At 45.7% G+C, this 144,179-nt stretch overlaps 3 protein-coding genes across 3 annotated transcripts; all 3 read right to left on the bottom strand.

Moving 5' to 3' along the window:
- Positions 1-61,496: 61,496 nt before the first annotated feature.
- Positions 61,497-121,717, bottom strand: LOC310923354 (leucine-rich repeat-containing protein 66-like; the record flags this gene model as incomplete). The annotated part of the gene is made up of 2 exons (XM_083885394.1): positions 61,497-61,519; positions 120,997-121,717. 2 exons carry the CDS (start codon positions 121,715-121,717, stop codon positions 61,497-61,499), a joined length of 744 nt encoding a protein of 247 aa, XP_083741520.1.
- A 1,557-nt stretch (positions 121,718-123,274) lies between these two features.
- Positions 123,275-126,760, bottom strand: LOC310923376 (leucine-rich repeat-containing protein 66-like). Its single transcript, XM_083885409.1, has 2 exons — positions 126,087-126,760; positions 123,275-123,771 (listed from the first exon to the last, which is right to left on the bottom strand). The coding sequence occupies exons 1-2, from the start codon at positions 126,580-126,582 to the stop codon at positions 123,578-123,580; spliced, it is 690 nt and encodes a 229-aa protein (XP_083741535.1). The 5' UTR covers positions 126,583-126,760; the 3' UTR covers positions 123,275-123,577.
- A 2,708-nt stretch (positions 126,761-129,468) lies between these two features.
- On the bottom strand, positions 129,469-132,743 carry LOC310923373 (beta-sarcoglycan-like). The gene is given in 6 exon segments (XM_083885407.1): positions 129,469-129,823; positions 130,657-130,788; positions 131,301-131,367; positions 131,369-131,463; positions 131,565-131,750; positions 132,537-132,743. Coding segments are annotated over 6 exon segments (864 nt in total). The 5' UTR covers positions 132,717-132,743; the 3' UTR covers positions 129,469-129,619.
- Positions 132,744-144,179: the final 11,436 nt, after the last annotated feature.

Raw genomic sequence — 144,179 nt, 5'->3', positions numbered from 1 at the left:
GTGGAGCTGTTTAACTGTATCCTTTACTTGAGGCTTTGATTTTTCCTCTTTAATTGTAGACAAACTGAGTATAAGAGCAGCTAATAAAATCAGAAAATATATTTGATATAAGATCGTATTAAAAGCATTTCATGCCAGTTCTGCACATTATTCTAAATCTATACTTCTTACAGAGTACTACACAGAATCAAAAAACCCTTCAAATATTCTAGCTTTTTCTCTAGATGAGGTCTATTGTTCCTAGTTTTTAGAGGTTAAAATATTTTAGTTAGAAAAAAGATGCTTTTACATGCTTAGATGAATTTCTGCTAAAAATAATAATTTCTAGGAATTGTAGAGAAACCATATACACTGCATATATATATATGTATATACACCACATAAAGCACTCCATGTATTATTTTTACACTAGAATTAATATTTTTAACAGTGTGTGTATATGTATTTTTGCTGTATGAAGGTATTATAGTCTTATTTTGTTTTCCAAGATGTAGACAAAATACATGTATTGCACAGATTTACAAAAAAGTGCAAATCTTATGTAAAAAAAACCTTTTCTATGTGACTTCTGGCTGAGATTTAACTCAAATTGTTACTGGGATTGTGTGGTCAGGTCATGCCTGGAACATAAGTAAAAAAAAAGAAAGGTAGTTACTGATTCAGACCTAACACGGTCTGGAAGTTTATAGGCTCCTTAAACTAACTTTTTTTGGGTTTTTTTGGTTAATTTTTTACCATGCTATTAAATAAGGTAGACAATGAATTTGATGGGGAGAAAAAAAAAGAAAAAGTAAAACATTCTAAAGGCAAGCTGTCATGCAGAGTACTGTATCATTCTCATTTTAGTTATTAGTCTTGACAGGGTTTTACCTGTTATCTCATTAGAGACAGAGCAAACCTGCTGAGATGCAAGATTTTGTATCTTATAATTCTGTCCTACAGGGAGGGAATGAAAAAGATCTCATCAAAATAAAGATCACCTGAAAATCAGTTCTGTGAAACTGGTCTCCTGCTGTTAATAGTCAGTGCTAGGATCAATGACATTGTTACTGTATTTGGTTTTTTTTTTTAAGAAAGGCCTCCTGGCATTCCCTAAGGAGGCAAAGGTGTTAGAAAGATCCACGTATCCCAAAGTTTCTCAGACTTCACCATTATCAGCCTGTAGTCACAACATTCTCTCCTTGCACATCTGTCTTCCCTTTCCTCTCCCTCTCCCCGTTTTAGTCCATTCTTCCATCTACCTTTCTTAAGTGCCTGCCTGCAACTTAAGTCTGTTCTTGATAGACATATAACATTTATCCCAATTAAAAATTAAATAATTTGGCACCACAGTTTTCTTCACCATTTCCTAGACACTAGAACAATAATTGCTTATACCTAGAAATTTAATTTTCGTTGATGTGTAGGGTCAGGACTAGGACTGAATGCTTGTCATAGACTTGGCTTACACAACTACAAGAAAAATAAGAATTTTAAGTGAATGTTCCTTATAAGGTGTATACTCTGATCTGTTGCTCCAGAAAGTAACTGAACCTTGTGTCTAGGGCTGGAAGAACAGATAGAGAACACTTTAACATATGTATATATGTGTGTATATGAAGCATATCTCTATATATGTTTTACAAAAGCATTTATATGCACATGCACATATCTATATATCTACATCCTTTACATTAAACTTATTTATATATGCTATATATACTATATACACGTATTTATGTTTTACATAAAACATACATGTTTTAGGGCTCCGTGGTAGAATGAGGACTGGTCACTTGGTTTTAGTCACAATTTGAGCTTTATTATTAAATAAATATTTTAACAATGAGCATAGCTTATTTTTTATGTACAGCAAAAGTTAGTGTAGCTTACTGTTGCATGGAGGTTTTGGCAACTACCATAGCCTTCAATTAAGCAGAATTTCTAGTTCACTGGACTTTTAATCACTTTTAATTTGCATCCTCTACAGATTTGCTCAATATCCTTAATAATCAGCCCATGAAAAAATAATTGCAAAGTTAGACTCAAAATATTCTTAACAAGAGTTGCCATTAACCTTTGGAGACTTTCATTTTGGTGGAAGTGAACTTTGTGTACTAAAATTTGTTGATAGGAAACCAGGACGATTTCCTTGAAAATTTGTAGTTTATAACATGAGGATATGGAATTTTGAGATATTGTTGTGGTAAAAGGTCCCAGTAAACGACCATGTTTTCACATTATCGTGTCCTGACATGATCAGATCCTCACATTTACATTCTCTGGCCTTCCCATATACAACCATCTGAGTTCACAAAAAAGCGGGTGTTTTCATCATTGCTACTACTGGTATTCACTAAGTGGTGATAAGTGAGGAGATTCTAGATCACTCCACAATTTTTACATGTAATTTTTTCTTGTGTTTCTTTGGTGCTAAATTTGTATCTGGACTATTTGAATACATCTCTATTACAGAGCTATTTTATGATGTGTCTTCTGTCTTCAGAATATTTTTCTTGTGACAAATTGATGGTAAAATGATAAAGATTGTTTCCAGAAAAATAAGTGTTTGTGTCAATGAATCATAGCAGCTTCAAATTTATTCTGGGTTATGTGCATGTTCTGAAATCATTCCATTATCTACACGTATTTTTCTCCCTGATGTATTAGGGTACATTTTTTTCCACTTTGATTTGTACTTTGTTCTTTAAACTAAGATGCTGGAGATTAGATTTTTTTTTTTTTTAGATGTTTTAAAGGAAACACTGTCATTTACAAGAGTAATTTGAAAAATATCAGTATATATTTTTCATTGTCTTAGCTATTTTTTTTTCAAGAACTTTGTTAAATTTCCTGCTATAGTTGGTCCCTTTAAAATAGAAATAGTATAGTAGCAGTGTGTAAGGGGGAAATTGGAGTTAGTATATGGAGCTTTTCAATGATTTGAAATAGTCTGTCTTTGAAAATGGAGGAGTTTATGTCACTGGGAAATGCCTACAGACACAAGGTCTAAGCCACAGAGTGGCCAAAGGGCAGCAAAGTCACCTTGTGCAGGAGAAGGAAAGGAACCACAATGCCCAAAAGGCAGTAGAGCAGAAACAAAATGTAGCATCAGGTTTTTGAGGTGTTCTTAACATTATACTTGAACTCTGCTCCTGCTCTGTGAACTGCACATGCACAATTCTGTCTCATCACCAAGGGACCTGTACAGGATTAAGTAATGATTATTAGTGTTGAGGTTTATTTGTTAGCAAGCAAAATTATTTATGTAAGATTTTATGCAAATTTACTGTTCCTGTGTAATTATGCATATATCACAATTGAATTTTTGTTGACAATTGAATTTTATTGACTCTGGTTACAACATTTTGAGTCATTCATTTACAGCCCTCTCAGTAAACCAATCCAAATTTCTAGGCCTTCAAACTGGTGATGTAATTGTCCATTTATGTATGACTCAGAATCAATAAAATTTTCTAGGATAAAATTTATACTTAACATTTTTTGATTTATGCTTACTTGAAATGTCTTACTGTTATTGTTAGATTTTTCTAGAAGTTCAGCATTTGTAATTATGAGAAGATCAATATAAAACTGAGATTAAACCATTTTAAGTTTCATTTTTTAAAAATTGCACTGTTTTGCAAAACATTTCGTATTCATGTTTTTTCAAGTATATAAATCATAGCTTTTGGCTGCAATATAGTATTACGTGTTTGATTTTTTCTTATTCAATTCCCAATGTAGTAATAAACTGTGTCCCTGTGCAAGCCAAGTATTTCTTTTTGCAATGCATTTTATAAGAGAACATGATAATTCTGCATTATATTTTTCTTGTACTCTAATATGAACTTCTAATGAGCACAGATCCTTGGTTCAAAAACATACTTTGAACTAAAATGATCCCCCCAAATATAACTATGTGGGCATTGATTGCCATAGGAAAGGTTATTTTCTTAGTTTCTTCATGTAAATGCAATCGTGCTTCTCAAAGTTGCTTGCTCCCTAAATCAGGAGCATCACTTCAGTATCAGGGACATCTCCTGAACTTTTGCTAAAATAAAAAATTACCCAACAGCTGTAGGTTAATGCCAGTATTAAGTTTGCAATTCTTCTCTTGTTTTCTTTTCTTTAAAAACAGCAAAATAATTGCCCAAAGTTCTGAAAGTTGTAATTTACTCTAAAAATACAGCACCCCACCCTTCCCATGCCTTTTCTGTTCATTCAATTTCACTCATTTTCACTAGGGAGTATTTGAAGTGACTCAGGTTGTGAAGCTTATGGTGAGAGAGCAGCTGAATCCTCTTAGAAAACTGACATGCTGTTTGTCCAGACAGGATGCCTGTCAAAACAAGTTTGTCCAATCACTGACATTTGGGCTGGGGAACGTGATGGAAGGTGATTGATGCGTGATCTCCACATTCGCTTCTCATTCTGCCCAGTGGGTCAACAACTTGACAGTGTGGGAAAATAAGCACGTTACAGAGTAAGATGCTAGTCTCACAGATAAGCAGGAAGAATTTGGCTGTCACCTACGGCAGCTTTAGTCTTTATGTAGGTGAATGCGATAATCACAGCTGGCAGAATTTGCCTCATATTCAAGGAAGAAGCAGACCCTTCTAAGAGAAGACTTTAAACTGATTTCATATTAGCAGTTACTGTCATTCTCAGCAAGAAATTTCTTAAGGTAATTTTCAACTCCAGGTTTGGAGGAGATGAGGTATATACTGCTGAATTAGAAAGGTTTCAAATAAAATTGTGTTAATAGCTACATTAATTGAGTTCAATGCCAGGATTTATAGTTGAAAAAACCTTTTATCCAGACAGTTTGTTAGCAAAGACAGTCCTCCTAAAAGACAAGTGGTAAACAAGATTAATGGGAAGAACTGGAGGGAGAAGCAGCATAGTTTTCACTTTCCTTGCATTTTGTAAATAAATATGCGAAATATAAACAAGTAGCATTGTTACTTGTATCTTTTTGCCTAGTCCAAATATATTTCAAATATTCATTATTCATATAATAATGTAATAATATTACATTAAATAACTGTAAAGAAGGCATTACTTTGCAGTGCTAAGAATAGTATCAAAATAAAGCTTCTTTAATAGGCCAAAATCAAACATTGTCAGTTGGTCAGAAGGACACACAGAAATATTGATCTTTCATCTCCTAAATGGTTATCTGTCCCCATGTTTTATAGAATATATATTACCTGTATATAAATTCATTTATTCACAATTTGAACAGTTTAGGAAATCATATTTTTATAAAAATCACTTTTCTTTTTTCAGAGGAGTATGAAAAATCTAAAATTCACTGTCATTAATGTGTGAATTTCTTCTATCCTCTTCATCACGTAAATGTTTACTTTCCAGCAAAATCAGAATAATTTTCATTGTTTCCCTGCTATGAATATACAAACATTTAGATGACAATCATTTCCTGGACGACTTAACAAGTGTGGGAATGAAGATAAAGCACTAAAAATACTTGCTCATTTTAGCATCACAGGTAGATTTAGAATCAGTTTGCTGAACTGCTGCTCCAGTCCATTGACCACTGCACAATGTAATTTTAAATCTTCCATCTGGAAATGATAATTTAGTTTGGTATCCCTCAGCTTCTGCTTAGAAGAAAAAGGTGAATTCATAATTTCAGATTTTTTCAAAGATAAAAATTGAAGATAGTTATGAAAATGGATGACTCTTGGAATTAACTGTGTTCTCTCTCACAGAAAATGATCTTTTATTTTTCTAATTTTTTTCAACTAGTCTTCATAATAATATGTAATTTTCTGGAAGCAAGATTAAAAACTAAAAATTTTTAAATCCTACCACTCTTTCCAAAAGGAAAAAGTGTGTGAGGCAATAAAGAATGCAGAAAAAAAAATACAATAGTGTAAAAAACATATATGGTTAGTACAGAATTAAGATTGTACTACTGAATAAAGAACCATCATAAAATTTCTGTAATGATACGTAACATTATTTGAATGAAGCATTTGTTTGGAGATGGGAAAATTGTATGAATCTAAGAACCTAAGAACCCCTGAGGGAATATGTACATATTGTTTTTGCAACCTGTCAAAGCAATTAATTATGTTTTCTTTGTATCTTTCTTTTAATTTGCTGCAGTGTGTTTCTGAGGAGCTATGCAGAATAACATATAACAGAAAACTTTTTTGGAACTAAATTGAGAATTATTACAGTAGTCCATGAACATGGATTTATTAATTCAAAGTGTTACCTATCCTACCTGTTAACTGACAAGAGGAAGCTTTCTGTTCTTTCCCAAGTGGAAAAAAGTTGCTCTGCTTAATAATTCACGTTCTTCAATGCTACATGCTGAATATACCTCAGTATATTGACCACAATTCCCACAGACTTTGTCCAGAGATCAGCCTCTTATGAGATAGAAGAAACAAACTTTGAAGCAACTTGGGAAGACAGTACTTGTATCTTAGGGGTGATGGGAGATTATTCCTGTAGTGCAAGGTTTTATTGGAAAGAAACTTTCATTGATGTTTTCATTCAGTTTTGAAAAATGTCAGTTAAATAAAGGATTTAGAATATCAATAAAATGTATAACACAGTTTTTTGTTGTTTCAAATGGCACGCCATTTAAGGAAGAGTAAGTAAAGGATATAACTGCAGCTTGATTTTCAGACAGCTAATGAGGGGGAAAATATGTCCACTAGTTTTTTGGAATTGAAGAAAAATCGTGAAGAACTTGAGGAATATGCTATGATTTGGAAGGGACCCGTGATGATCATTGAGTCCACCACCTAGCTCCACACAGGACAACCTACATATTAAACCACGTGTCTAAGAGCATTGCCCAAATGCCTCTTGAACACTGACAGGCTTGAGGCCATGACCTGTTCCCCAGGGAGTAGTTCCATGCCTTGACAATACTCTCAGTAAAGACCTTTTTCATAATACCCAACCTGAAATCCCTTGATTCAGCTCTAACATTCCTTTATGTCCTTCTACCAGACTCCAGAGAAAGCGATTGGCACCTCTGTCTCTGCTCCTCATCATGAGGAAATTGTTGATAGCAATGAGTTCATGACTCAGCCTCCTGTTTAGTAATCTGACCAAAGTCATGCCCTCTACTCCTTTAACCATCTTTCTTGCCCACTTTGGGACATATTCCAACATTTTTATATCCTGCTAATATTATGTGGAGCTCAACACTGAACACTTATTCAAAGTGGGGTTGAGTGTTTTGAACAGCAGCAAAACTGAGGAAGAACTGAAAGAAAAAACCAAAGACATAGCATTAGAAGTGTTCATAGGGTTAACATTTTTTGTCATATAAAAGTTAATAACATTTTTAAAAATTAGAATTTTATTTTGGTCAGTATGTACAGTTGTCCTCCCTCACGTGTTTGCAATTGGTCGATGTTTCATTCCAGGTCTTTTATTGTATAAATATATCAGCTTTACAAGCTTTTTTCTATTTGAGAAAGTGACAAAAGTCACTGAAAGTGACTTACTTTCTCCTAGTACTGGGACTATAAAATCTTTCAAATTAAAACTCGATAAAATTTTCTTTCCTTTTCAAGTAGAAAACCTCTTTTTTTCCTCCTTTTGACTTTTTCTGATTTCCATAAAACATTTTGCATCTTGAATTCTGTTTGTTGCCAGCTGGCAGAGACACTGGAAATTCAGTCTGCTTTTCATACTTGTGGTAGGATGAATTCTCAAACTAGCGTTCCAGTCTTTGTTGCTCTTGCACAAAAATGTGGATCATAGGTAAATGGTGACAATGTTACCTGGTGTGTTTCCTGGCTTTCTGGGAAAGGGTACCTCGGCTTTCCAAAGCCTATGTGGCTAAATCCTACTGTACAAGAGGACTTGTGTCTGGTCCTGATATGAGAGGCTGGAGAGGACCCAATCTCTTGCTCACCAGCAGAGACTTCTTCCAGGCACTTTGTTCTAGCTCCGGATTTTTCCCCATTCTTATTTTTGTCTAAAAATATTTTTATAGCCTTGAAATTGATTTCATTTGTGCAGTTAAAGGCTCACATTTTTAAAAGTTATATAAAGCCCACTGACAACCTTCCAGGGTCATGATATAGTGTTTGTGTTTACTGGCAGATACTTCTCTTCAGTTTCCCACTTTTTTCACTTTCCTAATGTTTTGCTAAACATGGATAAACAGTAAACTCATAAAATATGGTTTACTGTGGGCTCTAAACCCTTGCCAGTAGCACAGCACACTGTTATTAGAATGCTTACATTTTCAAAAAGCAAATGCAGATATATCCCTCTTGAGAGGAACAGAAAACAACAGAGAACAGGGAAGTGGACTGATTTTGCCCACATCTCTTTAGTGGTTAATTTATTTCCTCTTCCAATACCAATTTAATTACCCCTCTAATGCTGTCACATTGTTTCATGTTTGATTTTTTGGGATATGTGATTCTCTCCATGACTTCCCATTTTATGCCCTTCCTGCGATGTCCTCCCTGGAATCTGAGTTTAGGATTGTGAGAGGGTTATCATGCATCAGCCTAATGTGAGATGTCTTGGCTGGGAAAGGGGTTCCAGCACTGGGTTATGACATCATAACCCCAAGTGTAACCTTTCCTGTTTTCCCCATGCCTGCAGTACATGGAACATCTTTCACCTTGGTGGAGCAGCACCTCTGATCAGGGATGTAACAAACAAAACTTTTAGAGGAAAGGGTCAAGGTATAATTAGGATTGCAGCATTTCCAATCAAATTTGGGATAAGATTTTTTTTATCATTGCTTTATATTACAAAAATTTTATAGAAAAAGTAGAGGCTTAAAGTCTATCATTGTTTCCCATTTTGCCACAAACTAGAGTTCTAGTTATATAAGAACTAGAGTACCATACTGGATATTCATTCTGCATAAGGAGAGTTTCCCACCAAAATTCTGCTTGTATTTTTTCATTCACATCACATAGGCTATGACACCTGCTTATTCTTAAAAAAATTAAAAGAAATTTGAATGTCAAAAATTTAGCAGGTCCAAAGATTGACAATTTCATTTTGTAATTCTCAGATTTAAGTTCAGATATTCTATGTGCCTTTAAAGTATTAATTTTATGAGAAGACTTTTTTTATTATTATTATGGTAATGATAAAGTTCATTTATGAACACATTAAAAAAAATGTATTTACTCTTTGCAATATTTGAATGATGACGAAGAAGGATTTTTTCCTTTATTAAAAATGCTGCAAATCCTTGTAATGTTTTCCAACAGAGCAAAATTGTGATTAGGCTGATACTGTTGCTTCTCCTATCTCATTCCTGGTTCCAGTGAATTATTTTTGTCTCAACCCACAATCTCTGCCTTTTGCATCATCCACTAGAGGAGGGAGTAGTTTCTTTTTTTTTTTTTTTTTTTTTTTTTGGGAGTACTAAATTGTGTAATAACATTCCTAAATCATGACATACATATGAGTGTGTTTGATAAATAGTTCTGTCCCTTGGATCCCTTTGATACAAAGCAACATTTACACAAAAAAAAATTCAACTGATGATATGAGATGCCTCAGTCCCATCCATTGCCTCTTGATGCCTCTGGGATCATGTGGACGGGTCACAAATTCCATACTGAAACTGTTTAGGACAGTAAGTTTTTTGGAGAAACTGCCAGTCAGGCAGAGGAAAGGTAGTTGAGCTGAGCATGCACCGTTTGAATTTTCTGACCAAACGATGTGGCAACACTTATCTCAGCTGCCCAACTTAGAGCAGCTCTATGGTTGCTGTATCTACCCTTACTTTACTCCTCTTACTTCTGACAAGGCAGCAGAAGATGGAAAACATAGAAGCACTTTTTTTTTTTTCTCTCAAAAAGACCACTTAGAATTTCTTTTCAGCTCAAGATGTCTTTATGAATAGCTATTTTTCATTCTTTTTTTCATCGTAAAATTACTAATCAGTAATCTGAATGGAAGTGCCAATATGCACAGAGCTAATATGTTTTTGCTGAGTCAGGAGCTAACAGAGCATTATTTTGACCAGTGCAACATAACAAATGAAGGTTTTAATTATTTTACTAAAATTAATTTGTACAGTAGAAAAGGCTGCAATTTTGATTATCTATAAATTAACTCATGTAGGTTCTCACTATATATATATAAATGATCCATAGTAGTAATATTCTGGAAAGCTTTTTAATTATAAAATAAACCCCCTAGTAACTCAAATAGCAAGTGAATTAATATAGATTATGCAATTAACTTCTTGGGTATAGCCTTATTTTATAATTTAAAAGCTTTCTAGTCATACTACTGATGCATAACATTTCTATAATTAATGCAACACTCATAACTAGGTCTAATTAGTATGCTTTCAAAATAATTTTGTGCATAAGCAAAAAAATCCCCTAATATTTAGCAGTAAGGTCAGATTCTCTTATGGTGTATTTTTTCAATGTCAACATAAACAGTGTTAAAAGTCATAATATGTATTTTTGCTCAAAATTGAAGAACACCAGTATTTCTTTCTTTCTTTGGTGAAAATTTAAAGACAAAATTGCTACCAAAATCATGATTTTCTGTTCTTTTAATGGTCTTGATGATTTTTAGGCCATTCTGGAAGGGTGAATGGGTGACTACAGCAGAACCTAAACTCTGATATCTCTGTTAAGACTGGGATGACTAAAGACGTTCTTTCTCAAAGCTAAAGGCAAAGTTGATTTTTTAGTGTGGCAGTTCCTCCTCAGTAAGTAATTCCCAGAAACATACATTATCATTCTAGCCCTTAACCCTCTCTCCCAGTGAGACAATCAAGCTTCCTCTCTCCATCAGGCTGGGAAAGAGAAAAGTATATACTTGTAGATAATAGGAACGTGCTTGGAGTGACAGTGCAGTGTGCATAACCAAGGACCAAACATCTGCCAAATGGCCCTTAGCTATAAATTGTTCATTGGCATTGTCTGGACAGTTTTTTGTGATTTATTGGTGTAAAACTCATTAATAGATGTTTGATCGTATGTAGACTTCAATACCTGGAGCACAGAGAATGTGAGTGCTGTCCAATTAATCCTGGAGTATTCCTTGACAGGAGAGACTAGGGTATAGATGGCAGGCATTGGCAGAGAGAAAGGGGAAATTATTAGCTCTCAAATTTTGCAGTAATGGTTACATTCCACTATTATTTATTAGTTCTGATAGACTGAGAGAGATTTCTTTCCCTTGCATAAGAGGTTTGAAATATCTTGTTTCGTGGTCTACCACCTAATTTTAATGTGTTTTCCGTCTTCCTTGAATCTACACAATGGGAAAAAAACAGTGAAATCAAAATATTGTTTCTTTTCCTCTTGAATTCAACTCTATCTGGACTCTCCAATATTCATGCCTGCTCCAACATGGGGTCCTCTCCCACAGGAGACAATCTTTCATGAGCACCTCGAGTGTGGGCCCCTTTTCACAAGATGTGGTTCTTCAAGAACTGCTCTAGCATGTATTCTTTCCAAGGGGTGCAGTGGAATTCAGGAACTTATTTCAGGAGCTGCCTAAATACTTTAGCACATAACTTTGGACTTTAAACTCATGTCATTATCCTCTGCCTGCTTGGAAGAACATGGTGTCTTTTGGGAAGATACACCAAATATTTTTGTAATGGATTTTGATCATGCGGGTATTGACATATTTGCACATACATACCTTTTTCTGCATAAGTGATGTGGGAGGAACCATCAGGAAAGGATGGACATTATTTTGTTATTTGAAGAGACAAAATGAGCATCCTTCTTCTCAATATTCTATAAAGGAGAGATTATAGTCGCTAAAAATTTGAAGGCATTGAGGTGCTTACTGGCAGGGATTATAGTCTGATTTGTCTACAGAACTAATGCTTATCTCACATAAGAATATCATGCTAGAAATAAACTTTTTCAGGACATAATGTTTTGGTAAGGCAGTATGTCAGTATGGTGAGGATCTCCTTCCTGCTCGGCTCTGGTTGTGGTATTTCACCACAGGCAACATGGGCCCCTGCAGCAATGGCACAGAGCTGGCAGCAGAATGTGTTGCAGACAGGAAAGAGCATATCAGCATCCAGTAATTTAGTGGTATGGCTGCTTAGGGGCTTGATGTTACACACCAGCAGTATGTAACTAGTCACTGCTCTGCAGATTGTATCGTGAAGGGAATATCTCCTACTCTTAGGGTAAATAAAACTTTTCAGTGCTTGACAGGAAGGCCAGGAACACCAAGGCAAAACTAGTCCACTTCCACAGTTTAACCTTCCAGATCCTACGTAACAAAAATCTGTTGGGTTTGCCTTATCCATATTACTGATGTCCTCATGACCCTTGGTTGTGACTGTGAGATGCTCTGCTGTGGACTCTGATCAGGGGAAATGCATAGGAGGAAACCTGCTGTGTCTTTCTCGTGGAAACAACTTACCTTGCTTTGTTAGCAAACTTTGAGATGCTTATCCAGAACTTATCTGCCTTTGCAACTGCCAACATACTAAAGATTTTAATTGCATAGAAAATTACACTAAAAACAAGAAAAAAAGAAGTCTCTGTACCACTAATTAACATTGTATGCAGGAAAAAGAGAACTTAGATGAAAAGCAGGTCTGGTATCCCAGTGAAGCTGATAACTTTTCTTCTGCAAAATGAGTATATAACAAGGTGGGGGAGGTGTTATTTGTTTTTATGTTTTGGAGGGTTGATTTTTTAAAATTATTATTCCAAACAGCATAGGCACCTTCTTTTTTCACTATACAAAACAATTCCTATATTTCAGGACTATTTTTTTCTATTTTTCTCATGAGGGTAGTCTATAAAACTGAAATACTATGTGTTTACAGCCTCCTAATATTAAAATGCCTGAAGAGAAAATGTGATAGTACCAGATATTTTGTTATAAGAAGCACAAGCTTTCCTGCTGTGTTATATAGAAGATTTTTTTTTAAAAAAAATCTGTTTCATTTAGCATATTTTTTAACTTTGGCTTTAATTTCCTTTCAATTATATAAGTATGCAAAATCTAAAGGAAAAATAATAGCAGTCAATAATCAAACGTATTTTTAGAAAATACTCATATATGTTTTTATTTACAAAGATAGTGTATTTTTCACAATGTAGTTTTTACAAATATAGTTTTGGTAAATTTTGTTGAAAACTTGCCTTTTTTTTTTTTTTCAAAAGCAACTAAAAAAAGTAAGCATAAATGAGCTTTAAAAATGTTGAGGCTTTTCAGTAGCAGACACAGTAATTGACTCATATTTTTATTCATTGCCAATACAAGGTATATATATTGTTAGCTGCCTGGCATGGTGGTTTCAGCTGGCACTTGCTTAACTGAGGAGTATTGTTTTGTTAACCTGTGAAAATTAAGTCACATGTGATTGTGTAAATGTATCTTGCTATATTATAATGTATTTTCTTTTTTAATTTTTATGATTTGAGGTTATTGCCAGATCTCTGTGAAAAGAAGGCAGAAATTACTTCATATGAATATTTATGTGTCACAATACCAGTACCTTCCCAATTCTCAGACCAAAATTCCTGTCTAAGCTCATCCTTATATGATTGACTTCTAGTGATGTCAGTATATTAAAGTATATTAAAAGTATATTAAAAAATCTCAAACCATGAAGCAGCACTTCTGCTACTAAGAAATAGCTGCACTTAGGCCACACTTGAAATATAACACTCCTCATCTAAGCACACTTTTCACTCCACTGGGAAGATAAATCAAGCACAATCCATACATATGGAAAAGAACCATTTTTGTTCTGTCATAATAAAACCACTTTACTTCTCAGTTGTCTTTAATAAACTTTGCAGAATCTTGAACTCAGTGGTAACTCCCTTAAGAACAGTGTCATATAAGACACCTAGGAAAAAGACACCTAGTAAAAGGGAATATTTATAAATTAAAAAAAAAAAAAAAAGAAGCAGAATTCATAACTATGCATGTCTATACACACACTGTGTAAACTGGAGCATGAATGCCATGTGAAAAGACTGTGAAATTAATGTGCTCCCAAAGCGGGAAGCAAATTTCAGAGAAAATGCTGAAGGTAAAATCTTGTCAGAATTCTCCTTGACTTAAACAGATCAGCATTTTACATTCATCATGTGCTCAGATTGTGCTTTGAAACATTTTTCAGATGTTATGCTAAAGATATGCTTAGGTTGCCATGTTTCAGTTAGGGAGGTTTTCAATCATAGTCCCTGACCTTTTTCCTCTTCAAACTAAAATGACCTCTGTAATTGGTTTAGTCTTTTACATTACACTGACTACATTTTTCCTGTTCATTTGTGACAGATTGAAAAATTCCTTCTCATTTCATGTCTTTCTTCTGCTCTAGGAGAATAAAATACAAAGCGTTGATAGCGCTAACTACTCTTTGACAAAATGCACATAAGGGAGTGAAGAAGTTGCAAAACCTCAAAACTGGTGGAAGCCAATGGTCAGTCTCTGTGTTATGCTGAGATTATGTTGCTGCATGCCCTGACTGACATTTTTTTTTCCTGACTCATAAGTTGCAAATTGGTCTTAAATTTCTAATTGCAGTGAGATTTTAGACAACTATGGCACAATTTACTGAGGACAGGTCAATCATTTGTGTGTCATACAAATGATGCCAGATTTGTACCACCCAAAGGTGGCTTTCTAAGAGCTGATCTTGCTTCCAGTGCATAAGAACAGGGTGGAAAGAGAGGAGGAACAGCTGAACTCTCTTCTCTGAACTGCAATCAGTGATGTAATGTCAAGATGTAGTCTTGTGTGTGTTTGTTGCTGCATACAGAAACAAGCTTGATAGAAAAGATTATATGAAGACTCTTGAAATAAAGGAAAATAGATACTTCTGACTGATTTAAGAAACTGTTGTCAGCTTTTGTAGAAGAACAAATATCTTGTCCTTCTAACATCTCATTGAGCTGTAGGTGTAGTTATAGTCCTGCTCTCCAGCTGTTGTGCTTTCAGCTGTGCCCTAACCATAATTTTTCAGGCTAATCTATTGGCTGCCTTTGGCAAGCATACATTTCATTTGCATAATTAAAATCAATCAGAGGAATAGCATTTCAAAATAAACAATGCCTTTTCCCTTTCATACCAGTATAAATCAGGCTTAATGCAACTAAGGTCAATATAGTTGTGGTTTCAAAAGGATTGATGCCCATAAAAGCATGGTTATTATTTTGTCTACTGGATGAGAGACCACCTCTGGATTTGATTCAGTTAGTGAGTAATATAAAATGGATCTTGACTTATATACTTTATCTTTAGATTTAACTGAAGAACGATAAGATGAATCATAAATAGGTCTTTTAATTATGATTATTAAAATATCTGAGGTAAATTTGGGTAGAATTTTAAACTTGGAAGAGATACGGTAGATTTCTTCTTCAAAGGAGAAAGTCCAAAATTCACTCATCTAAGTAATCAGTATAATGATACTTTTTATGTTAGAAATTCTAACTTTTTTCTCCACTGGAAAAAGAACCCTATCTCTATCTGATATTTTATGCTGTGCTCTAACAACAATGATTTAAAAGCAGAATTTTATGTCTAAATTGCTGCCATGAACATTTGGTGTTTCATGTAATTCATGTCCTAATATTTATTCAAAAGTACTTTTCAGAACAGAAGTATTAGGAAACTAAGTATACGATATTAAGCCATTTTGACTAATTTGGATTTATTCAGCAACCATTCTGTCAGTCTTTTTATTTATTGGAAGCTGATTATTCCTCTTATTCTGGAAGTACATTAGGGTGATCTTGCTAAAATCAAATACTAAAAAAATCAACCTCTGTGATGCTGAGCTTTATATTATAATTAAGGAAATCTGCATTTGTGAGTCTAATTTGGCTTGACAAAATGTACTTTCTTTCTTTTTTTTAATTGGAAAGGAAGAAATAAAGTATCTTTCTCGGTAAGTTTTGCCCATTTGACAAACATCAATAACCTCTAAACTGGTAATTATACTGGAAAATCTGTGTCCATAGTATGCACTTCTTCACATGAAAGAGATCCCACCCTTTTTTTCAACACATTTATCTGGTCAATTTGATGGTACATGCTACTTTAATAATTGCAAGGAATTAAGTAATTCTTTGGGGAGTCAAAAACCATTGTAAATTATTTAACAGGGGATTTTACTGGGACATCAATTAAAGTTAATCCACCAAGCTGAAGGGCAATTTAAAAATGGTCTAATTGACACTCACCCTACAGTGTGAGTTTTTCAGTTTTGACTAGCTATCCATTTATTACTCAACAAAGTGCAGAAGAGGCTTAGTAATTCAAAATATAATTCGTTTTCACAGAGAACAAAGAAGGAGGAAGAATTGGGGAAGGTTTAGCATACACACGCTAATATGTTGTCCTCTGTGTGTGCAGATGTACAGCTTACCGTGGCTTGATGCCAGAAAGCTCACAGCCCTTGCATTAATGTGTTAATAAATATTTATGTTTTCATACATTAGACCATATTTCAAGGCAAAGACAAGTTATTCTGTTTATGATAAAGATGCACTCCTTCTGCTGAAAATAAAAAGTTTTAAAAGCTTTGCCTAAAAATTAAATAACAGTTGTTTCCAAACAGCTTGTCATGGAAATGTCTGGACTCTGATTTTTTTCTTCCATTTTTTATTAGATTGCTAACAGTCTTGCACCAGGTACTACAGAGTTCCTCACGTATGGGTTATTCTGGGATTTCCATTAATGTTCTTATTAAAACTTGAAGATAATGAAGCTTTTTGAAAACAAAATTGTATAAAAAGAAAACCAATTTTTTTTTCTTTCCAATACTCTCTGGAATGCAATCACTTATAATATCTGGACTATTACCTGTACACAAGTGTGTACCTTTTCTTTTAAGACCAATAAGTTAGTGGAATGATTCCTGAATAAAACTTTGTGTATTTGAAGATTTAGTCTTTCAACCCATGAGAATGATTTTTCTTGAGAAGTTTCTAGTCTATGTGTGTTTGGGCCATTTTTTTGTGGTCCATACATTAGAGGACAGGTAAAGTTTTTTTGTGCTCACTGTAATAGTCCAAAGCACTGTTAATCAGTAATTTCTTTATCTATACTTTAACATCTTAAGGTCACATTTCTGATCAGGTTGTGACAAAAACTGGTTATGTGGCTGCAGCTTGAATTTTGTTTCTGGAAAAGTACTTTAACTTCTTACTCTAACAAAATTAGGAAGAGTTTGTTTTAAATCATTTAATGAGGAATAGTATAATCAGCCAAACCAGCAAAAAAATAAATATGGAATCATAAAATAATTTATGTTGGAAAAGACCCATAAGACCATCAATTCCAAGAGTAAACCTGAGACTGCTAAGTCCATCCCTGTGTGCCATATCCATACATCTTTTAATTATCTCCCTGATGGGTGGTGACTCCATCAAGATTGTTCCAATGCTTGATAACCTTTTTGGAGAAGAAATATTTTTATAATATCCAATTTACAACTTCCTTGGCACAGCCTGAGGCCATTTTCTCTCATTCTACCACTTCTTACCTGGCAGTAGACACAAACCCTCACCTCATTACAACCTCTTTTTAGGCATTGCAGTTATAGAAAGCAATAAGGTCTTCCTTAAGCTTCCTTTCCTCCAGGCTAAACCATTCTAGCCCCCTCAGCCACTCCTCATAGTCCTTGTGTTCCAGACCCTTTCCCGGTTTTGTTGTTCTTCCCTGGATATGCTTCAGCACCTCAAAAGTTTTCTTGCAGCATGAGGCCCAAAAGTCAACACAGGATTTGAGTTGTGGCCTCACCATTGCCGAGTACAGGTGGAAAATTTCTTCCCCAGCCCTGCTGATCACACTATTGCTGATACAGGCCAGGATGTCCTTGGCCTTCTTCATCCCCTGGGCACACACTGGCTCATGTTCAGCCACTGTCAAACAGCACCCCCAGGCTCTTTTCCTCTGGACAGCTTTCCAGCCACTCTGCCTCCAGCCTGTGGCACTGCCTGGGGTTGTTGTAACCCAAGGGCAGGACTTGGCTCTTAGCCTTGTTGAACCTCACTGGGCTCAGCCCATCCAACCAGCCTGTCCATCAGATGAACACTCCTGTGCAATTTGTGTCATCTGAAAACTGACCAAAGATGCACTCAATATGATCATCCAAATAATTTGTAAGGATAATAACCAGGTGTCTTTGGTTTTCTTGAACAACATCTGGCAAAATGTCTCTTAAAATGCCTATTTGTACAGATTGATGTTGGTATTCTTATAGAGTTAAATTTCAGAATCATTATTCTTCCATTGCTTTTTTTCTTTCTTTAAATTACTGCTCTTAATGTTTATTCTTCCTTTACTGTCTTTTTATCTTACAAGCATAGTCACAGATTGAAATGGATGTCAAAAAAATGGCATTGTTGTACTTTTTTCAAAATTATATCTTCAGACAATAACGTATAAACAATTTAATATAAATATTAGATAAATCTTTTTATCCACGTGCATTTGCTCCATTGACAGCTTCATTCCTCTGAAAATTCCTTGAGTAGAATCTGTTCAGAGGTTTCTTTCACAGCTGAAGTAAAATTCTTCAGTCCAAAAATGGCAGTTTGCCATTTGCTGAAAAGCAGAGCTTTGTTTTTGCACTTTGAACCTGAAAGGTCAAATGACATAGAGAGAAGAAAATGAAAAATATCCTGGCCAGGAGGAGCAGATTTCAGGAGTACTGTTTTCTTTTTAAGTGTGAGAACTTGAAAAAGATGTTTATAGAACCAGAGGCAGCAGCAAAAGCGACCTGAAAAATGGAGGAGACAAAATGAGTTATGAGATGTCAACAGTTCTGGATGTACACTGTTTCTGAGTGGCTACCTGACACGAGTTATTTATGGATGAAATATTGACAGGTAAAGTTCATGGAGAAGTAGATCTCAGAAATAAAATCGCACCAAGGAGAGATGACAGAAGTCAGAAAATGTTTCTAACAGAATAAGAAGATGAGTTATTTGTCCAATCTCTGCTCTTAAAATTTACTGAGAGTCTAGAGGGCAAACTCTTAAGAAAGGGTGATGTGCTGAAAAGTATGGCAACATGAATAAGTCAGGAAGAAAAAAGAGGCAAATCAAAAGGAAAAAAAAAATATGAAAGAAGAAAAAGAAGAAATACTTCCCTAAAGAGTGGGGAAAACTCATCAATTAGAAAGCAGAGTGCTACAGAGCAAGAATAAATTAGTCAGGCCCATGGGAAGATGATGACAGTAATAGCAGAATGTGAAAGAAGAGGGGAAGATAACCAGGAGGTTTCCAAAAAGTCAATTCAGATTCTTCTCAGACCTGAGAATATTGGAGGGATTAACATCAACTCTGAGAAATGCCCCTGTAATCAATTATTTTCCTTTTAAGAACAATCACTAAGGTTTACCTGGATGTCTGAGAAACACAAAGTGTTGGCCACCCCAATGAGCTATAAAAACCATAGAATTCAGGTTGGAAATATATATGCTAAATTGGCTATAAGTTATATTTATGTGGGCTATAAGTCTTGTTCAAAAGCAATGAAAGAGCAATCATGAACACAGCATAAGGTATTTCACAGAAGAGACTGAAATATTAGTTCAATAAATAGGATACCAGAATATACTGATTAAATAAATGACTCGAAGAAAACAAACAAACAAATAAACACCCTCCAAAGAAGCCATAATTTAATAATCTAAACTTGATACAGGTCAAATTATATTGAGGAAGAAGTAAAAAATGCTACAGCAAGGTTATATAAAGATTCTATTTAAGTGCTTCAGAGTCAGATCAGGATATGAGCAGATATCCTTTGATATTGTCAGGCTTTTCTAGGAAGAAAAAATAAGACAAAACCATCTAATGTAAAAGGCATATAACTCAATTCAGTGCTCTTTAATGTAAAATTTAGAGGTTTTTTTCTGTCAATTAATAAAAAGGGATTGCTTTTTTAGACTTTATTTTAGTAGGCATATTGTAGAAATAATTTAAAAACTCACGAGTTTTAGAAAATTATTGGAACATCATGATATCTTTAAATTAAATATGGGGACAAACTAAAATTGACCTATCACATAAGCCATCTTCCATTTATAAAATACACATTTTCTATTTGATTTTGATGTCCTGGAATCAATGATCATATATAAAGAGGAAAAAAAGTATCAGCATTATTTCTTTTGAATGATATGTCTTTTTTTAAAAAATAGAACCTTTGAACCATGCATACTTCAGATCTGAAATCTCTTCTTTACTCAAAAGGATAACATTTGCCATGAAAAAATTAAATATAGGCAACCATTCAAAGCTGAAGAAATTAACTACTCTCTGGGAAAAAAAATAAATACATTCAATAGTGCTACAAAATATTTATATCAACTGCTTCTTGACAATCATCATGAACCCTTAATAAATCTAGATGTATTAAATTATTATAAATAACATTAAATTAAATTATGAACATGGATGAAACTCTTATGAGTTGATATTTTAATTTGTAGCCATATTAAGGTTTTGGATTCAGCATTTAGTAAAATAGAAAAAAATGGAAAGGAAATACTGAAAGAGGCATTTCTACTTCCTTCAAGAACATGGACTGTGTATCATAAGGTCAATCAGATAAAAATCTCATAGAGAGTGAAAATGAGTAAGTGAGATTTTAAAAGAGAGAGACAGAGAGAAAGGAGGAAGAAAAAGAAAAGAGGAAGAAAGAAAACAGGAAAATGAAACAAAGAGGAGAAGAAAGGTGCTTAGTGGAGGAAACTTTAAGATGGGTGCAACTATATTTCATTCTACTAACCACTAACACTGTGGTTATATGATAACCATATATATGATAAACTCCATTTATCATCTTTTGGCATGTTCCTGAAAACCTATTCAGAGGGAAACTGCTTCATAAATCCGTAACCCACTGCCTGTGATGTTTAATGTTTTACACTGGAAATTAAGAGAAATAATAAATCAGCAAATCAAGCCCTAGCTTACAATAAAATGGTGATTTCTGAGCTTTCAGTGGAAAAGTGACTGTATTTACCTTAAGGAAAGGATCCAGGTTGGTGAATGCTGGCTTACCTAGCAGTAGTTTTCAGTCAGGAGTGTGCAGAGCAGGACTGCTAAGCAGCAAAATACTTGCCATTATCACTCCTTGTACACAATTCTGAGGCATCTATATTTCATTTTAAAGCCTCTGTTGGTGTTTAGATTCCACACAGGAGGTCAGTGTCTAGCAGTTCATACAGAGTCCCCCCTCACAAGAACTAAATGTGGGACCTTAGATTTTTTTTCTCCTCTTGACCAGAGCATTAGGTTTGTGTGACGAGGTTTTGGTAGAGGCAGCAACAGAGGTGGCTGGTGTGAGAAGCTGCCAGAAGCTTTCTTTATGCCCAACAAAGCTGATGCCAACTGACTTAACATTGACATACCACTGACCAAGGCAGACAGTGGTAAAACCTCTTCTATAACAGAGTTAAGAAGGGAGGAAAAAAACGTGCAACTGTGAGAGTAGCAGAGAATGGGAATGTCTGAGAGAAACAGCTCTTACAGACAGCAAGGCCAGTAAAGAAGGAGGGGAAGAGGTGCTCCAGGCACAGCAGCAGAGTTTCCTCTGCAGTCCGTGGTGCAGACCAGGGTGAGGCAGCTGTGCCCCTGCAGCCCGTGGAGGAGCCCTGGCCAGAGAAGTGAATGCTCCCAAAAGAAGCTGTGATGCTGTGGGAAGCCCACACCAGAACAGGGTATTGTTTGATTTTAAGATTTTGGTATTTGTGCAATTTCGGAGCAGGGGAGGGAAGAGTAAAGACTTTGATGTTTCCTTTGCTCTCACTCTTACTCATTTTAATGGCATCAGATTGTGCAATAGTTAGAACTAAGGATTATCTTCACTGTGAATGGCTTTTGTGCCCTTTCATTTGATTGGCCCTTACAGAAATCACCAAGACGCTGCAGTGAATCACTCTGACTCATTACCTTGAAGTAATAGGTTAGACATTTTTGCAATTTCATCTGGCTGCAAATGTGATTTAAAAAATTTTATATTGTCTTTAAAACATGAATTCACAGAAGGATAAAACCGGAATGAAAATCCCTTTTCTTGATGCAGCTAATATTGTCTTCAACAAAATTAAGATCTGGGGGGCTCCGGCCTTGGTTTGTTTTGAAATTTTTTTTTTTTTTTTTTTTTTTTTTTTTTTTTTTTTTTTTTTTTAATTTGAAGGAAAGATTTTTCTACAGGGGAGTACTACCATCAAAACAAAGAACCAAAGCATGAAACTGATACTTCTCTGTTTTATTTTTACTGCTCTTGCAAGATTTGTTATGTAGTATTTGGCATAAGAAATAAGAAATCCATCATGCTTTAATTTTCCGTCTGTGAAAAGGAAATGATATGCTGTAACATTGTTTGCTACAAAAGTGTATTTTGCTGTTAATGTTTTTTGCAGAAATGCTTAATTGCAAGTAACCTAGCAGTTATAGAAGTTAAAACTCCAGTCTGGAGGATCTCTGCAAGTGATCCTCTGAGTCTATGAGTGTCTGTCTGCATGTAACTTTTAGCATTTACTTGTAAATTAGATATGAGAGCTTAATATCCATATCAAATTAAAACATCTGGCCCTAAAGAGATGATATTAATGTGTTAATGCAGCAGTAGAGCTGGAATCAAAACCCGAGCTCTTTTTCTTCTCTGATCTACAGACCTAAGGCAAGGAGGAGAGGCTTTAATATGAGCCACTACTCCAGGTAATATATTAACTGAGTGTTAACTTCACTCTTTGAATGCAATATATGTAATAAAAAAAGTCACTTTATATTATTTTCGTCCATTTATAATTTTATGATGTTGTCCTGGGTTGTAGAGTAGGATGTACACAAAGTATTTATTCTATCACCATCTTCATGAACTGTTGAAACCAGGTGGGGCAGTGCTCTAGTGTTGGGCTGTCTTCTGCTAATGGCCCATCCACGCCTGGCCCATGACAGGTAACTCCCTCCAGGAGTTATCTCTGTTTAATGGGCCATCAAGGACCCACTTCACAACTCATCATCGCATTGTGAGATGCTCCACCCAGGGGGAGGAGCCAAGCATTCTCACCTGGATATAATCTGGGATTTGGGACAGTACAAACAGCCCTTTCCTACTGGATTCCCAGAGGACCAGAGCTACCAGACCTTCCTGTAGGATCACTGCTTCAGGGAGACCACCTCATTTGGACTGTTTCCACCATCCTGCTCAGGTTGTATTCTGACTCTGTCAGTGGTCCTTTGTGTTATTGCTTTTATTTTATTTTATTTTTACCTTTTTACCTTTCTTATTAAATTGTATTTCTGACTTGGAGCCTCTCACTCATTTTGCTTTCAAACCACGACAGACGTGTATAGCCACTCATCTTTAAAGGAGACTCAATTTTTTTGTTGTTGTTCCAGTTATCTTATACATTATGGAAACTGCAGTGTATTTGAAGAATATTCAAATGAAGAATAAATTTATTCCTTGAGGTTTGAGAACTAATAATAGCATTTCTAAATTTATAATAACTAGTGCTGCTTAATGTGCAACTTTTAGACACATAACATATAACTTATTTTGGAAGATGTTTGACTGGAGTCCTACAGAAGTGAATTGCACATTTTTAGACTCCCTCAATATAAGGGACTAATGTGTGTGTCTCAAACACTGATAGCTGGATGGCTGTGGAGACAACCAAGGATGGTTGCCAATAACTGACTAACGCACCAGTTTCCAGGCCAAGTGTATAATTTACAAAAACTTTGGTTTTTTGCAGATCCTCTGATTTTCTTTCAACCACGTGCACGTATGAATCTTGGGTGTTCCCTTTCCCTTAAGAGTAGGATGTAGCACACAGCTTAAACATACTATGCATTACATATGAAAGCATTGCATTTATTGTTATTTAATTTCCAGCTTCTTTCTTTCATGCTGAGACTATCAAAGTGAAAGAACATTACTCATAATAGTCTCAAAGTGCTTACAAGCATCAGCACTAGAACACTGACAGGGTGTACTAGAAGATTTTTAAACACCCTAATTTTTAAGCATTTAAGTCTGCTTGTTTAGTTGACAATCAGTGGTATTGAATAGGTGGTTTGATAGCAAATTGTTTTTCCTGCTGGAAATGTTAAAAACTCCATGGGTGGTCTCATGGCCCTTTCAGATCAAAGTGGTGCAAATGGCATAGGAGAAAATTTATATTAATACCTGTGGTAGCCAAAGTGACGGAAGCAGCAACTTACTAAAGTAAATTTATAGGGGAGAAGAGTGGAACAAAATTAGACAGAAATCCTATCTGTCCCAATGGAACTAGGGACTTGGCTCTATTTTATATAAATGGATATCTGGAAAAAATGAGAGAGGTTTTACTGCAAATGATTCTTACTGGAAGACTGAACACATACTCAGATAATGAGATTTTCTTACAAGAAGCTGCAGTAGATGAGTCTATCATAAAGTCTTCATATGAACAAATGGAGAAAGTAGAAATTATAAGAGCTGTCTAAGTGCAAAGATAGACTTAGATTTTTGGAGAGGGAATAATGCTACAGAGTAGTTACAAGGCTATATATTTATTATAGAAAAGATACACAGTACTTAAAAAAAATCAGAGGACTTAAGAAAATCAATATCTATTTTCTCTTTAATCTCTGTCATATAGATGTTGCATATGATCCTTTAAATTTCTTAAGATACTAAATATCTTAATTTCTTGCCTGTGATTTAGGGATTCTGCATACCTGCAGGGAGAAAAGTGGTCTAATATTTCTGTGGAACAAGTTTGAATAAAAAACCACATCCCCAAGAGACTGATCAACACCCTCAAATCGTGCTGTCAGCAGTACATGTTGTATGCTTCCAAGAGTATTCTCTTCTCAAACTTAAAATTTCTTTCTGCACCTGTAAGCCTTCTGAATAAATGCTTAGCTGAACCTGATTGATCCCTACAAACCTTCTGTTCTGATAAATCATCATTTCCCTCCAAAAAGCTTTCCTTCAGAGTTCCCTAGATGTACATACTGAGGTGTATTGAAAAACATGCATTGATGGAAATATGATATGTAGCCCAATAAGGGCTAGAATCTCCCCCCAGTATTTTCTACACAGAAATAACCTGACCTCCAATGCTCCTGCCACAACAGTGTGAATTTTATTCTGAATCAGGATAAATAGTTGCAATAAAACAAGTCACAGTTTTGTGACATTCACAAACATGCCAAACAGACAACTTCCAGACAATCAAATACATTCTGCCTTCTGGAATGTCAGATAACATCCTGTGTTGTCTCACACATGAAAAATCAGAGTGGTAAACCACTGTGTCATCTAGGTCTCTGAACAGGAGATTATGAAGAAAAGTGTGAAGATACAGTGAATAAAACAGAAATTACCCTTTCCCATTGTTTTCCACAGACTTCAGATTCTGATTCACAGCAGACTTATTATGGAAGGTGAATTTGCAGTATCTCTAGCCCATGTAAACGAGACCTTCAAGTATTTTTATTTGCAATTATTAAGTGACACCCTGCAGCTGAGGATTTTGTAATGTAGCAATTCCAGAAAGATTATTTAATGTCATGCAAATTGGTGGGCTATTTCTGAGGTTTTTATGAGAGAATAATATCTCTAAAGCAGACAGAAGAAAAAAGCATTGCTACCAGGTCAGGTTGATGTGCTGCTTTGCATTCAGCTTTGGACAATGTGTCATAGTACTGATATCTGGAAGTACTGGTAACTTCATTTATGCTAAAGATCGCCTGGATGCAGAGATCTTGTTGAAGAAATATATCTGTGACATAGAGATGGTGCAGAGGATAATATATGTTGCAGCTCTGGTGAGGAAGAAATAGTATTTCTTATTTTACAGGCTGGAGGGTGTATTGTAAAACACTATGTCTGCATTGGGTTAAATGGTGGGTAAATTAGCATTTCTGTCAAGCCCAGAGAGGAAAAGCTTTCTTCCTTTTTTTTATTTTGATTTTTCTTTCTCCCCCTCACACTTCTACTTTGAACTCTCAATGTAGTGTCCTACCTGACGTGTTCCGAGATTGGAACAGGGTCAGTGATTTATTATACAGGTGCTAAAAGAAGACCAATTTGGTCTGAAAAGTAGATGCTGCCTGCAGTGATCAACACTGCCTTAGAAAAATTCTTTTGGGAATGCTGCATTAAATACTACAACACTACAAAGCTAAAAATCTTCCCATATCATGCGTTCCTTATGCTTGTAGCTATGTGCTGTTTTAATTTAATTGGGTCCCTTGAAACCACCTAGATACCCCACATTTACCATGAACTCAGTTTGAAGAAAATTGTTTTCATTTTTTCTGTATTTAATCTTCTTTTCTATAAAAATGATGTAACACATGTGTTAGAGAGGCAGCATATCTTAATGTGTGTGATCCCAAGCACATTTAACTTATTGAAGATTTTTTCTTTCAACAGTCATTCAGTTTATACGCTCCAATTCATCCTCTTTTCCCAAAAAATGAGGTGTTCCTGTCTTACATGTAGGGCTGTGGGACATAAAATGCTGTTACTCATGATATCTTTGAATGTGATTGCATTGATCATGGGTGTGTGATGGAATCCTGTGCAAATATAGAAAGTTAGGTGGGAAGATTTTCAATCGTACCTTCTGCAAATAAATTGCAGTCAATCAAAGAATTCATTCCCAATGAGTTAACTTTCTCCTTTACAGCAGTTTATTATATTCCTCCTTATTATGATGACAGTGGGTTAAATTAATTTTTGCAGATAACTGATAAAAATTAATCTAGGCCTCCTGTGTTTAACTAGATGTTCTTTATATTTGCAGGAATCTTTCCGTGCAGCAAAGAAAGCCTTCTGGAAGATCAAAATACATGTAAAAGAGACTTTGGCTGTACATCAGTGCCGGGGACCTGCAGCACTTGAAATTTCTGCCCTGAATTCTATAGCTTGCCACAAGGAGCTGTATGATGTTTGTTGCAGTGTCCAGGTAAGTCAAGGGCAGTGGTGGGAAAGTGATGTGGTGATCTCTTTCAGGAGCTAGTAAATTCAGAATATGTAAACTGAAGGAGAAAAAAGTTACTGTATAGACTTTGTCTTGTAGCAGTTTACTTTCCAGAACAACATTGCTAGGACTAGTGTATGTGTGACTTAGTAAAAGCTCGTTTGTTTGTAGCAGCACATTCTTTCTGAAGTTATTGTTTTCTGGAATAATCTAGGGCAACATGAGCTTTTTGTACCGATTTTTAAATGTAGAAAGCTGAGAGGCATACTTAGGGGTGATTTCTATACTTGCTTGTGAATAAAATTGTTAGCGAGTGCAAATTACCCCTGTATTTTTATTTTCAGGAAGTTATTTGCTGCATGAACGTGAACCCAAAGCTTCCACGTCCAGAAAATGTTGATTTCAATGTCATCAGCTGTTTCGTTCGAGCATTGTGCTGTTTGGCATTTCAAATGCAGACACTCTGTCCTCCTCTGGATGTTGCCTTCGGTGTTGATGGAGAACATTTCAACAGGAGAATGTAAGAAATCTTTATATTCAGTCAGACTCTTACCATTAAATGTTGTGTAGCCTACTTGTTTCCTAATTAATATAAAAATTTAAGATTTCTAAACATTAATTTGGGCAAAAACCCCTGGCCTGTAGTGAATTTGGTATATCTTTAAGGTTTAGGATAGTGTATAAATGCCAGCATGTACACAAGTGTTAACAATTTTTTTAGTGAACAGCAGAGCAATTTTCTGGATAAACTTCAGTCTCAAGAGCATATTTAATTTATCATTTAAGAAGATAATGATCATCAGATTTCCCTGTTTAGTCTCTATCTGCCTTTTTAAAGATGTTTGCATCTTTGTTCCTCCTTACTGGCCTGTTCTGTAAAAGTCATATTTACTGAGATCTGGCAGTTGATGTTACTGGGATCAACATGTTTGCCGCAACCTCCCGGCTGCAGCTGCTGTATAACATACAAGTATTAATATGGTCCCACCTCTTCTGGTTAAGAGCTGAGCAAAACCAAATCTGCCTTTTAAAAATGTGAATTTTGTTTTAAAAAAATTCACACCATGGCATAGGTTTGGTTTGTTTTTTGTTGTTTTTTTTTTCTGTTGGATCAAGCTGCTTTTTTAGCAGGCAGAGAACAGGGTGCTTCCATATTGTCTAGAAAATTCATGGGATTGATAAGTCATAAAAAATGGCTCTCAAAAGCAAAAAACCTTCCATCACTAAGGAGGTTTCCAGTAATACAATTTAGAATAGAATGGGACCCAGGTGGTGAAGAGCTTGAGAAGTCAAGGAGAGAAAGAGAGAAGATGAAAGTAGACTCTTGATAGGAGAGTGCAAAGTCATACAGGACTACTCAAAGATCCTATTCAAATATGGGAAAGTTAGCTTTTGACACTCAAAGCTATTGGCCTGATTAAAAAGCACCAACACTGTGGTATAGTCTTGGGATGCCTTCTCCACCTATTTGGTGTGTATGGCCTTAAAAAAACACATCTAATATGTTTTTGTGTGCTGCTGTGGGAGACACATACTCCCATCTTTCTGTCTATCTATCTAGATAAATGTGGCATATGTGTATGTTTACATGTATAGCATGTATATATGGCACACAGAGATGGAGCAAAACTTGTAGAAATTAAAATATCTCTGTTTATTGTGTGATAGCATTCTATAAAGGGCCAGGTAAACATCATTGTACCCTATGCCTTGCTTCATGCCTCAGGGTACAACATTGTTTTATATAACTTGCTATTGTAATACATTACTAAAGTATAGATGCACGGCTTTTAACTTTTTTTTTAAAATTGCTATTTGATATTTGTTCTGAGCTTGAATCCATAAAGCCAGATGTGTTATTTAGCCAATATTCCAGACTTAGAAAGTCTGGAATTAATTTTTCATAGCTAAAATGTCACCGTTTCATTATCAATATATGAGGATCTTGCTAATCAAGTTGCCTCATGTCTCATAAGATACTAGGAAGTAACTTTATAGTTGAGTATTTCTGCAATGTCCTTTATAGGGAGCTTGTTTTAGCAAGGTATTACAGGAAGAGGGGATGACTCTGTCTGCCAAATTGCTGCTCAGAAGGTGTAATCTGTCAGTGGACAGAGAGGCCCTGGTTTGTGTGAGGCTTATGCAAAAAGTAAGGTCTAGTGGCCTTCTGAAGTGTGAGATGGCTTTATTAGAATGTCTGTCAGTATAAGTAAATAGTATGTTCTGCTAAGTCTGTCTTCCAAGTCCATTTCTTTTACAGGATCACATAAAGAATACGTATTTTTGTGATGTGAAAAGACACTAGCACTGTAGCTGCTTTTTATCAGCACTGATGATTTGAAACGTACTTGTCTTTTGGCACTTGTATGCAGACATATGTTGTACTGTTTGTTTCAACAGGTACTATCGTAGTTGTGACTCAGATTTCACAGCTCCCTTTGTGGCCTATCACGTCTGGCCTGCTCTGATGGAAAATGGTACTGTACTTGTGAAGGGAGAAGTAGTCACTAGAAAAATGGTTCAGGTATGTATTTTGTTAAAGGAATACGTTAAGGGAAGTCAGTGGATTTCAACACTGTTTTTAAAATTTAAAAATATAAGTTTTTAACTGTTCCCTATATGGGTGGAGTAGTATATCAAATATCAATTAGGTTTTAGTGCCTTATCCTGTACATAGGATGAATAGTTCCATTTTCCCTAGTGTATTAATTATGCAGATGTATGGTTGTTGTCAGAGCCTGTTCTAAGGAGAAAGCTTACTGTGTTTCCTCTCTTTCCTCAAACTTTGTCTCCAGCATGGCAAGTCTGCTTGCAGAGTCTGTCTTTATTAAGCCTTCTCTCTCAGAAGAGGTTTTTCAAACTCTTCTCTTGTAGTGTTATCGCAGAAGCAAATTTAGAAGCAGAAGCTGCAGCTGTGGCCGTCGTCTTGTGCCTGGTCAAGTAAGCCTCAGCTGAATGTTTGTAGTGTTAACAGCATCAAGTATTTTTACGAGGAATATAGGCAACCTGTTCAAAATGCTGGTATGCCACATATTCATTTCAACACTGGGAATAAATGCCTTTGCTCGATGGTCTTGAATGAGGTGAAGCTGAACTTACAGGTAGTTATTGCCTGGTATAATGATCAGTAGAGATACTGTATGAGAAGCAGATCATAGTTAAATTCTCAAAAGTATCAACTGTGTATCTTGGAATGGTTTCTGCCTACTCCCCTTGTTTTAGTGCCCTTCTGAATAAATAATTGGATCATCTAGAAGTATTTCAGTCATTTTGGAGTACATATACAACACATAGGTCCTACCTCCTAGAATTAGTCACCTAAATTTACTCCTAATTTTCTAAATGCATCAAAGGAGTGGAAAATAAGTGTAGGGTGAGCAGGAAGGGAAGGTGGTACAACTAAGCTATATGAAACTTCAGCAAGTTCTGCATATGGTATGGTTACACAACATTTTTAATTATTTCTGTAAAAAATGTGTATATTTTTCTAGTTCTTTTCCCATCTTATTAAATGGAGATAGGTGCCCTCAACTTAAAATGTGAATATTGGAAATGTGAGAGGCTTTGGGTAGGGCCCAATTTTTTGTGTGTGTGCAGGCTGTGAAAAAAACCCTAGAAAGTTGTTGAACTTTGTAACAGTAGAGCTGCACTGATAGATACATGCAGATTTTCTGAATGTTGATGGGTCCCCAGATGGCTTTCTTGGGTACAGTTCTTTAGCACACCTGATTTTCCTTTTCTCTTCATCTTGCAGATGACTCGAAGCCGTAGTCATTCAACAGTGCGGTTCAAACCTTTGTGTAAGTTGGTAACTTGGTTCCTAGGGACTCATGATATTCACATTAAGCCCTTGAATGATTGAACAAAGGAACAAAATAACATGATGAACGTCCTTGATTCTAAAATACTTGCCCAAGTCTTAGTTTTAAATTGGGTAGCCCTTTTTTATATGTAGAAAAAGGCTAAGATTTCTGACCTGGAGAAGGATTTGTTTTTTCACTCTACTTGGACCACTGTCATGGTTTCTCTCTGGTGGTTGTCTTCACTGTGGCCAGTGCTGTAGTAGTAAAACTTGCTTCCTTCCCTACACAAGAGACAGTTTGCTGCTGCACAGCTGCTGGCTTCCTGCCTTTCAAATTCCAAGGAGATGGCTAAGTGGTGACAGTGAAGTGAGGGATTTCAGGCAGTACGAATATGTGCCTATCTTGAAGTCAACCCAATTTAGAGCTTTAGAAAATATAGTTGCACTGAAATGTATCTTTTTCTTCCATAGGCCGCTAACATGTTCCTACGGTGCAGTGCCTCTGGATTCAACAACTTTGCTGGTGCCTTTTCTCTTGAGAAACACCTCAAATCTCTGAATAATGTGCATGACAATTGTCAAACAGAGTTTGTGTTCAGTGTGTTTTTTAGAATTATAGAAGGCTTATTTATAATTTTAGAAACTGAACTATTTTGATATAAAGAAAAGAAAAAAGTTCATGCAGTACAGGATCATTTGGCAAAATTTGCAAAGCTCTCAGGAACCCATGATGTAATCTTGCAGGTGGAGATAGAATTACTGCATCTAGAACGTTTGCCTTCCACAGATTCCAAATGATGCAATTTATCTTGATAGGATGCTTAATAGAACCTTAATGGTGAATGTTGCAGAATGTTGAGGTTAGCTGTTACTTGAAAGCAATGTAATTAACTGGTGCTTATTTATGATTTTAGAAAATAGCTATAATCATAGGATGTGCCAGTCTCACACAGCAGCCTTTTAAATATATCCTTGTGATCAACTGAATTTTCTAACTACAGTGTAGAAGTTGCACAGAACAGTCATAAACTGCCAATACTACAGCAATCCTCTGGGCTTTATTGACATTTATGGATGAATGCACACGTATCCTTTAGCAAGGCAGTAATAGTCCCTGTTTAAATACATTCTTACTTAGAAATGATTGTAATAAAAAATTGTAGTTAGAGATTAGAAGTATTTTGAAAGTGTGCCAGGGAGTATTTGTAGGATTAAAAGATTTGATTGAGGCCTCTTTGGTGTCACACTTAATAGGCTTTCATACCATATTGATAGATCAGTAACTGTTGTAAATACAGTTGAAAAAATCCTGTCTAGTTAGCGTGGGCATTTATTGCACTTTAAGTGTAAAAATTTGAGACACCTGAAGAGATTTAACAGTGATAAGATGTGGTATGACGTGCCATCCCACTCATACCAGTTGGCTCTCCAAGCCAGAAAGAGACGGCCAGAGCCTGGAGAGGGTGTGCAGGTCAGTGGAGAACACCTGAAGGAACAGCACCAAAGAATTCCAGCCACTCCAGGCAGAAAATCAGCTTCACCAGGAGCCCAGCTTAAATCCTCTATTCCAAAAATATCAGGTAGGATGGGAAGGAAGTAAACAGGAGAAACTAGAGACATGTGGAAGCCTGCAAGGCTAAGACCTTATTGGCATCCTGAGAGGTGGTGGGATGGCTCCTCTGTCTGGAGTGCTGGAATGGAAGGGCAAAGACACTTCATGAGGGAAAGGCAGGGGAGACAAATGGTGTCACCCTCTCTGTTGACCAGCTGGAGTGCATGGATGAGGAGCTGACTGAGAGCTTATGGGTAAGGATTAAAGGGAGGGCAGGAACAGGTGTCATTATTAGTGGGGAACTGCTACAGGCACCTGGCCAGAAAGACCGAGTCTGTGAGGCCCACTACAGACAAGTAGGAGCAGCCTCATGTTCACAAGCCCTGGTCCTCATGAGGGACTTCAACCGCCCTTACACCTGTTGAAGGGACAACACAGCAGGACACAGGCAGTTCAGGAGGTTCCAGAAATGCATTGATGATAACTTCCTTCTCAAGTGACAGAGGAGCTAAGGAGAGGAGGTGTATGCTGGACTTCATTCTCTGTCGCCCTGAATTTCTTGCTAGTGAAATTTTGTGCCTTTGCAGTGGCTTTCTCACGCTGCTTCACATAAACAATATTATATTATTAGAACTTTATCTATGTGTTTACATATTTCTTCTCTAGGAGGAGGAATGAGATTGATGGTCAAGCCCACCAATGATGTTCATAAGGTGGTGACCCTTTTGGCCAATCTTTGGCCTTCTGTACAAAATGTATATAAGGATGGAGTCAGACATTAAAATTTAGTCATAGCTGCTTGACCTGCTGTGGCCTGCGTGTCTTTTGTGTGTCTGGCATAGCGACATCTGGTGACCTCGCGTGTGAACTGCACGTCGGGTGGACCCTTCCGTGTCCAGACTGCGCTTGTTTCCAGTGTGGAGACTGCATTTCCTGTGTGGCTGAGGTAACGAGTGGTAAGAGAGATGTCCTCAGAGGACGATGCCCTCGTGCTGGACCTTTGGTTTGAGGTCCTGCGGAAGAAGGGAATCTATGTACCCCAAGAGGACGTTTGCGGGTTGTTTTTTTATGCTAGAACCCATGGTTTCTTTTGGAATCCTGAGGTCGCTTTTTTGACAGCAGAATGGCAGTCCCTGGGAGACGAGCTGCTTCAGGTTTTTACTGAAGAGCGGGGCAGGGAGTCTGTGAGGTTGTGGATTACTTGGAAAAGGCTGGGAGGGGCGCTGGGCATTTTGCAACCTCCCGGTTCTGAGGCCTCAGAGGATGACTCCAGCCTGAATTTTTCTTCCGGGCTGGAGGCCAGGGGAAACGGTGAGGCTGTTTCTCCTGTTCCTGCTCCTCGCAGGCGGTGCTGGAGGGCGGAGGCTTTACTGGATACCTCCCGCGCCCCTGCGATGTCAGCGGGAAAACCGATTCCCGCTCCGCGCAGGCGCAGCAGTGAGGGCAGCTTGCCCTCCGGCAGCGTAGCCGCTGAGGTGGGCTCGGAGTCCCCGGTGCGGACTCCACCTGTACCCGCGCCTCGTAGGCGTTTGGGTGCGGGAGATTCCGGGGCTCGTGGACGCCCTGCGGAACCGACGCACCTGAGTTCTGAGCCGCGGAGGCGGCGGGGGGCTGATCCCTCCACTTCCCCCCCCGGTGCGTTCCCGGCGCTGGAGGCGCCGAAGGCGCGCTTGGACCGGGAAAACGGGATGGTGACTGCGGACTGTCCGCATTGTGGTATCTCTACGAGATACCCGGTGGAGGAGGACGGCGCGGCCCCGGAGGCGCGCGGCAGGGATCGGCAAAGCACGCGCAGCTCCAGGCAGCCTGGAGCGCAGCCGCGGTCCGCGCAGGGGGGCGCAGCCTCGGAGAGCGAGACGTCCACCCCGCAGCGGGGGCGCCGGACCACCACCATTGGAGTCCGTGCAGCCGAAGGGACCTTGTTGGGGGCGGTTCCAACACCCCCTCCCGCGGCTGCGGCTCCGCCGGACAGGAATCCCGGGATGGGGCGGCGTTCGGGTTGTCTTCGGGCGGTTTCGCCGAAGAGCTTGTCGCCCTCCCCAAGCCCCCCCCGTTCTCGTGGGGATCGCAGCCGCTCCCCCGTGGTTTCTTCTCCCCCGAATCGCCCGCGCCTGTGAAGGCGGTGCGGGGCAGTGCCGCGGCAAGGCGGGACACGCTCCGCCCAGTGCTGCGCTCCCCCGCACCCCTGAGCCGGGGCAGCGCTTGGCGCGCCGCCGCCTCTGACGCTGAGGCTGCAACCAGCCCCGCGGTGTTCACTTTTAAAGGACGGGATGGCGCAGCCGATGATAGACGGGTGCTCTCCCGTGGCACGGGGTCTCGGGACGCTGAGTCCCCTTCAGGTGGTCATTGGACCCTGCCCCCATGCCGGGTGACGGTCCGGCCGCGAGACCGCGCACGGTTTTGGGAGGATGTCCGCGCCAAGGCTGAAGCTCTGAGCGGCCGTGGTTCGGCACGGCGCCCCCTGCAGGGCAAGGATGAATCCTCTAGCTCTGCAAAGGCTGCGAGACGGGCTCTCGCCCCTGTCCCTGTGGAACACGCGGGACATGATTCAGAGGACGATGATGGTTCGCCAGCCAGGCTGCAAGCTTTCCCTGTGGTGAAAGATGCCGGCCGAAAGAAACATGCCCATTTGTCGTGGCAGGCACTGGTTGATCTTCGCGATAGGATTGGTAAACACGGTCTGGGGTCTCCGGAGATGATGCACACACTACGACTGATAGACACAGACGTGTTACCTCCCTATGACATTCGGTGTTTGGCCAAGGTTCTTTTTCAGCCGGTCGAATATGACATGTTTGAGTCTAAATGGACTCAATTGGCTGAAACTGCTGCAGCACAGAATCGGATGGCTCGTCAGGATGACCCTAGGTATGGGGTCGGGCCAGACGTGTTGACGGGTGTAGGTGAATTTGCTGATGGGAATAAGCAGATTACCTATGAGCCCTTGGTGCTGGAGCAGAGTCAAAGACTTGGCATGGCAGCATTGGTACAGACAATGGAGGTGGCTGCACCGAAACAGACATTCACCACGATTTTTCAGGGACCAGATGAACCTTTCTTGAGGTTTGCAGATAGGCTGACGGCTTCAGTTGAGCGACAGGTGGATGATTTCACTGCCAGAGGTGTGTTGCTCACCACTGTGGCAAGGAGCAATTGCAATGCAGAATGCCGGAAGATCATTGAGGCCTTGCCAGGCAAGCCTTCATTTATGCAGATGGTTGAGGCCTGTTCGAAGACGGGCACCACTGGTGGTAAGGTGGTTGCCTGGGCTACCACCCAGCAGCCAATTTGGAAGGGGCAGCGGGGTGGGAAGCAGAAATGGGCAAATGCTCAAAGTGGCAAGAAGAAAGGAAAGAAAGGGAAAAAGGGGACCACTGTTTCATTTTATTGTGGACGTTGTGGACGACCAAATCACGTGGCCGATGCTTGTAAGGCAACGGTTCATGTGAATGGTCAGCCTCTGTCAAGCTCGGGAAACGGGCGGCGGAGCGCGAAGGGGAAGCGCGCTCAGACACAAGTGTCTTCCCAATCCCCAGAGCCGATGGAGATCTGCTGGGCAAGCTCACAGCCAGCACCTGCGGTTCAGCAGGCGTAGATGTCTGCACCGCTGAAACGGTTGTCCTGAGGGACACCACAGTGCATAAAATCCCCCTGGACGCCTTTGGTCCTCTGGGTGATGGTTTGAGTGCCCTTCTTATGGGCAGATCTAGTACCACCATTCAGGGTATCATTGTGCATCTGGGTCTCGTGGATGCAGATTACACGGGAAGGATTTATGCCATGGTCTCCACGTCCACTCCTCCCCTCACTATCCCTGAGAAAACAAGAATTGCTCAACTTGTGCCTTTTAAGTCCTCTGTTCCCAGGGCAGAGAATCAGGTGAGAGGAGATGGCGGATTCGGATCCACTGGACCACCTCAGGTCTTCTGGACGGACGTCCTGTCCAAGAAGAGACGTCCTGAGAAGACATGCACCCTGTCCCTTCCCGGTGCAACGCCATCAGAAATTCATCTCCGCGGAACCCTTGACACGGGCGCAGACATCACGATTGTGTCCATTGCTGCATGGCCCCCGGATTGGCCTTTGGACCCAGTGCGGACGCCTGTTGCAGGACTGGGAGGGACGAAGCATTGCTACGTGAGCCAGAAGCCGGTGACAATCACGAATCCAGAGGGTCAGGCAGCTGTTGTCCGGCCCCATGTCACCGACACCCCTGCCAATTTATGGGGGAGGGATGCTCTGGCCGCGTGGGGGATGCGCATGGGGACGGATTTTTAATTGGGGCCACTGTGTCGAAGGGCGCAGTGTGTCCGACGCCTCCTATACGGTGGCTGACGGACAAACCCATTTGGGATCCTCAGTGGCCCCTTCCCCAAGATAAATTGGTCGCCCTTCGTGAATTGGTGCAGGACCAGTTGGACCAGGGTCACTTGGAGCCTTCTACCAGTCCCTGGAACACCCCTGTGTTCTGCATCAAAAAGAAGTCTGGGAAATGGAGGCTGTTGCAAGACCTCCGAAAGGTGAATGCAGTGATGGAAAGCATGGGGACGCTGCAGGCTGGTATGCCATCGCCCACCATGCTTCCAGCAGAATGGCCGGTCCTTGTTGTGGATCTGAAGGATTGTTTTTTTACAATTCCTTTGCATCCTGATGACAGACCGAAATTTGCCTTTTCAGTGCCAGCAATTAATAATGCTGAGCCTGCAAAACGATATCAATGGAGAGTTTTGCCGCAAGGCATGCGAAATTCCCCAAGCCTGTGCCAATGGTATGTGGCCCGAGCCTTGTCTGGAGTTCGCAGGCAGTTTCCTAATGCAAAAATCTTTCACTACATGGATGATATCCTGGTGGCTGCATCCAGCCAGGATGAGTTGCAGAGGATTCAACCTCAGCTGATCCATGCTTTGCATTCTAATGGGCTGCAGGTGGCTCCAGAAAAGGTTCAGAAGCAACCTCCCTGGAAGTATCTGGGTGTCAAGATACTGGAGCGTACGATCCAGCATCAAGAGGTGCAATTTGAAAATTCAGTGCGCACATTGAATGATGCCCAGAAATTGGTGGGTGTCATCACCTGGTTGCATCCGTATTTAGGACTGACCACAGGACAGTTGTCTCCTCTGTTTGATCTGTTGAAGGGGGACACTGATCTGAAATCACCTCGGACACTGACCCCAGAGGCACGTCAGGTGCTGGAGGAGGTTCAGCGAGCTGTTTCGGCTCGACAGGTTCATCGCATTGATCCCTCCATTGATGTCCCTGTGTTCATCACCACTCCAGATCTACATCCCACAGCCATAATTGGCCAATGGAGTGACAAGTGGTCTGACCCCTTGCATGTCCTGGAATGGGTTTTCTTGCCCCATCAGCCGCAGAAGACGGCAACGGCATTGTTCGAGCTTATTGCTCGTTTGATAACCAAATGCCGACAACGGTGTTTTCAATTGATGGGTGTGGATCCTGCACAGATTGTGCTCCCGGTACCACGGGAAGATTTCGACTGGAGCTTTGCAAACAGTGTGTCACTGCAAAGTGCTCTGGAGAATTTCACAGGGCAGATCACTTATCATCTGCCCAGCCACAAGCTACTGCAGGTGGCCAAATCCACACAAATTTCATTGAGGCCCAAACATAGCCAGGAACCAGTGCAAGGACCCACCGTCTTCACTGACGGATCGGGAAAAACAGGGAAGGCCATTGTCACTTGGAAGGATGGATCTGAGTGGAAGGTCCTGGAAGGCCATGAGGACGGGTCAGCCCAGTTGGTTGAGTTAAGGGCTGCCGTCATGGCTTTTCAGAAATTTTCCCAGCAACCCTTCAATTTGGTCACGGATTCCGCTTATGTGGCCGACATTGCTCAGCGGTTGGGTCATTCGGTATTGAGAGAGGTCAGTAATCCTGCCTTGTTTCATTTACTGGAGACCCTGTGGTGTGCACTTCAGGACAGGGTTCATCCCTACTATGTTCTGCACGTTCGAAGCCACACGAATCTGCCTGGATTCGTAGCGGAAGGTAACGCGAGGGCTGACAAGTTGGCTAACCCAGCGTGGGTAGCACCTCAGCCTGATACACTCGCGCAGGCCAAGGCATCACATGGGTTCTTCCACCAGAACGCGCATACGCTGCAGAAGCAGTTTCAGTTGACACCAACTGAGGCCCGTGACATCGTCGAGTCCTGTGATGACTGTCACGCGGTCGCTGCACCTTTGCCGGCAGGGGTAAACCCCAGGGGCCTTAAGGCCTTGGAACTTTGGCAGACAGATGTTACCCAGGTTGCCGAGTTCGGCCGGCTCAAGTATGTGCATGTCACGGTGGACACATTCTCATCTGCTATGTGGGCTTCAGCTCATGCAGGAGAAAAGGCCCGTGATGTCATTGCCCACTGGAGGCAGGCCTTTGCTGTTTTAGGCATACCTTCTGCTGTCAAAACCGACAATGGTCCTGCTTACACCTCACAGAGGGTGCGGCAGTTCCTGCAGTTGTGGGGTGTTTCACATAAGTTGGGTATCCCTCATTCCCCCACCGGCCAGGCAATTGTAGAACGCGCTCATGGTACACTCAAGCGTGTTCTCCAGAAGCAAAAGCGGGGAATGCAGGGTGAAACCCCACACAGTCGGTTGCAAAAGGCTTTGTATACAATTAATCACCTTACGGTGCCGCAGAACTCAAGTAACCCTGTTTTCCTGAATCACCACCTTTCATTGCAGGCTTCGGACGAGATGCATCAGCCCCGAGCGAAGGTCCGGGTGCGAAATCTAGTCACCAAGCAATGGGAAGGTCCCTATGACCTTATCGCTTCGGGGCGAGGGTATGCTTGTGTCTCCACAGATACTGGAGCTCGCTGGGTACCTGCAAAGTGTGTTCGTCCTGACCTGAGACCGCAGAGACAGAATTTGGCCAACAGACAGCCAGGAGACCGTGACCAACATGAAGGTCAACAAGCGGAGGAACCACTGAGTGACGACTCTGATGTCGAGGTCGCAAGTGATCACTCTGATGGCCCTTCCACAACCAGAAATTGAACATTGTTCATTTTCTTTTTTTTTGTTTTTTCTTTTTTAATGGTAAAAGGGTGAGATGTCGCCCTGAATTTCTTGCTAGTGAAATTTTGTGCCTTTGCAGCGGCTTTCTCACGCTGCTTCACATAAACAATATTATATTATTAGAACTTTATCTATGTGTTTACATATTTCTTCTCTAGGAGGAGGAATGAGATTGATGGTCAAGCCCACCAATGATGTTCATAAGGTGGTGACCCTTTTGGCCAATCTTTGGCCTTCTGTACAAAATGTATATAAGGATGGAGTCAGACATTAAAATTTAGTCATAGCTGCTTGACCTGCTGTGGCCTGCGTGTCTTTTGTGTGTCCGACATAGCGACAATTCTCACCAACAAGGAGCAGCTGGTGGGGAATGTGAAGCTCAAGGGCAGCCTGAGCTGCACTCACCATGTTGCCTTCGGTGTTGATGGAGAACTTTTCAATAGGAGAATGTAAGAAATCTTTATATTCAGTCAGATTCTTACCCTTAAATGTTGTGTAGCCTACTTGTTTCCTAATTAATATAAAAATTTAAGATTTCTAAACATTAATTTGGGCAAAAACCCCTGGCCTGTAGTGAATTTGGTATATCTTTAAGGTTTAGGATAGTGTATAAATGCCAGCATGTACACAAGTGTTAACAATTTTTTAGTGAACAGCAGAGCAATTTTCTGGATAAACTTCAGTCTCAAGAGCATATTTAATTTATCATTTAAGAAGATAATGATCATCAGATTTCCCTGTTTAGTCTCTATCTGCCTTTTTAAAGATGTTTGCATCTTTGTTCCTCCTTACTGGCCTGTTCTGTAAAAGTCATATTTACTGAGATCTGGCAGTTGATGTTACTGGGATCAACATGTTTGCCGCAACCTCCCGGCTGCAGCTGCTGTATAACATACAAGTATTAATATGGTCCCACCTCTTCTGGTTAAGAGCTGAGCAAAACCAAATCTGCCTTTTAAAAATGTGAATTTTGTTTTAAAAAAATTCACACCATGGCATAGGTTTGGTTTGTTTTTTGTTGTTTTTTTTTTCTGTTGGATCAAGCTGCTTTTTTAGCAGGCAGAGAACAGGGTGCTTCCATATTGTCTAGAAAATTCATGGGATTGATAAGTCATAAAAAATGGCTCTCAAAAGCAAAAAACCTTCCATCACTAAGGAGGTTTCCAGTAATACAATTTAGAATAGAATGGGACCCAGGTGGTGAAGAGCTTGAGAAGTCAAGGAGAGAAAGAGAGAAGATGAAAGTAGACTCTTGATAGGAGAGTGCAAAGTCATACAGGACTACTCAAAGATCCTATTCAAATATGGGAAAGTTAGCTTTTGACACTCAAAGCTATTGGCCTGATTAAAAAGCACCAACACTGTGGTATAGTCTTGGGATGTCTTCTCCACCTATTTGGTGTGTATGGCCTTAAAAAAACACATCTAATATGTTTTTGTGTGCTGCTGTGGGAGACACATACTCCCATCTTTCTGTCTATCTATCTAGATAAATGTGGCATATGTGTATCTTTACATGTATAGCATGTATATATGGCACACAGAGATGGAGCAAAACTTGTAGAAATTAAAATATCTCTGTTTATTGTGTGATAGCATTCTATAAAGGGCCAGGTAAACATCATTGTACCCTATGCCTTGCTTCATGCCTCAGGGTACAACATTGTTTTATATAACTTGCTATTGTAATACATTACTAAAGTATAGATGCACGGCTTTTAACTTTTTTTTTAAAATTGCTATTTGATATTTGTTCTGAGTTTGAATCCATAAAGCCAGATGTGTTATTTAGCCAATATTCCAGACTTAGAAAGGTAGTATACATACCTTTGAATTAATTTTTCATAGCTAAAATGTCACCGTTTCATTATCAATATATGAGGATCTTGCTAATCAAGTTGCCTCATGTCTCATAAGATACTAGGAAGTAACTTTATAGTTGAGTATTTCTGCAATGTCCTTTATAGGGAGCTTGTTTTAGCAAGGTATTACAGGAAGAGGGGATGACTCTGTCTGCCAAATTGCTGCTCAGAAGGTGTAATCTGTCAGTGGACAGAGAGGCCCTGGTTTGTGTGAGGCTTATGCAAAAAGTAAGGTCTAGTGGCCTTCTGAAGTGTGAGATGGCTTTATTAGAATGTCTGTCAGTATAAGTAAATAGTATGTTCTGCTAAGTCTGTCTTCCAAGTCCATTTCTTTTACAGGATCACGTAAAGAATACGTATTTTTGTGATGTGAAAAGACACTAGCACTGTAGCTGCTTTTTATCAGCACTGATGATTTGAAACGTACTTGTCTTTTGGCACTTGTATGCAGACATATGTTGTACTGTTTGTTTCAACAGGTACTATCGTAGTTGTGACTCAGATTTCACAGCTCCCTTTGTGGCCTATCACGTCTGGCCTGCTCTGATGGAAAATGGTACTGTACTTGTGAAGGGAGAAGTAGTCACTAGAAAAATGGTTCAGGTATGTATTTTGTTAAAGGAATACGTTAAGGGAAGTCAGTGGATTTCAACACTGTTTTTAAAATTTAAAAATATAAGTTTTTAACTGTTCCCTATATGGGTGGAGTAGTATATCAAATATCAATTAGGTTTTAGTGCCTTATCCTGTACATAGGATGAGTAGTTCCATTTTCCCTAGTGTATTAATTATGCAGATGTATGGTTGTTGTCAGAGCCTGTTCTAAGGAGAAAGCTTACTGTGTTTCCTCTCTTTCCTCAAACTTTGTCTCCAGCATGGCAAGTCTGCTTGCAGAGTCTGTCTTTATTAAGCCTTCTCTCTCAGAAGAGGTTTTTCAAACTCTTCTCTTGTAGTGTTATCGCAGAAGCAAACTTAGAAGCAGAAGCTGCAGCTGTGGCCGTCGTCTTGTGCCTGGTCAAGTAAGCCTCAGCTGAATGTTTGTAGTGTTAACAGCATCAAGTATTTTTACGAGGAATATAGGCAACCTGTTCAAAATGCTGGTATGCCACATATTCATTTCAACACTGGGAATAAATGCCTTTGCTCGATGGTCTTGAATGAGGTGAAGCTGAACTTACAGGTAGTTATTGCCTGGTATAATGATCAGTAGAGATACTGTATGAGAAGCAGATCATAGTTAAATTCTCAAAAGTATCAACTGTGTATCTTGGAATGGTTTCTGCCTACTCCCCTTGTTTTAGTGCCCTTCTGAATAAATAATTGGATCATCTAGAAGTAGTTCAGTCATTTTGGAGTACATATACAACACATAGGTCCTACCTCCTAGAATTAGTAACCTAAATTTACTCCTAATTTTCTAAATGCATCAAAGGAGTGGAAAATAAGTGTAGGGTGAGCAGGAAGGGAAGGTGGTACAACTAAGCTATATGAAACTTTAGCAAGTTCTGCATATGGTATGGTTACACAACATTTTTAATTATTTCTGTAAAAAATGTGTATATTTTTCTAGTTCTTTTCCCATCTTATTAAATGGAGATAGGTGCCCTCAACTTAAAATGTGAATATTGGAAATGTGAGAGGCTTTGGGTAGGGCCCAATTTTTTGTGTGTGTGCAGGCTGTGAAAAAAACCCTAGAAAGTTGTTGAACTTTGTAACAGTAGAGCTGCACTGATAGATACATGCAGATTTTCTGAATGTTGATGGGTCCCCAGATGGCTTTCTTGGGTACAGTTCTTTAGCACACCTGATTTTCCTTTTCTCTTCATCTTGCAGATGACTCAAAGCCGCAGTCTTTCAACAGTGCGGTTCAAACCTTTGTGTAAGTTGGTAACTTGGTTCCTAGGGACTCATGATATTCACATTAAGCCCTTGAATGATTGAACAAAGGAACAAAATAACATGTTGAACGTCCTTGATTCCAAAATACTTGCCCAAGTCTTAGTTTTAAATTGGGTAGCCCTTTTTTATATGTAGAAAAAGGCTAAGATTTCTGACCTGGAGAAGGATTTGTTTTTTCACTCTACTTGGACCACTGTCATGGTTTCTCTCTGGTGGTTGTCTTCACTGTGGCCAGTGCTGTAGTAGTAAAACTTGCTTCCTTCCCTACACAAGAGACAGTTTGCTGCTGCACAGCTGCTGGCTTCCTGCCTTTCAAATTCCAAGGAGATGGCTAAGTGGTGACAGTGAAGTGAGGGATTTCAGGCAGTACGAATATGTGCCTATCTTGAAGCCAACCCAATTTAGAGCTTTAGAAAATATAGTTGCACTGAAATGTATCTTTTTCTTCCATAGGCCGCTAACATGTTCCTACGGTGCAGTGCCTCTGGATTCAACAACTTTGCTGGTGCCTTTTCTCCTCAGAAACACCTCAAAACTCTGAATAATGTGCATGACAATTGTCAAACAGAGTTTGTGTTCAGTGTGTTTTTTAGAATTATAGAAGGCTTATTTATAATTTTAGAAACTGAACTATTTTGATATAAAGAAAAGAAAAAAGTTCATGCAGTACAGGATCATTTGGCAAAATTTGCAAAGCTCTCAGGAACCCATGATGTAATCTTGCAGGTGGAGATAGAATTACTGCATCTAGAACGTTTGCCTTCCACAGATTCCAAATGATGCAATTTATCTTGATAGGATGCTTAATAGAACCTTAATGGTGAATGTTGCAGAATGTTGAGGTTAGCTGTTACTTGAAAGCAATGTAATTAACTGGTGCTTATTTACGATTTTAGAAAATAGCTATAATCATAGGATGTGCCAGTCTCACACAGCAGCCTTTTAAATATATCCTTGTGATCAACTGAATTTTCTAACTACAGTGTAGAAGTTGCACAGAACAGTCATAAACTGCCAATACTACAGCAATCCTCTGGGCTTTATTGACATTTATGGATGAATGCACACGTATCCTTTAGCAAGGCAGTAATAGTCCCTGTTTAAATACATTCTTACTTAGAAATGATTGTAATAAAAAATTGTAGTTTGAGATTAGAAGTATTTTGAAAGTGTGCCAGTGAGTATTTGTAGGATTAAAAGATTTGATTGAGGCCTCTTTGGTGTCACACTTAATAGGCTTTCATACCATATTGATAGATCAGTAACTGTTGTAAATACAGTTGAAAAAATCCTGTCTAGTTAGTGTGGGCATTTATTGCACTTTAAGTGTAAAAATTTGAGACACCTGAAGAGATTTAACAGTGATAAGATGTGGTATGACGTGTGTCAGGGTCCGCAAACATATGCGGGGAACCTGATGGTTGGTTTTGGAGATCTCAAAGCGCAAAAGACACAACAGGGGACAAACCAGTTTGCTTAAACAAAAAAAATGCACTTTTATTTAGTGCCCACAATGCGATAGTAGGGAGAGAAAATAGAGAATAGTGAGAAAGATAGAGAAAGAGGGGAAGGGGGATTATAGCTACCACGTGGAGAGTCGGAGGTCCTCAAGACGTAGAGATGCCCATAGACGCGATCTTCTCCAGTGGGGTGTACACAAAGGGTGCACGGGATCCGCAGAGTCTTTATAGGGTGGTCAGGAAAAGGACCAAGGCGAGTGGAATGGAGCCAAAGAGGGCACTGGGCCAGTGCAGGCACCTGCGTCAAAGTTGGGTGCTCAGGAACAAGCGGCAAGCTGTGCCCTTCTAGCACGGTCAGTATAACCAGCTCAGTCCACTGTAACGAGCTGCTATTGTTCTTGCATTCCGTTCTCGTGGAGATGCGTATCAGTCCTCGGCAGGTGCCCCACCTCAGCCAGGCCAGGGGCTCTCCCCAGTCTCTACGGGGGTCTTGGTCTTCAACCATCGGAGGCAGTTGTGAGGCATAACACATCCTCGGACAAACTCTGACACCACCCCGTGACTCACGACTGACGACGAAGGTGTTCTTCCATCAGCAGGTTCCGTAGTCTCGTGAAGTCTTCAGGACTCATCCACATTGGCAGCATATCCCAGAAAAACAGAGACAATAGAGAGGGTGTAGAAGAGAGAGAGACAGAGAGACAGAGAGACAGAGAGACAGAGAGAAAGAAGGAAAAATACGGAAAGGGAATAGAAGCAAAAATGAAACAAAAATTAAAGAAATTGATTTAACAATTTTTAACAATTTTTTTCAAAATAATCAACATAAATCACCAAATAATTAATATAACAATTTTTCAAAATATTAACTCAAATTACTAAATAATTAATATAATACCATCAATTAAAATCAACAATTACAATTTTCAATCAAATACTTAATTTAAAACAATTTCTTTCACAAAATTCTTTAAATTTTTTTAACATGATAATAATTTCTAAGCAAACAAAAACAAAAAACAAAACAAAACAACCTTAATTTTTAATTAACATGACTAAGACAAAGCAACATTAATCAAAACAACAAACCATTTCAAATCAAACTGCTGTTACAGGCTTAACTTTCGCTGTCTGGGTAGTGCATTTTACATCAATAACTTTAGGAGTGTCCTTTGCAAAAGGGATGTTAACTAAAACAAGGCAAATCAAAACCAAAATCAAAAGGAGGACATAGCTGGGACTTTATAAGAAAAGTCACATCTTGTAATTGTGGTAAAATTACAGACACAAAAATTAGAGTGATTTTTAGTATCTACCATTACATTTTCTACAGTTACAACATTACAGACAGTCCTAAAGCATGCACACCCATTGCCTATATACACGAGCACTGTTCCAGGAGCTTCGTTAGGATGTACTTCAAAATGACAAATATTTTGCTCAGTGTCCAAACAAATGTCCTGAGCTATGATTGCATTACTTTCACAAATGAAACCTTGCTGCTCTCTAACAACACAAGATTCTAAATTGACAGTTTGCCATTTCTCACCAGTTTGACGGGCCCATTCTCTATGCTCGGAAGGATAGAGAATAGCTCCATCATGGTTTATACCTAATGCAAAGATAGGGAATATCAAATGTACTGAAGCATTACCTATTGTTAACACAAAGGCTGTAACTGTGTTAGTATTGGGGTTGTAGGTAAAGTTCACTAATTTCCACCAGGATTGGAATTCTCTTTGAAAATAACTTGCATTGTCCCAAATTATTTTCCAAATTTCAGTAGGAAGAATTCCTTCTTCTTCTTGCCTTATAATTGAGGCAACAACCATCTGCATCCAAAGCTGTGCCTGGATGCAGCTTAAGGGCCAAAGAAACATTGTTTTGTGTAGCACCAGGTGTATCAATTACCAATTTGCTATCATTCACATTTATCTTTTCCCAATTTGGTAATATGTTTAATAGCAATCACTGAAGTGTCCCCAAAGCCAATAAGGACAATTATAATGATTGTTGTAATTTGGTCAAATCTTTAATTGTGGCAACCAATTTATTCATTAATATTTCTGAATCAATGCTATTTAAAATTTCTGTTTAAAATATTTATCATGGTTTATACGGCCTTCATGTCCCTCGGAGTTCTCCTGTGGAAAGTAAGCACAACAGAATCTGCCACGAGGAGGCAGGAGGTTAGAATGATGAAAATTGCCCATCCTGTATTTATTCGATGCTCTTTCCCTAGAGCATCAAAGGCTGCCCATGTATATTTATTCAGAGGGGTTTTCAGCACTAGTGGTACTTCCCCTACAGTAGGGAGGTCCACCAAAACAGGTTGTCCAGGGCAATGTGCTGGATTGCTGGAATCACTTGGTCCCCATAGTGAGGGAATTATGCTTGAAGCTGTCAGGCAAAAGGCAGAAGGATCGGTAAACCAAGGATTTGCTGGCTGTTTGGGGGAAAAGGGAGGGGTAATGACTGAAGCAGGTTTGTCTTGGGTGCTATCCAAGTTTTCTGCTTCTTGTAGTGCTAGATTTTTCACAGCTCCTTCAGTCATTGAGAAGATGTTACAATAATGTTCAATCTGAGCAGACCACTGTCTTACTGAGGCCCTCTGGACCACCCCGTCAGGTGGAGGGGTCCCAGTAGTGACTGACTTAACTTTGAAGGGGTCTCTCAAAACAATTGGTTGCTGTTGTGCAATTTTTTCCACTTCTATGAGAGCTAAGCTAACCACAAACAAGCCTTTTTCCCAGGTAGTGTACCTCTTTTCAGCATCTTTAAAGCCACAAGAGCGAGAGCTAACAGATCTGATCGGGCCTTCAGGACCCCTTTGCCATATATATAATGACAATCCTGAGGTGGCAAATCTCCATTCTACCTGAAAAGGATTTGTAGGATGAATAGGGCCAAGGGCTTGGTGGACAGTTGCTTCAAAAAGCAGTAATTTTATTTTAACCAATTTATCATAAGGCAATTTATCCATTACTTCTCGAGGTAGTCCCCTTTTCAGCCCTAGCAACCACAACTGCTGCTGGTTAGAGATTTGTTCTCCCTTTTCTGGTTTTTCATTAGGAGAAGCAATGTGCCTGACTTCTCTGGGTTTTTCGGGTTTGTCCTCTGAGTGCTTCACTGATCCGTATTTTCCACTGTTATGACTGCTGTTAGATTGTGTGCTAGGAGTAGCAAAAGGCGAGAAGTCAGTGGAGTCAGTGGAACCGGTTTGATCTCTTGTGTGTCCAAGAAATCTTTCAAGCCTATCTACCGGAGTGATAGATGCTATTGTTTCTTGAAAAAGAATTGCTGTTGGTTTAAGAGACTCCGGCAAACCTCGAATTAGGGGGGTCATAATCTCGGGTCTGACAGGCTGTTGCATGGGTGACTCATAGTCAGAAATCAATTTTCTTTCATGTATCATTTGCAAGCATGCAGCTTTGTGTATGTTTTCTAGGAGTTGGTCTGAGGTGCTGACTATTGCCAGAGGTTCGCCCCTTTCAAGGGGGCTTAGTCCCCCTGCCCAGTAAGCTGCACGCTGTGTCAGGGACCATGGAGCACGTGTATTTCCTGTTGTTAAGAAAACTCCATGTCCCCAGTAGCCACTTGCTTCTTGTTCACTTAATTTAATTTGGTCACCACCAGTAAGTGAAACTCTAAAGACATACTCTGTCTGAGATTCACTAGAAAGTCGGGAGTATTCTTTCTTTAATTTAGCTAATTCAGTGGCTGTGTTGGGTGTTTGTTTGGTGGTTATATGGGGGTCATGAACCTCTGCATTTATATAACTAAATTCTGTTTTGACAAGAGGTCTCAAATTGGAGCAACAGAGTTCCCCACAATTTTGCATGTGTACTAATTCTTTCTGAGGGTATATCTGTTTAATGCTGTATGTCTCCTTTCCTCCTGTTTCCTTTGGTGAATCTACAAGTTTTGAATTTTTGCTCCGCTCTTCTGCAAGGGAAATCTCCAGCAAATATTTCTGATTTCTTTCCTGTTCTAATTGTTTTTGCAAAGCTTCTACCAAATCTTGCAGGGATTCTATTACTTCTCCCTCTTGATTTCTTTTCTGTTCCAATTGTTTTTGCAGGGATTCTATTTCTGCTCTCTCTTCACTTACCCGTTTAAAATGGGTTTCTATGGCTGCCGAAAGGCAGGCCCCCAAAACTGAGCAAAGAATGGTTTTATTTCTGCCCAGTTTATACTTAGCATCATGTTGCAAAGAATATATTCTATCTACAATGTTTTCACACTTAAACCAATTATCTTGTGCCCACTCTTCTCCGGCTGGAGAAGGTCTAGCACCATGCTTTGTTAGCAAAGCAAAAAGAATATCCTTATCTTTTGTACTAGAATCTTCACTCATTTTTTGTGAAGGGACAAAAACCACTCTCAGGGAGGTATTCTTAAAGTTACAAACAATGGCACAGCTAATACTGTGTTTCCCTTCGCTTCCCTGGAATGGGAGAGGAGACCCAGCTGCTTGGGAGGCACTTCTTCACAAAAAACGCCTGTTGTCTCCTCAACTACACCAAGCAGCTTAAAACACAGAGTCCCATCTTTTGCACAGTGAGATCGTTTCTGAAATATCCTGATGACAGGGAGTGCTTATTCGCCTGGGTGTATACAGTTTGCGGGAATTTTCCCTCGCCCCCCTTGCTTTCTAACAGCGCTCACCGAAGTGGCGTGCTAGGTGCGGCTGAGACGAGGGTCCTTCCCCTTCTACAAACTATATAAAACCCGCAACTCCACAGTCTATCAAGATCCTGTCCGTGACGCCAATTTAAATGTCAGGGTCCGCAAACATATGCGGGGAACCTGATGGTTGGTTTTGGAGATCTCAAAGCGCAAAAGACACAACAGGGGACAAACCAGTTTGCTTAAACAAAAAAATGCACTTTTATTTAGTGCCCACAATGCGATAGTAGGGAGAGAAAATAGAGAATAGTGAGAAAGATAGAGAAAGAGGGGAAGGGGGATTATAGCTACCACGTGGAGAGTCGGAGGTCCTCAAGACGTAGAGATGCCCATAGACGCGATCTTCTCCAGTGGGGTGTACACAAAGGGTGCACGGGATCCGCAGAGTCTTTATAGGGTGGTCAGGAAAAGGACCAAGGCGAGTGGAATGGAGCCAAAGAGGGCACTGGGCCAGTGCAGGCACCTGCGTCAAAGTTGGGTGCTCAGGAACAAGCGGCAAGCTGTGCCCTTCCAGCACGGTCAGTATAGTCAGCTCAGTCCACTGTAACGAGCTGCTATTGTTCTTGCATTCCATTCTCGTGGAGATGCGTATCAGTCCTTGGCAGGCGCCCCACCTCAGCCAGGCCAGGGGCTCTCCCCAGTCTCTTCGGGGGTCTTGGTCTTCAACCATCGGAGACAGTTGTGAGGCATAACACATCCTCGGACAGACTCTGACACCCCCCTGCACAGAACACACACACAAAACAATAGAATTAGAATAGGAATAGGAAATAGTCAATAAAGAAGATGAAGAAATGGTGGCAGTAAATAGGAATAGGATTTAGGAATAAGAAGAGCAAAAGAAGAAACAGAAGAAGAAAAAGAAGAAGGAGTATTGATAGTAGTAAATAATTTTAATAAAAATATAAAGTTAAAAAAATTCTGATGACACTGGTATTAATTATATCAACCTAAAATACACCTTCAGATGTGTTCCACAGTCACAGTGTTGTTTGGGTTGGGAAGGATCTCAAAAAATCATCTAGGTCCATCTGATTTTCTTACACACTATTCTCTCTCTCTCTGAGTCCTCCCTCTGTCCTGGTTTAGGGCAAATTTGGGAGGAAACCTGCCAATGGGGTTCCTCTGGTTGGCAAACCCAAACAGCCCCTCCCCTCAGCAGGCCCAGGTAAAGAACTTCCTCGGAGGAAAGTGGAAAAAACTATTGATTTGACAAACAAAATGCCCACAAGCATAAAGAATGAATTACATGAAACAATAAAACCTCTCACCGCTCTGAAGAGAGATGGCAGAACTGAGAGAAGCCCTTGCCGTGAGTGAGCTCAGCTCTCTCAGTCTCTTATCAGTCCCAGTCCCTTCGGCCCTGCAAAATGCCCAGGTCCAGGCCCCCGTGGGCTGCAGGTGTGAGATCCTGTGTCTGTCTAGGCTTTTCAGTCCAGGACAGGTTTAAACAATCCCAAGGGGAAAAAAAAAAATAATAATAATTTAAACAGTCCAAGGAGGTTCCCTGCCTCAGCTAGCTAAACTAACTAACAGCAAAAAAAGTTCTTTGTCTGGCCACTGTCTGTGCCCTTAATGAACACATAGAGTCCGGAGGAAAAAAACTCGTAGGAGTGAACTCTGTTTTCTCAAAACAGAGTGTGCCGCTTCTTTCCCTGCTTCATCTGAGAACCACTTTGAAAGGTACAGAGCACAACATGCAGCACACACAGAACAGACAATTGGGGATACAAGCAGCTTAAAGTCACCCTAGGACACACTCCTGTTTCTTTCTATCTCTCTCCCTCACAGTTCTTGTAAAATAAAATCCATGTTAAATAAAATCAGGATGTTGTCATCATATGGTCTTCTCATGTACGCCTCAATCCGGGCACAGGCATCTCTCCCTAAGCCGAATGGAGCACATTCCCTGCCCAGCCTGTTTTCATAGCACAGCTGCTCCAGCCCCCTGAGCATCTCCATCGCTCTGCTCTGAACTCATTCTACCAACCCCATGTCCTTCTTATGCTGGGCCCCCCCACACACACGAGTGTAGTGCTGCAGGTGGGCTCTGAAATATGGACTAGAGGGCCACAGTCACCTCCCCTGACCCGCTGCCCTTGGCTCCTTTCCATGCAGCCCAGCACAGGGCTGCCTTTCTGGGCTGGCAGCACACACTGCCGCCTCACGCTCGGCTTCTCCTCCAGCCGCGCCCCAAGCGCTTCTCCTCAGCCCCTGCCCCGCTCAGCTTCCTGGCCCCTCAAACCCCGAGCTGAGGGGCAGCTCCGGCCACTCTCGGGGTCACGGCAAAGCCCTTCCAGAGCCCCGGGGCCGAGGCAGAGCCCTCCCTGAGGGACGCCCCTCACCCCCGGCCTCCAGCTGCACATGGAGCCGCTGAGCACAACTCCCTGGCCGCGTCCATCTGGCCGATCCCTCACGGCCGCACAGCCCACCCTCCAAAGCCAGGCCCGGGCACTGTGGGGCTCGGGCTGTCTGTGTGTGCCACGGCGCCTTCCTCACAGGGGCTGGGGCACAGCAGCCGTCCCACAGACTGCAGTGTTGTGGGAAATGGCTCCAACATGGCCAGGAAGGAGATCTGCCCCGGACGGCAAAACTGAATAAAGAGGCCGAGACCACCCAAGCCCACCCCTCCTTCACCTGGCTGCAGCCTTGGGCTGCCACTTGGGCTGCCCAACAGAGCCTGAAACTCCATCAAGGTGACACTGTGGCTCAACCACCTCTGCCCTGGGGACAAGGAAACAAGACTAAGGCAGCAGAATGGATCCACAAGAAAGCCAAACCCAGCAGCTCTCCTGAAAATCAGCTTGGGCCAGGCTCGGGCAGGGGAGGCCCCAGCCCACAGGCTCATCTGCTCAGGCCACCTTTGCACACACTGCCCACAGCCAGGAAGGGAGGAGGAGAGTCCTGGGGCTCTGCTGTCACCTCTGGGCAAAGGCAGGGGACACCCATCCTCCCTCACACAAACTGGCTCAGCTGTAAAATCCCCAGCCCGGGAAGGCCACATCCACGGCACATTCCCCTCAGGGGCAGCTGGGGGGCAGGTGCCATCAATCCATCCAGGAGCCCCAAAGCGCTGCCTACACTCATTGCTGAGGCCTTGCAGCAGAGCGCTGCTCGTCAGGCAAAGGGCTGACACAGATCCAGACTCTGCTGCAGGAGACTCTGTCAAATTTGTCCCCGTCAGGGGATATACCTGGGCCTTCCCACCGGGCCCAAGTGTGCGCCAGCCCTCTGAACTCCGTGTGTGCGGGGGACCCTCAGCACCAAGAGCTGATGGGGAGCGACCATGGGAGAGCCTTTGGTATCCACTGACTGGGGACATTTTTTACTTCATCTCTCTCGGTCACTCTCTTTTTCTCCCCCATCTCTTTACTGTTCCTCTCTCTCTCCCTCTGTGTCTCTAATTTACTGTTCAATAAAACCCATACTATTGACTTTGCACCCTAAATTGGGCAGAGGCATTTCTGATCATGTGGATAACCAGATGATGACAAGGGGCCGGAGGCCCAGCACTCCGGGGGCTGCTCCGTGCCACTTCCAGTGGGTTGGGCTGCTGAAGGGGTGCCGGGCATGGCCCTTTGTGACACAGCAGCGTTCCCTCAGGGCCCTGGGGAATGTGGAACGTTGTGGGGCCCAGGGCCCCGTTGACATGGCGCAGCCACGCCCGCAGGGGTATATAAGGGGGTGCGGGGCCCTGCGTTGCCCAGTCCCAGGAGAGCCACTTGCTCAGCAGGAAGCAGCTCCTGGAATCCCCTTCTGCGTTGCAGGAGATCAGAGAGAGAGAAGGAGAAGGTGAAGCCCGACTCCCAGGCACCCAGCCCCTTGCCCGCCCGGCCAGCAGACCAGGCCCCCAGCGGGCAGTGGCCGTGGGCAGGCGGCGGCTCCGGCCGGCCCCTGCCGGACCCTGAGGAGGAGGGGCCCTTTGCCAAGATGGAGGAAGACCAGAAATATAACATGGATCGAGAGCTCTCCCAGTGGGAAGGAGAGGGATGTCAGCAACTCTCTCCTTCGGAAGAAGTGCAAAGCCATCTGCACATGTTCCCATGGGAAGGAGACAAGGGAGAGCCAGAGTTGTCCCAGCTGGGAGACAACAACAACAAGGACGTTTCCCAAGGAGAAGGCTACAGTCTCCAAAACCTGGCCCAGTGGGAAAAAGACAGCAGTGACCACCAGCTGTCCCAACTGGAAGAAAGTGCCAGCAGCCAGGAACCATCCCAATTGGAAGACTACATCAGGTACGAGATGGATGAGGACCCCCTGCACCCAGAAAAGGCTGAGGATGCCCAGAGTTGTGCCCAGCAGGGGCCCGGCTCTCCCAGCAGCGTGGGCACCCAGGTGGCAGGAGAGGCAGCCCCTGAGCTGCCCAGCACCTCTCCTGTCCCAGGGAGTCCCACAGAGGATGAGCTGGCAGCTGCTGCTGCTGCAGCTGGAGCTGCTGAGGAGGTGGAGGAGCCCCCGGAGCCTCTGGCTGCTGAGGTAGGAAAGAGCCCCGGTTCCCCTGCTGGCAGTGAGGAGGTGCCATGGGCAGGGACACAGACACCAGTCCCTGCCCCAGCCAGCCCCCCAGGCTGCTGCCAGGCTCTGCTGGCCTTAGCGGGGAACATCAGCTCTGAGGAGCTGCTCCAGCCTGTGCTGGAGGTCCAGCAGCCAGAGGAACAGGGGGCCCTGCAGCAGAGCACGGCTGCAGAAAGGGAAGCAGCAGCTGCAGTAGAAAGGGGAGAGAGCCCAACATCTGCCCCACACAGCCCCTGCTGCCCCCCCAGCCCCTCACCCAGCCCAGCGGGAGCCCAGGGGCTCAGTGAACAGCAGGAGGAGGCAGACAGGGCATCAGTCCTGGCACAGGAAGAGAGCAAGGAGGGGGCCATGGCTGAGAAGCTTGAGGATTCTCAGTGCCAAGATGAGGAACACACAGACCTGTTCCAAGGAGAAATCAACAAATACCAAGAAGGGTCCCAAGGGGAAGCCTGCATTGAACAGGAGTTGTCCCCAGAAGAAACCAGCAGCTACAATGAGGGATCCCAGGAGGAAGCCTGCATTGTGCAGGAGCTGTCCCCAGAAGAAACCAGCAACGACCAAGAAGAATCCCAAGGGAAAGCCTGCATTGAGCAGGAGCTGTCCCCAGAAGAAACCAGCAGCAACCAAGTATCCCAAAGGGAATCCTTCATTCGGCAGGTAATTTCCCAAGAAGAAGCCGATATCTATAACATGCTCTCTGATTGGGATGAATACACTGAAGATGAGCTGTCCCACGATGATGTTGAGAGCTACCAAGAAGTTTCTGACTTGGGAGAATTCCCAGAGCAAGGCCTTTCCCAGGCACAAGTCAGTATCTCCCACAGTCTCTCAGACTGGGAAGATTACAGCCAGCAGGAGCTGTCCCATGGAGATTTCAACTGTCTCCAAGAAGTGTCAGACTGGGAAGAGTCCATTGTGGAGCAGCTTTCGCAGGAGGAAGACTCTATTGCCCAGAAGGTGTCCGGAGGCAATGGAAGGAGAGCCTCTGTGCAGTCTACCTGGGAAAGTGACAGTGAGCAAGACCTCGTGCTGTACAGCTGGGAAGAGAACATCGGGGACAAGGCCTTCCTGTACGAGGAGGACGACTGGGATGAAATCAGCATCCTCGAGCTCCACGAAGACCAAAGCAGAGAGCCAAGACTGGCGAGAGGTGGGTTCCTCCTGCCAGGCGGGATCTTCGTGCCCATCCTGCGCGAGGGTTGGGTTGAGGACGAGGCATCTGAGCCGCGCCCCTGGGGGCTGCTCTGTGCCTCGCCTCCCCACGTGGAAGCCCTGGCCCCCAGAGGACACGGGGCCCCTGGTGCCTTCCAGGAGCAGGAGCCAGAGGCCGGCACCCTCAGCCAGCAGCGGGCCCCCCGCAAGAAACGTCTCTCCCAGCTCCGGCGGGCGCTGCGCGGCCTCTTCCGCTTCTCCTGCTGTGCCCCGCGGCCCCAGGATTAGGGATGGACAGGACGCCGCTGCACGGAACACACAAGAAAAATAGAATTAGAATAGGAATAGGAAATAGTCAATAAAGAAGATGAAGAAATGGTGGCAGTAAATAGGAATAGGATTTAGGAATAAGAATAGCAAAAGAAGAAACAGAAGAAGAAAAAGAAGTAGTATTGATAGTAGTAAATAATTTTAATAAAAATAGAAAGTTAAAAAAATTCTGATGACACTGGTATTAATTATATCAACCTAAAATACACATTCAGACGTGTTCCACAGTCACAGTGTTGTTTGAGTTGGGAAGGATCTCAAAAAATCATCTAGGTGCATCTGATTTTCTTACACACTATTCTCTCTCTCTCTGAGTACTCCCTCTGTCCTGGTTTAGGGCAAATTTGGGAGGAAACCTGCCAATGGGGTTCCTCTGGTTGGCAAACCCAAACAGCCCCTCCCCTCAGCAGGCCCAGGTAAAGAACTTTCTCGGAGGAAAGTGGAAAAAACTATTGATTTGACAAACAAAATGCCCACAAGCATAAAGAATGAATAATATGAAACAATAAAACCTCTCACCGCTCTGAAGAGAGATGGCAGAACTGAGAGAAGCCCTTGCCGTGAGTGAGCTCAGCTCTCTCAGTCTCTTATCAGTCCCAGTCCCTTCGGCCCTGCAAAATGCCCAGGTCCAGGCCCCCGTGGGCTGCAGGTGTGAGATCCTGTGTCTGTCTGGGATTTTCAGTCCAGGACAGGTTTAAACAATCCCAAGGGGAAAAAAAAAAATAAAAATTTAAACAGTCCAAGGAGGTTCCCTGCCTCAGCTAGCTAAACTAACTAACAGCAAAAAAAGTTCTCTGTCTGGCCACTGTCTGTGCCTCCAATGAACACACAGAGTCCGGAGGAAAAAAACTCGTAGGAGTGAACTCTGTTTTCTCAAAACAAACTGTGTGCCGCTTCTTTCCCTGCTTCGCTCTCAGAACCAGTTTTAAAGGTACAGAACAAAACACACAACACACAGAGAACAGACAATTGGGGATACAAGCAGCTTAAAGTCACCCTAGGACACACTCCTGTTTCTTTCTATCTCTCTCCCTCACAGTTCTTGTAAAATAAAATCCATGTTAAATAAAATCAGGACGTTGTCATCATATGGTCTTCTCATGTACACCTCAATCCGGGCACAGGCATCTCTCCCTAAGCCAAATGGAGCACATTCCCTGCCCAGCCTGTCTTCATAGCACAGCTGCTCCAGCCCCCTGAGCATCTCCATCGCTCTGCTCTGAACTCATTCTACCAGCCCCATGTCCTTCTTATGCTGGGCCCCCCCCACACACGGGTGTAGTGCTGCAGGTGGGCTCTGAAATATGGACTAGAGGGCCACGGTCACCTCCCCTGACCCGCTGCCCTTGGCTCCTTTCCATGCAGCCCAGCACAGGGCTGCCTTTCTGGGCTGGCAGCACACACTGCCGCCTCACGCTCAGCTTCTCCTCCAGCCGCGCCCCAAGCGCTTCTCCTCAGCCCCTGCCCCGCTCAGCTTCCTGGCCCCTCAAACCCCGAGCTGAGGGGCAGCTCCGGCCACTCTCGGGGTCACGGCAAAGCCCTTCCAGAGCCCCGGGGCCGAGGCAGAGCCCTCCCTGAGGGACGCCCCTCACCCCCGGCCTCCAGCTGCACATGGAGCCGCTGAGCACAACTCCTTGGCCGCGTCCATCTGGCCGATCCCTCACGGCTGCACAGCCCACCCTCCAAAGCCAGGCCCGGGCACTGTGGGGCTCGGGCTGTCTGTGTGTGCCACGGCGCCTTCCTCACAGGGGCTGGGGCACAGCAGCCGTCCCACAGACTGCAGTGTTGTGGGAAATGGCTCCAACATGGCCAGGAAGGAGATCTGCCCCTGACGGCAAAACTGAATAAAGAGGCCGAGACCACCCAAGCCCACCCCTCCTTCACCTGGCTGCAGCCTTGGGCTGCCACTTGGACTGCCCAACAGAGCCTGAAACTCCATCAAGGTGACACTGTGGCTCAACCACCTCTGCCCTGGGGACAAGGAAACAAGACTAAGGCAGCAGAATGGATCCACAAGAAAGCCAAACCCAGCAGCTCTCCTGAAAATCAGCTTGGGCCAGGCTCGGGCAGGGGAGGCCCCAGCCCACAGGCTCATCTGCTCAGGCCACCTTTGCACACACTGCCCACAGCCAGGAAGGGAGGAGGAGAGTCCTGGGGCTCTGCTGTCACCTCTGGGCACAGGCAGGGGACACCCATCCTCCCTCACACAAACTGGCTCAGCTGTAAAATCCCCAGCCCGGGAAGGCCACATCTGTTATGAATAAAATGGGCGGAGATAATATTAATCTCCTTAAAATGCCTTTATTAATCAGCTCTTACAATATTTTCTCGAGGGGCTTTTTGGCTGCCCGTGTGCGCCGTGGAGGAGGAGGGTCTTTATCAGCTCTGTTGCAGAGAGTTGAGCAGAGCTGGAGAACCCGCCCTCGCTAGGAGTAACCCCAGGGTTCTGAGTTTCTTTTGTTTTCTCCGGGAGTCTCATCTCTGGTTTGGTCTTTTTAACTTACAGCTAGTAAGAAAAACCGGAGAAATTAGCTCTTTCGATACTCCAGGGTCTACACCGCTTAGCATTGTTTTCTGTGCGTTTCAATTTTACTTCGTTTTATTTTATAAGGTGTTTTTGGTGTTAAACGGGATCCCGAGATGCATTTCGAGGTCCTTTATTTGCATGCGGGGTCGGCCTGGGCGGCAGCGGCTGTAGGTTTTATCCAATATGGCGTTTCGGAGGGGCTGGGCAGCACCAGGGCTGCTAGATGTGGCTGGCGTGGGTTCTCTCTTTTTGGAGCGGGGCGGCGGCTCGGGCGCGTTCAGGGATGCGCCATCCAGCAGCGGCGGCTGGCCGCGGGCGGGCTGAGCCACGTGCGGGCTTTGGGGCTTCTCTGCGACTGGGCTTGAGCTGGGCGGGCGGCATGGCGGCTGGAATTCTCTGTGCCAAGCTTGGGAGGGAGCGGCCGGCCCCTCTTTCTCCCGCTCCGGCGGCGGCTGGCTGCGGGCGTCGGGGCCAGACGGCCCCGCTCACTGGGGTCTCTGCTGTGGGCAGGGAGAAGCGGCCAGTTCTGATCGCTCTCGCCCCAGGCCGCCACTGCCGCGGCGCAGCACAGCGCCGGCGGGGACGAGCTCTGCCGCAGCAACTCGCTCCGGGAGCGGGGAGGGGAGACCGGGGGCGAGGCCCGCCCCTCGCGTCCCTTCGAAGCCCTTTTCTCTCGGTCTTTGGCGGCGGCAGCACCGGCTGCTCCGCTGGTCCCTTTCGCTCCGTCGTTGGGGGTGGGGGGGCCGCGGTGCCGGGCTTCTTTGAATGGAGCTCTCGAGGTTTGTTTTTAAGGTGGTCTGGGGGGAGGTGCCACGGAGGTGGCCCCTCACTGTTACATTACAGGATAAACATTCTAAATTTCATTTTTATCAAGGCACACACAAGGAATTGCTGGGCACTGCCTGCACTGCCCAGGGCTGACTGTGCCAAAGGCACGGCTCAGCTGCCCTTGGGGGCTGCAGGAAAACTCCAGAGCCCAAAGAGCCTCCATGGCTGTGCTGGAGACCAAGGCTGGAGGAGGGAAAGGCAGGGCTGCTGCGGGATGGGGAGGGGATTGAATTCCAGCACACACCTCACTTCTCTGATCATCCCAGCACGGTGCTGGGCCCTGTTTCAGCCTGGAGCAGAGCAGATGTTTATGGGACAGGAGCCCTCCGGGGCTGTCAGGAACCTGCAGCTTGCAAGGTGCTCTGCCCTCCCTCAGCTCCTCTCTGAGAGATGCCAACCCCAGCTGGGCACCTCAGGGCACAAGTGGCACTGCCTGTTGATGGGCATTCACCTGATCTCTGCCTGGAAAGGGGCACAGGTTTGAATTCTTGTATGTTTCATAATATGCAAACACATTTTCATTATGTGGGTCACTTGAGTACTTTAAAGAAAAGGCAACGTTTTCCCACCAGGAACAGGAATTTCCTGGATCTACTGGATTCTTCTACTGATGGCAGGAGAAGAAATACTCATCTTGCCTTCTATTTGTTTCACCAAGATTCTGTTTATTATTCCCCCCCCCCCCTTCCTTTAGGTCTTTCCAGCTCTCCTGTTTAAATGGCCATGTCTAAGGACATCTCTTCACTAGACCAGCTGGATCTATGTCCTTGCAGCCACTCCCAGATTTCCACCCCCAGATGCTCTGTGGTCCTTCAAGTGCCTCTCAATTGACTGGTTTCATGCTTTGAGCTATAGAGAGTTCTCCAATTTTTCTTAAGTTCAAATAAATATCACATTAGTCAACATCTTAATTGTGTCTATATCTATGACAAAATTACCTCTTCTTATATCTTTGTCTAAAACTGTTCCTGTATGGAAATCCCCTGGGGATGGTGGACATGTCAGATGCTGCTGGGACATCACAGAGAGGTGAGGGAAGAGCACTGATGGTTATTAAACTGTGTCATGTTCAACTTCTGTTTGTTGGCAAGAAACCTTTCTGTGCCTCTGAGTCCCAGCAGTCCCTGGGCCCCAAAGGACACAAATCTGATGAGTTGTGGTTCCCATTCTGGTGGCTCTTGGATCTTGGCTGTGCACAGAAGAGCTCTTCATCCACTTTCTCTCTTTTCCTTCCTCTGGGCACAGAGGGAGCTTGTGAGTTCAGCACGTGACTGGTGTGTGCAAAGAGCAAATCTGGGCTGAATCGGGCAGGGAGGATTTGGGGGGACCTTGGGACCTGTGCTGGGCACAGAAGATGTTTTCCATTGGTCTGAGACTGTCTGCTGTGGAAAGTGGACTTAATATCCCGCAGAGGAATGACTTTTGCATTTGATGGAGCTGTGCCTTCCCTTGGCTTTGTTGGCTGACAATGAATGAACATCCCTCTGTGTCTGGGGCAGCTCCTTCTCCAAGGAAAGCAGCTGGGAGTTGGAGCCAAGGAGCTGAAAGCTGCAGGCCCAGCCTGGGCTGGAGGGAGCTCAGATTTGCACAAGGCTGCTCTGAGTCCCAGGGCTGGGATGGGGGAAATGGTGGGGTGGGGGTAAGGACAGAGTCTGATTGATTGTCAGCCATGAGGGGCCTTGATTTTCATAACTATTCAAACTGAACATTAGAAGGTACTTGGATTCTGTGTCAATTAAAGATTGTACATATCAAGATATTAATGAGAAAAAAAAGCCTAAACAGAACCTAAAAATTGTTGTTCGCTTTCTTTATAAATATAATTCATTCACTTTGAATTCAGTTCTGAAATCTGTCTAATTAACCACAAAACCCTGAAAATTTAAATTAAATTATTCCCAGACACTTGGCTTGTTAAGGTGTTCTGAATGTTGATGAGCCCTGGGGCACTGAATTCCTGAACTGAAGAGCTGAAGGCTGAACAAGCCTCTGGAGAAGTCAAATCCTCCAGCAGCCCCCAAGTGTCTGAGGATGTCACAGCCCCCACTGAGGCCATCCCTGCCCACAGACCGTGGGGGAATGGGCACACAAGGAGAGTGTCCCTGGGGCTGGGCAGGCAGAACTCAGAGGCACCAGCGGGTCCAGGTGGGAAATGGAGTGTGCAGTGTGGCTGTGACAGCCCTGCCTGGGCTGTGCCAAGCAGGACAGGCAAGCCCTGACCCCCATCCCCGAAACAACTCTCTGAATTAGACATTTAATAAGAATTACAATTGTTTGTGTCCTCTGAGTTGGAAACACTGGAGAAATACCAACAAGAGATTCTCAGGAGCTCAAAACAACAAAACGGCCTTTACAGGGAACTTCAGAAAAAACAGATGAAGTTTGGCAAAAGGTTTAATATGACTTTCAATCAACAAAAACCACTTCTCAAAGCATTTACTTGGCCCATTCTACTTCACAAACTCTAAGCCTGTTCAATTTCAAGTTACTCAAAATTAGCAAGAGCAGGGAATTAGAAGATGAAGGCAGATGAAGATACAGAGAAGCACACACAGAGCTACCAACTCCTGGATTCCAGTGATGCTCAGATAGAAATTCCAAGAGGATGTGGGGTCAAGCTGTGTGCTGGCCTTGTGGTCAGCCTTAAATACCCCTTGTTCTCCCTGGGCCCTTCCCCCAGGTGGGACTTGGGGCCATCTGGTCACTCAGGAGCTGGGCTGGGGGCTGCAGAGGTGGCAGTGGAGCATTGCCTTTGGTGGGCCAGGGACTGGCAGACACTGCTGTGTGGGAAGACAGAGACAGTGCTTATGGCACTCCTGCCTCTGATATATTGCAGTGTGTTAATTACCAAAGAGTGGGAACAGCCTTGCCCTCACAGCTGTGGATGTGACAAAAGAGTGAGTGAGTTGGTAGAGAGTCAGTTGGGGTCTGCTGGCTGTGCTGTGAGGGTGAAAGGACAGGAGGTCATGTGAGAGACAGAGAAGGGAAGCCACTGTCCCAGGGACAGACAGGGTCAGGTGGCCGTGCTCGGGACAGGAAGCAGCGAGCTGGGACTGCAGAAAGAAGAGAGAAAGAGCCAGAGCTGTGGGGAGCTGCCTATAGAATTGCTACATAGAAAAGGTGTGAAAGACATCTAGATAACATGGTGCTGATGCCTGAAGCACTCTGAAGTTTTTATTGAAGCACTCGGAGTTCAGTGGCCCTCTCGACTACGACACTGCTGGGCTGGGATAGAGCTCTGGGGGGATTGGGGTTCCAGGGCAGGGCAAGGCTGGACCTGCCCCTTCCTGCCCCACACACCAAATGTTTCCAGCCAACAATCTCCTCTGATCACTCACAAGAGGCAATGTTGGAGGTGGAATCCCAGTTGTGGCCATGGGCACCTGGACAAGGAGGACAGTTCTTTCCCATAGGAGGGAAAGCACAGAGTCTTCCCCGGGGTTTTGGGGACAGATGAGAGGTGACCCTTGTGAAACCATTGCCAGCCAGACTTGTCCTGGCAATATTCCTACAGGAACAATTCCTGAATACAAAGAAATTTGGTGGCAAAATCTGAATTCTAGGTGCATTTTACAGAACTACCATGGGCCGGCACAGGAGGGGGAGATTTCCCCCTCAAGAGAGGCTCATATTGCAGTTTCTGCATTCAGGCAGCTCCACATCCCTCAGCTTTGGTACGGAAGAAAAAAAAAAAAAAACAACACAGAAGTGCAGTAAATCATTTCACAAAGCACTGACTGAATAAACTCTAACCTGTCCAAGTTCTCCAGATGTTGAGAAGACAGGGAGGGAGAGAGGGGAAGATCCCCAGTCCCCCTTGGATCCAGCACCATCTCAGCTGCTGGGAGCTCTGGGGCCATGGGACGTTGTCAGTGTCACACCCATGTCACAGCCTCACCTGCTCTGGCCCCTCTCACAGGTGGGGTTTTTGGGGTGCCAGGGGCTTGGCAGCCACTTTGGGGCTGGAGCAGAGGCTGCAGTGGCTGGGGCTGGGGCAGTGACCGCCCCACCTACACAGAACTTGCCCTGGCCCCCAAACACACCCTGGAGATGTCTGGGGCCATTCATCATTTCTCTGCTCTCCAGCACCAAGGCAAGGGACTGTGGCTGCAGCTCTGAGCTGGTGCCCAAGGCAACCACCCCTGGCAATGGGGCTGCAGGGAGCTGCTCTCAGGACACCCCTCCAAAGAGTTGAGGACTGCCCCACAAGTGCCTCAGAAACATGGGATATGCCAAAATCTCTTCAGGAACATGAAATATCAAATAACTCACTCATTAAATGGCTCCCCCGCCTTTCATCATCCCCAAACTTGGCCTGTCTCAATCCAGACCCCACCCCACCTCCCCAGTCCCAACACCAACTCATCCCACCCCTGCTAGGCATCAAGACACCTTTCCCAAGCCCTATTTCCCCGATTTCACACCTCACAAACCCCCTCCCACCCATCCTGCCCCACCCAATGCTCACCTCATCCCTCCTGATTTGCATCCCACTTCACCCAATCCCCTTCCAATCACATTCCACCCTGAGGGGCTGTGCAATCAATTTTGGAAGTAATTTTGGGGTGGGATTGAGTAGTTTTCACTGGCATTGAGTAGTTTTGAGGTGACAGATCGAACCCTCTCGTCTCTTTGAGTGCAAAGACATGGAGAAAACTACACCACATACTCCCCAAACCACCAAATGCTCCAAAGTATCTGCCTGAATCCCAGATTCCCTGGAAACACTAGTAATAAGAGAGGCGTTAGATGCCTTTGAGAAGTTTATTGATTTTTACCCAATTTTTGTCTATTTTAAAGGGATGAAAATAAATCTAAAGAATATTAAGGACCACCAAACAAGAAGACCACCATCCCAGTGTCTTCCCAATGCAGATAACAGGGAATGTGGGTCACCAGGGCTCTGCCCAGTGTGGGTCCTCTGATGGGGGATGAGTTTGGAGCAGAGCACGAAGCTCTTCCCACAGGCAGGGCACTTGCAAGGCTCCCCTTACTGATGGCTCCGTTGGTGATGGGTCAAGTTGGACCTGTCTGTGAAGCTCTTCCCACACTGGGGACACTCGTGGGGCCTCTCCCCAGTGTGGATGCGCCGGTGGGTGATGAGGGTGGAGTTGCGCTTGAAGCCCTTCCCGCAGTCGGGGCAGCGGAAGGGCCTCTCCTCTCTGTGAATCCGCTGGTGCCTGAGGAGATCTGAGCTGGTCTGAAACCCCTTCCCACACTCAGAACACTCATAGGGCCTCTCCCCAGTGTGGCTCATTTGGTGGATGATCAGTTGGGACCTCTGGTTGAAGCCCTTCCCACATTCCCCACACTTGTATGGCCTTTCCTCAGCGTGGATGTTCTGGTGGCGGACCAAGATTGAGCTCTGGCTGAAGCTCTTCCCACACTGCTCACACTTGTAGGGCCTTTCCCTGGTGTGGATCCTCTGGTGGCGGATCAGGTCGGATCTCTGGTTGAAGCTCATTCCACATTCCCCACACTCGTGGGGTCTCTCCCCAGTGTGGATGCGCCGGTGGGTGACGAGGTCGGAGTTGTGCTTGAAGCCCTTCCTGCAGTCGGGGCAGCGGAAGGGCCTCTCCTCTGTGTGAATCCGCTGGTGCCTGAGGAGACGGGAGCTGGTCTGAAACCTCTTCTCACACTGGGGACACTCGTAGGGCCTCTCCCCAGTGTGGATCCTCTGGTGGCTGATCAGTTGAGACCTCTGCCTGAAGCTCTTCCCACACTCCAAGCACTTGTGGGGCTTCTCCCCATCATGAAGCTGCTCATGGACCAGCTCAGAGCTCTGGCTGAAGCTCTGTCCTCCTTCCTGGAACAGGGTGGGTCTTTCCTCCTCAGAGCACCCTGGGATGGGTTTGGAGCCCCTCCTCCTGCAGGATCTCTGAGACTTTTCCTCCCTGTTGGATTCCTGTGCTGTGGAGCTGCTCAAAACAGCCTCTTCCACGAGGTTCTGCTGTGGGGATTTGTCTTCCCTGGTCTCCATCCTCAGCTTCTTGTCTGGGGGAGGAAGGACAAGGAGAGGATGGGATTTGCCTCCGTGCCAGAGGGAAGGGGAAGGAGATTGCCCCAGTCCATCCCCAGCAGGACAGTGTTGGCAGTGGGGTTGTCCTGCAGCCGGGGGTCGTGCTGGGCTGGGAGATGGAGCAAGAGAGAGGGGGAAAGGGGCACTGACTTCCTTCTCACCTGCCTGGCTGTCCCGGGACATCTTCCTCTTCATTGCAGCCTAAACTAAAAAACTAAAAGTTAAACTAAAAATGCAGGAGTAAAAAAAACCCAAACAACTTCTGACAGAGTCAGAATAAAACCTGACACCCAGTTAGTCAGGGTGTTTGTGGCTGCAGTCCTCCTGCAGTGACAGATGTGGTTTTCTTGAAGCAGTGATCTTGTAGAAGGGTGTAGTTTTCCTGTTCAGTGGTGGTGTAGATGGGTCTGGTGCTCCTCTGGGAATCCAGTGGAAACAGGCTGCTTCTGGTGTGGTTTATATCCAGGTAGGAATGCTTGGCTCCTTCCTGTGGGAGGAGCATCTCCCAATGGGATGATTTACTTTTATCAGGGATGCAGTGAGCATCAATACCTCATTAAAAGAAGATAAGCCCCTGGAGGGAGGATGGCTTGTGGAAGAGATAAAGAAAACTTCCCCACCTGGTTTTAACAGCTGGGCCATTAACAAAAGATAATCCCTGGAGTTATGAGGGATGGGCCATGGAAGAGATAAAGAGCACTGCCCCACCTGGTTTTAACAGATGGGAATGGAATACAAAATTTTTGGTTCCATCTTGCATTGCAACCCAAGACTATTGGTCAAATGCATGTTCATGAAGACTATACACATTTAAACATTCCTTTGTGTGCACATTTTCTGGCAATTCTTTAGCTTAGTTTGACCCCTGACCTCATATTTCTAAAGAATGTGCCGTGATTCAGATGTGATTTTGAGACTTTTGTGTTTTATTTCCTTTTGAGGCCATCTGGTCTCTGGTTTGTCAGTTATTGATGGCCAAGGGCGGGGGGCGGGGGGGCGGTCGGTGGTGGATTTCTCCTGGCTCTTTCTGTGTTATTTGCCAGGGTTTTTTTTTTCAATGTTATCTTATCATCCAGACATTTTAGCCAAAGTTTTTCTTTCAATCAACATTAGCCATTTCACTATTGTCAGTCAGTTACAGAAATACAGGCATCAGTCATTATTTCTGAACCATAGTCACTTCTGCAAAGGTAATTAGCACATTTTAATTTTTAAAATATTAATATAGTCTATTAAATTGTATATTTATGTTGTTGTTTATATTTATAATTCTCCTAATGATTATGTTTATGATTATTGTCTTTATACTATATATTTATAGTTTTATAATATATTCTATTTCAATATTTTGCAATACCATAAACTATAATACATTTATCACACTGAAATATGCAATCTCTACAGGGATTAGGGTATTAACTGCTAAAGAGTGACAAATTGGACTATATCAAAAGCAGTTTAAAAGAGATTACAAACTGCACTGTGACAAAATAATTCCCGAAAACCAAGATATAAGTGTGAAAGCTAAGAACTACACAGATATTTCTAACAGGTCTCCTGGCCTAACAGAACACCAGGACTGGGCTAAATGAGCAGATTGAAGGAATTACAAGGATGCATGCTAGGAGTACTGAGGACACATGAAAGGCTGTCTTTGTTTGAAAGACAGGGATCTGCTGGGGAGGGGCAGGGCCTCCCTAAAAATGGAGAATTCAAACCCCCTCCCTCCAAATGATTCTAATTTAGAAAAGGAAAGGGGCTTTCAGGCAGAGGGATGAGGTAATGAAGAACAGTTCTTTACTAGTATATATAACAAGGCAAACAAACAACAACAACTACAGCATTAATAGCAAACACAACCAGGAACCTTGGGAGGCATTGTTTCACAAAGCCCGGGGCAGTCCAATCTCTCGGGACCCTGAGAGCACCAAGCTGGAAGAGTGGAAAAAATCCCGGGCTGGTGGATGGGATCAGAAGCTGTGCAATGGCAGCTGGAATGGCAGGGATGTCCCAGCAGGGCAGGGCAGTGTGGGGTCACAGAGCAGCAAAAAGCCTCAAGGCAGCGCCGAAGAAACGGCGGCAGCGGGATGGGGCTGGCCCAGCAGGGCAGGGGGAGACGAGCTCAGAATTCCTGGGCACATGAGCAGGGGTTGGCAGATTTCACAGGATTGGACTCTGGTTTGTTTAACCTGAAAGTTATTAAATGACTTCACTTGTCTTTGCACCACTTTGAATGTGACTCATCTCTTGGCATTTGCATCCAGCTGTTTCTTGAGAAAAGAGGTGGCCTGAGCAGCAACTAGACTGGAAGTCTGGCAGCAGTGCAGTCTGTCAGCTCAGCCACAAGACCCAGGAGCAGTATGAAGAGGAAATTATTCTGTACTGAGGGCATTTGCTGCTTCAGTGTACAGGTTTGTACTCTGTGTCGAGTATTGTATTTTAAAATGCAAATGTAAACTTTGTGGTTTACATACAAGAGATGAAATCTTTAGAACCATAGATTTAAGATGGAGGCCTGGGGGTCGTAACTGAAGTGGCATAAATAGAAATCAGAGCAGTCCAGGCTGCTCCTGAAGCTGAGCCCAAGGAAAGCTCAGCACTGCAGCAGCTCCCTGCAGAGGTGGTGCCCTCTCCATGGCTGGGGTTGCTCAGGGCCCTGCTGCGTAAAGCCCTGAGCAGCCTGGTCTGGTCCCTCAGCTGCCCCCGCCGTGCTCTGGAGGTTGGGCTGCGGCACCTCCTGAGGCCCCTCCTGCCCCAAGTTGTTCTGTGATTGTGTCCCAGAGCCCTGCAGCAGCCAGCCTGGCTCAGGGCACCAGCCTGCACTTCCTCACTTTGGAGTTCTGCAGTGGCTTTGACTTGCCTGATTGTCCTTGGGAGATATTCTTCTCTTTAATGCTTCATTGCCATGACTATCTGTGCATGCACTGAAGAGAAATGAACTCAGTTTCTGGGGAAATGAGCAGCTGCAAGTTGAGGGTGTGAATTTTAGATGGTTGATAACTGGGTCTTGCAGGGCTGGCCATGGATTTCCCAGCAAAGGCTGCAAAGACACTGGAACAGACTTGTCTCTGGATTTCTCAGTCCCTGTAGACTGGTTTTCAAAACCTGTGGATGGATTGCTGAAAGTCTCTAGGTGCTTGTTGAACTTCAGGAGTTTTACCAGAGCAGACTTTCTTGGTTGATTTTCCAACCTATACTCTGAATTTTGAATTTGAACCATTCAAGAGCATAAAATTGAATTAAGTTGGTTTTTATTTCTTCCCATGTCAGTAAAGTTTTTTTAACTTTGAGAACTTTTTTTAGTTTTCTGCAGGGGCATATGCTTGTCTCTGATGATTTTGCAGTTTTCTTCCTCAGTACTGTTTTCATTACATGACTTTTATCAGTATTTTATAAATGCTTAATGTCTGAAAAGTGTAATTCAGATAAATTTATCACAGCCCATAATCAGCCTCAAAGATTTTCCAGATTATCTGAAGGGGGTATAGGTAATTTAAAGGTGTCAAATACCAGTCACTTAGAGCTTGATCTCTCAAAGTACTCATCAGCATTTTTTAAACAGTATCCTCTTTTCCATCTCCTTTCATGTAAGAAAGGTCTTAATTCCTGCCATCACGCTGTCCCACAATTAAAACCCCACACCTCTGTTTAGTACCTGTAGGTAGTTGAATTGCACTGTTTCCTTTGAAACCAGGTACGTTCTTGGGCTGCAGCCCTTGAAAGAATTCCTGATTGCAACATAATTTTGTGTGTCACAGGAGGTTACTGCTGCTGGGAGGCTCTGTGCTGATCCTTTGGAAAAAAAAAAAAAACAGAAAAACCCAAAAACTTCAAGGATAAATCCAATGGAAAGCTCAGAAAACAGAGTCATTGAAAGTTTTATAGGTATTAATTTTGTCAGTTTTCCCTTCCTTTAATTTTTTTAAAAAGAATTTTTTTTTAAAGTGAAAGTCTGTCTTTCAGAAAAAATTTATTTGAAAGTTTAGTTGGCCATTCATTCACCCCAAATCTGGTACCAGTCCTTTTGACTCCATAATGACTCAGAAAATTTTCAGTCATTCCTTTTCAACTTTTTCTTATCTTATCATTTTCTTATCAGTGGTAGTGCTAACAAAATTTTAAGGGCTATGCTTCAGACAGAAAAACCCTTTTTATAGATCATCAGAAGATTTTTATTGTGGGAAAGAGGTATTAGTTGGAAATGGATTCTCTTAGGGCACGTAAGATTTTCTATTTTGAGGTGACGTGTTGAAAGAGATTCATGGAAAGATTTGACCCATTTATCTCCATCTGGTTTTAGGGGGAAGATATGCAGGCTCTGAAGAGCAGCATTTGATGGCCTCAAGTTGGGGAACTCCAAACCCAAGGTGTCTGTTTGGGAAAATGTTGATTTCTGTAGAGCAGGTACTAAAGTTGGGGCCAGAGCTGGGAAGTGTGGCTCCCAGCCCAGAGCCATCATCTCCATAAAACCACTGCTCCAAAGTCCTGGCATATTTTGGGATAGCCTGCAGCTCAACAGTGAAAATCAAAGTTTTGTATAATGAACAGAGAGGGAAAAGGGTAAAAAATGTCAGAAGAAAGTAATTTGCATGTCTTGGGAGCAGAGAAATCATTTCAGTGAGCCATCTCTGACAGAGAGTTTTGGAAAACGACACAGAATATCTAATTCACTGCAGGGAAAAAGCCAACTCCATGCTCAGGCCATGATATTTATCAAAAGCAAGTCTGTGACTGCAGGAACTCTCCTGCCCAGAGGAATCCTGCAGGGCCAGCTGCTCTCCGGAAGGAGCCTGTGAGCTCCATCAGCCTTTTTGTCAAGCAGGGGCCAAGTCCCAAGTGTAGCAAGTGATTGAAAGATCCTGCCCAAGCCCTGCCCAGGTGACCCAAGGTGAAGGGAGGGGGGAGACCGCAGAGCCTTTTGGGGACACCTGGGACACACCTGGGACCCCCTGAAATCCCTTTGGGAGACCCCAGACTCTTTTGGGGACACTTGGGAATTCCCAGACCCATTTGGGGAGCCCCAAGACCCACCTGAGATCCCCCCAAAACCCTCTTGGGACCCCCCAAAACTTCTCTAGGCCCCCGTTGGAACACCCCCAGACTCATTAATGAGCCTCCTGAGGGCCCCAGACCTAGATGGGGACACTTGAGGACCCCCAGGGTTCTCCTGGGATCCCCCCGACCCATTTGGGGACCCCCAGAGACCCCAGACACATTTGGGGATGCTCCAACACCCCCCTGGGACACCCCCAGACTCATTTGGGAACATTCAGATCCCCCCAAAAAAATCTCTCTGGGACACCCTAGGCCCATTTCTGCCCCTCCCCCTCCCTTTCAGTCCCCTCCCAGACCCCCCTGGGTGACTTAGGGGATATTTGGGGGTTATTTGGAGATTGTTTGGAGCAAATTTGAGGAATATTTTGGGGTAATTTTGGCCATATTTTGAGACTAATTATTTTGAGCTAATTTTGGTCTAATTCTGAGGCAATTTTGCTGATATTTTGGGGATAATTTAGGGTAATTTTGGGGAAGTTTTGGGGTAATTGTGGGGATATTTTGGAGGTATTTTGCACTAATTCTGGTGTAATTTTGGGAGATGTTTTGTCATAAATTTGGGGTAATTATGGCTTTCTGTGAGTACATATTTTGGGGATATTTTGTAGTAATTTTTGTGTAATTTTGTGGATATTAGTGGGTTATTTGGAGGCAGGAGAGAGAAAATTCCCCAGGAGTGTTCCTAAAACATACCCAAAAATCTGCAGGGATGGTGCCTAAAATGACCCTGAAATATTCCCAAAAAATTCCAAAATATGTGTGGGGAATGTTTCTATAATCCCCCAAGATGTGCATGGCATGTTTTTAAAATCCCCTGAAACATTCCCAAAAAATATTCCCAAGTCCGTGCATGGAGTGTTTCTAAAATCGATTGAAATGTTCCCAAAGTTTCCCAGAAGTATTCATGGAGTGTTTCTAAAATGTCTATGAAATTTTCCCCAAAAATTCCCAATTATGTGCGTGGACTGGTTTTAAATTGTCCCTGAAATATTCCCAAAATATTCCCAGAATCTTTCTGGGAAGTACACAAAATATTCCCAAAATGTCCCTGAAATATGCCAACAGTTTTATCAAAATATCCTCCAAACATTCCTAATTCCCCCCAAAATATTCAAAGAATGTTTCTAAATTGTCTCTGAAATGTTCCTGAAATATTTCCAGAATCTTCTCAAAATGTCCCCAAAATACCCCCAAGAACATTCCCAAACTATTCCCAAATATCCCTACACTGTTACCAAAATATATGAAAAATATCCCCCAAATATTTTTTAAATGTCATTGCTGAGCTGTAATGGCCCATTAACAGAAGAGATCCCCATGGAGGTAATGGGAGGGTGAACAGAGATAAGAATCAATGCCGCACCCGGTTTTAACAGCTGGCTTGTTATCAGAAAGGCACTTGCACCCTCCCTCCTGCAGATACAACAGATAAAGAAAAAACACCTCCCCAGCCAGGTTCCAAAAGATGGAATAGAATAAACTTTTTGTTTTTTTGTTTGTTTTGTTAGAAAACCCAAGACACCCTTCATGGCTGACAGAAATTCGACTTTGTCCCCAGGCCCTGCCCACCATGTCCCTCATCCAAGCCCTGGCACTCCTATGGATCAGGAACAGTGTGGCCAGCAGGAGCAGGGCACAGATTCTTCCCCTGTGCTGGACACTGCTTGAGGCAGCACCTCGAGTGCTGTGTCCAGTTCTGGGCCCCCCAATTTAGGAACAACATGGAGGGGCTGGAGGGTGTCCAGAGAAAGGAACAAGGCTGGGGAGGGCTCTGGAACACAAGTCCTGTGAGGAGCAGCTGAGGGAGCTGGGCTTGTTTCTCCTGGACAAGAGGAGGTTCAGGGGAGACAAGGCAGTGTCAGGGCACAGCTTGGACTTGATGATGTCCAGGGTCATTTCCAGCCTTGCTGATTGTGTGATTCTCTGAAAGCAGCCTTGCAGCAGTGTCAGGATGAGGTGTGGGCCTCCTCTTCAGAGGGTGCAGCAGCCCAGGTCCCTCAGCTTCTCCTGAGAGCCCCAAAGCCCATCCTGTCAGTCCTGCAGAGCCTCTGCAGCTCCTCCTCATGGCCCACAACAGGAGCCCCACAGCCAGACACAGCAGCCCAGATGTGTCCCCCTGGCCTGGGGTGCCTCTGGCAAGGGAGCAGCCCCAGGCACTGCAGGAGCCTGCAGACAATTCCTGAAGCCCTTGGAGGATGATCCTGCTCCCCAAGGGACGTTCCCATGGTGCCAACTCAGGAACTGCAATGGAGAGTGGGGCCAGAGAGGATAGGGCAACCAGGGATGGGCTGTTTGCAGGGGAGGGAACAGGGGTGGGCAAGAGGAAGAAATTTGTAGATGGGAGTGTAAATAAAGCCAAGGCAAAGCAAAGGAAATACTCAGGGCAGTTTGGGGGTGGCTGCCAGGCAGCCCTGGCTCTGAGCAACAACGTCTGCAGTGGCACAGGAAACTCAGAGCTGATGGGAACAAACTCTCTGTGTGACTTGAGAGGCCACGCCAAAGCTGAGTGGTTTCCCTGCTGTGGCCCAGCCCTTCCTGGCCCCAGGGGCTGATGGCATTTGTGCTCCCTCAGGTTCATCTCCCCACACCAACAGCATGGGGGTGCTGAGGCCTGCTCTGGGCAGTGCAAACAGGGGCTCCTGAGGCAGTGCTGCCGTGTCTGTGCCTGCAAGGATGCGGCCCCTGTGTGAGCTGGGGGAGAGGCCAGGGCTGCCCAGGGGGGATGTTGTTGGCAGGTGCATGAGGACGCTCTGGGACGCTGCCCTGGGGTGTCCAGCGCAGTGGGGATGGATCAGCCCCTGCTTTGCTGCTCCTTCCCGTCTCCCCCAGGGCCCTTGCAGAGCCCCAGCCCTGCTGTTTGCCCCCAGCCTGCCCAGGGCCAGCCTGGGGCTGCTCCCGGGGCTTTTCTGTGCTGAGCATTGGCCTGGGCGTCTTCTGGAGAGAGCCTGGGCAAGGAGCCTGGAGCCCATTCTTAGGTTGCAATCCAAGATGCAACCAAATCAATGTATTCTTTTGCCATCTTTGAGAACCATGTGGGGCAGTTCTTTATCTCTTCCATGGCCCATCCCTCATAACTCCAGGGATTATCTTCTCTTAATGGCCCAGCTGTTAAAACCAGGTGGGGCAGTGTTCTTTATCTCTTCCACTACCCATCCTCCCTCCAGGGGCTTATCTTCTGTTAATGGGCCATTGATGTTCACTGCATGACTGATAAAAGTAAATCATCCCATTGGGAGATGCTTCACCCACAGGGAGGAGCCAAGCATTCCTACCTGGATATAATCTGATATTTACCACACCAGGAGCAGCCTGTTTCCACTGGATTCCCAGGAGAGCACCAGACCCATCTACACCACCACAGACCTTCAGTGGAAAACTACAGCCTTCTAGAGGAGCTTTGCTTCAAGAAAACCCCATCTGTCACTGCTGGAGGACAGGAGCCACAAATTGATTGGACTGCTACCAACACCCCTGACTGACTGTGTATCAGGTTGTATTCTGACTCTGTTGTTTTGGATTTTTTTACTACTGCATTTTTACTTAAACTTTTAGTTTTTTAGTTTAGGTTTTGAGGAAGAGAAGGATGCCCTGGGACAGCCAGGCTGGTGAGGAGGAAGTCAGTGCCCCTTTCCCCCTCTCTCCTGCTCCATCTCCCAGCCCAGCACGGCCCCCAGCTGAAGGAAAACCCTGCTGCCAACGCCTTCATGCCGGGGATGGATTGAGTGGATCTCCTTCCCCTTCCCTCTGGCATGGAGGCAAATCCCATCCTCTCCTTGTCCTTCCTCCCCCAGACAAGGAGCGGAGGATGGAGACCAGGGAGGAAAAATCCCCACAGCAGAACCTTGCGGAAGAGGCCGTTGTGAGCGGCTCCACAGTGCAAGAATCCAACGGGGAGGAAAAGCCCCAGGATTCCTGCAGGAGGAGGGTTTCCAAACCCGTCCCAGGGTGCTCTGAGGAGGAAAGATCCACTCTGTGCCAGGAAGGTGGACAGAGCTTCAGCCAGGGCTCAGAGCTGGTCCATGAGCAGCTTCATGATGGGGAGAAGCCCCACAAGTGCTTGGAGTGTGGGAAGAGCTTCAACTGGAGGTCCCAACTGATCAGCCACCAGAGGATCCACACTTGGGAGAGGCCCTACGAGTGTCCCCAGTGTAGGAAGAGGTTTCAGACCAGCTCCGCTCTCCTCAGGCACCAGCGGATTCACACAGATGAGAGGCCCTTCCGCTGCCCCGACTGCAGGAAGGGCTTCAAGCAAAACTCCCACCTCGTCACCCACCGGCGCATCCACACTGGGGAGAGGCCCCACAAGTGTGGGGAATGTGGGATGAGCTTCAGCAGAAACTCCCACCTGATCAGCCACCAGAGGATCCACACCAGGGAACGGCCCTACAAGTTTGAGCAGTGTGGGAAGAGCTTCAGCCGTAGATCCAACTTGATCTGCCACCAGAATACCCACGCTGAGGAAAGGCCATACAAGTGTGGGGAATGTGGGAAGGGCTTCAACCAGAGGTCCCAGCTGATCATCCACCAAATGAGCCACACTGGGGAGAAGCCCTATGAGTGTTCTGAGTGTGGGAAGGGGTTCAAGATTAGCTCCCATCTCCTCCAGCACCAGCAAATTCACAGAGAGGAGAGGCCCTTCCGCTGCCCCGACTGCAGGAAGGGCTTCAAGCACAACTCCACCCTCATCAAGCACCGGCGCATCCACACTGGGGAGAGGCCCCATGAGTGTCCCCAGTGTGGGAAGAGCTTCTCAGACAGGTCTAACTTGACCCATCACCAACGGAGCCATCAGTAAGGGGAGCCCTGCGAGTGCCCTGGCTGTGGGAAGAGCTTCGTGCTCTGCTCCAAACTCATCCCCCATCAGTAGAGCCACACTGGGCACAGCCCTGGTGACCCACATTTGCCCTGTTTTCTGCATTGGAAAGACGCTGGGATGGTGGCCTTTTTGTTTGGTGGTCCTTAATATTCTTTTGATTCATTTTCATCCCTTTAAAATAGACAAAATTTGGGTAAAAATCAATAAACTTCTCAAAGTCATTTAAAGTCTCACTTTTTACTAGTGTTTCCAAGGAATCTAGGATTCAGGGAGATATGTTCGAGCATTTGGGGGTTTGGAGGGTATTTGGTGTGGTTTTCTCCATGTCTTGGCACTCAAAGGGACAAGAGGGCTTGATCTGTCACCTCACAACCACTCAATGGCACTGAAAACTACTCAATCCCACCCCACAATTACTCTGTTCCAGAGCCCCTCCGGGTGGGATGGGTTGGAAGGGGACTGGGCAAAGTGTGACACAAATCAGGAGGGGTGAGATGGGCAGTGGGTGGGGCAGGATGGGTGGGTTGGGGTTTGGAAGCTGGGAAATGGGGGAAATAGGGCTTGGGAAGGGAGTCTCAGTGTTCAGCAGGGATGGGATGGGTTTGGGTTGGGACTGGGGGGAAACCTGTTACTGAGGGAGATTTTGGATATTTCGTGTTCCTGAAGAGATTTTGGGGTATCTCATGTTTCTGAGGGAGACACCTCCTGCACCAAAATTCTGCCCTGGGAGAGATTTCTTTCTCTGCACCTCCAGGCTGAACCTTCCAAGCTGCACTTTGGGGAGGCCTCCTTCTCTTGCCACTCCCAAGAAATCTCTGTCTGCTGCTGTTCACAAACAGAGAAGGGCTGCTGGGGGACGTGGTGGTCGGGGCCATCTGGGGCACAGTGACCATGAAATAATCGAGTTTTCAATATTCAGTTAAACAAGGAGGTGGCATCAACAAAACTTCTACGCTGGACTTCCAGAGAGCAGAGTTGGGCCTGTTCAGGATGCTGATTTGGAGACTACTGAATCAAGTACTGCTTGTTTTAAGGGAAGGAGCCCTTCAACAAAGGGGTCCAGGAAGGACTGATGTACTTCAAGAAAGAAATCTTGGGGACACAAGGCTGTACCTGTGTGCCAAAAGATGAGCTGGCAAAGAGAACAAACTGGCCTGGATGGATGGGGAGCTTTGGCAGGAACTCAGGGCAAAAAAGAGGATGCATCACTTTTGGAAAGAGGGGAAGGCTGCCCAGGAAATGTTTAAGGATATCATTAGGTCCTGAGAAAGAAAACTAAGCATGTGAAAGCCCAATTAGATCTTAATCTGGCCACTTCTGTCAATGATAATAAAAATGTTATTATAAATACATTAATGGCAAAAGAAGGGGCAAGGACAACCTGCACTCTTTATTGAATGCAGGGGGAATAGAGTAACTAAAGATGAGGAGAAGGCTGAGGTACTGAACACCTTCTTTGCCTCAGTTTTCAACATTAAGACAGGTTGTCCTCAGGACAAGTGTCCTCCTGAGCTGGTGGATGGGGACAGGGAGCAGAACAGCCCCTGTAATCCAGGAGGAAGCAGCTGGTGACCTGCTGAGCCACTCAGATGCTCACAGGTGTATGGGATCAGACGGGATCCATCCTGGGGCAATGAGGGAGCTGGGGGATCAGCTCCCCCAGCTGCTCTCCATCATTTCTCCTCAGTCCTGGCTCACTGGGGAGCTCCCAGAGGACTGGAGGTGCCAATGTGAGCCCATCCCCAAGAAGGGCTGGCAGGAGGATGTGGGGAACTCCAGGCCTGTCAGCCTGACCTGGGTGCCTGGCAAGGGAATGGAACAGATCCCCTTGAGTGCCATCACAGGGCACCTGCAGCATGGCCCGGGGATCAGACCCAGCCAGCGTGGGTTTAGGAGGGGCAGGTCCTGCCTGACCAACCTGAGCTCCTTTTATAGCCAGGTGACCCACCTGGTGGATGTGGGAAAGGCTGTGGATGTGTCTACCTGGACATCAGCAAAGCCTTTGACAGCGTGAGCCACAGCATTCCCTGGAAAAGCTGCAGCCCACGGCTTGGGCAGGTTCCCTCTTTTCTGGAGAATGAAGAACTGTCTGGAGGCTGGGCCCAGAGAGTGCTGGGGATGGTGCTGCATCCAGTTGGTGTCCAGTCCCTGGTGGTGTCCCCAGGGATGTGTGTTGGGCCCAATCCTGTTTAATATCTTCATGGATGATCTGGGTGAGGGGATGGAGTCCCGCATTAACAAATTGCAGATGGCACCACGCTGGGTGTGAGGGTGGATCTGCTGGAGGGCAGGACAAGGAGACACAGCCTTGGACTGCACCAGGGGAGGTTTAGGCTGGAAAATAGGAAGAAGTTCTTCACAGAAAGGGGGATTGGGAATTGGAATGGGCTGGCCAGGGGGAGGTGGCAGAGTCACTGTCCCCCTCCAGGGGCACTTAGTGGTGTGGTCTGGGTGACAAGGTATTTAGGGCATTGGTTGGACTTGATGATCTCCAAGGTCTTTTGCAACCTGATTCTGTCATTCTGTGATGATTGGGACACTCTGGGGAAGCAAGGGGCCATTGTGACACTGCGGGACCTCGTGGAACTAAGAGGACCACAGTGACACTGTGCAGCCCCAAAAACCCCCCAAAAAGGGGCCATTGTGACACTTGGGGGCTTCATGGGACCAAAAGTCATGTTGGCACTACAGGGCCCCATGAAACCAAGGGAACACAGAACACATCTGGCTGGTTTGCCCTCCCAGGGGCTGCCTTACAGTTCCAGCTGATGTTCACATCCCAAGGGTCACTTCTCCTCTGGCCCTGGAGCACTGGGGCTCTGGGCTTTCCTTCCTGTGGAAAAGAACTGTCCTCTTCCTCCTGCAGGTGTCCATGGCCAAAATGGGGAATCCACCTTCCACATTCTGAACATCCTGGGGTAGCTCCCAGACAAAAGCTGCCATGACTGACAAGTCTGGCTGCTCTTGGCTTCCTGAGGTCCAGCTCTCATCTGCCTTTGAAACACCAGGGCTCCAGGCTTTTCTTGCTGTGGAAAAGACCCACCCCTCCTGGCAGAAATTAGGATTCCACCTCCAAAATTCTCTATATGCAAGGGTTGCCTCCAGACAAAATCTGCCATTACTGAGAAGTCTTACTGGCCTTGGCTTCCCAAGGCCTGGCTCTCATCTGCCTTTGAAACACTGGGGCTCTGTGCTTTTCTGCCTATGGAAAAGAACTGTTATTCTCATCCAGATACCCATGGCAGAAATTGGGATTCCACTGCCAAAATCCCATCTATCCAAGGGTTGCTCCCAGACAAGCACTACCAGGACAGACAGGTCGGGCTGGCTGTGTCCTCATGGGGAGCCACTTCTCATCTTCCCCTTAAACACTTGGACTTTGTGCTTTTCCTTCCTGTGGAAAAGAACAGTCATTCTCCCCCAGGTGCCCATGGCCAAAACTGGGATTCTAGATCCAAAATTTTGTATATCCAAAGATTGCTTCCGGATGAATGCTGACATAAGACAGGTCTGGCTGGCTTTAGTCTTTTGAGGTGCACCTCTCACTTGCCCCCGAAACACTGGGGCTCTGTGCTTTCCTTCCTGTGGACAACACTTGCCCTTCTCATCGGGGTGTCTGCAGCCGTAACTGGAATCCCACTTTCAAAATTCCATCTCTGCAAGGGCTCTTCCAAGATGAATGCTGCCAGGATGGATGGGTCCTGCTGTCTTTGGTCTCCTGTGATTTGGTGACATAAATCATGAAAAATGAGGTTTGGTTGTAGAAACCTGCAAGAGTGGGACAGGAGGGATAAGCCGGGGCCCCTCTGATGCTCACAGTGAGTCCCCCATGGCCCCTTCCTTCCCATAACCTGTGCTCTGAGCACCCTGCTGGGACTGGGCTCATCCCAAATGCTGTGCACACCCTTCTGGCTAGAAACAACACCTTTTTGAATTCTTTTAATATGATAGTAGAAGTAACTTTTCCTCAAAAAATAACCCCTGCTTGCCCTTTTTTAAAACACCCACACAGTGTGAATTCGCCTATCGTATATGTGTTATGTTTATTTGAAAAATGTTTTGAAGAGAAAAACACATTTACTCTTTTTATGTCTTCCAGTTTTCATAAGGAAATCTGACTGGCTTTGTTTTGTTCTGGTACTGCAGGCTTCAGACCCATTCCTTGCAGTCGAATTGAAGATGAGTTTCATGGCACAGAAGACTACCACAGAGAACAAAGTATAAACAATTGAAAATTAATCTTATTTGGATTATGACTTGTGGTCCTTATAAAAACCCTTTCCAAGGGCTGGGTTTTCAAGCTGGAGGATGAAGTACAGTGAGTTTTTCGGGATAATGCTGGAGCCCATCTCAGCAGATGCAGAAATGGGCCAGAATCCAGCATTTGGAGTGTGAATTTGGGCTCCTGGCCCTGCCCCAAAGGAGAGACAGGATGTCCCCTGCAGTGTCTGATGGAGCACACAGAGCAGATGGGGAAGTGTCTGCAGGGCCCCTGGGAGGGAATCTTGGGGTCCCTGTCAGCAGGATCCTTTTGTAGCTTCAGCCTGGGCTGGGCAGCACTTCCATCTGCAGCTTCCATGTGCTGCTCCAGCAGCTGCTGCTGGGGACCCTGAGGGAAGAGGCCCCGGGAGGGATGGAAATGCTGCAGGGACAGCCCCAGCCAGGGCCAGGAATGAGCTTTGCCTTCCTGGCTGGTGCAATGAGGCTCCTTTGGAGCAAGAGGAGGCAAAGATAAAGTCAAGGTCAACAGTTCAAGGAAAATTGTAGAAAATATGAAGCCCCTCAAAATGCCACGCACATTCATCTGTTAGCTCAGGGCTTCAGAGTTCAACTGATTTGTATTTCCCAGGTTTTTAAACAGAGTTTAATTGGGCATCTCTTGTCATTTTTTTCTGCCCTCCTGATCTTGAAAAAGAGGTTCTGTGCTGCTGTGAGGCACATCTGGAGGGGTGGTTGGCAACCATGGAATCCTCTGGGAAAGCACTTGATTGACTTCAGGGCAGGGGTGGAGAGCTCAGCCTGAGGACAGAACTGTTCCAGATGCCTCTGTCCATGTCCAGCTCCTCACAGCTGAGTCCCTGAACACACACGGTGGTTTATAGGGATTTATTTTCCCCTCCTGTTCACTTGGAGATGATTTTGGGATCCTTTAGAGGAACATCTGACCAGCCCCTGTCCCCATTCCATTTTATTCTCTCCGCTTTGGAGTTGGCCTGGTGGGTTTGACATGGAAATTGGTAGTGTCTCCTCATTCTTCCCTCCAGGTCTCAATTGTGACTTGTATTAAGCACTGCAAATGGCCTCATTTATCTGGTGGGGAAGATGTGAGGTGGAGAAAGTTAATAGGATTTGATTTCACAAACCCTGTGATGGTAAAGAAAATGAGGTTTGTCATTTTGGTGTGGTACTGGGTATTGGGTTTTGGGAGTTTATTTCTTGTTCTTATTATTCATTAGTATTACTTTTCATTGGTAAGACTTTTAAATCTTACACATTATTAACAATGGCTGGATATCACACACTGGGAAAATTTCCTTGGTTTTCCCACCAAGATTAAACTGTACAGTCAACTCCAAGTAGCCAGTGGATTCTAAAGATGGAAAATCCTGTTAATGGTGGGTTTGGTGTGGTTTGGAGCTGGGGAAGGGTCTCATCCCCTCCCGGAGGTGCCCCAAGCCCGCTCTGCTGCCACGTCTGCACTGGCGGCCCCTCAGGGCTGCCCTGCCCTGGGGACATGGTGGGACCCCCCTCCTGCCAGGGCTGAGGCTCCTCATGGCCCCTCAGAGCCCTTCATGGCCCCACAGAACCTCTCCTGGCCCCTCATGGCCCCTCATGGCCCTTCATGGCCCCACAGAACCTCTCCTGGCCCCTCATGGCCCCTCACAGCCCTTCATGGCTCTTCATTTCCACTCAAAGCTCTTCATGGCATCTCACAGCCCTCACAGCCCCTCATGGCCCCTCACAGCCCCAGGCATGGGGCTCCTCCCAAAGCAGGAGGGGTCGGGCCCTGCTTGTTCTCCTTTCATTTCGGTCCCTTCCCAGCCCTGAGGAAAGAAAGGCTGCAATGGAGCCTTTCCCCAGCCTTTCCCTCTGGGTTCATTGTGGCTGAAGCTCTGTGCTGGCGCTGGCCCCAGCGCCAACATCCCCGCAGCCCCGCAGGCCTTTGGTGTCCCCCCGTGTCCATTCCCTGTCCCCGAGTCCCGCCCGGCTCTGGCAGCAGCAGGAGCCGCAGCGCAGCGGGCGCCGGCCCGGCCCAGCCGGGGCTCCCGGGCAGGAGCAGCAGCAGCGCCGGCCCCTTCCCACCTGCTCCTGCCTCGCCTTCCAAGGCCTTTGTCCACCTCAAGTCGGCACTAGAGCAACAATCACCCACCAACAGCCCTGATTGCTCAGGGCCCGCCTGTGCTGCCCTGGCCCAGCCTGCAGAGAAAGAAAGGATCGGCTTCCAGCGCTCTTTTCAGCACTGTTTTACTCCCCCTGAGGTGACAGCAGGAGGTGCTGCTGCCTTTGCCTTGGCAATTGTAGATCATGGCTCTGCCCCTCTTCTGGTGGCCACTTGAATTTTATCAGTAAAACTGCAATTGCCCTTTTTGATCAGTGCCACCCAGAGGTGCTTTTATGATAGGAAACTCTGGCATCATGAGTAGCAGATCTCCAAATGTTCACAAGTCCCTGAGCACAAAGTTGAGGAGAATTAAAGCCACACAGGCCACATTTGCAGCACTCAAACACAGCCCTGTTGCTGCTGCTGCTGAAATAGAATCAACTGACAGAGGCCATCACAGAAATTGCCTCTGCAATGTCAAATAAAATGAAAAATAATCCACCAGGAGAAAGAGAAACCAGAACTCCTCGACTCCCTTCATTGCTTCCTCCGAGCAGCAGCAGCAAGTGGAGATGGCCAGAGGCATTTGCAGCTGCTGCTGATCTCAGCTGGAGCCCAGCCTGCTGCCCAGGGCCAGCGGGAACCTGAGCCCAGCCCGGGCAGCTCCCGCAGTGTCGGGAGCTCAGCGCAGGCGGGGCCAGGCCCAGAGCCCCGGGCACGGCCGCCCATTGCGGGGCAGCGGCGCAGGCGGAATGTCCTGCGGCCCAAACCTCCTGCTCCTGCCACACAGCAGCGCCCATCCTTCTCCCCCTGCTCCTCCTCTCCCAGCACGCCACCAATTCCAGCTCCCAGGAGCCTTCCCAAGACAGGCCTCAGGCTCCTGTTGCAGCCTGAGTGTCCCTGCAGAGGAACAGGGCATCTTTCAGGCACTTCCACAAGCTCAGGCTTCTCATTTCATGAGGCATCTGGGATGAAAATGGTCTTTTTCAGAAACACAACAGCAGAGGGAATGGATTAGAAATTATTAGAAAAAAAATCCCCCTCTTCCAGACAAAGTTCACCAAGTCATTCCCTGCATTTCTCCTTTTCAGATTCCTTCAGTCATCTCCTCAGAGTGGTTCAGCTTGTTCTGGTGCTTATCATGAACTGATTGTGCCCTTGATTTAGATCAATGTCTGAGATGTTGAATCATCTAAATTGAACACAGAAACAAACTCCCTCTGTCAGCACATTTTCATGTTCTAGATCACTTTCCAGGTGTCCATGGGCATGTTGGAATGATTACCACACAACTCTCCATTTCTGGCTGCAGCCTCTGGGTATTCTTTCTCTGCATTCAGCCAGGCTTGCATTCCCTAACAATTCCTGGTACTGCGTCATGTATCCTTTGGGTAGAACAGTAACAATGAAAACTTTAAAAATGGCACAACTCCCCGGTCATCAGGGAAAAAGAACAAGCTGTAAAATTCTCCAAACATTTGACTTGCTTTGCTGCAAGAGTCGTGCTGCATTGTGGTGTGGAAAGCCAAGTGAAGCTGCAGTTGTTGGCACATCTTGTGACAGAAGTTTGACCTCATTCTCCAGGGAAGGTTCTTGAAAAAAGCAGACATGACTGTGAAGAAGACTGTGGGAAAACTGAAGCAGCTTTTAAGAAACGCAATGAAAGGGGAAAGAAACAGTCCAAGATGTTTTTCTCTATTTGTTTTTATGCTCCCATTTTCTATCTTGCAATACTTCTCCATCCCATTCATTCCAAATGGATCTCACCTCTAAGACCAATGACTTAGCCAGTTTAAAATACCATGTAAAATACCATTAGCTACACACAGTTTGCCTTCCCCTGTTCTTGTTGGAAAGCAATGCTGGAGCCACAAGTGTAATGCTTGGGTCAGGCACGAATCCTCCAGGCAGGGAACGTGCCCTGACAGTGTGTGAGCCTGAGCAGGGCCAATGCCCAGCAGCGTTGCTGTGCTCGGGTTCCATGGAAGCATCCCAGGAGCAGCTGCTGAGGTCAGGAGCCATGGCAGGCACCAGGCTGCTCCAAAGGCCCTTGGCAGGGTGGGCTCCTGGGCTGGCTCTGTGTGCCAGGAGCCGGCAGCGCTGGGTGCAGAGAGCCCAGGGAGGGCACAGAAATGCTGGGCTGGGAAATGCTGGGGGGGACAGCGAGATGGGCGTGTGCAGCCGGCCAGGGCACAGCAGCAGCACGCACAGGGGGCACAGCCTGCAGGACACATGGCCAAGGGCTGGGCAGGGCTGGCAGGGCCACAGGCCCCCAGCCCTTTGTCCCCTGGGCTCTGGCAGCGCCTCTGGAGGCCCCACAGGAGGAACTTTCCTTTCAGGGCCTGCACTTTGCTCCTCCCTGGCCCCTCGCTGAGGAGGCTGGCAGGGCTTGCAGTTTGATGCCATTTGTCCTTGCTGCCCCTGCCATCCCAGTGCCCCACAAAGAGCCCCGAGGCACCCGGGAGGGACAGGCCCTGCTGTGCCAGGCTTGGGCTCAGGGCTTGGCCTTTCTGCTCCCTCCAGCCAAGGCAGGCCTTGCTCAGCACTGCAGTTCCTGCTGCTGTGCCCCAAGCTGGCTCGGTCCCTGTTGGAAAGGGACTTGAGGTACCTCGATCCCCTCAGGGGGCACATGGGAGAAAACAACAAACTTCTCACCAGGGTGGAGAACAAACTTTTAGTTGCAAACTTCAGAAAATGAAATAACTGGGAAATCTTAAAGCACCACGGAATTCCAGTAAATCACTTCACAAGGCACTGATTGAGCAAACTCTGACCTGTCCAACCTACAGTTCTCCAGATTTCCAGAAGAGGAAGTCAGGAAAAGAGAGAGAGAGATAGAGAGATCCACAGTCCTCCTTGGATCCAGCACCATCTCAGCTGCTGGGAGCTCTGGGGCAATGGGACGTGTCAGTGTCACACCCGTGTCACAGTCTCACCTGCTCTGGTCCCTTTCACAGGTGGGGTTTTTGGGGTGCCAGGGGCTTGGCAGCCACTTTGGGGCTGGAGCAGAGGCTGCAGTGGCTGGGGCTGGGGCAGTGACTGCCCCACCTACGCAGAACTTGCCCTGGCCCCCAAACACACCCTGGAGATGTCTGGGGCCATTCATCATTTCTCTGCTCTCCAGCACCGAGGCAACGGACTGTGGCTGCAGCTCTGAGCTGGTGCCCAAGGCAACCACCCCTGGCAATGGGGCTGCAGGGAGCTGCTCTCAGGAAACCCCTCCAAAGAGTTGAGGAGTGCCCCACAAGTGCCTCAGAAATGTGGAATACACCAAAATCTCTTCAGGAACGTGAAATATCCAAAAACTCACTCAGTAATTGGCTCCCCTTCCTTTCATCATCCCCAAACTTGGCCTGTGTCAATCCAGACCCCACCCCACCTCCCCAGTCCTAACACCAACTCATCCCGCCCCCATCGCACATCAAGACCCCCTTCCCAAGCCCTATTTCCCCCATTTCACACCTCCAAAACCCGATCCCACCCATCCTGCCCCACTCAATGCCCATCTCACCCCTCCTGATTTGCAGCACACTTTGCCCAATCCCCTTCCAAGTCCATCCCACTCTGAGGGCCTGTGGAATCAAGTAATTTTGGGATGAGATTGAGTAGCATTCAATGCTATTGAGTGGTTTTGAGGTAACAGATCAAATTCTCTTGTCTCTTTGAGTGTCAAGAAATGGAGACAATCACACGAAATACCACCACAACCCCCATGTCCTCCAACATACCCTCCGGAATCTCAAATTCTCTAGTAAAAAATAAGGCTTTAGATACCTTTAGGAATTTATTGAGTTTTACCAAATTTTCTCTGGTTTAAATGAATAAAGATGAATCAAAGAATATTTGAGACCACCAAACAAAAAAAACAGACTAATGTCATCCCACTGCAGATCATAGGGAATGTGGGTCACCAGGGCTATGCCAAATGAGGGTCATCTGATATAAGATGGAGTTGGAGACTGACATGAACATCTTCCCACAGTTGGGGCACTCTCAGGGCCATTTCCTTACCGGTGCTTCTGTTGGTGTTGGGTCAGGGTAGAGCTCTGGGTGAAGGTTTTCCCACACTGGGGACACTCGTGGGGCCTCTCCCCAGTGTGGATGCGCCGGTGCCTGATGAGGTGGGAGTTTTGCTTGAAGCCCTTCCTGCAGTCGGGGCAGTGGAAGGGCTTCTCCTCCCTGTGAATCTGCTGGTGCCGGAGGGGAGCGGAGCTGGTCTGAAACCCCTTCCCACACTCAGAGAACTCATAGGGCTTCTCCCCAGTGTGGCTCATTTGGTGGATGATCAGCTGGCCCCTCTGGTTGAAGCCCTTCCCACATTCCCCACACTTGTATGGCCTTTCCTCAGCGTGGGTGTTCTGGTGGCAGATCAAGTTGGATCTGTCGCTGAAGTTCTTCCCACACTGCTCACACTGGTAGGGCTGTTCCCTGGTGTGGATCCTCTGGTGGCAGATCAGGTGGGAGTTTCTGCTGAAGCTCATCCCACATTCCCCACACTCGTGGGGCCTCTCCCCAGTGTGGATGCGCCGGTGGGTGACGAGGTGGGAATTTCGCTTGAAGCCCTTCCTGCAGTCGGGGCAGCGGAAGGGCCTCTCATCTGTGTGAATCCGCTGGTGCAGGAGGAGATTGGAGCTGCTCTGAAACCTCTTCCCACACTGGGGACACTCATAGGGCCTCTCCCCAGTGTGGATCCGCTGGTGTCTGATCAGTTGGGACCTCTGGCTGAAGCTCTTCCCACTCCAAGCACTTGTGGGGCTTCTCCCCATCATGAAGCTGCTCATGGACCAGCTCAGAGCCCTGGCTGAAGCTCTGTCCACCTTCTCGGCTCAGGGTGGGGCTTTCCTCCTCAGAGCCCCCTGGGATGGGTTTAGAGCCTCTTCTCCTGCGGGATCTTTCGGGCTTTTCTTCCCCACTGGATTCTTGCACTGTGGAGCTGCTCAAAATGGCCTCATCCATGAGGTTCGGCTGTGGGGATTTGTCCTCCCTGGTCTCCATCCTCAGCTCCTTGTCTGGGGGAGGAAGGACAAGGAGAGGACGGAATTTGCCTCCGTGCCAGAGGGAAGAGGAAGGAGATCTCCCCAGTCCATCCCCAGCACGACAGTGTTGGCAGCAGGGTTGTCCTGCAGCCGGGGGCCGTGCTGGGCTGGGAGATGGAGCAGGAGAGAGGGGGAAAGGGGCACTGACTTCCTCCTCACCTGCCTGGCTTTCCAGGGGCATCTTCCTCTTCCTTGCAGCGTCCTCCTCCATCCAGCCAAAGTTTGGGAATGACAAATCCTGTTTTGTGGAAAAACAAGGGATGAGCATGTTGAGTTTGAAGGCCTCCCTGCCCAAGTGCATCTCTAGAAGTCACTGGGCATCTGGGGTCCATAAAAGCCTCCCAAACACCAAGATTCAGTCCTGAAAATGCCTCCCAGCATTTCCCTGTCTCTGGTCTCTTGTTTTGGTCTTCGGGGGTTCTCCCCTTTCCCAGCTGCTGGGGGTCACGCTTGTACTGGAGGTCCTCTGTCTACTCAGTCCCTGCCCTCCTCAGGCTCATGGGAGACCCAGGAGTCAGAAAAGTTCTCCACTTCTTCCATATCCCCCCATATGGATGGCGGGGGTTTGGGGTCCCTTCTCCCCTTATTCTCTGCTTTGGGGTCCAGGGGGTCCAAGGAGTCCCCCCCTGCCCCTCTTCAGGCTGTTGAGGGTCCTGCCAATCGCAGCGCTCCCCCCCTCTCTGGGCTCCCCACTTTGGGCTCCTGGGGGACACAGGGCTCTGCTCCTCCAGGCTGCCTCTGCCAGCAGCTGCCACTGGGACCCCCCAATGTCCCCCCAAGGGGCATTTTCCACTCAGCTTTGGAGTTCTTCATTCCCCCCCAAAAAAAACCCAACCCAGAGACCTCCCAGGATATCTGGGCCCAGCTCCCCCTCCCTGGTCACCTGTGGGATGGGGGGGTGATGATCCAATGGGTGGGAGGCTGTGAATTCAGGGAGTGCTCGACCTCGTGGTTCCTTCTCTGTTAAGGGTAGAAGGTTCTTAGCTCAGGAACTGGCTGACCTCATTGAGAGGGCTTTAAACTAGGTTTGAAGGGGGAAGGGGATGCAGCTGGGCTGCCTGGAAGCAGACCCAAGGGTGCTAAGCCTGAGGTAGGGCTGAAATCAGTAGCCCAGCTGAAGGGCATGTGCACCAATGCACGTAGCATGGGTAACAAACAGGAGGAGCTGGAGGTCATGGGGCAACAGCAAAGCTGTGATGTAGTCACCATCACAGAAACGTGGTGGGATGACTCCCACAGCTGGAGCACTGCACTCCATGGCTACAGGCTCTTCAGAAGAGACAGGAAAGGGAGAGAAGAGGTGCAGGGGTGGCCCTTTATATTAAGAAGGCTTTTGAATCCATAGGTATTGAAATAAATGAAGATTCAGTTGAATGCCTATGGGTGAGAATTAAGGGGAAATCCAACAAGGCTGACATCCTACTGGGAGTCTGTTATCATCCACCGAACCAGGAGGAAGAGCTGGACAACTTATTCTATCAGCAGCTGGAGAATGTTTCAGGATCACCAGCCCTTGTTCTTGTAGGTGACTTCAACCTGCCAGACATCTGCTGGGAACTTAATACAGCAGAAATGAGGCAGTCCAGGAAATTTTTAGAGTGCATGCATGATAACTTTTTGTCACAGCTGGTAGGTGAGCCCACCAGGGGAGAGCCTACGATGGATCTGTTGTTCACAAATAGAGATGGGCTGGTGGGAGATGTGGTAGTTGGAGGACGACTGGGGAAGAGTGATCATGAAATTACAGAGTTCTCAATATTTGGTGAAATCAGGAGGTACATCAATAAAACTTTTTCACTGGACTTCCAGAGAGCAGACTTTGGCCTATTTAGGAGACGCATTCAGAGAGTTCCTTGGGAAGCAGCCCCTAAAAACAAAGGAGTGCAGGAAAGGTGGGTGTTCTTCAAAACAGGGATTTTGAGGGCACAGGAACAGACTGTCCCTGTGTGCTGAAAGATGAGTCAATGAGGCAAATGCCCAGCCTGGATGGGCAAGGAGGTTTTGGATGAACTCAGGAATAAAAAGAGGATGCATCATTTTTGGAAGGAGGGTCAGGTCCCTCAGGAAGTATTTCAGGGGCTGCTAGAGAATGTAGGAAAAAAACTAGGGAGGCCAAAGGTCAGTTTGAACTCAAAATGGTGACTTCTGTTAAGGATAATAAAAAATGTTTCTACAAATATATTAATGGTAAAAGGAAAGGTAAGGCCAACCTTTGCTCTCTATTGGATAGGGAAGGAAACTTAGTAACTGCAGATGCAGGGAAGTGCTTAATGCCTTCTTTGCCTCAGTCTTTAGTGGGAAGATGATTTGTCCTCAGGACAACTGCCCTCCTGGGCTGGTAGGTGGTGTCAGGGAGCAGAATGGTGCCCCTGTTATCCAGGAGGAGGCAGTCAGAGAACTGCTGAGCCACATGGATGTTCATCAATCTCTGGGCCAGATGGGATCCACCCCAGGGTGAGGAGGGAGCTGGCAGATGAGCTTGTGAAGCCACTCTCCATCATTTACCAACAGTCCTGGCTCACTGCTGAGCTTCCAGGTGACTGGAAGCTGCCAATGTGACACCCATTCACAAGAAGGGTGGGAAGGAGGATCCCAGTAATTATAGCCCAGTCAGCCTGACCTCAGTACCTGGTAAAGGTAATGGAGCAGTTTATATTGAGTGTCATCACACAGCACCTACAGGATGGCCAGGGTGTCAGAGCCAGCCAGCACGGGTTTAGGAGGGGTGGGTCGTGTTTGACCAACCTGGTCTCCTTTGATGACCAGGTGACCTGCCTGGTGGATGCAGGAAGGGCTCTGGATGTCTGTTTGGACTTCAGCAAGGCCTTTGGCACTGTCTCCCACAGCACACTCCTGGATAAGCTGGCAGCCTGGGGCTTGGACAGGAGCCCTCTTTGCTGGGTTAGGAACTGGCTGCATGGCCAGGCCCAGAGAGTGGTGGGGAATGGTGCTGCATCCAGCCGGGGACAGTCACCAGGGGTGTTCCTCAGGGGTCTGTGCTGGGGCCAGCTCTGTTCAGTATTTGTATTGACGACATGGATGAGGGTATTGAGGCTTTCATTAGTAAATTTGTAGATGACACTAAGCTGGGAACATTTGTTGATCTGTTGGCAGGTGGGAGGGCTCTGCAGAGAGACCTGGAATGGTTGGATGGGTGGGCAGAGTGCAACAAGATGGAGTTTAATGAGTCCAAGTGCCAAGTCCTGCACTTTGGCCACAATAACCCCTGCAGTGCTCTAGGCTGGGGATGGTGTGGCTGGACAGTGCCCAGGCAGAAAGGGACCTGGGGGTTCTGCTCAGCAGCGGCTGAACATGAGCCTGCAGTGTGCCCAGGTGGCCAAGAGGGCCAATGGCCCCTGGCCTGGATCAGGAATGGTGTGGCCAGCCTGAGCAGGGAGCTCATTCTTCCCCTGGACTCAGCACTGGTGAGGCCACACCTTGAGTGCTGTGTCCAGTTCTGGCCCCTCAGTTTAGGAAGGACCTTGAGACGTTTGAACGTGTCCAGAGGAGGCAACGAGGCTGGTGAGGGGCTTGGAAAACAAGCCAGATGAAGAAGGACTGAGGGAGCTGGGGGTGTTTAGCCTGGAGAAAAGGAGACTCAGAGGTGACCTTATCACTCTCTATAACTTCCTGAAGGGAGGTTGGAGACAGCTGGGGGTTGGTCTCTTTGTCCAGGCAGCAACTGACAGAAGGACAGGACACAGTCTTCAGCTGTGACAAGGGGAATATGGGTTGGATAGTAGGAAGAAGTTTTTCACGGAAAGAGTGATTAAATAGTGGAATAGTCTGCCTGGGGAGGTGGTGGAGTCACCATCCCTGGATGTGTTTAAGAAGAGACTGGATGTGGCACTCGATGCCATGATCCAGTTGAGGTGTCAGGGCTGGGTTGGATTCGATGATCTTGAAGGTCTCTTCCAACCTACACATTCTGTGATTCTGTGATGGGACCCTGACTGGGGTTACTGGGAGCCACCAGAGCCATACTGAGAATCAACTGGGAATACACTGGGAGCAACTGGGAATGACAGGATGCATACTGGTGACAACTGGGAGGTACTGGCAGGGACTGGGATAAAACTGGGGGCAACTGAACCATGCTGAGGGAACTGGGAGTGCCTGGCAATGACTACAAGGGAAACTGGTATATACTGGGAGTGCCTGAGACCATGCAGGTGGTGACTGGGATCACGCTGGGAGCCACTGGGAATGTGCTGGTGGGAACTGGGACCAATTGTGAGTGACTGGGGCCCTGCTGGGAGAGACTGGCATCATACTGGGAGTGATGGGGGTTTTCTAGGGGTAACTGGGAGAACTGGGAACACAGCAGACGAAAGAAGGAGGAACTGGGAGCAACTGGGACCCTGCTGGGGGCAAATTGTACCATACTGGGGAATAATTGGGAATGAATTGGCTCATACTGGGAGAGCCAATGAAACTGGAACCACACGGGGGTGTGTGGTTACTAACAAACCTCCTTCCCCCCAAAAAACAACAACCCAACCCAAACAAACAAACAAAAAAACCCCAAAAACCCCCAAAACAAAAGAAAACAAAACAAAACCAAAACCAACAAAAAACAAACAAACAAAACCACCTCCCAGGGACCCCTCCCCCATGTCCCCCCGAGGGCCATCTGCGCCTCGCCTTTGGAGCCCTGCCAGCTCCAAACATCCCCCCAAAAACCCCAAGCCCAGGGAGCCCAAACCCGGGATATTTGGGGCGAGCTCCCCCTCCCCGGGCACCTGCGGGATGGGGCCGATGGTCCCGGGGCTGCTGCGGCTTCAGGGAGCGCTGGAGCCGCCCGCTCCCTCCTCTGCTCTTCTTCCTCCCGCTTCCCGCGGCCGCTCCGCCTCTTCCTCCCTCCCTCCTCCTCCTGCCCCGTTCCCGAACCCCTCGCAGCCCGCGGGACGAGCGGGGATGGAGCCGGGAAAGGTCGGAAGGCAGAGAGGGCCCAGGGGGATGCCAGGACTGGCAGTGACTGGGCTGTGCTGGGAGCACCTCATCACCCCCGTCAGGTGACATTTTATAGGGGACCCCCATTCCAAGCCCCTCTGGGGGATGTTTTGCCCCCCACCCGGTGGGGGTGGATTTTTGGGATTCTCTCTGCCATGGCCGCTTGAAGAGGCGCCTGTTTTGGGTTCCCAGGAAAACTCCCCTTCAAAGGGCAACACCACTCCCGGTGATTCCGGCAGCGGAGCCCCGGGGGGGGCTGGGGGTCCCAGGGGGGATTTGGGGGTCCCGGGAGGGTTTGGGGGTCCCAGGGGGGATTTGGGGGTCCCGGGAGGGTTTGGGGGTCCCAGGGGGGATTTGGGGGTCCCAGGGGGGATTTGGGGGTCCCGGGAGGGTTTGGGGGTCCCAGGGGGGATTTGGGGGTCCCGGGAGGGTTTGGGGGTCCCAGGAGGGTTTGGGGGTCCCGGGTGATGCCGATGATGGTGATGGGGATGGATTCTCTGTTGGACAGGAGGTCACAGCTGGAAACCACCTGCACCGTGTGGAGACCTGGGAACGAGGAGAGAAGGGACCCATGGAGTCGTGTCCCAGCCCTGTTGGAAAGCAGATAGAAATCTCCCAGGACCCTGTGCACACAGGCTTAGAGGCAGAAAAGAATGCAGGGGCTGCTTTGAAACCCTCGGGGAAACTGAGATCCATAAAGTCACACAGACATGAAGTGGGAATGTGAGTTTTAGTTTTAGGTGAGTAAAAATATGCCTTAAGTGCCTTAAGCAAATAAGAGACTGTATTAGTTGATAGAAAAGCCCTAAAGTCCAGTTTAAAGTTTAGCAGCATTACCTTGTACAAAGTTAACTAAGTCCTGGGCATAATATAAACATACCAGAGCATTGCTGACATTGCCAGACAGAATAGACAGGCTGTAGGCACAGGCCTTGTGTAGGAAATTATTCCCTTTGTCACACAACTGTGTTAGACCTGGAGAGGTGTAAAAAGACAGGAACAGCATCGTGTTTGTGGCTGGTTGGATGATTTAGGAATAGAATTCATTGTATTGGGGCTGCTGCTGCTGCTTCTGCTTGGGCCATGGGGACTCTGTGCTGGAAGGCATTTTGCATGATGGGCCGGACTGTAACAGCCTGACCTTGGTGAGGCTGATCCAGCCATGCCATCAACTACTTTTCCAAGCAGCAGCACCTCTCTTGTTCCTGGGCTGGCCGCTCCAACTTGCCAGCTGTCCATCAGCAATGCGCCCGCTGCTCCTGCCTGCTGCCAGTCCTTCCCTGGCAGTGACAGCAGGAGCTGCTCCTGCCGCCGGCAGCTCCTGTGCCTGGAGTCCCTTCCCGTGCTGGCAGCACCAGCTGCCTCTTGCCTTCAGCCCAATGCCTGCCTGCACCTCGGCCTGCCTTGGCCAGCTCTCTTTTCCCAAGCCTTTCACTCCCAGGCTTCTGCCCCAGCCCAGGGACATTTGTTATTCCCATCACCTGCTGCTTTGACACCATGAACCATTCTGGTGTGACCTAAGAGGTGAATCATGAAGATTGTGGTGCTTTCTTGTCCACAATGTCCTGTTAAGACCCAGAACACGTTGTTCTTACAGCTGGGATTGTGGCTGTTCCTGCACCATTTATTCCACAGTGGATGAGTAAAGAAAATCTCTCATTTTCCTTACAAAGTTGAAGCTACAGCTCAGTGGAAGTGTGTGTTAAAAGAGAATGAATGCCATAATCCTCCTTTTCTTTTTCAGTCACTAGTGGATACGTCCCTGAAGGATACAGAACAACTCAGAACTGTTGTGTACATAATGGAAAAGAAAACACAACACAAAATTCCCTCTGGATGATGAGGTTAGAAAACCTGTTTTAATCTGTGTCACTGTTTCTCACCACATCTACTTAAACTGACAAGAAATTGAGCTGATTTTCTCCACGCTGAGGCAGTTTTGCAATGAAGCAGCAGCGTGCCATGATGCTAAATAAGAATCTGGCATTACCTCTAATGGTCACTGCTACAAAGTGTATCAGTGCACAGCAAGGCAGACTGGGTTATCACAGTTATTCCTCCCCTCCTGCACATCCCATTGTCTCCTCTGCAGAAGACACAGGCTATGAAAACAAGGCAAGGTTGCTCCCTCTTTTTCTTCTCCCACAGGACTTGTTAGACACCATGTTTTTTCAAAGGACTGCATGTGCCTCTCCCCAGCTTGCTTATTTCTCACTCTCCAAAAAAAGAGAGCTGAAGGAGTTGGAGGCATGTGAGTGCCTGATCTCTCTTTCCCTCTACAGGCTCTGCCTCCCCAAGCCCTGGTTCCCTGCTGTGCTTTGGCATGAGAGCCATTCCAGCCCCAAACACAAGGGCAGTGGAGTTCAGCTGCAAAGCCTCTCTCTGCACTGGGATTGCTTTGAGCCTGCAGCCTCCATGGGCAAGGGCTTTGTGGGAGCAGGGCCAGCACAGCCTGTGCCCTGCACACAGAGCCAGGAAAAGGAACAGATCCTGCTGCCTTCTGCTGCTGCTGATCCCAGCAGCAACTCCCCTGGCAGTTCCTGCAGGGAACTCCACCCCAAGGGCTTCCATCCCTGTCGTGCCTGGGAGAACTTGTTGCTTCCCAGTTCTCCCCCATCCCTGTGGATTGTGGAGCATGTCAGCACAAGTGTCCCTGGCCCTTCCTCCCTGCCCAGCCTGCAGCAGTCCCAGTCCCTGTTGCCTCCCCCTTGCTGCAGCTCCTTGGCCAAAGTGCTGCCAAAGGCAGCGGAGCTGGCTCAGGATCCCTGTTGGCTCCTGGGCTCCAGGATGACCTTCAGAGGGACACTTGGAGCGCTTCCTGAAGAGCTGCCCGTGGCCTGGCCAGTGGATTTGTCCTCCCTGGGTGGCTCTGCTTGGAGTTGGACGCTGCGTGGAGTCCCGGAGTTTTCTCAGCAGCCTTTGCAGCCAGTTCTTGGCCAAGGTGTGGCTCTGCTGCCCTCCCAAATCTGTGCCTGCCTTGCCCAGCCTGAGTGCAAGTGGGGCATGTGCTGGGCATGGCTGGAGAATTCCATGGACAAAATCCTCCCCCATCGTCACCTTTACATCTGCTCATTGCTCTGGGCAGCACAAATCTACACTTCTTTTATTGGAAACATTGAATTGCTTGCAGATCATGACATCTGCAATACCAATGTACAAATACAGAAAAATCAACTTTGGTTTAAATATGAAATTTATTTTAAATTACTACACCCACACTGCCGATATAGAAACACACAAATATCCAAGGTTAGAAAACTAGTTTATTGTTACAATTGTGCTATGTAAATAAATACAATTATAACTTTCAGTTAAAAGAAGTAATTTATTGTAACCTTTTACAACCACTCACTATACAGAAATATCCATTGAAATTTACCCTTTAATTTATTACATATTATTCCAATTATATATCCTATATACAAATACAAATTGTCAGTATTCCGCTCTAAAGAATCCCAGAGCCAGTATTAAAGAAATAGAATTCTATAACCATACAACTCAAGATATATTTAAGCATTTGTACCCACATTACTATACAATTTATATTTCGTAGGACATAAAGCAAAGCATATAGAAATACACACACAAAAAACCTATCTATAAGTATACAAATATCAATGTACCAATATAAGAATCCTTACAACCCCATCAACAAAACTCTACAGCCATACATCCGAACAAGTATGTCAGTATAAATACAGATGTCAGCACATCAATATACATGCAGCAAGAGAACAATAGACATACATATATACCTGTACAAATACCAGTCTACATCAGGCTATAGAAATAACCATCAACTTCTAACTCTCAGTGCCACTGTGACCATCTCTAACTCCAAGTCCATCAGCAGGAATTGCAGCTGCCCAAGTCCCCGGGCTCTCCCTGGGTCTCTTCCTCCCGTGCAGAGCAGCTCTCCTGGACAGGGACAGCAGACGGGACCCGTGGGGAGCAAAGGGAACACTGAGTCAGGATGGGGCCGTTTCCCTTGGCAGCAGCTGCCCTTCAGTCAGGGCAGGGCAAATGGCAGCGCCTCCCCAGGAGGGTGAGAAAGAACAAGTTTGTCCAAAGGCCAGGGCCAAAGGCCAGGCCACCCTCAGCCCCAGGCTGCCTGAGCGGCCCTGCGGCCTCACCCGGGCTCTGGGCTGGCAGCAGCAGCTCCCTGGGCACTGCTGGAGCTGGTGGCCTTCAGCTTCTCCCTGCTGCCTCCTGTCAGTGCCCGCCTGTGCTCAAGGTCTGCAGGGCAGCTGTGGCCAAAGTGGAGCCTCTGCAATTGGTTCCAAGGGCTGGCAGAGCTGCAGGCCCGGAGCCCTGTGTGCTCCCTGCTGGCCCCTCCATCCCCTGAGCCCCAGCGTGCCCTGGGCAAAGCCCCGGCCCCCTTCAGTTTCTTCAGCCCCTCACAGTCCTCTCAGCCCACTCCATCCCTTCGGAGCCATCCCGGGGCCTTGGAGCCGCCAGCGCCCTCAGCCTGTGCCACTTCCCTGTGCCCTGAGTGCCCCCGTGGCCCTCTGCTCCCCCAGAGCCCTCAGTGCCCCCAGCAGCTCAAGGGCACCGTCCCTGCAGCGTCAGCGCCTCCTCAGCCCCCTCAGCCCCCTGTGTCTCCCTGTCCTTCAGCAGCTCCTCAGGGGACAGTGCCTGGGGCCACCGGCAGCTCCCAGCGCTCCAGGGACACCCGGGGCTGGAACTGCTGCTCCGCCCGGCCCGGCCGCCAGCTGGGACCCAGCACAGACACAGGGGACACAGGGGGCACAGGGGGAAAAACAAGAGCTGAAAAAGGCAGCCCAGGGGGGACACAGGGAAAAATGCAGCCTGGGCCTACACAAACGTCACTCCATCTACCTGCACCAATTCACAGACCAGCACAGAGCCTTTGCTTTGTGATGTCAGGGCACGGTTGCCACGTGCTCGTGGTGACATCACAAGGTTGCCTTGGAGCATGGGAGGCCTCAGGGGTGTCAGAGCAGCTTTTGAGCTCGCTCAGTGCAGGAGTGTCCTCCTGCGTGCGAGGTTTTTGTCAGAAGGCAACCACCTACTGACTGGAGACTTTTTTTTCCTGTTTATCAAGCAGTGTTTCCTGCTGCGCTCGAGGCTTTTCAGTGGCCAAGTGCTCACTGACAGTAGCCCGGCATTTTTCTTGTTTTTGGAGCAGTTTGAAAACTTGCACAGCAGTTCCCAAAATGATTGGGCAACTTGCTGCTGCAGTTTTCACTGCTTATGGAATAGGTTATTCAACCTATTTTCTGAGTAACCTGGCAGGTAAGTAGAGGTTTTCCCTGGGTTTCACCTAACCTGCCTTTTGTGTCTTCCTGCTCTTTCAAAACAGAAAGACCATTTGGATGCCACTTGGGTAAAGCTCCTCCTGCCAACACGTTCAGCTCCAAAGGGGGTGTCTGTGGCCAGGGCTGTGCGGGCAGCATTTGCAAGGGAACCTGCAGGGGTTGTGTTCCCTCCATGGGACAGTCTGTGGCAGCAGAGTCTGTCATTTCCTCCCTTTGCTGGGTCAAGCAGCACAGCTTTGAAAATGGGGGCTGGGAGACCTTCTAAAAATGCTCCAGTTGTTTCCAGTTTCCTTAAAGAATCTGGTTCATTTTCCCTTGCCCACTGCAGGTCACCTGAGCCGGGTATTCAGAGGGGCCGATCCAGAGGTGAGTGAGAAAGGAACATTTGATGTTCCTGGTGTTTAGGAATTGTGCAGCAAGCTGTGAGCTTGGCCAGGGGCAGTAGAGAGTAGAGGGCCAGCTGAGTAGGCTGCAAGAAAATCCATTTCCATGTCTGCAGCAGCAAGAGCAAAGGCATCATTGGCCGTTTCCTAATTGTGCATTGCAGGTCTTAAAAAGAACTAAAAGCCCAGTTTTGCAGAGAGAATGTTGCCTGCCCAGAGTAGCCAGGGGGGATTATCTAATTCAGAGCAATTTGCAGTCCAGTTGAATCAGCCCATTTGAATTTAGTCTGAGCAACTTAGAATCCCATTGCTATCAAAGATGATGATTTGTGCTTAGTAGAGCTGGCTCTAGAGCTGAATAGAAAGAAGGTTATAAATGAGAGGTAATGGCCTGTGTCTCACACTCCTGTCTGTCCACAGAGCACAGAACCAAGACAAGATTCTCCTCTGTCTCCCTGTGCTCCTGGAGAAGAGGCCAGAGAGGAGCCCAATGACCACCAGGCTCCAGCTGTGGTCACACCACAACCACAGCTTTCCCAGACAGTAAGTGCCAGTTCTGGAGGGTGCTGTCTTTAGTGCAAGGCAGAGCTGCAAGTTTCTGAGCAGCCAGCTCTTGCTGTTGCTGGCTGAGGATGCTGAGTGCTGGAGTCCTGCCAGGAGCCAGCCATTCCCCTCAGCCAGTGACCCCTGGAAAATGGGCTTTGAGCTGTCCTGTTTAGGCCCCAGCTTGCTGGGATTCTGACAGGGGCAGCATCTCACAGTCACTTGCTCTGCATTTGTGTCTACAGAACATGGAGGCAGAGGCACAAGCAGAGCTGTCTATATTTCCCAGAGACACCGTGGTAGTGAAGAAGAGGAACACCGAAGAAATCAGAAGAATTCACTACCACTGGAACATCTATCGTCTCAGACGCCATCTACAAAACCAGGTGAGTGGAGGAGTGGCAGCCACTCCACTCATCAAAGCTTCCCCTTGCTCTTCACAGAGCTTTGGTGAGGAGCTGCAGGCAGAGATGCTGAACACCCAGGCTAGGATCAGGACAACGGACGAGGGGCTGGAGGAAGAAATGAACACTCCAGGAGAAAGAGAAGAGAGGATTCATCTTCCTGAGGAGCAAGAGGCTCTAGAGGAACCAGTGAGTGAAAGAGCCATAGCCACTGCAGTCACCAACCTGGTGCTTTCTGCCCTTCTTGCCTTTCCCCAGCAGAGCAGCAGGGGGTGGGGTGATGCCTCTGAGTGCCCTCCTGCTCCAGTGTCTGTCACAGCCACTCTGAAGGACACTCCCTGCTGGGCTGAATCTCAGCTGCTGCCCTGGACAGGGGACTAGTGCTTTGGCCTTTTGGCCAGCAGTCATGTGAAGGCATTCCTGCTGGCCTCTTCCTGCTCTCCTTGTTTCTTGAGGGGTTCTTGCAGGTGAACACGGTGACCCAGCTGGATCTTGAAAGAAGCTGTCTGTATCCCTTGTGAATCTGGTCTCTCCCTTTCCTCACAGTCCATGACTCTTGGCTGACAGGGACAAGCTGCACTCTCTGACTGCTTTGTTCTCTTTGACTCCAGGTGGGAGTGTTGACATCTCGCCTGGCAGCCTGCAGAGATTTCCATCAAGGGACTGGCAGCGAGGAGCCCCGAGATTCCTGCAAGGACCAGAAACTGTCCCAGGCAGAAGTGCTGCCCCTTGGGCACGTTCTGAAGATGGGGGAGACAAAAAGGACTCCATGGGAGGAGGTAGAACATCTGAACAAGGAGCTGCAAGTGTGTCTGCAGCCCTTGGAAGGGGAAAAGAGTTCTTTCAGAGGAATGGAATGGTCATTTTGGCAGTCATCCTTCAGAAAATCCATGCAAATGGATTTTGGAGGAAATGGAAAATTAATTTGGCCATGAACTTGAGTAAAACCAGCCTTTGGGATTGTTCCATCCAGTCAGAGAAGTGAACATCAGAAAAAACCCATGGCAGAGCCCTGCATGTGGCTGACAGCACCTCCCTAAGGGCTTGCATTTGAAATGGCATCTGGGGCTAATCTCTGCCAGCCACTTTTCTGACACAAACTCCTTTGTTGTCTCAGATCTCCACAGGCTCTTCTGCTGAACCTGCAGCAGCAGCAGCAGCAGCAGTGTCACCTGAAGGAGCCTTTGCTGGCCCAGCTCAGAAGTGGAGCCCGGGCAGTTGGTTCCTCTCCAGCAGTGACAGAGCTGCTGCTCAGCAACAGGAGGTGGAGGATGACTCCCTGGAGCTCCTGAGTACGTCTGGTGTCTTTCTTCTCTGAGGGACAGTGCACTGTGTGCACGTGTCAGCACAGCTGCACCAAATGATCCTCCTCACTGTGGTGTCCCAGGGGCATTTAGGGCTCCCCACAGGAAATGCTGTGCTCCAAGGCAGCAAGAGAGTGCTCTGGGTGTTCCTGCTGCCTCTGAGGGCAGCTTGGACGTGCTGGGCTTTGCCTGAGCTTCCCTGTCTGCTGAAGGCAGAAGCAGGGCTTGTTCTTGCATCAGCAGAAGGCTGTGACCTAGGAAATGATCTGGGCAAGTCCTGTGTGCTAGTGGCCAAACTGGATAGAATGGTTAGCTTCCTAAATTCTCCTTAGACTCCTGACTTCTCACCCATCCCCAGAGCAAAAAACTTCACAGAATTTGTTTGGTTTTGGCGTTTTGTATCTTGGTTGTTGTTTAGTTTTTAGTTTGGAGTTTTTCTGGATTTTTTTGGGTAGAGTTTTTTCTCCATCCTGAAGGAACTCTTCTCCCCCATGTGTCTTACTGGTGTCATTTTTATGACTGTTCTTATTACCACTACTACATCTACAGGATTTTTTTAAATAATATTATATATTTGTTAGTGAGAACTCCTTTGAAAGAACATCGGGTGACATAGAAACAGAGAGCCAGAGGTGTTCTTTTTGTGCCCACAATGAAAAGACAGATAATGTTATCACAATCTGTATTTAATATCCTAGTTTTGTTCTTAGAAAGATGTGTCCAAGAAACACATCCCTGGGGCTTGATCAGATCAAAGTGCACTGTAGGCATTTCTCAGGAGCAAGCCTCCAGCCCCTCTGCTGTATATTCCTCAGATCCATGGCACTTTTCCATCCCTGATTCCCAGTCATTCCCATGACTGTTAGAATGCTGCCCATTGACCCAAGCCCTGCTCAGATCAGTCTCGAGGAACACACATCAAGTCCTCTGTGATTCTGCAGCACAAGTCATTGAATCTGCTTCTTGCCCAGAAGAGCTGCCAGTGCTGTGCTCTCAGATAAGACCTGGGGGGGCTGAGAACAGAGCCCAGGTGACTCTGTGTCTCCCATCAGCTGTTGGCACAAAAAGGGCCTTGATGTGCACCTGGGTGTGTCTGAGCTCAGAGCCAATCCTGTTGTGTCCTGAATGGGGTCCCCGGCTTGGAAGGGGCTGGCTGTGGCCGTGCCTTCTTGCCATGGCTTGTCAGGGCTGGTGCTGGGGCTTTGGCAGCTTTGTTGTGGTGGCTGCCCTGGCCCTGAGGGCCGGTGTGAGTGCAGAGGCTGGAGCCTTGCTGAGCTGGCAGAGTCCCGCTGCCGCCCGGCCGCTGCAGCGCGGAGCTGCCCCGAGGCAGCAGCCCCTGCTCTGGGCCGGCTCCTGCATGGCCTGGGCTGGGCTCAGCCAGGGGCAGCATCTCCTCTGGGCAGCTGTCCGTGTCCCGCCGGCCCCTGAGGAGGGAGCACTGCTGTCCTTGCTGCCCTTGCCCGCTGCGGGAAGATGGGCACGTGTGCGGGGCTGAGAGGGCCAGTGCAATGGCAGGGACTGATCCCTGCTCTCAGGGGGAGGAGGAGCACTGTGCTTCTCCACCTGGGCCACGGCCAAGGGCGTCTTCCAGCTCAGCCTGCTCATCACGGCTCAGGCTCCTGCTGCTGCTGGAGGCCCCCTTGGCATTGCTTACAGCATCAGCTGCTTTGCTTTACAAAGGGAAAGGCATTCTCTTGGCCAACTGCTGCAAGGTGGAGAAGGTGCCCTCCTCTCCTGGGAATGCATCTCCCTCTGCTTTGTTTTCTGTCAAGAGATCTCTTCAAAGGCCTGTGGAAAAGCAGGCTCTGTGCTGGCCTGCTTGTACTGCAGAGCTGCCTGTCTTGTTGGGGTTGTTGGTGTTACCCAGCTGAGCACAAAGGACTCAGAAGCCCAGAGTGTACAGCCCCAGTGGGGCTGCCTTTTGTACCTCTTGGATGGTGGGATCTCTGCTTTCAAGTGAGCATCTTGCATTTTGTTTCCCTCAGGGAAAATGGTGAACGTGGAGAATCCCCGCAGGAAATACATTGAACTGGAAAATGTCGGCAGAGGGTGAGTCCAACTACAGTTGCTTCTACACAGTCATGGGGCAGGTGATTTGCTGCTGGAATATCTACCAAGTGTGAAGTCAGGCACTTTGAAGCTGCAAACATATTCAGACACTGGGTTAGTCTGCCCCATGTCTCAGTACCAGCCAGAATTTGTAAGTGTGGTCAGGAGGCATTGTCAAAGACACTTGTAATTCATTGCCACAAACAGCAACCTACCCCCCAAGCACAGCAGTGAGATAACAGTTCTCAGGAATATTCCTTCCCAAGTGTTTGCTGAAGGAAATGGTCTGTGCTCAGGATAAAAACTGCCCAGTTTAGAAACTGAAACCCGAGATGAAAGAATCACCTGGCCTTTTGAGCTGAGGCACTACAGCCCAATGCTTCAGGAACAGGCCCAGTGCCCATGCACTGGAGAGGAAAATGCATCATCTGCCTTCTGGCAGAGCCCTCCTGCATGCTGCAGGTTTGAGGCATTTCCAGCAGACATCTCCTGTCTGGGCTGGCTTTCACTCCAAGATCTAAATGGCTTCTCCTTTCTTTGCTGCTCTTTTGTTTCTAGGGGATTTGGAGATGTTTGCAGAGCATTAGACACTGCCACAGGAGGAGAGGTAAATGTCACCAGCCCCTGCAGATCCTGCTGCTCTCCAGGGCTTTCCTCTCTTGTGTCATCTGGGGCTGGAGCTGTGGCTAGAGCTGTGCTGCAAAGGCACAAGAAGCACAGACTGGTGCCAGCCTGCCAAGTGCATTTGGAACAGTCTTTGTCCTGCTCAGCTGCCAGGAGGAAGGCAAGGAGGGCAGCGGTTCCTTTCAGAGAAGGACGCTCTCCCTAGCTCTCAATTACTCCAACAAAGGTGGTGCCTTAGAGTATCTCACTGCTCTCTGGGCCGACGGCTTCAGAGTACTGAATTCTCATTTCTGGCTGCCAGCAAATCCATCTGAATGTTCCTGGCAGTTCCTCAGCCACCTGCAGTGCTGCACGTGGGAACTGCACGTAGGGAGAGATCTGCAAGGCCTCCCTAAAAGCCCCAAGCCCTGCCTGTAGCCCAAGATGTATCCACAGAGTACCAAGGCACGCTTAACTTCTTCTGAAGTGCAGACAGAGAAACAGAGAGTGTGCTCAGAGCTTTGGGGGTGATAGCTGAGACATGATTGCTAACAAGTGGACAAGGCAAAATGTCAGTGGCCACGTGTCCTGTAAGTGGCCCCCAAAGGAGCAGAGAAATGAGCTGTTGGAATGTCAGTTCCTAATGACTCCTTTGTCTAATCCCAAGGCACTTTGGCAAGGCTCACCCGTGTCATTGCTAAATCACTCATCCCATGTGTGCTGTGGTCTCGTGCCACCAACTTCTAAAGTTGCTGATTTTCAATGTCATTCTAGGTGGCCATCAAGAAAATGGATATTCAAGGACTCATGACGGAAGGCATTCTTACGGAAATCAGAGTCATGAGTATGAGCATGAGTCCGCAAATTGTGAATTATTTAGACAGGTGAGTGATCATGGTCTCATCCAATGAAGGTGTGTTTACATACTAAAAGCATGCAAGGTTAAAAACCCACTTTGGACACTGGCAGAAATGAGAGCTGGTAATTATTGGCTAATTGTTATTTCTCTACTCATCTCCAATGGATGGGAAGAGAGTGTATTTTGTCTGCATGAGTCTTCCCTGGCTTTCAAACACATAGTTGAAAAACTGTTCAAAAACCTGCATCAACCCTACCATACTCAGTCAATACCCTGTAAGCTCACTGGCTCCATGTTGTCTCAGGATTGATTTTTAAGGTTTCTTTAATGCTGATGAAGCATTCTAGAGAGGATTTCCCTTGGATTGTTGCCCCTCTATTCCATGGCTGTCCATGCCAGGAACACTAGGTGCTTATTTCCAGAAATACCCCGTGGGACAGGTTTTTCATCTTGGCTGTTACTAAACTGCACTTTTTGCCTGCTGGCCATCTAAAACATCTCCTTTTTCACAGATGTGCTGTTCTCCTTGAGACTGCACAGACTGCAAACAATGCCCAGCCTGGAGGGAATGTCTATTCCTTTCATTCTGTCCTTGTCACAGAGGGATCCAGAAACAAGAATCAAGCAAAGAAACCAACACATGCATGTTCATCTGCATGGCCTTGTTCCCTTCTTTCAGCTACCTTGTGCATGAGGAACTCTGGCTGGTGATGGAGTTGATGGATGGAGGCACTCTGTTCGACGCTGTCAAGGCGTTTGAGATGACAGAAGACGAGATTGCCATCGTCAGTCGGGAGGTCAGTCAGGGATCCCAGCTGTGCTTCCCAGGGCTGGGGCAGGACTGTCTGGGAAAGGGGCTCAGAACAGGAGCCATTCCATGGGCCAGGCTTTGTTTCTGTGTCGCTGGAATGCTCTGGGCAAGCAAGAGCATCCCACATGAACTGCCTGCCAGTGCCCCTGCACTCACTGGGCTCTGTTCTTGTCCTCTTCTCTTCTGCTGTTGCATTCTCACTCTGGCTCTTGTATTTGCTCTTCTCCATCTTACCTCTCTAAACTTTGGCCTGCACTGCATTCCTTGCCTGTAAAAGCAAAGGTGGTGGTGGCAGCATTTGAAAGGAACAGCAAAGAAAAAAGAGAGACTCATTTCTCTCAGTGCTCAGCTGAAAAGGTTGGCAGTGCAGCCAAAATGCTCTTGACTTGTGAGCACCTCCACTGCAGCAGCATCATCCTGGCAGGTTTGCAGGGCAGAGTCTACACCAGCAGTTGCTGTTGCTCTTTGACAAGCTGACATGCCTTTCTTTAGAAGGGTGCTGCTCTGCCGGTGTTGGAGCAGCAAGCTCTTCCTCTCAATGGCACTGTGTTCTGCCATTCCTCCCCATTCCCCTGGAGAGGGAATCTTGGAGAGCTGTTTCCTTTCTTGTGTGATGAAATCCCATCCCTGATTTTTGCCCTCCTGTTTCTGGTTTCTCTCTCAGTGCCTCCAAGGACTGAATTACCTCCACTCCCACCACGTGATGCACCGAGACTTGAAGAGCCCCAACATCCTCCTCAGGACCGATGGCTCTGTCAAGCTGGGTCAGTATATTCTTGGTCAGGTGCAGCATTCCAGGGATAGGGGGGGTGTGGGGCTGCTTTGGAGTGACTGCCAGCTCCCCAGAAATGGTGCTGGTGGCAGTGCAGGGAGCCCTGCTGTGAGCTGACCACACGGTTGCAACGTGCACAGAGCTATGGCAGGGAACAAGCAGTCCAGAGTGGCATTGCTCTGTGTGTGTCCCTTCCAGAGAGAGGGAGCTACAAGTCTAAAGCTTCAGGGCAACAAAAGCCACTGCTGGAGGCAGTGTAAAAAATGTGGGGATTTTGGAAGTAGCCAATGCCATATTTCCTTGGCTAAAGTCCTGAGGAAACAGAGCAGGGACTGTTGCAGGAGATTCAACCGCACATTCTCCAACTTCTACTGGGCAATTCGTTTGCTTGCTTTCCTAATTGCACAGGATTCAAATCAAAACAGTCTTTTGCTTTCTCCCCAGCTGATTTTGGCGTGTCTGCTCTACTCACCCCTGAGCAGAGTAGACGCAGCTCAGAGGTCGGCACTTACTGGTGGAGAGCACCTGAGCTGGTGAAAGGTCACCCATATGGCCCCAAAATTGACATCTGGGCCTTTGGGATTGTGACAATTGAAATGGTGGAAGGAGAACCTCCTTATTATAATGAAACTCCTCGCTCGGTAAGGTGTAAATACTCTCTGATCCCGCTGCCTTTCTCCCCCAGCCCACCTTCTGTGTGCCATTGGACAAAATCCCATTGCCATCTGCTGGAACTACTTCCACCACGGTCCCTTTCTGAAAATGTCCCTGCAGCACATCAGCATCTGCTGGAGTTTTGGTTCCATCACTGGGGGAGCTCAAGCCTTACCCCACACAAACAATCTCCCTTCTCAGGCAACATTTGGCTTTGGCTTAGAAGTCGTTCCAGCTCTTTTGGCCACATAGATGGCCCCACTAACAGGAAACAACCATCTTAGAACTGCTGTTCTCTTTCCTGAAATGAAGGGAAGAAGCCCAAACCCAATCAAGTTTCTAAAAGAGTGGTTTGGAGAGAAGAAACAAACAAAAAGCTTGATGACTTTTGTTTGATGGCAGCTGTGCTTTAGGGACCAACAAGCACTGCCGAGATGCTTTGCATGTAATAATTCTTGGAAATAGTAGAGTGAGTTAGTAGAGCAAAGTCCCTCTTCCAAATAGCCTGTCAAGCTGGTCAGGTGCATCCTCAGAGAAGCAAAGGGGCTTTTGCTGATGTAGTTTCCACTAACAAGGTCAGTCAATGAAATCAGCTGCCAAGGCAAGATCTGCTGCATGTTGGAAAAGCTGTGGCTGCATCGGGCTTTGGGTTTTTGTTGGTCCAGGAAAGTCCTCTCTGCCTCTGTGCCACGGCAGAAACTGCCACTGCAGAGTGCAGCTTGAACAATGGGATCTGGGAGAGCAGTTCCAGAGGTGAAAGAAGCAGCTGAGAGACTGGTGTTTCCTTTTTCTCCAGGCTCAGCTCCTGATAGCCACCAAAGGGACCCCAGAGCTGCAGCAGCCCAAGCTCCTCTCCCCTTTGCTGCGGGACTTCCTGAGCTGCTGCCTGCAGACAGACGAGGCGCGGCGCTGGTCTGCCCAGGAGCTGCTGCAGGTAAAATGCCAAGGGGCTGCAGGGAAACAGTGTCCCAGGGATGGGCTCCTCCTCCACTCAAGTGCAAGGCATCAGATGAGCCCCCTCCTCCTCACCTCCCCTCTTGGTGCTGTTCAAATGGAAACAGCCAGGAGTCCTAGACTGGGCTGGGCTGGCAGGGACCTGGAAAGCTCATCTGGTCCAAGGGCCCTGCAGTGAGCAGGGGCATCTTGAAAGAGATCAGGATGCTCAGACCTGAAATCTTTCCAGGGCTGGGGCACTTAGCAGCTCTTGCAGCAAGCTGTGCTATTCTTGCCCCGCTGTAGGTCCTTAGACCTACTCTGACTCAATCCCCTTTTCATTTAAAAGATATTGGACAGTATTGGGTTATTGTTGTGTTATTTTCCCTTTGTGCAGCATCCATTTGTAACACTGGCGAAGCCGATATCCAGCCTGGTGCCACTGATCATGACCGTGAAAGAGTGGAGGGAGGAGAGAAGAAGGAGACATCAACGTTAAAACTGCTCCATCACCAGTTCAGAAAAGGATTATAGAGTAGGATTGTAGTTAAAAAATGTAGTTAGGACACTAGCGTAGGATTGGAGCCTAGGATAGTAGCACAAGATACTGATTGATTGTAAACAAATAAATTTGTGAAATCTCAACCCCTTTCAAAGATTCCCCTCCTTCTGAGCCTCTGAGAAAGCTCAACATTTCCTTCTGAACTTAGACGTGGAAAATGACATTGAGGGCTTCTTTGGTACAGTTGGAAAGTGGGGAAAGCTCTTCTTCAGTCATCCTCTCCAGAGCACAGTGCCTATGGAATGTGGCCCATCCCAGTCCCTTTCCCGGGTCCTGCCCCTCCCGCCCCTGGAGCTGCCGCCGGACGCCCCCCCAAGATGCTGCCGGGGCTCGGGGGCTCCGTCTTGGCTCCGTCTGCCGGGGCTGGGGCTCGGCCTCCGCTGCGGGAGAAGGTGAGGGGGGTCCCCGGGGCTCGTGTCCCCCCCCTCGGAGCGCCCGGGACTCCCCCGTGTCCCCCCGTGCCGGGCTCGGCCCCTTTTCTCTCCCCACAGCTCCTGAGCCGGCTCCTGCTCCCCCCTGGGAGGGGCTTTGGGGAGCCCCCCCGGGAGCCCCTGGAATCCCCATTCCCGGGCACCGGGACCCCCCCGCAGCTCCTTCCCCGGCCCCGGGACCCCCCGCGCCCCCTTATCCTGCCCCGACCCCGCCCCTGTCAGAGTCTGTCCAAGGATGTGTTATGCCTCACAACTGTCTCCGATGGTTGAAGACCAAGACCCCCGGAGAGACTGGGGAGAGCCCCTGGCCTGGCTGAGGTGGGGCGCCTGCCGAGGACTGATACGCATCTCCACGAGAACGGAATGCAAGAACAATAGTAGCTCGTTACAGTGGACTGAGCTGACTATACTGACCGTGCTAGAAGGGCACAGCTTGCCGCTTGTTCCTGAGCACCCAACTTTGACGCAGGTGCCTGCCTTGGCCCTGTGCCCTCTTTGGCTCCGTTCCACTCGCCTTGGTCCTCTTCCTGACCACCCTATAAAGACTCTGCGGATCCCGTGCACCCTTTGTGATCACCCCACTGGAGAAGATCGCGTCTATGGGCATCTCTACGTCTTGAGGACCTCCGACTCTCCACGTGGTAGCTATAATCCCCCTTCCCCTCTTTCTCTATCTTTCTCACTATTCTCTATTTTCTCTCCCTACTATCGCATTGTGGGCACTAAATAAAAGTGCATTTTTTGTTTAAGCAAACTGGTTTGTCCCCTGTTGTGTCTTTTGCGCTTTGAGATCTCCAAAACGAACCATCAGGTTCCCCACATATGTTTGCGGACCCTGACATTAAATTGGCGTCACGGACAGGATCTTGATAGACTGTGGAGTTGCGGGTTTTATATAGTTTGTAGAAGGGGAAGGACCCTCGTCTCAGCCGCACCCAGCACGCCACTTCGGTGAGCGCTGTTAGAAAGCAAGGGGGGCGAGGGAAAATTCCCGCAAACTGTATACACCCAGGCGAATAAGCACTCCCTGTCATCAGGATATTTCAGAAACGATCTCACTGTGCAAAAGATGGGACTCTGTGTTTTGAGCTGCTTGGTGTAGTTGAGGAGACAACAGGCGTTTTTTGTGAAGAAGTGCCTCCCAAGCAGCTGGGTCTCCTCTCCCATTCCAGGGAAGCGAAGGGAAACACAGTATTAGCTGTGCCATTGTTTGTAACTTTAAGAATACCTCCCTGAGAGTGGTTTTTGTCCCTTCACAAAAAAAATGACTGAAGATTCTTGTACAAAAGATAAGGATATTCTTTTTGCTTTGTTAACAAAGCATGGTGCTAGACCTTCTCCAGCCGGAGAAGAGTGGGCACAAGATAATTGGTTTAAGTGTGAAAACATTGTAGATAGAATATATTCTTTGCAACATGATGCTAAGTATAAACTGGGCAGAAATAAAACCATTCTTTGCTCAGTTTTGGGGGCCTGCCTTTCGGCAGCCATAAAAACCCATTTTAAACGGGTAAGTGAAGAGAGAGCAGAAATAGAATCCCTGCAAAAACAATTGGAACAGGAAAGAAATCGAGAGGGAGAAGTAATAGAATCCCTGCAAGATTTGGTAGAAGCTTTGCAAAAACTATTAGAACAGGAAAGAAGTCGGATTTATTTGCTGGAGATTTCCCTTGCAGAAGAGCGGAGCAAAAATTTAAAACTTGTAGATTCACCAAAGGAAACAGGAGGAAATGAGACATACAGCATTAAGCAGATATACCCTCAGAAAGAATTAGCACACATGCAAAATTGTGGGGAACTCTGTTGCTCCAATTTGAGACCTCTTGTCAAAACAGAATTTAATTGTATAAATGAAGAGGTTCATGACCCCCACATAACCACCAAACAAACACCCAACACAGCCACTGAATTAGCTAAATTAAAAAGAGAATACTCCCGACCTCCTAGTGAATCAGAGACGGAGTATGTCTTTAGAGTTTCACTTACTGGTGGTGACCAAATTAAATTAAGTGAACAGGAAGCAAGTGGCTATTGGGGCATGGAGTTTTCTTAACAACAGGAAATACACGTGCTCCATGGTCCCTGACACAGCGTGCAGCTCACTGGGCAGGGGGACTAAGCCCCCTTGAAAGGGGCGACCCCCTGGCAATAGTCAGCACCTCAGACCAACTCCTAGAAAACATTCACAAAACTGCATGCTTGCAAATGATACATGAAAGAAAATTGATTTCTGACTATGAGTCACCCATGCAACAGCCTGTCAGACCCGAGATTATGACCCCCCTAATTCGAGGTTTGCCGGAGTCTCTTAAACCAACAGCAATTCTTTTTCAAGAAACAATAGCATCTATCACTCCGGTAGATAGGCTTGAAAGATTTCTTGGACACACAAGTGATCAAACCGGTTCCACTGACTCCACTGACTTCTCGCCTTTTGCTACTCCTAGCACACAATCTAACAGCAGTCATAACAGTGGAAAATATGGACCAGTGAAGCACTCAGAGGACAAACCTGAAAAACCCAGAGAAGTCAGGCACATTGCTTCTCCTAATGAAAAACCAGAAAAGGAAAAACAAATCTCTAACCAGCAGCAGTTGTGGTTGCTAGGGCTGAAAAGGGGACTACCTCGAGAAGTAATGGATAAATTGCCTTATGATAAATTGGTTAAAATAAAATTGCTGCTTTTTGAAGCAACTGCTCACCAAGCCCTTGGCCCTATTCATCCTACAGATCCTTTTCAGGCAGAATGGGGATTTGCCACCTCAGGATTGTCATTGTATATATGGCAAAGGGGTCCTGAAGGCCCAATCAGATCTGTCAGCTCTCGCTCTTGTGGCTTTAAAGATGCTGAAAAGAGGTACACTACCTGGGAAAAAGGCTTGTTTGTGGTTAGCTTAGCTCTCATAGAAGTGGAGAAAATTGCACAACAACAACCAATTGTTTTGAGAGGCCCCTTCAAGGTTAAGTCAGTCACTACTGGGACCCCCCCACCTGCCAGGGTGGCCCAGAGGACCTCAGTAAGACAGTGGTCTGCTCAGATTGAACATTATTGTAACATCTTCTCAATAACTGAAGGAGCTGTGAAAAATCTAGCACTACAAGAAGCAGAAAACTTGGATAGCATCCAAGACAAACCTGCCTCAGCCATTACACCTCCCTTTTCCCCCGAACAGCCAGCAAATCCTTGGCTTACTGATCCTTCTGCCTTTTGCCTGACAGCTTCAAGCATAATTCCCTCACTATGGGGACCAAGTGATTCCAGCAATCCAGCACATTGCCCTGGACAATCTGTTTTGGTGGACCTCCCTACTGTAGGGGAAGTACCACTAGTGCAGAAAACCCCTCTGAATAAATATACATGGGCAGCCTTTGATGCTCTAGGGAAAGAGCATCAAATAAATACAGGATGGGCAACTTTCATCATTTTAACCTCCTGCCTCCTTGTGGCAGATTCTGTTGTGCTTACTTTCCACAGGAGAACTCCGAGGGACATGAAGGCCTTATAAACCATGATAAATATCTTAAACAGAAATTTTAAATAGCATTGATTCAGAAATATTAATGAACAAATTTGTTACCACAATCAAAGATTTGACCAAATTATAACAATCATTATAATTGTCCTTATTGGCTTTGGGGACACTTCAGTGATTGCTATTAAACATATTACCAAATTGGGAAAAGATAAATGTGAATGATAGCAAATTGGTAATTGATACACCTGGTGCTACACAAAACAATGTTTCTTTGGCCCTTAAGCTGCATCCAGGCACAGCTTTGGATGCAGATGGTTGTTGCCACAATTATAAGGCAAGAAGAAGAAGGAATTCTTCCTACTGAAATTTGGAAAATAATTTGGGACAATGCAAATTATTTTCAAAGAGAATTCCAATCCTGGTGGAAATTAGTGAACTTTACCTATAACCCCAATACTAACACAGTTACAGCCTTTGTGTTAACAATAGGTAATGCTTCAGTACATTTGATATTCCCTATCATTGCATTAGGTATAAATCATGATGGAGCTATTCTCTATCCTTCCGAGCATAGAGAATGGGCCCGTCAAACTGGTGAGAAATGGCAAACTGTCAATTTAGAATCTTGTGTTGTTAGAGAGCAGCAAGGTTTCATTTGTGAAAGTAATGCAATCATAGCTCAGGACATTTGTTTAGACACAGCAAAATATTTGTCATTTTGAAGTACATCCTAACGAAGCTCCTGGAACAGTGCTCGTGTATATAGGCAATGGGTGTGCATGCTTTAGGACTGTCTGTGATGTTGTAGTTGTTGAAAATGCAATAGTAGATACTAAAAATCACTCAAATTTTTGTGTTTGTGATTTTACCACAATTACAGGATGTGACTTTTCTTATAAAGTCCCAACTACGTCCTCCTTTTGATTTTGGTTTTGATTGGCCTTGTTTTAGTTAACATCCCTTTTGCAAAGGACACTCCTAAAGTTATTGACGTAAAATGCACTACCCAGACAGCGAAAGTTAAGCCTGTAACAGCAGTTTGATTTGAAATGGTTTGTTGTTTTGATTAATGTTGCTTTGTCTTAGTCATGTTAATTAAAATTTAAGGGTTTTTTTTTGTTTTGTTTTGTTTTTTGTTTTTGTTTGTTTAGAAATTATAATTTTAAAAATTTAAAGAATATTGTGAAAGAAATTGTTTTCAATTAAGTATTTGATTGAAAATTGTAATTGTTGATTTTAATTGATGGTATTATATTAATTATTTAGTAATTTGAGTTAATATTTTGAAAAATTGTTATATTAATTATTTGGTGATTTATGTTGATTATTTTGAAAAAAATTGTTAAAAATTGTTAAATCAGGGGTTTTTTTTTAGTTTTTGTTTCATTTTTTGCTTCTATTCCCTTTCTGTATTTTTCCTTCTTACTCTCTCTCTGTCTCTCTGTCTCTCTCTCTCTCTCTCTCTCCTACACCCTCTCTATTGTCTCTGTTTTTCTGGGATATGCTGCCAATGTGGATGAGTCCTGAAGACTTCACGAGACTACGGAACCTGCTGATGGAAGAACACCTTCGTCGTCAGTCGTGAGTCACGGGGTGGTGTCAGAGTTTGTCCGAGGATGTGTTATGCCTCACAACTGTCTCCAATGGTTGAAGACCAAGACCCCCGGAGAGACTGGGGAGAGCCCCTGGCCTGGATGAGGTGGGGCGCCTGCCGAGGACTGATGTGCATGTCCACGAGAATGGAATGCAGGAACAATAGTAGCTCGTTACAGTGGACTGAGCTGACTATACTGACCGTGCTAGAAGGGTACAGCTTGCCGCTTGTTCCTGAGCACCCAACTTTGACGCAGGTGCCTGCCTTGGCCCTGTGCCCTCTTTGGCTCCATTCCACTCGCCTTGGTCCTTTTCCTGACCACCCTATAAAGACTCTGCGGATCCCGTGCACCCTTTGTGATCACCCCACTGGAGAAGATCGCGTCTATGGGCATCTCTACGTCTTGAGGACCTCCGACTCTCCACGTGGTAGCTATAATCCCCCTTCCCCTCTTTCTCTATCTTTCTCACTATTCTCTATTTTCTCTCCCTACTATCGCATTGTGGGCACTAAATAAAAGTGCATTTTTTGTTTAAGCAAACTGGTTTGTCCCCTGTTGTGTCTTTTGCGCTTTGAGATCTCCAAAACGAACCATCAAGTTCCCCGCATATGTTTGCGGACCCTGACATGTTCTCAGCCCACAGGATAATTCTTTTCTCAGCTGCTTTTCCTGCCCCATGTTGGGGTTTTTCCAGCAGTCCATAATTAGCCCTCCACAAAGGACACCACCCCCCCATTCCCAGGAAAGCTGCCTCTCTCTCCCAGTGTGGGGCTCTGGGAGTCCACAGGTGGCTTCTTTCCCTTCTTTGCTCAGCTGCCCGTGTCCACGGGAGATCTCCAGGCCCCAGTAAACTCCTGCTCCCTTGGCCATCTGTGCTTTGTCTTTAGAAACTTTGGACTCACTCCCTCCCAAAAAGTGTAATAAACTCAGGGTAAGTCGTGTGCAACCATCTCTAGTTTTGGCTGCACTCAGGATGTCATCTGCATATTGAAGAATAATTCCTTCTGGTTCTTGTTTTTTCCAGTCTTTTAATTCTTTTATTAGCTGGTTTTCAAATATTGTGGGGCTGTTCTTGTAATCTTGTGATAAAACTGTCCATGTGAGCTGAGTTTTCCTCCCTGTCTCAGGAATTTCCCACTCCAAAGCAAAGAGCTCCTGGCTGTTTTCATGCCCAGGAATGCAGGAAAAGGCACCTACAACAGCAAACCCCCCTAATTCGTCTGTCAGTGTGGTCAGAAGGGTGTAGGGATTGGCCACTATCGGGTTTATGTCCTCGGTATTTTGTTAATTGCTCTTAACTCTTGTACTAATGGATAACTCTCCCCATCTGCTTTCTAAATGGCCAAAATTGGGCTGTTGGATTTGGGCTCCCATTGCACTAACAGACCGGGCTGCAGGAATGTTTTAGTTTTAGGTGCCAATCCCTTCCAGTTGTCTGATTTCCAAGGGAATTGTTTTTGCCTTCCCTTTGCTGTGGCTCCTGGTTTGAGTGCAATCCTCACTGGTTCTGCTGCCTTGGATCTTCCTGGGACACCCCTGGCCCCCACTATTGGATTGGCCGCATTTTCCACTTGGGCAGGGATTGCATCCAATTTTTCCTGTATAAACCGTGCAGCAACTTTAGATTCAGGAATCCCTTGTACACCCAGGGGTGGGAAAAGGGGAGGCTGGGGGTGGGTAGGTGTGGGATGGGCGGGGTTAAAGCGGTTCCTGTGCTTAGGAAAGGGAGCTCCAAGGGTCCCCGCTGTCCCCACTCCCATCCAAAGGTGGGAAAACCCGGGATGGTTGGGAATGGGGGTCCCGGGTGTCCCCGGTGCTGAGGAAAGGAGGGGCCCAGGGCGTCCCGGGCAAGGCAGGAATAGGGGCCCAGGGGGTCTGTGGGCCAAGGCCAAGGGGGCTCTGGGGGCAGGGAGAGGCGGGATGTCCGGGAAAGGGGCGCAGGGCTGTCGGTGCCGGATCAGGGGGTGCAGGGGGAACCCATGGCCGGGAATGGGGGTCCGGAGGGATGGCGGCGCCCGGGATTGGCGGGTTGGGGGCCCCTCTTTGCCACCCTCCAATGGCAGCCCGAGCATGCCGTGACGTCACCGGTCGCCGGGCAGATCCCGAAAGGCGCGAGGGAGCGCGGCGGGAGCGCGAGGCGGAATTCCCGGGAATTCCCCGGGATCCCCTCCGGGCATTCCCCGGGACCCTCCTCGGCCACACCCCGCGGGACCCCCGGGCTGGAAACCACCTGCACCCTGTGGAGACCTGGGAACGAGGAGAGAAGGGACCCATGGAGTCGTGTCCCAGCCCTGGTGGAAAGCAGATAGAAATCTCCCAGGACCCCGTGCACACAGGCTTGGAGGCAGAAACGAATGCAGGGGCTGCTTTGAAACCCTCGGGGAAACTGAGATCCATAAAGTCACACAGACATGAAGTGGGAATGTGAGTTTTAGTTTTAGGTGAGTAAAAATATGCTTTAAGTGCCTGAAGTGCCTTAAGCAAATAAGAGACTGTATTAGTTGATAGAAGAGCCCCAAAGTCCAATTTAAAGTTCAGCAGCATTACTTTGTACAAAGTTAACTAAGTCCTAGACATAATATAAACATACCAGAGCATTGCTGACATTGCCAGACAGAATAGACAAGCTGTAGGCACAGGCCTTGTGTAAGAAATGATTCCCATTGTCACACAACTGGGTTAGACCAGGAGAGGTGCAAAAAGACAGGAACAGCATCGTGTTTGTGGCTGGTTGGATGATTTAGGAATAGAATTCATTGTACTGGGGCTGCTGCTGCTGCTTCTGCTTGGGCCATGGGGACTCTGTGCTGGAAGGCATTTTGCATGATGGGCCGGACTGTAACAGCCTGACCTTGGTGAGGCTGATCCAGCCATGGCATAAACTACTTTTCCAAGCAGCAGCACCTCTCTTGTTCCTGGGCTGGCCGCTCCAACTTGCCAGCTGTCCATCAGCAATGTGCCCGCTGCTCCTGCCTGCTGCCAGTCCTTCCCTGGCAGTGACAGCAGGAGCTGCTCCTGCCGCCGGCAGCTCCTGTGCCTGGAGTCCCTTCCCGTGCTGGCAGCACCAGCTGCCTCTTGCCTTCAGCCCAATGCCTGCCTGCACCTCGGCCTGCCTTGGCCAGCTCTCTTTTCCCAAGCCTTTGACTCCCAGGCTTCTGCCCCAGCCCAGGGACATTTGTTATTCCCATCACCTGCTGCTTTGACACCAGGAACCATTCTGGTTTGACCTAAGAGGTGAATCATGAAGATTGTGGTGCTTTCTTGTCCACAATGTCCTGTTAAGACCCAGAACACGTTGTTCTTACAGCTGGGATTGTGGCCGTTCCTACACCATTTATTCCACAGTGGATGAGTAAAGGAAATCTCTCCTTTTCCTTCCTAAGTTGAAGCTACAGCTTAGTGCAAGTGTGTGTTAAAAGAGAATGAATGCCATAATCCTCCTTTTCTTTTTTCAGTCACTAGTGAATAGCTCCCTGAAGGATACAGAAGAACTCAACAATGTTGTGCATACAATGAAGAAAAGACAACACAAAATTCCCTCTGGATGATGAGGTTAGAAAACCTGTTTTAATCTGTGTTTCTGTTTTAAGTCTGTTTTAATGTGTGTTTCTCACCACATCTACTTAAACTAACAAGAAATTAGGCTGATTTTCTCCACACTGAGGCAGTTTTGCAATGAAGCAGCAGCGTGTCATGATGCTAAATAAGAATCTGGCATTACCTCTAATGGTCACTGCTGCAAAGTGTATCAGTGCACAGCAAGGCAGACTGGGTCATCACAGTTATTCCTCCCCTCCCTTCCTGCACATCCCATTGTCTCCTCTGCAGAAGACACAGGCTATGAAAACAAGGCAAGGTTGCTCCCTCTTTTTCTTCTCCCACAGGACTTGTCAGACACCATGTTTTTTCAAAGCACTGCAGGTGCCCCTCCCCAGCTTGCTTCTTTCTCATTCTCCAAAAGAAGAGAGCTGAAGGAGTTGGAGGCATGTGAGTGCCTGATCTCTCTTTCCCTCTACAGGCTCTGCCTCCCCAAGCCCTGGTTCCCTGCTGTGCTTTGGCATGAGAGCCATTCCAGCCCCAAAGACAAGGGCAGTGGAGTTCAGCTGCAAAGCCTCTCTCTGCACTGAGATTGCTTTGAGCCTGCAGCCTCCATGGGCAAGGGCTTTGTGGGAGCAGGGCCAGCACAGCCTGTGCCCTGCACACAGAGCCAGGAAAAGGAGCAGATCCTGCTGCCTTCTGCTGCTGCTGATCCCAGCAGCAACTCCCCTGGCAGTTCCTGCAGGGAACTCCACCCCAAGGGCTTCCATCCCTGTCGTGCCTGGGAGAACTTGTTGCTTCCCAGTTGTCCCCCATCCCTGTGGATTGTGGAGCATGTCAGCACAAGCGTCCCTGGCCCTTCCTCCCTGCCCAGCCTGCAGCAGTCCCAGTCCCTGTTGCCTCCCCCTTGCTGCAGCTCCTTGGCCAAAGTGCTGCCAAAGGCAGCGGAGCTGGCTCAGGATCCCTGTTGGCTCCTGGGCTCCAGGATGACCTTCAGAGGGACACTTGGAGCGCACTAGCGTCCACCGAGGGTCACCCAGCTGGAAAGCAGCTTGGCAGAAAAGGGACTGGGGGTCCTGGTGGACACCAAGTCAGAGCTGAGCCAGCAACAAGTCCTTGCTGTGAAGAACGTTCCTGGACTGCCTCAGACAAAGTATTGCCAACAGGCTGAGTGATGATTATTCCCTCCTACACAGCACTGGTGAGGCCACACCTGAGTACTGTGTCCAGTTCTGGGCTCCCCAGTACCAGAGACACTGTGACATTCTGGAGGAGGGTCCAGTAAAGGGCCATGAAGATAATGAAGGGGTGGGAACTTCTCTCCTATGAGGAGAGGCTTAGAGCTGTTTAGCCTGGAGAAGAGGTGGTGCTGTGGAAAGTCTTACTAAAGTATTTACCTGTCTGAAGGGAGGGTGTGAAGAAAACAAAGACTCTTTAGTCAGTGCCCAGTGACAGGACCAGAGGCAAATGGGCATAAACTAAACATAGGAGGCTCCATCTGAACATCAGGAACTGCTCTCTTTTTCTGTGAGGATTGCCATGCATTTTTACAGAGTCTATCCTTAGAGATACTCAAAAGCCACCTGAACATGGTCCTGAGCAACTGGCTCTAGGTGGCCCTGCTTGATCAGGATCATTGGACTAGGTGACCTCCAGATACTGCTTCCAACCTTGGCTTAAAATTACTTCAAATGAATGTATATACATTGCAATTAGAATATTGTAATGCAGAACTGATCCTGAAGAAGTTTTTCATTGCATTTGTTTCTGATGAAGGCTGTTGCTTATCTCTGTTTTTCTGAGCGGGTGAGTCACAGTACCATGAAAAAAATTACTGCTACTATTCAAAAAAGTTTATTTTGTTGGTTTATGTGTAGGTTAAATGTACCTGTCTTCTCCTTTTATTTTAGGGTTATTTTCCAGCCCAATTATCAGCATATTCAGGAAAGATTGAAATGCTTTGTACCTACAGCAAGTAACTTGATGATTATCAAACTATTATAAGTATGTGTTTGAAAATGAGATTTTTACTTCATTCTGATTACTGTATTTGAAGTTCTTGATATGCTTTTCTGTATTTTTTCCTGTCCTGATTCACCGTATGAGGGATTCTGTGTCCTGTTGATTGTGGAGCTCGGCAGGCCATTGCCCTGTGAGAAGGGTGTGTTCAGACTATTGCCAACATCCTCTTGGCTGATTCCTCATGCTTCATTTACAAATATATACAGCGTACATTCAGGCACCTTTTTTTATTGAGCTTATTTGTGACTTTTTACCCACAGTCAACTGGGGTAGTAGCACCAGTGGGATCATGGGATTCCTACTAGTATAGGTGTCCTAGAAAATTCTCAGTGGCCAAATAAGCTAACCAGTTTTCAGTGTGAACAAGATACAGTGGATGAAATGTAAAGAAAGAAAACTGAGGATACAGTCTTGGGGTCCGTCTGTGTGAGACTGTGTAACTAATTGATATAGAAGGGCATGCGAACATGGGGTGGGTAGGGAGGAGCAGAGTATGATGAATACTGTGTGGAAGTCACAAAAAATACAAAGGTTTTGTATTAAAGAGCAGTTGCTAATGAAATGAACTAATATGAAGGAGAAGCAGCGGAATGTTTGGATTTGAATGAAGATGTGGTGGTAATAATGGAGAGATGAGTAGCAAAGGACAGTGGCAAGATAAGGCACAGGTACGAATGAATACTTTGCCACATGTTAAAATCCGACTATAAAGGAGTGAGTTTACTTTGTCTGACAAAGTAAACTTTATGGAATAAAGGGAATCTTAGAAATCCTGCAGCTTCTCACAAGTGGTGTACTGTCTGCCTCACCTCTGAAGCATTCTCATGGTCAGAAAAAGATGAGAAAAATAATATTCCAGTATATATTTTGAAATCCTGTTGGACTGTTGCACAAGGAAATGACAAAACATTTCAGTATATGAGATATCAATAGAGCACTAGAGTGGATTTTTTTCCCCTGTGATTCACAAAATTGCCTTACTTGTATAGTTAGATTTCTTAACATGTTAGCGGCTGCAACAGCCAAAAGGTGACAGGCCTTGGAAAACTGTTAATGGTGTTTGAAGACCCATAGATACCAAAATACCAAGTCAGTGCTTTTTTCAAGCATTGCGTTTTTAAAGTTGTTTTGACCACAAAGAATTAGTGTGTATAATGAGCTTTAATGAAAGCTGGCAATGGCTCTTTGTTCTTAGTTTTTTCTTTAAAGGTAGTTTCAGTGATGTAGTGTGCCATTGGACTTGCTCGTCTTGTGATGGAATTGAAATGTGTTCCTTTTGTTTGGAGTTTTAGGAGTTAATTGTGTCTTTGTGAGAGTTTTCCCAGAGTTGTAGCCAGCTTCCTGCATTTTCCTAGAGCTGAGTCTGCTCCCTTTCATGATGACATTTCCCTTCAAGGACTGCATCAGTGGTACTGAGTCTGTTGAAAGGGCCTTGGGCTATATACAGAGATAATTTTACCTTACATTTGCTATCTTTTGGCTACTGATGTTCTAAAATAGCAGTTTTGAACTGCTCTTGATTTTCCTCTCTTAAGTAAAATTCTCAAGTGGGTATAGGATCCTTTGTCTTTTTTTTTTTAAATTACCCTGCCTATGTCACCACATCTGCAAACTTTGGGTGATGTCTCATTATAGCTACATTTCTATAACTGATGTTTCTGCAAGAATTGAATTCTATTCTGTTTCTTTGAGAAAGGTGGTTTTCTCTCTTCTGCCAGATTAAAAAGAAATTTTTGAAATGTAATTGAATACTTATTGGACTTTATTTATCTTTGCAACACTGGGAATTCAGAGACAATCCACAAATCTGTCTCAAAAAGCAGGAGACAGTAGTATGTACCATTTCACTGTATAGGTTGAGTCCCATAAGAAAACACAATAGTATATAATGTATATTTCCATTTGCATTTATTTTAGACAAAAGGACAAAAGAGTGAGTATCTGAAGAAAATTCCAAGGGAAGTGATATATTAGTATCAACTACCAATAATGAGAAAGTAAATATAATTCAGCAACAGCTTTATTAATATTCTAGAGTAGCTTTTTATAAAGTCTGTTATTGGGTTTTTTACGAGTACCCTTCTAAACAGAAGTAATTTCACTTTAAAACAAAATAATGTTTGCACCTGCTGTAATGACATAAACACTGGGGGAGCTTAGTATTACCATTTTGTGTTTCAACTATTGAAGTTTGTTCTTCTGCTTTGCAAAATATTAGCAAATCCATCAAATGCTCTTTTCTTCTTAACAAAAAACTGTTCCTGTCCTGAATCTGTCTGACTTCTTTGGTTGAGATTTTCACTGGAATTTTGGATGTGTTCTACAGTTGTATCAGAATGGTTCTCCAGTTCTGTCAAAGTAGTATGATCCTTCATCTTGCTGGAATCAGTGCTTTCAGAGATTGTATTTCCTGTAGGCTTTTGTGGGAAGGAACATGAACTGTATGGTGTACTTTCATTGAAGAAACCTTGTGGGATTGTGAACGAATATGTATCCTCATCATCACTCTGATCCAGTTGGAAGTGATCATCTGTTGTGAATTCTGAAGAATTACAAAGATGAAGCAGATCTGCCGTAGGATTACAAGTCTGCATTTCATCAGGCAGACTGCAGCTGCTGGTATCCTGTAATTCTGTGAATCCATCAGAATTTTTCTCATCAGAACCTCCTTGCATTTTATCTGCACAAGCCTGCTTCACCTGTGGTAGCAAGTCATCTTGCTTTGTAACAAACATGAAATGTTTTTCAAATGTGTGTTCAGGTAGCAATTGAAGAGATGATTCTTTGCTGGAATGTAGCGGTGATGGTTCTTTTACAACTTCATTCAAGCCAGTATCAATAGGAGCAAAAATAAAGCCACTGTCCTCAGATGTACTCATGTTTCTTCTTAATGTAATGTCTGCTTCGCCATCATTCTTTTCAGGGGACTTCCTGGCTATGTCCTCATCTGTACTTCCTGCTGGTGCATTGTCTTCTGTACTTCCTGCTGGTGCATTGTCTTTCTGTTCCGTGTGACTGAAGCTGAGGGAATGCTGTGGTTCTCTGGGAAGCAGAGACAGCTGCAGTCCATCCTCTTCAGAAGTTTTCTCTGTGTCATATGTGGGAAAATGTTTTAACTTAAGTACCGTGTTACCAAAATCTGTACTTTGACAGTAGAGAGAATCAGAAATAGAGTTTTGTGCTGTTGACTCTGCATTAGTAAAATAATCAAATGTATCTGGAATTTCTTGACTTGAAGAACTGACTGTATCTGGATCTGACACACTTATGTGACCACTGCCTTTATCAGAATGAGGGGATGCTGTTTCATACATGGTGGTGTCTGATCCATAATTAATAGTGGTTTCAAAATAATAGGCACTGTTCTCTTCTTGATTTTTCCAAATCTGCTGAAGTTCAGCAGTAATGGTTGGAGACTCTGGCGGTGTTGCGAACTTCTCAGTTCCACTGTCTGTATTCGTTTCATCTAGTGATGACTGATAGACTGGCAGGTTGTCACTAACATCAGGCTGTTCCAGTTCAAAGTCTGCTAAAGAACTACAGTCACTCATTGTGAATGGAATCCCTTCAGCTGAAGAGCTGTCACCAAATACATCAGCTGAAGCATTTTTTTCATCTGAATATATCGTTTTACAGTCATGCTTTGTAAGGGGAGAGTTTTCTATTATTTCATAGATGCTTAAATTCTCAATATCTGCATCTCTTCTGGAGCTACTGGGTGAAATAAAATGTACAATATCACTAGGTATACTTTTGTTGCCATTTAGACCAAGTTGTTCTTCACGGCTTTGCATTCCCTGCCTAAATTTTCTCGTGTGCCTGGGTTCATTATGTGAAACAATACCTTTTCTTTCTGGAGCACTTGGTGTAGCTTTTGTGATCTCAGACTGCAGCAGACCAGAGTTGTTTCTTACTTTCCTGTTTGGTGTTTGTGCATTGCTGTTCCGGTAATCTGTCCTTAAAAAAAAATAGTCCAGTATCATAAATATCTGTACTTTCATTACTGTCTATACTAGTTTGGACTTTTGGAAACACTGGTATTTTCTTCATGTTGATCTCAGTATTGCTTGGTTTCTGGTACTCTGCTTTGGGATTTGGTGAATGTACACCATTGCCAGAAAAATTTTGATACACAGTAGAAGTTTCTGTAGGAAAAATCTGTGTGTTTCTTAAAGAACGCTCATCACAAAACAATGTATTATGCTGTGTATTTGTTGGCTTGCTTGCAGAAGGCTCTCTGCTCAAGGTTTCATCTGAAAAAGCCTGATTAGAATATGTCTGTTCTGAACCTGAATTTTTGTTCCTGCTCATGAGTCTCCAAAGTCTTTCCAGGTAGGGTCTAGCAAAAGCACCCAGACAAAAAGCACAAAGAAATGTAATGACCACAGAGAGGGAGACAGCCAGTGCAAAGTTTGGCTGTGTTTCGTTCTGCCTAAAACCAGTGTTAGTGTCCCTGGCTTTTCTAACCAACAATGCTGAAACTTCTTCGTTCACCTCTATACTGTAAATGAGATACTTCTCTTTTCTTGTATTGAAAAGACACAAATATAATCCTTCAGCAGTTTTCTCAGCATTGTGTACCACTAAATTATTCATTTTATCCAGTGTCATATGAGGAAGACTCTGATTTTTTGAAATTCTGCCCTTAGGTGTCCACCAAGAGATTCTATTGCCTGAAATGAAAGAAAATACAAACTCAGTCTTTGTTAAAAGCATAGTGTACTTGGTTTGCAGGGTCCAGTGATGTTTTTAAGAATGTACACTGGACTATCTCTCATAATTTTAACCGTTTATTATAAACCCCATTTTCCTTTTATCCATCCCGAATAATTTGACATGGTACAAAGCCTGTTAAACCATATCGCGGGCCTGTGCCCACTGCCTGCCATCTAAAAACACACTACATACGGGGTCTTAATTGCAGACTTTACAATTTGTATTTTTGGCTTTGTCTTTGGAACAGCTTTTGTTCCCAGCTAAGTTTTGCTGCAGTCCAGTGTGCTGATGTTTATCCAGGTTTTTGTGACTCTTTTTGTAAGCAGACAAAGCAGGTGGCATTTCTGATATTTTCTTTTGGGGATGAAGTATTCCCAGGGGAAAGCCTTACCACCTCCAAGTGCTATTAGCCCTTTAAAGTTAAACCATTTTGCCTTATGGCTCGTGACAAATACACCTTCTGGTCTAAGTTTGGTCTTAGTTTTCAATCTGTGTGGTAAATCTTGGCTCTATAGGTTTTGTTACTTATACCCTCAATGATCTCTATTAATTTTAAATGTAAGCGAAGTGTGTGCTACGGTAGCTGTATGTTTTTAGAAGAAATAGAAATCTTTTTTCTCTGCAAATAAACTTTCATTTTATTTTGCTCTAGCTGAACACTGAAAACTGTTGCATCCTTCTTGGTTTTCTACATGCTTCAGAAGTGCCATCCCATTATTTGGCCCTTTGTTCAGTCCAAAATGAACCAATACGTTTGCAATGCATTACTTACTGAAACTTACTTGTATATTAATTGGCATCACTTCCTCCTTTGATGTAAGGAAGGAGATCAAGAGTCAGTAAACCTAACTTTAAAATATTCTAAGCAGAATACTACTTTCTTATGAAATATTTTTGCATGTTAAACTGTTACTTAGTAATTTTTAAACAGTGTCTTTAGAAACATACTTTTAAAAACCAGATTTATTTGACTATTCTGCATTCATTTGGATTTTAGCAGCATTTGGATGGAGTGCCTGATATACATACCTCTTATGTTGTCCAAGTTACAGGTCAGCACTGATGTCCCTTTTGGGACTGTGGCCCTTTTGACCAAAACTTCGTCCCTGCAGTTTAAATGGAAACTTGAAAGATACAGCAGAGGTTTCTGGGAGTTGTTGGCAGACTTATTGTATGAAAGGCTCCATTTTTTCCTTGTGGAGTCAAAGACAAAATGAAATAAATGTTTAAAAGCATTTAGCCTGCAGTTAAATATCCAGGCATTCTTTGACAAATACACTTCAAGTTGAAAAAAGTTCAAACTGAGTAGTATCTGTGGTAGAGGGATTGTCAGAGCATTTCCACGGAGATCCAAAACCTATTTGGAAATAATTCAGAATTAATTTGATAAGGCTCACAATGGAATCCTTATTCCAACATCTTACAACAGTGTTTTAGTGTACAAGCACTTCTGTAGTTCTATGAACAATACATCTGCTTAGGATTTCAATAATGTTGATCTAAGCTTTTTAATGCAGATGAAAAGTTTAAATTGTGGTGTTTAGAATTCTCCCATTGTAGACTTACCTTTGTGTGAATAGGGAGCTGCAGGGCTCTTGCCATGGAAGGGATGGAGGTAGAAGGGGACATGTATGTGTTTAAGGCAGTTATAGATTGGTTTGTGGCATAGAGAAATTGTGAATTTATGGTTGTATCTTGTACATTTTAGCATGTGTTTTCCTACATGTAAAAAGCAAATATAAAAAAATATTTTCACCATTTGCTCTAGTTTTTTATTTATACACTAGTATTATAATAAGAATCATATAATCATGCTTAATAGTTGGTAAATAATATCTTTAATGATTAAAATAAAATATTCTAACAGTTGTATTGCTTTACAACCTGTAATTTGTTGAGATCTCTGAAGGCATCTGGATGAATTTTAGTTATCTTGTTGTTTCGCAGGTCAATGTCCTTCAGCTGTGAACAGTTTTGAAAATCTTTTGGGTCAATATGTTGTATGGCATTGGATGACATATGGACAGTTTGTAAAGACTGCAGGAGGCCTAGTCCTAGGAAGAAAAAAAACCTATTTTACATTTTATAGTCTTGTTTTCCCAACTGCATCAAGTGTCTTTATAAAATGCTTTGCAACAAAATTCCTTCCATTCCACTATTGCAATGAGTAGCTGCAGCCTTTGTGTTATGCCTTTCCTGATCAGTGGTTGTCCCATTCTAAAAGCTGCATAGAATCAACAGCTAGCACATTAAAATATTCCGTTAATGAATGTCTTAAAAACTGACACTTTCATAAAAGCACTAGCATTTCTTTGTGCTATCAAAATTATTTTGATCTCCGTACTTTGTGCAAGCTTCTCTGGAGAACTAGAGGTAGGAAAGGAATGTGAAAAGGGTAAAATATATTGAGTTGACAAGTTCCTAATATGTTAATTGTAAGTAAAAGATAAAGATGAAAAAGGTGATACAGTATCTCCTATCCATTTGCATGGGTGGTTTCATGGGAGTTTTTCATCTGTGGAATTATTTGAACTATATTCTTAGGATGTAAAAGAAATGAAAACAAAACCATGTTGTTGCTTGTGCCCGTCTGCCTGTGAATTATGAAGCATGGCAGTATAATCTTCAGTGTATCCTAGTTACAATAACATCCACGTTACATCAGAACACTTGGTAGCTGGAGACACCTCATTTTTTTGAGGTGCTGCGAAGGCAGCCCTGAAGCTCCAGCCTGCAAGGCCCAAGGGAGAGGCAGACGTTTGAACACTCAGCATTCCCACTGATGATGAGTGTTCAGCACCACAGTGTCACGCTGAAGTGATTTTTGGGCATTGTTGAGAAGCTGCTACTTCTTAACAATTTTGCCCTTGGTGTCACCTTGTTTACCAGAACTAGCTTTTCTCAGCCAGCAGCTCTGTTTGCAGAGTAATTGATCTTCGGGTTTATTGTGAAAAGCAGAGGGAATGATTCATTCCTGGTATAAAACTAGAGGTGGGTGATAGGAAAGGCATACAGAAGTTCTGTAAGTTCATAAATTCATCACTGCACCTGTGTGAGGAATTGTACTGTGGCTACTTCCCTGAATTTAAGCTTGTGCCAAAAATATACACTGGTATGGCAGCAGCCTCACTCCTGGGGAGCTGGGAGAAGGGTTTCTCTGTGGGAAACCTCTGCTGTAGAACTGCTGTTTGTGTTTTCTTTCCAGAGCTTAAACCTCAGAATTTTAGTGAAGTATTCTGGACAAGAAGAATGTTTTGAACATGTATTTAAATGAATATAGGATTAAAGTATAACTTAAAGTATGGTGGTACCATGCACAGCAATGTGAACTTAAAAAATTTGAGTCTCTTATAGAAGAGGATTCATCTGACTGACCTTCTAAGGCATCTTTTAATGGGCAGTCATATTTATCTATAAAACCAAATCAAATCTTCATCAATGTATTTTATAATGTAAGGTTTTTATACTGTCTATATAGATACCTTGTCTGTACAAACACGACAAAATCATTAAGTGATATGGGTTTTCTTTGTGCCAGAGAATTATTTAACAGCATAAAAGGAGAACAGAACTTTTATGACCCTGTGTAGGGGAAAATACATTATCATCTTTGCGTGACTTTGTGGGGTAAGTGGTATTTTTGTCATCACTTGTCCTGTATTTTCAAACTCTAATGAATCTGATGGTGTTATCAGACATCAATAAATTCAACATATTGTATAGGACAGCATTGTTCATCTGGTAGCTTCTGCTTCATTTAAATAATTTGGCCACTATGAATCATCCCTGCATAAAGGTTAAGCTCCCAGCATAGTTCAGTGACCAGCAAAGCCTTTCTCAAAATCTCTTGAAACCTTACAGCCCTCTCCTGTTACACCAAGGTGTCACTGTGATTGAGTATTAAGGGTACTGAGCAAAATTGTTTGGAATGAACAAAATATATTTTCCTGTCTCTGAAATACTGAAACTGCAGGAAGTTTTATTTAATAGTGTTGATTTCCTTCTGAAGGGTAGTATGAAATTCATAGTCTGTAATTTTTTTGACCTTTAAGGTTCACAACTGGAATGTGGAGGCTGATGTTTTTCCAAAGATCCTTATTCTCCTTTCTATACAACAAGCAAGAATACTGCTCCAGTTATATTTGACTACTATTAACACAGTACAGTTGCTAAGACTATTAAAAAACCTAATAAAGTAAACAAACAACTGATTTACTTCTACCTCTATATTTGCCAGTGAAACTTTCCCTCACCTTAAGCATAATAAATTGGGAAAGTCACACTCTAGATTCAGTAAGGTATAGAAATTATATCCAAAACCAACCTACCCCTTGGGAGTCAAGTCCTTAAAGATTTTTGAAATGCTTACCTCTTGGAACTGTATTAAGATTATTTCTTTCAACTGACAGTACTTTCAAAGCAAGCAGGAGACGATCAACAATGCTGTACTTTTTAGACCCGTGTGCAGGTGTAGGCATATCCAGTGTGAGGGTGTGGATGGCATTACCATTGAGGTTTAGAGTTTCTAAAATGGGTAAATTTGTACAAGTAGTTAAAGTGAGTTCGGAAAGCAGGTTGTTACTGAGGTTCAGGTGTTTTAGCATCCACTCTTCATTTCTTCCATCAGAGCACACAAAAGTTCTAATATTACTGTAACTCAAATCAGCTGTTACTGCTGGTTTTGATGTATCTTCTGGAATAGTAGATATTCTGGTAAAAGAGCAATTCAGTAAGAACTGCCCATCCCAGTGGCACTCTGAACGGTGATGTGTAGCAGGAAGAATACGCTGTGACTTGGTTCCCACTGATCCAGGAAGATTAAAGTAAAGGACCACAGCTATGACATGCAAGTGAAGGTTATCCATAGTATCTAAATCTAAAATGTAGAATTATGGTTAAATTCAGCACAACAAGAACAGAAAGTAAATGTAGTTTGACATTTAAAAAAACATTTTAAAAAATCAACACCAAATAACCACAGCATTACCAACATTCTGCATTAAATAGAATGGAGTCTTATTTTCAAAAAGTACATTAATAAACTGGTAACCTCCCCCTCCCTCCATCTATCCCAAAAAACAATTAGAACCTTTTTTTCTTTTCCAGCCTTTTGTCGAGAAACACAGCTTCTTGGGAGCTTGAGATCTAACAACAGTGGAAACTTTTGAACTCTGCTTCAGGTACTGCACACAATTACACTAAGCAAAGTCCACCACATACAATCTATGACAAAGGGGTGTGGAACAATTTTTATACTTCCAGGTTCTTACACATTCTTCATATTCTTAAAATAAACACTTCTGAACAGCAGCTGCATTGTAAAATTTATTGTATTATTTCAAAACAAACGTTTGAAATTCTACAGCCTTTCACCCATTGGAACAACCACCACACTTAGAGATGGTGAGAACTCTTCACATGCAAGTTGTTTCAGCGTACCCAGTATAGCATTTTACACAGGCATGTAGAATGCACTTTATACACAAAAAATCTTAAGTGCATCTGTGGGACTGAAATAAACAGTGTTCTACTCTATGCTTTTAATACATACAGAAAAATGTACCTTAGGCAGTTAGAAGATAAATAAATGCTCAACAGAAGGCATGTGTGGTGCCAACGTTTATCAAACTGCATAATATAAATGTAAAATATATTAACAATACATAGTGGCTAGCAAATTTGATAATTTATTTCATTTGGTATTTTTATGACTGGTTTTGCTACATTTTGACAAAAAAAATCCACACTTGAAAAAAAATTCTGCAGATCATGATTTAAGAGTACCTTTGTGACAAAATCTTTCAGCTGTACATTGCACACAGTATTTTAAAAAGAACTCTTGATAATTATGGGAATCCAATACTAGCATATAGACATGTCAGTATTAATCAGAGAAGAGCTTTAATACGTGTGTAATCTAGTTGACCAAGGCATTTTCAAGATGTATGTCAGCTTTGAGGATACTGCTCTTTATATTTTGTGTTTCCATTTGTATACAGAAAGTGACAAGCTGCCATTAGCATGAGTGACAATTTGAAAAATGTTAGTTTATTTCCTCCTTTTAACTGTAACAGAAATTGAGTTACCGCTTAGCAGCAAAGATGGGTGTAAAGCAGCAAAATGTGTGTTAAAGTGTTTAGTAACTATTATCTCTGATAAAAGTCTGAGGTCCATAAAGACAGTATGCAAAATGTTAGTACTTCCCCGTAATCTTTAGTGTGAGAACTCAGTGGTTTTTGCTACATTATATTCTGCTTATTCTGATTTTGTCAGAACGGCTCCACTGCTGACCAGCCCCAAATCCCCAACAACTACTGAGCATCAAAATCTGCCTTTGAGCAGTGAGAGAAATACAACTCCTCTGACCTCCCCCATGTGCTGTAATGCCTGACTTATGAATATCCCTCCAGCAACCACTTCCACCCATACACGTTCTGCATGAGCGTTTACTGCCTTCCATGAAGTTCAGAAATTGGGGCCTTAGAGTTGAATTTCTTGTTACAGCAGGAGCTGATTTGTATTTTATGGAATCCTATGTACTTTAAGCACTGTAAAACAAGGGTAGATGGTTTACCTTCATGTAACAAATAATCAGTTCTGAAGTTAATGTGCAAAACTCATGCAACTTGAAGGTAATGAAGGGTGTGCTTATCAAAAATCTTGTCAAAAAGCTGTTACAAACAGTTTTTTGAGACCTCCAATATTAAGATTACTTGACGCTACTGCTAAACCAAGCTATTTTAAACTGAAGAAATACATGGGGTGGGGAAAGAAAGAATCTTATAAATAGCTGGTTTATTTTTAGCTCAAAACACATCACTGCTGCAAATGCCACTGGAAGGCTGCAGCAGGCCCCAGTTCACCATAGTTTCACTGTTGACAAATTCTGATACACATAGTCTGATGTCCTCCCACCACGTTTAGAATTACAAAACTGCAGTTTAACTTCAGAATTTAATTCCGATGTTTCAGTAATGCATCAGTACTGAAAATTATGGGGAAGGAGAGAACTGACGTCAGACACTGCTGCAACAGTTAAGCTTAGATTATTACCTATCGAGTAATGGACTCAGACACTGTTCACATTAGAGCACCTCGGAAAACACTATTTTTGGGTAGTAAGCAAGTTGTAAGTACATCTTTAAAAACGTACTTCTAATATAAACACATTTTGTAAGTATTTCACATAAATTAAACAACTGCAGAATGCATTAACTGCACAGACAGAATGGAAGTTCAAGCAACACTTCAATAACTGCAAGACTACTTCAAAATTCAAGTTACATTTCCATACTCAGTATTACTTTGCAAATATTATTTATGATAGCACAGTTTTTTTAATAACATGAGAATACATGGCAGAAATCATGTGATATTTTTAAGTGAATCTGGCATTACCCCTCAGTACACATCTGGTAAACCACCTAAGTTTGGGGTAAATCAATGTATCAACAAGAAAGCAGAGAAAAGTCTGCCACTTCAGCCATCCTAGGAGAATCTATTTTCAACAAAAAGTTGACATTCGTGTTGAAGTACTTCAGACTGTGGTTATATTCTCAGCAGTCTTCAAGGTCTTGAGACAGGACAAAAACCTCCTCAAGAGACTACTGTAGGCAGTAGAGGTGTTGCCAAGATCATGTTCTTTTACATATATTCTACTGATCCCAATTCGAGAAGGTACTTCAGTATGCACGTACACTGAAAGCTTATAGATTCAGTGCCAGTACTGCAGCTAACAGGATGATGGCCTAATACTGCTGACTGTAACAGCCTTTCCTTAAAAATACAGTGTAAGAAATGTTAGCATAAACTGCTGCAAAAAAAGAAACCCTTGAAGGCATGCAATTACTTCATACAAATATGTGTAAACACGGAGGAGACCTGTCCCTGCAGCAGTTTCTTTCAGTGCGTGGCTCCACAGGGGTTGACAGAGGTCTGGCAGCCCATGTTGTGCCCTGTCACCTGAACCTTGAACAGCGTCCCGTCCGCACACATGCACAGCTTGAAGCGCAGCCAGTTGCCGTTATTGAACTGTTCCCCGTGAGAAGAACTTGGCAGTCGTGACGGGCTGACCATCACAGTTCCGTTCAGGATGATGCTGTTTTCCTAGTAAGGAGACAGGAAAAAAAAAAAAAGAAGTTGTAGAATTACAACTTCTAATGTAAATAAGGCATATTGTTTTTGAGAAGGACAAGCTGGTTTAATGGATAAATAACACGTCTAGGATGGCTGTAGAATCAACAGTAAAAAAAAAGGTATGTATGCAAATGTTTAATTTTTTAATAACAATTACAGCAATGCCTGTGGATTTCTTGACTATATACAGCAATGTACTTTGCTATTTCAGTGGTGTATTGATATTGAGAAAGACAGCAGTAGGGTGACTTTACATTCTTATTAGCAAATGCAGTAAATATAAAATATGGACATGAAACAGGAAAGAGTGTTTGAATTCATGCATGAAATTCATTCACATTTGAAAGTGCATATACCTTTATTTTTATCCTTTTTTTCCATCGTTCTATATATACTACCATCTTAATCTCCAAAAATCTTAAAGAAATGCCAGTGAATCTTAGAGCAGCAGCACAGAATGCTCCAAACTATATGCTCTGCTCTTCTGGCAAACATTGCCATCCCTGGTTAAGCTTTCAGAGGAGATTAACTTCCTTTGGTATTCATGCCAGTACAGAGGCCAATATATTAGCTTTAACTGCATTGTAGGTTTTTGGTGTCTTAATAGCGGTAAATCAATATTACCTGGAACTATTCAACCACTACTTAACTGCAAAGTAATAAACCATCTATTTAAATCCAAATGACTTCTGTGCATGAGTAATTTTATAAAATTTGAAATGACATAAAGCTACATCAGTTTACTATCAGCCTAGATTTGAAACTAAGCTGTTAGAAGAATTGCTTTAATTTGAAATACTTACTGCTTTAAGTTCCATGTTTCCACCTATTCGAAACTCAATTGTCTTGCCTGTGATGAAAACACCTTCATTTCCCCGGACAATGGCACGACCATCAACCTTTATGTTTAGATCGCTGGTTGCATTGCTGGTAATCTAAGAACATAACCAAAAAAGCTGTATTACACCTTAATGAAAATGTGCTACTTGCATTTGTCTGAGTAACTTTAATTACCTTAAGAGTAGTGCTGTGCAATGTAATAAAAACCTTGAATGTACTTTTTGCCCTTCTGCCATTAGCTTCTGCATATTTGTTATTTCCCACGTTCAGTTTCAAAACAAGATCAGTGAATTTTGGAAGGTATGTGAAATTAATTTTTCTTGTATAAAAAAAACCAAATTTATATGACAATTTTATGAGATACACAGCTAACACTTGTACCAAATACAGGCTTCCTGTTAAGACAGATGATGTAAATTTACCCCTCATTTTCACTTAACCTGTTCCTCCTGTGTATTCATAGTTGTGAGTGGTTTTTCTGCAACACGATTGCTCAGTGTTTCCAAAGGCACACTCAACCCTCTATAAAACCACTAACCCAACTCTACTTTTACACAAACAAACAATGGGCTGTATTCTTATTACTTACAAAAGATAAGAGACATACCCTCTCTGTAGAGGCCTTTTGTACATTCAATATTTTAACTCCATTTGGCAGATGAAATTCATGGGTTTGTTCGTGGGTCAACAAATTCCATGCCAATATCGCTGGTAATAGAAGTTTTGTCTTTTTCCACGCTAAGCTTGGTTGTTCCTTGCTGAAATACAATCTTCAGAAACAAAGTCATGAACTTAATGATGTTTCAAATTAGCAATGTGAGTGTAATTCTCTAGTGTTGCTCACAAACTTTCAATTCATGTTATAACTTACAGGCTGATTATTCCCAGTGATCACCAAGTCTTCATTCCGTCTCCCTCCTACAGTGCTTTTATATAAGGGATGTATAACACCCATGTCAGACACTTGCTTAAACCGCAGTAAGCCACTCTCATGGAATTCCATACTGTCACAACCATTGGGACCAATTCTTACCACTGCCCAGATAACCAGGGTAATCTGAAAGAGAAACACATTTTCAATCATCATGTTGATTGTTCGGATCTTCCTACCACAATTATTGTATTAATTAGATGTTTTATTTGAACAATTATTAATATCAATGTTTAAGTGAGGCTTAAGTATGAGTTTACTGTAGTCTGTTCCTATTGAAAACATCGTAACACATTTAATTATGAAAAGCATTTAAAATTATTTTTAGACTTATTAGAAACAGTAGCTAAAATTATTTCTATATATATAAAATGTTAAATTGCATCCACAGTTACATCTTTCTTTTGTTTAAGGGTAACCACTGACTAAACAGATTTCCTGAACAGTTCAGCTTGGTATATACTTAACGTTGAACTGCAAGAATGCATCCTCAGAGATGGATGTGCAATTACAAAAAATAATTTATTATTTCTCATTGACCAAGCAATAAAAATGTGGTTATTAGAACAATGAAGTTTTAAAGTGCAGTACCTAGTTAATTCTAAATGTTCACATACAGCTCTGTAATGTAAAATATAACCATATTTTATATGCCATATATCCTGAATTCATATGTACTAGTAACACTTCTCATGGGGTGACCATGAGAACCGAAATAACCATGCCTGAATTGACACCATTCTTCCATCTAATCTTGCTCAGACTACAAAAGAACTAAAAAGAAAGGAGAAAAGTGGGAATCTCCTTCAGTACATTATAAGTCCTTGGCCATCCTGGAAGTTTTATTTTTTTAGTGAACTGTCAGAATGAAACACGACCTAATGTTACTTACGCTATAGCTATTATACTCACAATCAGATTGATGACGGCCAAAATAAAAAGAACAACAATCACACATATGGCCAAGTTGCCTTTCCTGCCACGTAACCCTGTCTTATGGAGACGGTCTTCATCAATTGGAATGTATCCTGCTTTGAAGTTGCTGTTGTGCTCCTTATTAACGTTCCTGCGTTCCACAGCCTTCTCTCGCATAGACTTCTTCACCGGGCCGTTAGAGCTTTGCTGTAACACAGGGCATGGGTTAGCTTCAAAAGGCACGTAAATTAGCTACAATGACACACACATATGTATGCAAACAATGTAAACTGACTGGTGGAATATACTGGATATTATGTTGAGAATAATTTTTCCGTCTGCCACCCTGCTGTCAGAATACACACTTAGAACCACAGCAACCTCTGCTAACATAATGACTAAATTTAAAATCCAGATACTTTCAGACAATATATGACTTTAATATTTATCATGGCAGATGGGAATTATTAATTATATTGTTACAGTTAAAAACCTAAAACCAGCTACCAAGAAATTCATCAAGTTTTTACCTCTCAGAGATGATACAGGACATAATCCTGCACGTCATCTGCCAGTACACAGGATTTTAGTTCCCTCCGTGCTCATATGTGATAGACTCTCAGTGACTATTCAAGAAGAGCATGGTGGATACAGTTTTTAAATTAGTTTGACAGTACAGGGTTTGCATTCAACTCCTGTTGCTTGCATGCAGCATCGAGAAAGATACTGTGAGGCTTCACACCTGGCATGGGGAACTTGGCCGGAGTGGCTTTCGTGTAATAATCTGAAGTTATGACATTGTAAGGGATTTCCTCTCAATGTAACAAATTAATAGAGGAAACTCTTGTACATATTCGTAGTGAAAAAAAATCTTTAATGTATTTTTGTAGCTGTCCAAAACGGAACGGTTTGTTATTTAGGGATTCACATGTTCAAAGAAGAAGCTTGATCTTTTGGACGGAATTAAGTTTGTTCACTTGAATCCTAAAGCTACACTTAAGTGACTGCACTTGCACGTCTACGCTGAAGTAGCAACACCGTGTTTTCTTCTGCTGCTGAAGAGCTAAGAGATAGTACTGAGAAAGGTGCTTGACATGACAAGTTTATGGAGATGTTCGGGCCCCGTGTGGCCCTGCAGAGCACACACGACCTGCGGGCCCCGGGGCACCCGCCGCCTCCCGCCCCGGGTCCCCGCGCCCGCTGCCGTTACCCGGCAGCGTCACCTGGCGGCCGCGGGCCGTACCCGCTCCTCGCTGCCCCTCTCCGTTACCGTGGCACCGCCGCCGCCGCCGGCCGTACATCACCATCACGGCCGTACGGGCCCGGGGCAGGGGCACCGGGCCGGCTGTACCATCGCTGCTAGACCCGCGCCACCCGAGGAGCGCTCCCGGAGCGACATCGAGTCAACGCAACACCCCCAAGAGCGAGCTAACATCCTGCCATGGCCAGAGACTTAAAGAGTTTGGTGGGCGCGGGGAGTGCCCGGGAGCTGCAGGAGAAGCTGGAGAACTGGCATCAGGAGTACGAGGTGGGTGCCGGCGCTCCCGGGCCGGGGCGGCCGCCGCCGGGCGTTGCAGTGGCTGGTTTGGGCCCCGTCCCGCGCCCCTGCGGTTGGCGCCCCTCACACACCTCTGAGTGCCAGCCCCGGCTTTTTGCCTCTTTGCCCATGGCGAGGCTCCCTGAAAACAAGGGCCGGAGGTTGAAAGTGAGGTTTGAGGCACACTGGCTCTAAACAGGAGAGAGCGTTGGAGTAAAAGAGCGGCAGGTGAAAAGGACCCGGGGCGGGCTTGTGCTCAGGAGAAACCGGCCGTGGGCCAGAAACGGGCAGGAGAACGGGGGGGAAAGAGGTGCTGAGGCGGAGAACGGGCTATCCAGCACCCCAGCCCTTCTGGGAGGGGAAAGAGGCTGCTGCAAGGCCACACGGCCCCGAGGGGTCAGAACGGGTCTGAGGGAAGAGTTTCGGCTGCAGAGGGAATGTAGTGGAATCCAGGGAGTGACAGGAAACTGAGGAGGTGAAACAGTGGAAGAAATAGAGAAGGTGTGAAATTAGGGAAAGATGAGGCAGAGGAACATGAAACTTGTCAGGTGTGACTTTGCTCAGTGGAAAATCGTGACAGAGTTTTCACTCCTGCATCCCCAGGTTTCTGTACCTTCAGGATGTAGATGGGGCTTGTGCTCAGGTCAGGAGCCTGTAACCACCTGCTGTGTGCTGTGCTTGGTGAGGAAAGAGATGCAGCGTTTCCAGGGAAAATCAGCTATTTTCTTTTACTTTATGGTTGGATAGGAGTTACAGTTACATAGCCAGTGTAACTCTCTGCAGGATTCATGACAAAGGACAATTTTAGGGAGTTTGAGAGTAGCTGGTAAAGCTACCACAGAGGAGGAACAGTGCCGTGCATTTCAAAATCTTGCAAATGGATGGTGAGGTAGACCTTAGGAGGGCTGAGCAGCAGTGGGGGCTGACCCCTCCATCATGAGTTGGTTGGGAATAGTCTTTCAGGTCTTGGAAAATGAAGATGAACAGTTTCAGGCTGCTGTTGCAGGAAAAGAGGAGCTGGCAGATGGAAACACTGTGTTATGTTGCTGTAATGAGCTGGAAAAATGCACTTTTGTAGCTGTGTTCTTGTGAAGGTGAGCAGGTTGACAGTGCTCCCCCAAGGCCCGAGGAAAGCATATTGCAGCAATCAAAACACAAGCTGATGGGCACATGGGTGGGATTTTCAGCTCTTTTGGAAGCTTGTAAAAACCATGCGGAGTCATTAAAACCTGAAGACCTAGAGAGTGATCTATGTGGAAGGTGATACACAGGTTACAGATAAAGATTAAGGAAGGAAGTAAAAAAGTGTGTATTCTTCTGGCAGGTGTAGTTTAAATTGCAAAATTTTCAAAACTGCATTTGCTGAACGTGATGTAGTTTTGTTGTTTCCTAGGCATAGTTCTGGGTTTTGCTCCTTCAGTAGTATATGTTTCAGTTTGTAACTCTTAAAAATCAGGTGAAATTGCGTGGAGACTTCATGTGACTGCTGACAAAGCAAGATAAGAGCCTTTTCCTTGTATGTGTTATTTCAGCTAATATGGAAAACCAGATTTTGTTTTTTTTCTTTTAATCCGACAATCTGCTAGATTATTATTTTAATAACTGTTGAAAGATTTTAACCCAGATTCATAATTTCTATGATTCTTCTTTTAGAGATACTTGTGGTTGCAGCATCTTTATAATTGAAAAGGAGTATGTTTTCTCAAGTAGTGAATTATCTGAGTGATAGAAGTCCTGATGCATTGTTCATTTGCCTATTAAAAATGTGAACCTTAAAAAATGAGTATTCTAATGCATTCAGTAAGGAAAGGTTGGAAAGATGTAATTACAGGGGGGAAAACGTCGTGATTGTAGCTTTAAGTAAGAAAGCCCACACAGATGTAGTAATGCATGTTGGGGTTTGTAAAGTTTTATGTACATTTGTCTGTGTTTTATGTACATTTCAGTTTAGTGTACCCCAGTTTTATGTACCCAAAATGGCTTCCCTGGGCCCTGTTCCCCTGACTCCATCTTGTTGTTTACCACTTAAGTTATATAACCCTCTGCGTACCCTCCCTGGAGACAGTCCCTGATTGGCCCGTCCTTCCCGCCACAGGCCCTGTCCATCACCCTTACCCCCCATGCCAATCTCCCTGAGGCCTGGGCCTAGGGATTGGCTGGGTCCCTTCCCGCCTTTTCCCTGGTCACTCCTGGTTGGATCACCCCTCACCCTTGCCACTCCCTGGTTCCTGCTCATTGGTTGTTCTGCGCTTTCCCCACACCCACTCTGTGTTGTATTTAAGCCGGTGCATTTGTTTGCTCGGGGCTCTCCCTGGAGTGCCCGGGCAGGAATAAACTTCTCTGACCCCAAGCTCCCGGAGAGTCCTTCTCTCATTTATCACCGGCTTCGTGGCTGCAGCTCAGGTCGTTGGCCTAGGTGGAGGACCACAAATATCAGGTGTACTGCTTCGTGCGCTCCGGGCTAGCCACACAGGGTAAGCGCACGGCGGCAGGGGTGGCGCCCAACGTGGGGCCCCTCAGTGTCAGCGCCTGATTCCTGCAGCGGCGCAGGAAGCGACAAGCGAACCATCGGGTTCGTTGCGGATTACAGTTCCAGGCTGTTTCGCAGTCTGCGCACCTTTCGTAGAGCAGCAGCTTAGGCTGAGCGCTCCGAAAGGGTGAAGAAGGTAGCTCCCTGCACCCGGGAGTCTTCTTCGAGGCCGGTCTACCCTCAAGCCTTTTTCCGAAGACCCTTGGACGGGTAAGTATCCCCAAAAGCCCTTCGCTCCCAGGGGGGAGGAGGTTTCGGGAGGAAGCTTACCCGTGGGAAGGAACGGGGATACCGCCACCCGGGGGGAGGTGGTCCTTTCCGCAATAGGGGGAGGGAGTCTCGGGGTGACACCCGAGATTCCTAGGCTGCGCAGCCCCCGGGGGAGTGGGGAGGGAGCCTGCCGCGTTTTGGGTCCTTTCTCTCGCTTTTCTCGGGTTTTGGTTTCCAAGGGCTCTTCGCTTTTCAGTTAAGTTTTGTGATTTTCGTTGTTTGTGTTGTGGCCTTGGTGGCTTTGGTCTTTCGTTGATCCCGCCCCGGTTCAGAGGTTCGTGGCCTTGCCGGTTTTTAGTGCGGACGGTGTTGGTTTTTGAGTTGTCTTGTGTTTTGAGGCTTGTTGGTTGTGGTGTGGGCGCAATTGATATCGGATAGCCATGGGTGCACGGCTGAGCGCGCCACAGAGAGAAGTGCGTTGTAAAGTTAAGAGTTTGTTGGTTGCTACAAATTTCAGGTTTTCTAAGGGAGATTTAAATAAGTTTGTAAGATTTCTCTTCCTGCATTTCCCTAAGACAGTTGCCCGATCCGTGGACACTGCCGTGTTTTGGGCTGCAGTGTTCGTCAAATTTGCTAATCTGGCCAAGTCGGGCGACAAAAATGCACTTAAATTCCTTTATTGGGTTCGACAGCTACGAGCTGCATGTAATAGTTTAGAGGGAATGCAGAAAGGGAGCTCCCGGGGTTCGTTGACAAGTTTATGTTCTTCCCGTCCTAATCCCCCTGCCCGTCCTCCCTCTCCCCGGCCAGGAATCCTCAAGGGGTCCTCTAGCCCCGGCCCCTTGAGGGACGGCAAATCCCCCCGCCTGGGCTGTCCCGGCCAGACGGCTCAGGACTCTCGGAGCCGGTGTACCCCGCCGGTAACGACATCTTTCCTACCCCAGATGTCCCCTAAGCCTCGTGTTAGATTTTCCTTTGCAGAGCCGGATTCCCCTGGTGTCCAAAATGGCGCCCTGAACCCCTCTCCACAAAATGGCGGCGGGCGCCTTGCCCGCTCGTCGTCCCTCTCTTCGTTTTTCCCCTCCCACCCTTGTCCCTCCACCCTCAGGACGTCATCTAGGAACACCAACCCCTTTTTAGATACTCCTCCCCTTTCCCACAAAGAGTTTCCTCCCCTTTCTCCTCCCATTTCCCCACCTTCCTACTCCGCCCACTCTCCGCCCACAGAAAACACGCCCCTTCCCTCAGCACCGCCCACCGACTGGTCCCGCCCCTCTTCCGGTTCCCACGCCTACCCTTCCGGTTCCCACGGTTGGAGCCCAGAGGGGGAGGGCCTGGAAACCGGAAGCCCCGAACCAAGTGGTCTTCCCATGGTCGCCCCTGTCACCTATCGCGGCCGGGGTGGGGCAGCCACTTGGAGACCGTTTCCGCAGGCGGCTATCAAGGATCTAATGAAGACCCTGAAGGAGTACGGACGAGAGAGTCCGTACTTCCAGGGCATGTTGGAGTCAACACTTGCGGGGCATGTGGTCGTCCCTTGGGATCTTAAGCAGCTCTTCCGGTGCCTCAATAATAAAACAGAGTACAAGCTCTGGCAGGGCACTTGGAAAGACCTGCTAGGACGAGCACTCCCTAGCTTGTTAAGAGATCCGATAACTGCCACGGATAACGGTGGGGACCCCATCACCTTAGAACACCTGATGGGGGAGGGTGATTGGAAATCTGCTTCCGATCAGGCAGAAAACATACCAGAGGGGGTGCTGACGGTAATCAAGGAAAAAGCGGTGCAAGCCTTCTGTGAGATGCGGCCCACGGGACCTCTAACATCCTATAGTGAGATTTTCCAGGGTCCGGCGGAACCGTTTGTGGCTTTTGTCGAGCGGCTGACGGCGGCTATTGAGCAAAAGGTCAATAGGGTGGGTGCGAGGGAAGACCTCCTCGAGGAGATGGCATTCAAAAATGCTAACGAGGAGTGTCGCGAGGCCATCCTCAGGATCCCGAAGTTACCTGGGGAGCAGCCCACCCTAGATGAGATGCTCAAGGCCGTCAGTGCTAGAGTCGCCGCTGGAAAACCACGGACCCTACAGAAGAGGCCGTCTGGTCCCCGAGTCGCCGCAGTCTCGCAGAAGGAAGAACAAAAAACGCCCAAGACGCCAAGAACATCTAAGAAACCACCGGACAATCGCCCGTGCTTTCTGTGCGGCCAGAAAGGGCATTGGTCTAGCCAATGCCCTCAAAGGGCACAGTTCCAAACATTTTTGAAAAAGGGGGGAGGTGGGAAGGGGGGACATCCCTCCTCAACAAACTAGATGAGGAGCGCGGCGCCCCCCGGCGTGCGGATACCAACAGGGAGGGCAACACTGCCGGGAAGGGTGACGTTCATGAAAATAATGATCTTTCTGTTTCTGCCCTCCACAGAAGGATGGTTGTGCCCTGCATGACCGAGACACCTACAATGACTGAAATACCGGACATGACACTTCAACTTGCTGAGACCGAAAGAGCTCCTCTCCAGGACGCCGAGCCGGAAACTAAGACCTTCGTCCGGGAACCCGAGGGAACCCTGACGACCGACTCAAGGTATGAGCCCTTTAGGCTCAAGTTGGCGCAGCCTCTTCACTTGCGGGATCGCGATTGGCACACAGTCGTGGTCTCGAAGGACAGGGGCTCCTGGGACGAAATAGGATGCAAATTTGCCGTGGTGGGAGACTGTAAACATACACCACCTGACATACACATAGCCCCCGGGGTCATCACCACCGACCCCAGGAGGTTCGAATTGTGGCTGCACACAGACCACCCACCCACATTCCTACCGAAAGGCCAAGTTATCGCGCAGCTCATCCCAGAACCCCTTCTCGCCATCTGCCAGGAAATAGGGGACGAAAATGAGACAACGGGGATGAGCTGCACCGAAGATGAAGAAATGAGCATCCTTTCGGTAAGGAAGATCACGCGCAGCAAACCAACAGACACATGCAGGATCAGTGTGGGTGGGGACAGTAAAAACATCAAAGGGGTCTGGGACACGGGGGCGGATGTGACGGTCATACCGGAGAGTTTGTGGCCGTCACATTGGGAACTGCAATCCGTGGGAAAGCACGTCTCGGGTGTAGGCGGGCTTCAATTGGCGAAACAATCGAAGGACGTGGTCCAAATTGAGGGGCCAAACGGGCAATTGGCTTCACTGCGCCCGTTTGTTTTGAACTACGAGACACCCCTGTGGGGTAGAGACCTCATGCAGCAGTGGGGGGTCACAATTGGCTTTCCAGACCCCCCCAAGGTTAACACAGTGGCCATCGACGAGCGCCCTACCTTGAAGCTGAATTGGCTGTCTAACGAACCAGTCTGGGTAGAGCGATGGCCACTGTCTCAACAGAAATTAAAGGCGCTCAACGAGCTCGTGGGAGAGCAGCTGGCCAAAGGCCACATAGTGGAGTCCACCTCTCCGTGGAACTCCCCGGTCTTTGTCATTCAAAAATCAGACAAGACCAGATGGCGGCTCCTCCACGACCTCAGAAAAATTAATGAAGTGATTGAAGATATGGGGTCACTACAACCAGGGATGCCTTCCCCGACCATGCTCCCCCAAAATTGGAAATTGGCCGTCATAGATATAAAAGATTGTTTCTTTCAAATTCCGCTGCATCCGGACGATGCCCCACGATTTGCCTTCTCGGTTCCTACCACTAACCGAGAAGCCCCGAGGAAGAGGTATCACTGGCGGGTTTTACCCCAAGGAATGAAGAACTCTCCAGTTATTTGCCAGTGGTACGTCTCTTCCTTGCTCGCTCCTGTGCGTGCAGCCACGCACCAAGCCGTCATTCATCATTACATGGATGACGTCTTGGTGTGCGCTCCCACCGACGACCTGCTGGCCCACGTGCTTGACCTTACAGTGGCTTCACTGGCTGCTGCAGGGTTCGAGTTACAGGAAAATAAGATTCAGAAGATGCCCCCCTGGAGGTACCTGGGACTCGTCATCAGTCAGCGGACCATTGTGCCGCAGCAATTGGAAATAAGAACCAAAATTGAGACATTGGCGGATGTCCAACAGCTGTGTGGGACGTTAAATTGGGTGAGGCCTTGGCTGGGTCTCTCTACGGAGGACCTGGCCCCCCTTTTCAGTTTACTGAAAGGGGGAGAAGAGGGGCTCAGTTCCCCTAGGTCCCTTACCCCAGAGGCGGAACAGGCTCTGGAAAAGGTTCAGGAGGCAATGTCCACCAGGCAGGCCCACAGGTGCAGACCTGACCTGCCCTTCCGATTCGCAATCTTCGGAAGGCTGCCCCACCTCCAGGGACTGATATTTCAGTGGGACAATGTCATCCAGAAACTCCCTAAGAGGGACCGTGATGGCAACGACCCGCTCCTCGTCATCGAGTGGGTCTTCCTAGGCCATCACCGGTCCAAACGGATGACAAGGCCACAGGAGTTGATGGCTGACCTTATCCGGAAGGCTAGGCTCCGAATTCGGGACCTAGCCGGCTGTGATTTCGAGTGCATTCACATGCCAATTAGGCTATCATCGGGCCAAATTACAAAGGCAATGTTGGAACACCTTCTTATGGAGAATGAGTCACTCCAATTCGCGCTGGACAGTTACTCTGGGCAAATTTCAATAACTCGGCCTGCCCACAAAATTTTTAATTCGGATTCTACATTCCAATTGGAATTAAAATCAATTCAGAGTAAAAAACCCCTCGATGCCTTGACAGTTTTCACTGACGCGTCCGGGAGGACTCACAAGTCGGTCATGACTTGGAGGAATCCAGAAACTCAGCAGTGGGAGTCAGATGTTGCGGAGGTGAAGGGATCGCCTCAAGTTGCTGAGTTGGCCGCAGTCGTCAGGGCGTTTGAGAGGTTCTCTGAACCTATTAACATTGTAACAGATTCGGCATACGTAGCTGGGGTAGTATCCAGAGCGGAGAACTCCATACTGCAAGAGGTGGACAACCTTGCCCTGTTCGAGCTGCTTTCGAAACTTGTAAAACTGATCTCCCACCGAAAGCAGCCATTTTATGTGATGCACATCAGATCACACACGGACCTGCCAGGAGTCATCGCCGAGGGAAACAGAAGGGCAGATGCCCTTGCTGCCCCTGTGGAGGTGATTCCATTGCCTAACACCTTTGAGCAGGCAAAGCTCAGCCACCAACTCCATCACCAGAACGCCCCAGGTTTGGTCCGGGAATTCCACCTTACCCGTGACCAGGCCAAGGCGATTGTGGCCTCTTGTCCCACTTGCCACCGAAATTCAGTCCCTTCGATGGCCACGGGGGTTAACCCCCGAGGGTTGTCGAGTTGTGAGGTGTGGCAAAGTGACGTCACACACTATGCCCCCTTCGGGAGGCAGAAGTTTGTGCACGTCACGGTGGACACCTTTTCGGGAGCCGTGTACGCCTCTGCCCACACAGGGGAGAAATCGGCGGATGCCATTCGGCATCTGATACACGCTTTCTCCTTCATGGGCATCCCCAAGTCTCTAAAGACTGATAACGGCCCAGCGTACACGTCCAGGGAGTTCTGTAGCTTCCTACAGCAGTGGGGAATAAGTCACAAGACTGGCATCCCTTATTCCCCAACGGGCCAAGCAATTGTGGAAAGGACCCATCAAAACATCAAGAGGGTCCTTAGCCAGCAGTCTAGCATCCTAAGAAACGAACCTCCATCTATCAGGTTGTCCCGGGCCCTCTTTACAATCAATTTTCTAAACTGTTCCTTCGAGACCATGAACCCGCCAGTGACGAGGCACTTTCGTGGGAGTGCACAGTTAGCGCCCCACGAAAGGCCAAAAGTCCTCGTCAGGGATCCAGAAACCTTGAGAACATTAGGACCTCACGATTTAATTACCTGGGGACGCGGGTACGCCTGCGTCTCCACTGACACCGGACTTCGGTGGGTTCCATCCCGCAATGTGAGACCTTATGTCCCCAAGGTTTCCAAGGAGGGTTCCAGGCCGGCTCAAGTGACAGTTGCCTCCTGGAGAAGGAGGAAGAGGTCCGGTACCGAGGGCAGTAAACAGAAAGACGATCCGGCAAGAGAGGCAGAAATTACAGCTGCAGTTACCTTGCCCCACTGGATGTTTCCCCCCGAGGGAGAGGAGGAAGACTCCTTCCCTTTTTCAGTTTCTGTCAATGATCCCGAACCAGGAACCCTGGAGTGGCTCTTTAATTGACTTAAAGTATGTGTTCTTAGTTCTCCCCCCAGGGAAGCCGCGGACCAGACCACCCGATCCTTCGCTAGAGGATGGCCCCCAAGCATCATCATTGCCATCTGGATGATGCTCCTAGCCAGCCTCGCGGGACCAGCGACCACCTGGATGGTCCCCCAGCCCAAGGCAAACGTATGGAGGACCTTGGCCAAGTCTCTAAAGCAGGACCATATCTGTCTGTCCTCCGCCTCAGCAGGAGATCCCCTGTCATCGTGCCTCGTGGGGATCCCGTCCGTAGAGAGTGAGTTCCCCCCTCAACTCTTGCGGTTCAGAGCAAGTTATAATCGTAAGCCCATCCAGGTTAATCATTGGAAGGAAATAGGCCACGATTCCCATCTAATCAAAAATCCCTTGGCGCTCTGGAAGGAGTGGACCTCCCACCTCCCTGTCGTTACCCAAGAACCCCAGGAGCTGGATCTCCTGGGGTCTTCCCCTGCAACCTTTTGCATCCACTTTTCCTTCCAGCCCGCGGCCAACGTCCGAAAGCACTATCGCGAAATCAAGCAGGTATCAGGTAACTACGTGGGCCAGTTGGTGGTGCTCTGCCCTGGCCCACGTAGCAACAATCTCCAGCACCCAACCCCTTGCACTTCCCCCGAAAACGTTTTTGATTTGTGGAGATAGGGCTTACAGCGGCATCCCCTCTCTTGTGTACGGAGGCCCATGTACACTCGGGCGGTTAGGGCTGTTTACCCCCAACAAAACTCAAATTATTCATTGGATCAAGAAAAATTCTACTCAGCATGCACCAATCAAAAAGAGAGGCCTGGCAAACCTCCACCCTGATTGTGAATCGGAGATATTGCATTGGTCCAGGGCCAAGGCTACGGCCGTCACGATTTTTCTGCCCTGGGTTTCAATTGCAAAAAACATGGGGGAATTGGCCGAATTGGAGTGTTGGGTGGCAAAACAAGCGAATTTGACGTCTAACGCGCTATCGGACCTCCTTGCAGAGGAGAAAATAACGAGGCAGGCCACCCTGCAAAACAGGGCGGCCATTGATTATCTCCTGCTGCTTCATCAACACACTTGCGAAGAGTTCGAGGGGTTGTGAAAATCTGAGCCAATGCTGTAAATTATTAGAACTGAACACTGCGATTCGAAAACAGCTCCTCTCAATTCTCAATGAAACATCTCAAGAAGGTAAATCAG

The sequence above is a fragment of the Zosterops lateralis genome, assembly GCF_965231275.1.
Source record: "Zosterops lateralis genome assembly, contig: HAP1_HAP1_SCAFFOLD_49, whole genome shotgun sequence".
NCBI classification, from domain to species: Eukaryota; Metazoa; Chordata; class Aves; order Passeriformes; family Zosteropidae; genus Zosterops; species Zosterops lateralis.
The sequence above is the reverse complement of the archived record's forward strand: the minus strand, read 5'-3'. Positions and strand labels throughout refer to the sequence as shown.

Coding starts and splice junctions, on each gene's coding strand:
- LOC310923376 (XM_083885409.1), bottom strand. CDS start 126,582: ATGGATAACCTTCACTTGCATGTCATAGCTGTGGTCCTTTACTTTAAT. Junction 123,772..126,086: donor TCTTAATACAGTTCCAAGAG/GTAAGCATTTCA, acceptor TTTTCTTCCTAG/GACTAGGCCTCCTGCAGTCT.